The sequence below is a fragment of the Streptopelia decaocto genome (assembly GCF_964273445.1).
Source record: "Streptopelia decaocto genome assembly, chromosome: 3".
Lineage (NCBI taxonomy): Eukaryota > Metazoa > Chordata > Aves > Columbiformes > Columbidae > Streptopelia > Streptopelia decaocto.
In genome coordinates this window covers 73,529,646-73,653,828 of record NC_138656.1, presented here as the reverse complement: position 1 = coordinate 73,653,828, position 124,183 = coordinate 73,529,646, and the positions used below count along the sequence as shown (strand labels likewise).

The 124,183-nt window shown below is 39.6% G+C and overlaps 1 protein-coding gene across 5 annotated transcripts; it reads left to right on the top strand.

Annotated features, from left to right (window-relative positions):
- The first annotated feature begins 42,063 nt into the window (after window positions 1–42,063).
- On the top strand, window positions 42,064–123,898 carry ARMC2 (armadillo repeat containing 2). 5 transcript variants are annotated; one of them, XM_082048875.1, is made up of 20 exons: window positions 58,101–58,149; window positions 58,836–58,883; window positions 62,769–62,987; window positions 64,312–64,384; window positions 66,557–66,725; window positions 67,988–68,195; window positions 80,125–80,195; window positions 83,763–83,855; window positions 86,389–86,567; window positions 87,835–87,937; window positions 90,356–90,579; window positions 94,250–94,297; window positions 95,896–96,041; window positions 98,225–98,324; window positions 109,663–109,984; window positions 111,521–111,643; window positions 114,686–114,799; window positions 115,977–116,109; window positions 118,261–118,418; window positions 123,544–123,898. In XM_082048875.1, the coding sequence occupies exons 3-20, from the start codon at window positions 62,773–62,775 to the stop codon at window positions 123,678–123,680; spliced, it is 2,616 nt and encodes an 871-aa protein (XP_081905001.1). In that variant the 5' UTR covers window positions 58,101–58,149; window positions 58,836–58,883; window positions 62,769–62,772; the 3' UTR covers window positions 123,681–123,898. The 5 variants fall into 5 exon arrangements, with proteins under 5 accessions (XP_081905002.1, XP_081905001.1, XP_081905000.1 ...); XM_082048874.1 differs by having other exon boundaries at window positions 58,107–58,233; XM_082048876.1 differs by lacking the exons at window positions 58,101–58,149; window positions 58,836–58,883 and adding an exon at window positions 42,064–42,097.
- Window positions 123,899–124,183: the final 285 nt, after the last annotated feature.

Below are 124,183 nucleotides of genomic sequence, written 5' to 3'. Positions count from 1 at the left end.
TGGGAGAAATTATGCTCCCAGCCTGTGAATGTGGAAATGTGAGAGGAGATCTGCATCAGAGCAGGATGAGGATTATGGCATTTAAATTCCACCCCTGCCCCAACCCCTAACATTTGCTGTTGGACATTTGTTCATCTCCTGAGGAACACTGGTAAAAAAAACCCAAAACAACAACAACAACAAAACAAACACAAACAAACAAACAAAATAAAACAAAAACCACAAACAAAAACCCACAAAACAAAACCAACCCAACCCAACCCACATTTTTAAACCTCATCTCCCAAATGCAATAAATCTTGTAACATTATAAAATGTGATTATGAAAGAATAAAGAATTCCCTGTTTTCTTTATTATGTACAATTTACATACTATGCCATCCTTCCAGTGCAGGTTGGTAATATTTAAAGGGCACTGAAATATGATAATAACAAGTACTATGCTTGCTGATGTATTATGAAATGTAACCCATTAGTCACTTTATATCTGAAAGGCAGAAAAATTTCCACCTAGCAACAGAAAGGCTTTTAGGATTAAAAAAATATATATTTGGCAGGCAGTAGGCGTGTTAAACTATGCCAGGAGGATCCCAATCATTGGTTTCTAGAGACAACAGGAGCACAAGTAAGTTGCCATCAGTGTTGCCCACCACAGAGCTGGAAGATGATTCAAAGCTTTGTAACTTGAAGGAGCAAAAGACAAGTGACAGGCAGCCCAGTGGCAGCTGTGTGCTGGTGGTGGAGACCTCTGGGAGGAACCATTTCTCTCCAAAGCCGGAGAAAGAAACGTGGCAGCAGATGTTCCAGCTCACCTGATCTCCACTGAGCTGTGCTCCTGCTCATCATGCGAGCCACAAAGAAGATGCCTCACTTTCTTAGCTTAGAAAACCTTCTTGACTACTGAAAATGCTCTATTAATGATGGTGCTGGTGAGAGAGATTGCGAGGTTCTTGCCAAGGTTTCTTTTTTTCCTCCTACATAAGAACATAGTTGGTGCAGGGAATCTTACTGCTGGAAACCCGAGCAAGCAGAACACTTTGATTTTGAACACAAAACAAGCCAGACGAAGGGCAATACCTTTTCCTGTAGTTCGTTATATCATTAACTACCTAGAAAGGTGGTGTGGTTTGGTTTGGTTTGGTTTGGTTTGGTTTGGTTTGGTTTGGTTTGGTTGGTTGGTTGGCTGGTTGGTTGGTTGGTTGGTTGGTTTGTTTTTCCTGTGATATGTCATTTATCCTGAAACAGAAATGTTCTTGATAGGCCAGGCAAAGGCTTTTTCCAAGAGCACTGTGCTTTAATCACATTAAAATTTCCATTCAACTCTTTCCCTTTGCAGAAGAAGCTCTTTTAGCAGGAGAGGGGTTTGCAAACAGCAAGCCTCCTTGCATAGCTTAAGAGTGGCACGCTGAAGAGAAATAGGCAGCAATACTTTATTTCCCAGGTGTGTTGAAGCCCAGGGCTGGGAACTTCAGGAGACAACCAGGGAACTTCTGCAGGCTTCATGAAGACCAGAAATCTTCTCTTCCTCAGAAGGATATGTGTCTCAGACCCACAGTACCACGCTCCTCATCCTAAAATGAGATGGAGGATTTGCTTTTTTCCATTTGTGAAGCGACACTGCTTTTATAGTAAACCATAATGAGTAAAATGAGCAAAATGAATATAAATCAGCATAGAATATGCACATGACCCTTTGCTCTGGCTTCTGGTCCTGGAGGGAGGTCGTTTATTTACAGGACAATCTTTCTGCTGTACAGCAAAGAGCACCAGAGGAAGGAGGCCTGGGAAAGGACAAGCTTCATCAGCCCCAGCCTTGTTGAAGAGTCAGGAGATAGATACACTCATGGGAGTCAGTGCTCCTGCCCTCTCACCTATGAGCAGTTACATGGACATTGCTGGATGTTTCTGGCCATTCATCAGGAGAAATGGACTGCATCATCAGCTGAGACTCACCAAGCCCTCCCCTGGTGGGAGGGGAAGATGTTTACCTTATTTTATTAGTGATGAGTGAGAGTGTGCCAAACTTTCAGGAAGGGCTCCATGCTAACCAAGGTGGCGGAAGGGTGGCTTTGAACCACATGTTTGGCGATGTTGAAAAACGAAGAAACACCATTCATGCCCCCTGCAGCCTGACCTCAAATGTCTTCCAGCACCAACAGCAAATTCAGTGTACATCCCATGGAGGACACCAGTGAGCAAAACAGTGCTGGGCAGTGGGAAGTCGTCTGCTGATGGTTATCTAAGAACCATTCGGTTTCTTATTCCCACCTGCTGGAAATGGTGCTGGGGCTGATAAAACTCTGTCTGGAGTAAAACTCTTCCCACCCTTTATGTTAAACAGAAGTCACTTTAGTTTGGGGACAAGTCATAAGCTGTAATTTGAGGACAGCTAAAATGGTTGTGTACTTCTGTTCAGTCAAGTCTTTGTGCTTCCTATAGTGAATTAGATAGGGCAAATGCAGCCAGAAAAAAACAAGGGCTGAAACCTGCCATCAGAGCTCAGCCCCATCACACAAGCAGTGCCTGAGGGTGGAATTCGATCATGGGGGAGCTAATAATAACAACACAAAGCAAAAAGCAGAGTACTTTGCTGCTGTTGCTGAAAGCATAAAAAATGCCATCTTCATTTAGAGACTTATTATGGCATATTATGGCAGAGCATGCCAATAAATGCAGAGCAAGGTAGAAGTGCTATGCTATGGTACATACGCTTATTGCAATAATTTTAAAAATTACCTTCAGGAAATACAGTTTCAGAAAAAACAAAGAATGTTCTGCTCTTTATTCAACAATAAAAACAGAAAAAAGCTATGACAGTGACAAAATATTCTCTCTTTAAAGTGGGCAAAAATAAACTAAAATGAACCGAGACTCAGAAAGTTATTCTTCTGCCCCTGAAAACCTGTTAAATACCCCTGTGGCCTCCAGAATATTCTACACAAGTGCTTTGTATCTTTCTCAGATTTGTTTTTCATCATACTTAATATGTCCATTTTATCAAATTTTGTACTTAAAAAAATCCCAAAGCTTGCAGCCAAAGAAACACAGGCACTTCAAAAGCCTGCTGGCACTCCATGGATTTAATTTTCCCTGAATGCGAGAAAAAAGCTAAAAACCTTTAAGACATTGCAGCAAGCTGGGTTAGGACATAATGCTTGCAGACGTGTACAGAGGCAGCAGCGTGTGTTGAGCCCACCGGTTTGCTCTACCGCCTCCTTGTGCTGCTCCAGCTGGGAAAGCAGAGGTGGGCTGCAGACCTGCTAGGGGCTCCTCTGGTTGAAGGAGGATCTCAGCTTCAGTTTCGGGAGACCAAATTCCTCTCTCCTCACAGCCCTTGGCTTCTCAGCAGAGCAGGAATAGGAGAGGTGGAGAAACTTAGGCATACAATGTGGTTGCTGTTGGCCAACATCCCTCAAGGACAGCACCAGGGCTGCCCAGCACCAAGCAGAACTCAGGCTGCTCTTTGCTCTTTCATGGCATCTCCTGTAGCACAGTGGAGAAAGCCACTGCTGTGTGGAATCAGGCTCCACCACCATCACCAGCACAGAGCTTTCCACCTGGACCCAGAAAGGTAACCTGCATTTCATTAACAGTAGCTTATAATTATTGTCCAGCAACTGTAGCAGGTTTTCTTAGTGAAATACTAGAAAAATCCTGAATTTGCTTGGAAAATGATCAGCCTTTTCTATTTGTGGTTACTTAGTGGAGAGATTACTCTCAGGAGTTATAAACCATTCTCCAGCAAGGAAGGAGTGTATGGGATTTCCAGCATTAATGCTCCTAAGAAATCACTTGGCTGTCACTAACGTTATGTAAATAGATGGTTCATGTTTATACTCTACAAAATGCATTTACAAGAAAAAGGCTGACTAATTTGGAGGTCAGCTTCTAATTCAAGGTTAGTGCTCAACAGTTATTTTCCCCTGCCAAATAAAACCACTAAAGGCTAAATTAAAACCATGTGCTCTAACCTACCTTTATGTAGTTACTGATATAAAGAGAGTGGAAGCAGTTTTGGTATCAAATTTAATGCCACTCTTTAAAGAATGAAGTAAAACATCCTACAGAAGCTTTTGCACAAGACCATGCCTCAAGACTGCCTGACCTAGAAGGTGTGAAGTGCTCGAGGTCATGAAAGTCACTTTCAGTGACCTGCCCCTGTTATGGACTAGAGGCTCAATTTCCCAGGAATGCACTGAAATAAATAGCAATTTAATCAAGAAATCATCCTCTTCATTAGGAAGAGCAATTGCCTACAAGGGAAAAAAACGTGATCAGCATGATGACATTTGGTTCTCTTTTAGATGCTTGGATATCCCAGTTGTGGGGAAAGGGGTTAGGACCATTAAGTCCCTTAGACCCATACTAGACAGTAATATTATAGAATCATAGAATGTCCTGAGTTGGAAGGGACCCACAAGGATCATCGAGTCCAACTCCTGTCCCTGCATATGACAACCCCACAGTTCACCCCATGTGCCTGAAGGCGTTGTCCAGTCTCTTCTTGAACACTGTCAGGCTTGGGGCTGTGACACCTCCCTGGGGAGCCTGTTCCAGTGCTCCACCACCCTCTGGCTAACAAAATTCTGAAAACTATCAGCTGGCAAAATTTGTACCAGCATTTTATATTCTCTTCCAGCTATTTGTTTATCATTGCTTAAAAATCAACCTGTTTTTTAAAGTTTCACTTGAAATTGAAATGAAAACTAAATCCCACTATTTTTTATTAGCTTCTCAGACCTAAGTAAAGCTTGAAAGTGGCCCGGCATCTTCTTAAAATGTTTTGCCAGGAGACAGGGGGAGCATTCACCTGAAGATTGGGCAGAAGGTCAGTGATGTTACTCAGACTCTGCCAGATCAGAAGTAGGGAATAATGCTTCTGTTTAGCCCCATGAGCATGCACCCAAATGGTTTGAGGGTTGAGGTCTGTTTGGCCCTGTCTCTCAATCCCCCTGTGCCTCAGAAACATTTGTCCCAGGTCTGTGAATGTGTGTGAGGCTGATAAAAGCGCAAGATGCAGTGCTGTTGAGCAGTAGGAATAGGGCATGCAGGTGACTAAATCCCATGCAGAGCCAGCCCAGCTGGGAGCTTCCCAGCTTCTTGGCCATTGAGCTATGGACATTACTGGGGTCACATAGCCTCTCCCACAGACTCCAAGCAACACTTCTAGTGCTTACAGCTGCAGAGGAAAATGTCCAGTCTATGAAGGGAGAAGTTAGTTATGCAGTATTTGTCTAAAGAGCCAGCCAGCTCAGAGAGTAGATTTCTTTCTGGCAAAATAGTTGTGGTTATCTGAAATAATCTGCTAATTTTGGAGTACAAAAAACAAACTGAATTATGAAATAAGTAATAAATGTTTGCACTTCATTGCCCCAGTAAAAACAGCCACTTAATTTGTATTACAGGGTTTTGCACCCTTTCCAAAGCATTAAATATTTCACCTCGCTAAGAGCTCAAATGTCTTGTTTCTCGCAATGTCCAGCTTTTATAATATATTTATACATCACGGTGGCCAACGTGCATAACACAGACTACTAGCACTGCAAGGAAATACAAATAACAGCTAACTGTAGGACATCTTCAATTTAGTGGAGGCCAGTAAATGAAGAGCATCCAGTCATTCAGCCACCATGGGCAGGGGCAGCAGGGGGTAGGGCGGCTGTGCAGAGGCTGGGTTTGCTGTGCTGGCTGCCTGCTTCCACCTGGGTCAGGAAGGCTCCTCTGCCCTGCCCGGGACTGGAAGGTCAGCGAGAGGACCAGGCATGTCTACAACCCACGGTTGGTACAGGGTGGATGTGGCAAACACGTCTCCTAAGTGCTGGGTATTTGTGGGGTTTGTGTGTGTGTGTATTTACCTGGAGATGCACCCTGCCCAAAATCGAAATAACAGGCAAGGCTCTGGGTTCAAGGCACTGGTTCAGACACTGAGGAAGTGATCGTCCTCCTGTACTCAGCACTGGTGAGGCTGCACCTCAAATCCTGTGTTCCATTCTGGGCCCCTCACTACAGGAAATACATTGAGGTGCTGGAGCCTGTCCAAAGAAAAGCAACAAAGCTGTTGAAGGCTCTGGAGCACAAATCTTATGGGGAGCAGCTGAGGGAACTGGGGCTGTTTAGCCTGGAGAAAAGGAGGCTGAGGGGAGACCTTATCACTGTCTACAACTACCTGAAATGAGGTTGTAGCGAAATGGGTGTTGGTCTCTTCTCCCAAGTAACAATGGTTTATTGGTAGACTTGGCAGTGTCAGGTTTACAGTTGGACTCAATGATCTTAAAAGATTTTTCCAACCTAGAGGATGCTATGATTCTGTGATTCTATAGTTTGAAAATCACCCAATCTGTCCAGAGCAAACCGAAGATCTCACAGCTACTAAGAAAAGTGCTAAGTATTCACTCTCCCAGCAGGATTTCTCACATGCTGAACATCAGCCACCTTTGCTGAAATCTCTCTTATTTCCCACACCTTCTTCTAATTTCAGGTGTTACATCCATATGGTACCTTTAAACCAAACAGATCCTAAATTGCTTTACAAACTGAACCATCACCAAAATGTAAAAAGATTTATTTTAAATGCATGCCCAGACTAGAGGTTTCACTGGAAGAAGCGCAGTTATGGTCATCCTGTATTTAACATTTGAGTACCTAAAAATGGTGACCACATGCTTTTATAATAGTCTCAATACTGTGTATGAGTCTAGCACAGTATCCAGAGTGTATTGACCCAGGAGACAGTCGGAATAGCCAGGGTGATAATAAGTTAACGTTGAGCCTATGTAGCTTTAATCAATCACGTTGCATCTGTACCTGGATTTCGGCTGTGACTATAGTGGTGACACGCCTTCCACGAGGCAAGATATGCAGCCTAAAAAGAAAGAGCTTTAGGCTTTTGTATTAAGTGGAAAAATGGTTTTGAATGGATCAGTCAAGAAAGCAATAATTGCCATGGGGCTTAATGTAGCTTGTGAGAAAATGTTTCTCAATTGCTTATGGTGGATTGTCAGATGTAAGAGCAGACAAATTGAGCAGATTGTGAAAATAATCCTAGCACAGCTTCCAACAGCAGAAGTTAAACTTTTTTTGTTGCTAAGAAATGTGAAGTTACAAAAACCAGTAATGCTGGTTGCTGCACAACCAACAAAAGCATACAGTATCGTTAGCTGCCATCACTCATTATATATCATCCAATTAAAAGAAGTTGCTAAGTAGCATTTTCCAAGACTTGCCCTTAGATAAAAATATGTTTTGGCAGAAAAGGTCTTCTGTATTGACATGTACATGGTGAAGCTCTCTGTAAATTGAGAAAACAGTTTTAAAAAACTTTGCTGAAAAGAGCATATTTTTCCTTCTTCTCACTAGAGATTCAAATAATATTAAAACACTTCCAAAGATTTTTCAGTATCTGAAAGGGGGACTAATCAGTTGTTTGTCTGGGTGTTTGCAATATGGTAATGAAACAAAGTTAGGAATTTTGGAAAAAAAATATTACAACTAAATTATTTGAATTTCAATACTATCCTTATTTGGAGATGCCAATATTAGCTTTGGGAGATACTACTTTCTAAAAAAACGATGAAAAATGAGAATGAATGATTGCTGCCAAGCTAACTATTGAAATAATATATATTGCATATATTCATAATAGATGATCATTTAATCTTCTTTAATCTTGAGGGTTATGTGTAGCTTTCAATCATTTAGGTGGTTTAATCATCACTCCAAATGTCAGAATTACCAACTCTTGTCAAACTTAAATTCATGGGAATGATAAAGCATGCCCTCACATGACAGTTTATTTCTATACCCTGAAGTTGAAAGATTCTAAAATATTTTCCAGTTAATAAAAGTTATTTTTGTCCAGTAGTTACGAATTGCTCAATTGCAATTTTAAAATTCCTTAAGGATGAGAAAGACAGTGATGAAGGAAAGATGTTTTCAGTGACTGAATACTCCTTATCTTTATCTCATGCTGTGCTAGAAGTTTGACTGCTCTAATTTTAAAGCTATCTAATCTTTTATGTGCTAAAGCATATGAAATCATGCGTTATTAGAAGTATGAATTACAAGAGGAGTTCATTTATTTGGTGTTATATATAACCTTTATCTCAAATGCATTATGTGGTTGAAAAAATTTCATTTAGTACTATTCGTTAAGTCCCAAACTCTTCTTTCTGAGAACAAAATTGCTTCAACCTGATTGAGATGTTTTATATGGGGAAAAAAAGAGCAAATCTTTTACAAAGTCTGAAAGCATCAGTGAATGTTTTGATGCTTGGCAGTGAATTGGATGTGAATCCTGTGTATAAAGGATGTTTTTTACTGGGAGATCCAGTCAATTGAGTGTACAGGCCTCTGGAGTCTCACATGGGAAAACAGTCACATGTTTTTTCTTTAAAAATGCAAGTTTTTCAATTTCTTCGAACATGTGGAATGTGTTATATTCATTTCACTGTTGCATCTGAGGCATGTATGAATATTTTCTTTGTATACACATGGTTGGAAAGATTGCAGAAATCTATTAAAGGCAAACTCTATTTAAGGTTGAGTTTCCAATTCAAAGTTATTTTAATTACAGAAGCAAGGATTTTTATCAACTGATTTTTTTTAAGATGTACTTAAATGTACTAAAATGGTGCTTATCAGTTTACCGATAAACTGAAGCTTATCAGAGTGGGATGCTGCACTCACAAGCAGTGGAAATTTCCACCTTGGAGAAAAACACATGTTACTTGAAATGCAAAATCGTGTTTTTCTGAAATATCGCTTAAAGTAATGTTCCTAATTCCTACCTGAAAAGGTGGTCAACCTGCCCAAGAATGATGATCTGGACGGAAGTTTTGTTTCATGACGAAAACACATTGCAAGTCCACACCCATGCTTTTAGTTTAGTACTAGGACATGGGGGCTTATTTTTTGTTTTGAAGTGTCACTAAATCTTTCTCCCTGCTCCTCCACTGCTAGATTAATTATTTTTCATGCAAGGGCCCTTCTTTCAAAGTCCTCCATTATTCTGTTTTGACCATAGTGGGGAACTTATCCAAGTCAACAGAAAGGCAGCCTTTATCACAGAGAGGCTGTGCATGAAGTGGATGGTTTCATACATTACTGTGGGAGAATTGCCTTAACATCGCCTATTCACGCTGATGTGCCAGGTGCATCCACTTACACAGCTCAAAACGCTGCTACCACCACATCCTCCACTGCCAAGACCATTATGTACTCTGAGTGACAGAGCAAGAGGCAGGACTTAGATCTTCTCTGCTGGGAGGTGGAGGGAGAGAGACCCATCTCTGTATATATAATAAATATATAAATAAAAAAATAAATTTAAAAAAAAGAAAAAAAATCTACTGTAGATTGCCTTTTAACTCTCCGCAGCTCTGCGACTGTGACAGCTTCAGAAGAAGATGGGGAGGAAAATAGCAGGAGTTTAGAGCAAGATTCTGCTCTGCATCGCTGCCCCAAGATACTGTAAAGAGGACAAAGAGAAGCTGGGATATAAATAGAGAATGACATTTTCCTTGCATTGTCCACAATGAATACATTTGTACATGAACAAACTCATTTGAACGAGACAACATGCATGCCTGATGTTGAAGAAAAGCCTGTTTGTGCTTAGTACATTGGAGACATTGTTCGAAAATAGTTCATCCTTTTGTAAATATTGCCTCGGCATTGGTGCCAGGGTCACTGCTGCTTTGCGTTATCAGCTGAGTAAGTATCACTCATGCATGTGCTGCTGCAAGAAATTTTAATATGGGCACCAGATTTAAAAGGAGAAAATGATCCTCCTAAGCACTGTCCTGTTTGCAGTTAATACTCCCTGCTTTCCTCTCCTTGTTTCTTCTTGACTCCCCCGGTTTTCTTAAGGCACCTAAAGGGTGTTTCATATGTGTCACCGGGAAATGAAACCTGCCCCATCCCTGGAGTGATGCTAGTATGTGTACAGAAAGCAGATGTCCTTTTTGGACAAAACCCTGGTCAGTGGAAATCTTGCCTTTGCTTTTCATCTGCAGCTACAGCAGGTCCAGCTACAGCAGGTCCAGCTACAGCAGGTCCGGACTACTTGTGTAAAGGGGCTGATGTCAGCTGAGCAGCACCGAAGTGGAGATCTTGGTTCTTCAGTTTGTTTGCTTGTTTTCTGGAGAGACATTTACATGGCAACTTTTTTTTTCCTTTTTTTTTTTTCTCCAGAACTTTTGAGAATCCAGCAAAACAAATACTTGTATCATGTGCGAACCAAAATCTATTAAATGAATAAAATATGTTCTGCATCCAATGAAAGCCTCCTTCTATCCCTGAGCAGAAGGAAAATCTGATGAACAAGATTCTTTTGTATTTGTCCTCATACCCAGCTTTTTTGGCATAAAATGCAGAAAAAAAATCGGAGTTCATTAACATACTGAGATAATGGACCACAACTTGTCTTTAAGTATGCTTGTGCAACTCCACTGTTATTAGAGAGAAACAACGGGTGCAAATGAGGCAGAATTTAACCATAAAATGAAAAAAACCCTTCTGTGATGTATCACAACAAAACACTCGTGACCTCTACAAATTGTGCAGCCTCCCTGTAGTCAATGGAAAAAAATGGGCTTTCTGGAGCACAGCTCCCATGACCTACATCAGATCCCTGGTTCAGACTGAGATGACTCTGTACTTATTTCTCTCTCACAAATACAAGGGGAGTTCAGACAAGACATGGTGTACGCTGCGGATGTTTAAAGATGGGTGAGGTGAATCTGAAGGTTTTTGTTAAGGCATCTGTACAAACAGCTTGTAGTAGTAGCTATAGCCTTGGAAGAATATTTAAATAAAATTGAGAGTAATACTAAGAGGAGAATGATTGCTCCAGCAGACTGTGGTTAGTCTGGGAGGTAATTCTTACTGCTGGGCTATTCATTTAAAAAGCATTTAACTCAAGTGTTTGGTTTGGCAATCCAGGAATTGTGCAGGTGTGGGGAAGTGCGAAGGATGGCAGAGGGAGTCCAGTCTCTGGCTGTGCTGGCTGAGACCTTGTTTCAGAAAAAGTCACTGGAAATGGGAAAGTTTTAACTGAATAGTCTTTGAGTGACCCTCAGCAGATGAATCACAGTTCTAGGTGGCCTTGGCTTCTTAAATCCCAGCTATCCATATCCAGCAGGACTGGTTTAACTCTTGTATGAAAGAGAATTTCATATAATTCGAGTCAAATAATATTATAGTTTTTCATATTTTCTTGTTCTCCAAAAAGCAAGGTCAACACACATGTGCATCTTATATTAAAATTACAAATATTTTGTCTCACTTTGGATATGCCATGCTGCCCTCATTTCCCCATCTGATCAAGAATGGGCTTTTATTTCTGAAAACCTCCTGCTCCAGGAAAGAAATTAATATATTTGTATCTGAGGATAATGTTTCCTATCAAGATAAACCGCAATCTGAAACTACATAAATTGCAATACCTTCCAGCATTTCACCCTAGCAGGCGAATACAGTTATCCCTGTGATACAGACAAATAAACAGAGGGAAAGTGAACTACTGACTTGCCCAAAAAATACTCAATGGACAAGCTGAAAATTATACCTTTGAAAAGTGCTATGATGTTCAAGCAATTTTGAAAATGTTTCTCTGCCCTAAAGAAGGTACAGTTCAAGTTCAAACAAAACGTGGTAGGAGCTATTGTACTGAGCTTGTGCAGTGTCTGAGGATAATGATGCCCCACATCCTAAAGATTACTATACTCTTCCACTCTCTGTGTTTATCTCTGCGACCATGCCCCAAGGTTAAAAGTGACACCCTTCAAACCAGGCATCCAGATTTTGCAGCTGGCAGTGGGAGATTCATTAAGCTCCCTGACACAATGAGGATGTTGTCAGTATTTTTCTTTCAGCTTGGATCGCAGTCCGTTTGTCATTTAAGTCATTGTTGCACCAACCCACCCACCTTCACCTGGGCAGAAGGGCTGGGCACTCAGTCTGCTCCTGGCTGGTGGGACAGGGCTGAAGGAACACGAGGCTTGTTGCTGCTGGGTGATAGCTGACAACTTCTCCAGGAAGAAACAAGACCATGGCACAGGTAGGTGCCACAGGAATCCCAGTCTCTTGGGCAGCCCATATGCTTCAGGCCAACAACTGATTTTGTGCGTTTGACCTCTGCCTGGGTTTATGGTATAGACCATGTGTTCTTCTGGGTATCTGCTGTTTTTCTGATTCCTTTTAATTTTTGCCATGTTATTACATACCATGTTATTACAATAATAAAGGTTTCACATTCTGCTGTCTCCTAAAAAAAACCCGAAATAATCTCTAGGTCAAGGCTGAATATCCAAAGACTGTAGTCCACAATTAATGGAAAATTTACTTCATATCAGATAATAATGATTTATTGGAAATTAGTCCATCACATCCCACTTCAGGCTTTCCTGATAAATATCTTAATGCGGTCAATTTTTTATTTCTTCTAATTCATGCCTGCCATCCACAAGTTATTTGGAGTCTGTGAAATATTAGATAATTGTCTGCAAAACCTATATTTTTTCCATAAGCAATGCCATAACCCCCCAAAACTAATATGTATGTATGTATACAAGAGTCAACTATCAATGGTAATAAGTATAGAATAGAAAAAAAAAGGCAGACCATTGAAATTCATAACTCAGGGGGGTTTTATTATGTTTCAAACACTGTACAAGGCGATAAACAGATTTATTTTCTAGAATGGTTATGTAGTTTCCTGAACTAGAATGTTCACGAGACTGCTCTAACACCTTTTGTTTGAACTTTGAACACCTTGGGCCTTCATTTCAGTGTAGTTACCTGCAGGTTTTCCAGCACTGCAATGGGGCCAGGATTCCATCCTTTCAGTTTCAATGGCTCAAAAAGAGTAAGAAAATCTAGGGATCAAAGGAAAACAAAATGCTTTCATAGTAAGATTAGGTTGACCATAAATGTGAATTTCAATAGGAACTGGAGTCCATTTGTGTAGTATACGCTGCTGTGATTGGCTTTTGTACATGGTGGAACCTAGCAGACTTTTTTGCTCCAATTTTTTGGAGTAAAATTTACAAATTTTACAAATTTTTACAAATTTACAAATTTTACTCCAATGAAAGTTCCTCCAGCCCAGTAGAAAACAGGAGCTTAAAAAGTTGCTATTCTAGAAGGGTGGATTGATTACTCAAAGAAACAGAGTTATGAGTAATCAGGGAGACAGTATACTAACCCTAAGTAGGTATAGCTTTCTTCCCTAGCTGTGCTCTGCAATGGGGGTAGAGCCTTGACTTGTGCCATATTTCTGGTAAGTAGAAAGGAAGTTTATCCTTCTAGTCACAGGACAGATGATACAAAAACGCTGCAATACAATGGAGTTATTTCAAAATACAGTTTCTCTCACTGTTGGGTGGTTTCTTGATAGACCATAAATAGGGAGTCAAATATAAATATTCAAGAGAAAGCACTGTCAACAAAGAGACATCTTATTAATAGGATTCTAGCAGTAGCCTATACTACAAGGTTTTACCACTGTCTTTAGATGACAATCTGACATCATAAACACAATATATTATTATTATTATTATTATTTACTTTTATCATCCAGGTGTCCCACTTCAGACCATGGACCTTTCCTGTAGGCACTGTAAAAATTCATCAGAAATGTGTCTGGAGAGATTAAGATGAGTATCTGGCAACATCTTGGCCTTGATTGTAAAAGAGCATGCTGTCAAGCATCCTAATATTTACTGATGTTCAGTTATATGCTAGAGAACAAAATGGATCACCATGCTTAAAAATATTTGCTGCCGCCTGACAGTGGTGAAAAACGTTACCATCCACCAGGCCATACAGCAGATCCCTTGGCCGAACACCAGTTCCCACTATCACTCTCCATGCCTTGCGGAGGAGTTGGTAAGTACATCCAGCCCAGCTTCCTCCCTGCCTTTGGTTTTCTGCATGTACCTGAGCAGCACAGATGAAGAAAGATATTTTTTTCTTCAAAAAGTAGCCCCTTCCTGTCCATCTTTGGTTAAGGAAAGCAACCTTTTTTAACCAGATCTCACAAGACAAGCTCCATCTTGTCCTGTCCTTCTGCATGTGGTTATGTTTCGTATTTCCTGAGCACAGGTGACTTGAACCATGAATGATGCCACAGATGCAATTTGGCCTGGAAAGCAGTACTGATACTGGAAATCTCTCATACGCACTTGCTATACCCTACACCTGCATTTGCTTCTTTCCCAGCTGCATCACTCCAGTGCCCCCCGGGCCACCCGGTGACCTCTGCAGACTCTCATCTCTGTCCTGGAGAGTCTAACTTGTAAGCTCCCATCTGTAGTTGAAACTCCTACTAGTTCCTTTGCACACAGACATGGTTTTTAATTACATTTTTACCCATTTTTATTAAGGCAGTGGGCACAGCTGTTCACATCCACTGCAACAGCTTAGTCCTCTTCTATACCGACAGCGACTCCCAGCTCTTGCCTTGTTAGCAGATCACAGTATCACAGTATCACAGTATGTTTGGGATTGGAAGGGACCTCAAAAGATCATCTAGTTCAATCCCCCTGCCAGAGCAGGAACGCCTAGGTGAGGTCACACAGGAACATGTCCAGGCGGATTTTGAATGTTTCCAGGGAAGGAGACTCCACAACCCCCCTGGGCAGCCTGTTCCAGTGCTCTGTCACCCTCACTGAGAAGTTTCTTCTCAAATTTAAGTGGAACCTCTTGTGTCCCAGCTTGATCCCATTACCCCTTGTCCTATCATTGTTTGCCACCGAGAAGAGCCTGGCTCCATCCTCATGGCACTCACCTTTTATATACTTATAGATATTAATAAGGTCCCCCCTTAGTCTCCTCTTCTCCAAACTAAAGAGACCCAGCTCCCTCAGCCTTTCTTCATAAGGGAGATGCTCCACTCCCTTAATCATCTTTGTTGCCCTACGCTGGACTCTCTCCAGCAGTTCCCTGTCGTTCTTGAGCTGAGGGGCCCAGAACTGGACACAATATTCCAGGTGTGGTCTCACCAGGGCGGAGTAGAGGGGAAGGAGAACCTCTCTCGATCTACTAACCACCCCCTTCTAATACACCCCAGGATGCCATTGCCCTTCCTGGCCACAAGGGCACAGTGCTGGCTCATGGTCATCCTGTTGTCCACCAGGACCCCCAGGTCCCTTTCCCCTACCCTGCTTTCTAATAGGTCATTCCCCAGCCTATACTGGAACCTGGGGTTGTTCCTGCCCAGATGCAGGACTCTACACTTGCCCTTGTTAAATTTCATCAGGTTATTCCCCACCCAACTCTCCAGCCTGTCCAGGTCCTGCTGGATGGCAGCACAGCCTTCTGGCGTGTCAGCCACTCCTCCCAGCTTAGTGTCATCAGCAAGCTTGCTGATAGTACACTCTATTCCCTCGTCCAAATCATTAATGAATATATTGAATAATATTGGTCCCAGTACTGACCCCTGAGGCACTCCACTAGATACTGGCCTCCAACTAGACTCCGCACCATTGACTATCACTCTCTGGCTTCTCTCCTTAAGACAGTTTGCAACCCACCTCACTACTCTATTGTCCAGACCACACCTCCTCAATTTAGCAACTAGGATGCTATGGGAGACTGTGTCGAATGCTTTGCTGAAGTCAAGGTAGACCACATCCACTGCTCTGCCATCATCCATCCACCTTGTTACATTCTCATAAAAGGCTATGAAGTTGGTCAAGCATGACTTACCCTTGGTAAAGCCATGCTGACTGCCCCTAATAACCCTCTTATCCCTGATATGCCTTGAGATGGCACCGAGGACAAGCCGTTCCATTACTTTCCCAGGGACGGAGGTGAGGCTGACCAGTCTATAATTACCCGGGTCCTCCCAGTACAGTTGGTACATGGGTTGTGTTGTTGGTACAGGGTCATTAATGAAAATATTAAATAACCCTGATCTCTGAGGTATTCCCAGTTGCCTCATCTAGGAAACCACGTCAACAGCGTCTGCCATCCCATCTCTTTTGCCTAGTGTTTTGTGTGTGTGTGTGTTACAGTCCTGGCCACAATGCTCTCTCTTGCGTACTAATGATATTTAGCATGACATTGTAACAACTGCCTTACCATTATTAATAGATTTGATCTAGGAGGATAAAATAGGGGAAGAGAGGTGCAAATAAAGGTTGAAGTATAATCAGAGTACTCTTCACACTCCTTAGCATGTTTCCAGCAGTGCCACACCTGCCCTCTTAGGTTGTTTCTTTTCCTCTTGGGAAGTGGCAGAAAAGCCTGTGAAGTAAACTGTAGTTTTCTTTTAGTAGAGTGGTTTTTGGCTTTTTGTCTGATATTGGCTTTCTAGCTTTTATTTTGCAATTTTTTTTTTTTTTTTTTTTTTTAAACATGCACGTTGCTATGCATTTATGTTAAAGGCAGCGAGGCCAAAGAAACATGTGCAAGACTCGGAAAGTGGTAGAAAAGTTTCATGTAGCACCATAATAGTGGATTTTTTTTTTTTTCATTTGTTCCCTTTTTCTTTCTTTGTAATTCCTAACATGGTGTTTGCTTTTTGAAGCCCTGCCAAGCACACTGATGCTTTTGTGGAAGTGTCTATCCCAGCCCCACATCACTTCTCCTCAGGGGTAACAGCCAGCTGACACCCCATCATTTCCCCCTGGGTATCCCAGTGCAGTTACTTACACTGAGGTTCATCTCCTGGTTTATTGCTCAGTCACTCAGCTTCCCATTTCTTTATGTGTAACTTGCCCATGTGAGAAGCTGCCTATTTGCCCATGCAGCTTAATTTCTTTGAGAGCCCTTGGTAAAAGTGTAAAATGTGTTTTTTTCTTTTTTTAATTCTCTGAAGGTGTAGCCACCAGATCTCCTTTTCCCGTACCACAGGACTGGCGAGGCGCTGCTTCCCTTCATAAAAGCTGCCTGTCTTTTTCCCTATGTCACACTTACCCATTTGTTCACTAATTGTTTTAACTAGCTCACCTGACTTGGTCATCAGGCCTAATATCTGTACTTACCTGCACCGTTCTATAGAACCATTGCTAAAAATTAGTGCCATGTGAGCCAGAGAGTTATTCCTCAAACTCATTTTTTGATACACTTAGTGGTGTTTTTACATATATAAGCTGCCAGACAGATGTTCTTTCCTGTTTTCTTCATTTAGCTTCAGGTTTTTAAAGGATGCCTTTTAACTTGTAGCAACTTTAACCAAGTTGTTTCGCTATGCTCAGTTTCTTTTCAAGACTTTCTAAAACTTCCATGACCATCCCTCGGCTGGACTAGAAGTGAAGCATGAAGGTCTTGGAGCAGTGAATTGCAGGATTTAGAGGCTCTTATGTCAATCACCTTTTCAGCTACACACTAAAGACTCCAAAAAACCCCATGTTTTACTGTCTTACCACCATCTCTCTGAGTGAGCTTCTCCATGAATCATCTAGATGGAAGCAAAACCAAAAACCAAACAAAACCACAAAACCTACCAAACAAAACCCAAACTACAACAAACACCAAACAAACAAACAAAACAACTACACCAAGTTTTGTTCTGGCTTTTAAAATTTCTGTGTAGGAAAACTTGTACAGATTAGCCTTTGAATTCAGGTAGAAAACCAGCCACCCCAATAGGATTTTAGAAGTAATCAGAGTTTTAAAGGGGGAAAAACTGAGACTGCCCACCCAGAACCTGGATGCAAGGAAATGTAGAATAAAATAGGATAAATAGAAGATAAGAAAAACACCACAAAGCTTTCCTAATAATAGATTACGGCACACTAGCCAGACATTAAAACAAAACCAAAACAAACCCTACTTTCCAACATCAAGGAAATGAGTCGACCTAATCTGACTGGATTTCAGGAAAATGCTTGTTAGTACGCTACTTAAAAAAAAAGAAACCCAAACCAAACCCTAAACTAAGGAAGACAGCAATTAGTAAATTAACTCTTCATATGAATAAAAGCTTACAAGGAGTTTTGAAGGGGAAGTATCAGGCTAGAGGAAAGTTGCAAGTGGACTCCCTTAAAGAAAGATCCCAGACAGATCTTACTAATTATTTTCATTGACTACCCTAACCTAGGAATTAAGTGTATGATCAGCAAATGACACAACGCTGGGGCACTGTTTGCATGAGGAGGGACTGAAATATCGTATAACAAAAGGCATGAAAGTCTTTTTACACAATGGGCTCAACTCATGATCCTGGAACTCAGCATACACCAAACCCAGCAAAAGCTCTCCAATATGGTGTTTTCACTATAAACCACAATGGTTTATAGTGTCCCATGAGCATGTAAGTAAAATATATCAAATAATACTGCTGTATAAAAATGCCGCAATACAAATTTCATACAGCAAGTTCCAAGCAAAGAAAAAGAATAGGGTTTTGCATATTTAATGACAGGCATAATGTTACTTAACTACCAAAAATAAAATCACCAAAATCCTCCAGATCCTTCTATTAAAAAAAAAAAATCATATTTTTACATGTTATTCAAGAGTGCCACACAACTCTTGTATATCCCACTCTGCCTTTAATCTTTCAGGCATAACCTGTAAACTGGAGATTAACCTACAAGATCAATAGAAACAATATAATGTGACACTCAGTCAATCTCCTCTGTTGATCCTGGAAAAATATTTCAGAATTCGGTCTCTTGCTCCCAGAGGTGTCAAGCGAAGCCAGTGCAGGACACAGAGTCCAAAGTCCTGTACGACTTTCTGAAGGTTTACCTGAAATAACATAGCGTGATGTGCCCGAGGCAACATAATACTAGAGACAACTCTGTTTCATGAACCAAGCCAAGTCACCTGTAAAGCCCTGCGCCATATCACAGGCACGTGCAACCTCATGTCTATAGTCATGCACAGCATAGAGACTCCTGAACAAATCTGGACACGCCAGAAAATTCACAGGAATCCTGTGGCTTGGCTGAAACTGATGACACCTTTCTTATAAAAAGGCTTTTGACACCCTTGTCGTGCAATACGTGTATAATAATGCAAAGTTCAAGGTCATAAACTAGGAATGAATAACAAGAACTTTTGCTATCAGCATCCATAAAAAAGGGTGAGTCGGGTGTTTCAGTCAGTCCTCATGGCCTGCAAGATGTTGATAGTAGGTAGCTCTGAAAAGAATCTAAAAGTTAAAAAACATCAATATATTAGTTGCTGTATATCTAGGAGTGATAGGAAGGTATTAATGCTACCCTGGTGACACCCTATGTGGAGTAGCGTGTCTGTTCCTAACTCTGCACTGAAAGTGGAAAAGGTACAAAGGAGGGATAGAAGAATGATGGGAGAAAGGCCTCCACCAACAGGTGTGGCATGGTTATTTTGGCTGAACTGAGGCTGAGCAGATTTTGACACTAACCAATGAAAGCTCAAGGGGTCATGCTGTGGGACTTCATACAGGGAGAGAGAAATGCTCTTTAAACTGAAGTCAAAGACCTCACAAAGAACAAGGGGGTCAGCTGGTACTGCATACATGTTATCTGAAATCTTTCACCATTCAGAGGTACAGAAAATGAGGAGCAACCTCATGACAAGGGTGGCTTCAAGATGGAGTCCGGTATCTCTGCAAGTCAGCTGAACGGTGCGACATGGCTGCCTGCAACAGCTGGGATCGGGCCCTAGGGCTGAGGAGGTCTTCTCCTGTCTTGCCTACGTCAAGGTCAGACCCAAGTATGAAAGCTTCCATTTCCAAAATGCATCTCAAACTTACACATTTGTCACCAGCCAGTTTATCACCACCTGCTATCTTGTATTCAGTAGTGTTACACAAGAGTGTAAATGAATATGGAGTGCAAACCTCATAGTTATTAGAGTTGGGGAACAAATGGGTCTGTGCATATGCAAGTATCTAATTAGTCACGTTGTGGTTGTATATATGTGGAAATACCCTCTTTGACTCTGAAATCATACTGACTGCTTTGGCTTATACAACGATGTGTGTTGCTGTGACTCTTGCATAAGGAGAATTAGGCCTTCCGTTTTAATAATACTGCACCATTTTGAGCCCTTAATCTTGCACCACAGTAAAAACTTGCAGTCGCAACACGTAATTGTGTATTTTTCCAATTTTCCATTTTGTAAAATGCTAGTTCCTGACTTCTGCTAAATGTGTACAGTGGCCTACCTTGGCACAATATTAGATCAATCTTAACTGAAAAGAGTCCCTGTATAGCTGTAACACTAAAAAGAATATGACCTTACCTACTCATGAATTTCAATTTTCGGTCTTCCTTTTTTCATAAGAGCTCTATTGTCTTAGTATGTCACGTGTGTAGTTCCCCAAGTTCTGTTTGTTTTAGACTTGGCCTTATTAGCTCTTTCTATCCCCTCCAGTTTTGGTGGGGTCCCCAGTGCCTCCTTAGCGATATTGCAAAAGGAAATCCCCATAAACCTCATAAAGCCCTGCAAAAGCTGAGGGCAAAATTGAGCAGATCTCTGCTCTCGCTGGCAGCGTCCCCTCCCTTGCACAGCACTGCCGGGGTGTCAATGGCAGCTCTGTAAAGAGGAGGGAACCACAGCCCCCAGGTTCTGCTCCCGCTCCATGTCTGAAAGCACACCCTCGCCCCCAGCACCTTTCCTCTGTTTGCTCCATGTTCAAAGGAGCTCACTGCTGGGATTTCCGGGGCAGAGCGTCATCGCTGAGGTGCTTCTGTGATTTACAGTTAATGGGCCACGAAACAGAAATGCAGTTTAGGGGACCAGGCACGGTACGGGCTCATGTTCTGTAAGGCTAGAAGGATACTTGCCTTTCTGCTCAATTTCTAGGGGCACCTGCATGTTTCTGAATTATCACTACTTATTTTAGAAGAGCGTCAGCAATGGACAGATAAAAATGGTTTATGTGGTTTTAAAGATTAATCCCTGGATCTTTTCTCCAGAATATGACATTTTATTTTGCTTATATATAGCAATTCAGATTCCTTCTAATTACCAATTAATTTCAGGTTAATTTTACCTGCTTTCCTCTCTCCCAACACATAGATGTGTATATACTTATGTACATGCACATACACATACCCCATCAAAAATATTTCAGCATAATTTTGAATACGATGAACCAAAAGTTTGGCATCCCTACTACAGTGAAAGCTGACTGCCACCTATGGGTAAGAGTTCATGTTAACATATTTAGATAAAATTTCAGTATTACTCTTTGTAATTAATTCAATTTGTAACTATTATAGCAAGACAGAGTTTTCATTTATTTGCTATATATTTTGTCAACAACAATCACTGCTCATCCTCTGGAAACTGGGTATTAAAACCAACGCCCTTATGAAGGAGCATCAGCTTTACGATGAGTAAAAAAAAATGGGGTATGACGTTCTTGCTTTTCTTATTCTGAATAAGGAATACATAGAAGTACCCTAATTCCCCATGCAAAGAAAAAAGACTCAATGTTACACAGCTAGGTACAATGCTGTATTTAATGATTACTATAATTTTAAAGTTAAGCCATCTCAAGGTTTTACTGTTTTGATAATTGCTTTCTTTTACCAAATACATACAAATAGCTTAGCTATGCAGCGTCATACAAACGTGTATATAATCAGTATCCCATAGTAATTTTCTATTCAAATTATTTTGTTTTTTCAGAGTAAAATGAAAACTAAGTGGGGGAAGGGAGTCAGCAGAAAAATGTATGGCTTGATTATGTAAGCCTCGATTTTCTGATCATCAGTCTATGTAGCATTTACTTAGAAAACTCAAAAGGAAGTACAGACTGAAAAGCCAAACTTATTGTATCAAGAATATTTTTTCCAATTCAGCTTTCAGGTACTTAAAAGCAAACAGGCTGACAATTCCGTATATCTGGCTACCAAAGAGAAAAACGCTAGACTACAGCTGCTATACTGTAGTAAGCTGCATTAAAATGGACATCACTATTCATTTCTCAGAAATAACATAGGTAAAAATAGCTGGAAGTCTAGCAAATTAATGCATGTATTTCAGTTGGGGGAAAAAAAAACATTTTGCTCCAGTAAACAGAAGCTAACTGTAGCCATTATATTTCTTCTTTTTGGGGCAGTGGCGTTGTATTTCTGATGGTAGAGAGACAGAAAGAAACTTACAAAATGGAAAATTATATTAAAAGAGATAGTAACTAATACAAACTAAGAAGAGTCTGATATTCATTTTTAAAAATCCCCCTTTCAAATTAATTTTAGTCCTAGGCCTTCTCATTCGTATTCTACTTTATTAAATATGATTATCAACCTATCAAAAAAAAATTTAAAAAAATTACACTAGTGCTTACCTCGTGCATTTTCACTAAGTTTTATTACTAAATTACGTTATAAAATTATGAGATACTGTAAAAGCAGTCAGTAAATGCCCCTTAAGTATCAGACATTTTCATATCGACATCTCTTGCTTGCTCTTCGACAGCATCGGCACCCTTTATAACTTACGTAATTCAGATGTTTATGGAAAAATATTTGTGCTTTATAGACAAAAGTATCTTGTAGCTAAAATAACTCTGCTGTGCAGTAACATATTTGTGATGCGTTTTCCTTTTTTCTTCTGAAAATTGACATGTTATACACACTGCAAAACCAGCATTCTCCAATTTACTTCCTTGTGTCCACTTCGGCTACCGAGTCAAGCTGTCAGCCATCCAGTAACATTTCCCTGTATTTGCAAACCACAATGCAAACTTAACCCACTTAGTCTCCTGGAATGGGAACTTCATATCAGACAGAAATTACTCCTTATCATGTTTGATGAATCCAGCTTAAAACAAAACACAGAACTGCATGAACATCTGTGACAAATGACTGTTCTCAGCCATTCTGCTCTTTCTTATTTAATCTCCGGCCAGAGTACAATTTAGTAGGTACACTATTTTACATTGTAGACCTCCTCCTACCAACCTACTGCTTGCAAAAGGAATAATAATAAAAAAATCTCCATGTGGCATACCAAAACCTGAACAGAATATAGTTGAACCTTTAAAAATAATTACTAGTGGAAGAAGGGAAGTAAATAAATAAGGTAGCATCCCAAACTTACAAGAGCAACAAAAAGGTAAAAAAAAAAAAAAAAAAAAAAGTAAAAATGCAATAGAGATTTGTTAAACTAATAGATCTATTAATAAAATACGAAACAAAATCTTCCTTTCCTGGTGACACATCACCAAGTTACTACTCGTATACTTTTACAAGTATAAACTGAGAGCAAAATTTTTCTTTATATAGCCAGTATTATGAATTTTGAGATATTCCTATTTCAGGATCTTTAAAACCAAGGCCTTTTTAAAGGACAGGCTACTTGGAAAGATCTCTGTGACATTGGAAAACATAGATAGGTATCTCCTCATTTTTTTCCACCAATGATCTCTATGTTTGACAGAGGATAAAACCCCACAAAACAGGCAGTGCATCTAATTCTCTGAAGGGCCTGTTGTTAATTTTATGCCTTTACGAAAAGATGAGGAAAATTCCACTTCCCAAATAAAGAAAATACAGAATGTCGTAACATCATAGCTTTAAAAAAAAAAATCATTCTTTCTGTTCTATACAGGTGTCTCACCAATTTCACTCGAATACTGCTTATACTGTATAACACAGATTTTACTTTAAGTAACAGTACTTAATGCCTATATGGATTTTTTTATCTCTAATAGCTTTGCTAGATTGGTCATGGATTTTTACTATGATATGTATTTTTTCTATACTTAGTTATATGCCTGAATTTTTCAACACACATTCAAAATATTTCTGTATTCTGGTCTATTCCACTGTATTTTGATGCTGGAGAAGTGCAGTCAGATACTCATAATATGTTTATAGACACAACTAAACAAAAAAGCAGATTACCTTGTGATACAGTGGAATGAATGGGACTTTCTTCTAATGGGGAAAAATCTGTTGAATCATAATAATTTAGTTTATAGTTGAGAAAGGGTACAAAACACCTGGAACTGACTCATTGTAAATTCCAGAAATGCAAGCAGCTTCACAGAAAGTCCACGGTTACCTTGTTTTTTAAGTAACCATGCCGAGCTGACAGCTATTAACAGTACCAAGGACTTGCATAACGAGGACTTGAAGGAAGGCTTAGTGCTATCCATGCCGGAGTGATTTAAAGAGAATGAAGGCACGTATTTCTTTATGATGCATTATGTAACAACACAGAGGGCAATCCAAGGCATGCAAAAAAATACAGGACCCACATATGATCCTATACTTGTTATTTATCACACGAATATTTTACAGTGCTTATAGTTTCAGGCTTATGAAACACCTAACTAAGGAATGTTATTCAGTACAAATGAGTTTAAAATGTTTTAGATGACATATTTTATGTTTTGTACATCTTTAAGAAAATATAATAGGTCCTATAAATAATTTTCTTCAAACTTCTGCAATACATGCAATCTCAGATAAAATAAAATTGTCAAAATCACTGATAGCTGGACCTTCTGGTTCACATTAGTGTGAAGAGAAAACTGCTGTTGAGCTGACACATTGATAGATTACGAGTTCAGCTGAAGAATAGCTAAAAATGGTGATTCAATCTTGTCACTACTGTATAAGAATAACAGAAGTGGAGATGTTACTCATGATATCATGTTTTTTATCAAAACCCTAAAGGGTTCTGGTGCATCGAACACATTCTCTTCCTGAGAGCTTTAAAAAATATCAGTGTAAGTAAATGAAACTAAATTGTCCTACTAAAAAAAAAAAAAAGGTAGGATGAGCTTGTGTCCTAAATTTATTTAAACATGAAAATAAAGATCAGATTGTAAAAAAGACTATATTTTTTCCTCTTCTTTTTTTAATAGAGATGCTGGTCTTGTAATGATGGAGAGCTAGGTGGATTACGAAACACAAGTAACATGAAGGGCAAATCTGACTGGGAGGAAGAATATTATTCCAATATCTTAGCTGGGTTAGTTCCTTAACTAACTTAAATCAATACAGCTCCCTAAAATAAGTAAGGTGATACAAATTCACCCAAGATGCACATAGCATGTAAGATAACACAGATCATCATCTTCTATTAGGACACATAAACACACGGGGAGAACCACCTTTTCTTAATAGCTCCTTAATCTTTCAATACTCAAAAGAAAACTTTTATAGGAAGCACCTTAAGTACTTCTGCTGTTCTACCCCTCGTCCTCCATTGATCTGAACCTGAATGCACGGCCATTTATGCTGAAGTGAAGTCAGGTTTAAATTCTGACTTCAGTTTCTCAGTGCCTCATACTTCCCTGCACTGCTGCAAATCACCATGGAAAGCTCAAGATGGAGGGAACGGGGCCTTGGTGGCTTCTGCCTTCCTCTCACGAACATCACCAAATGTTCCTGACACCTACTTCTCATTCCTCCAAGGAGTCCTGCAACAACAAGAAGGGGAAACAAGGCTTCACAGTTCTCATCCTTCACAGACAGGAATAATAGGTAAGGAAAGGGGGAAATAGAAATGTAGGGGGTGAAAGATTTCTTATTACAGGCACCCCTTTCCCAAAAAGAAAGAAACCTTGACACAAACGTCATCATTTCATAAAACCATAAACAGCTATGCACCTCAGATTTCTCATTCCACAGTGGTTTGTTTCAGGGAAGGATAAAGTATTCTTTTAGTTTTTATTTTTACTTTTATCAGGGCCTCTGCAATAAGTATTTGCTGCTTCTCCTACACTCCATGCTGCATAGGAATTTTTTATAATAAAAAAAAAATCCCCCCAGCAAAACTGTGGCATAAGTTTTGTTCTCAATTGGAGGATGAATGAGGAAGAAGGGATTAAAAGCAGCAAGGCAGAAAGTTCATCACCTTGTTCTAAACCGTAGGTAGAGCCAGGAACTGAGATTAAATCCAAGCAATGTCTGAACCCTGTTCTGTGTTTTGCCTACAGTTCTTACACACACATTTGCCTTTTGAGTATGCACACCAACATCTTTAGGATATTCAGGCAACGTATTAACACATTGTGGATAAGGGAAAGAAACAAGCCAGAAATATTTGGAGGGTGTGAAGCAGTAAACAGTAACCAAGCCGAAATGTTTTAAGCAACATTATTACAGCTTGACGGCAAAGTAAATTAATTAATTCTCCTTTCAAGCCTGTTAAGCTTGATAACAAGTAAAAGGAGTTAAATTCTCCGAGTTTAGAATATCATTGATTTTTGTTTGTTCCACAACGCTATGCAGCTCTCAAGACTAACAAGCCCTTCCAGATAAAGGTCTGCTTTTAGGACAGGCCCCGTGGCGAAAGGCTGCGGCATGGCAGGGAGAGACCCAGGCAATGCTGGCAGGGCAGCTCCTTGCGCTGCGCGGCCCAGCAGGTATCCAACCCGCCTTACGTAAGGATCGCATTTGCCTCAGACTTACATCTCGCCACCGCAGGAGGCAAGGGGAGAGGAGGCTATTGCATCTCTCCGTGCAGCGCCAGTCCCCTGTGCCAGGCCCAATAACCGCATCCTCTTTTTTTTTTCCTCCCCCCCGCCTTTTTTTTTTCTTTTCTTTCTCCTCTCCAAACAGCACATGTACGCAGTGGCGTTTACCTATTTGCTCGAGCCGTGGCTGCCACGCACCCTATCTGTGGGGCCGGCAGCGGCGCCTACGTTCAGCGGAGCGTTGCCGGAGAGGAAACCCCCGTCCGTCAGTCCGTCCGTCCCTCCCGGGCGCCGGGCGCGCCGCGGGCCGGCTCCTCGGCGGCGGCGGGGCGGCTCCGCTGTGCGGCCAGCGTCCATTGCAGCTCGGCGGGGAACCTTCCCGCCCCGGTGCGAGCATCCACGGGCTCCGGCAGCGGGCGAGGGGGCACCTGGCCCCCCTCCGTCTCCTTCCCTCCGCCTCTCCTACCACCAGGTGCGTTTATTTCTCACCCCGTCCTCTTCCCGCGAATCCACCGTCCGCTGAGCCCCAGCAGCCTGGCTGGCCCCCAAGTCACCACTGATACATCCCTCGTTCTTTCTAAGCTCTCCCCCCCGAGGAAGCAGCGCGGCGGAGCTGCTCTGCACCCGGCACTCGTCCTGCATTTCACCGCCGGAGCCTTTTAAAGATAAAAACTGCCACTTTCTACACTCCATTCCTTCCTTCCCTCCCTGCGCCGGCACCGCGGCGTTACGCGGCTGGCTCCAGGAGCTCGCCGAGCAGGGGTAAAAAACCATGGGGGGTTAAGGGAAGAAAACCCACCCGTCCGGCCCCACGGCCGATTCCCGTCCCTGGGCGGCGGCACGGAGGGGCGCAGCCCAGCCCGCGCACCCCGCGCACCTGACAGCCCGCCGCGCCGCGCTGTATTTCCCTCCCTTAGCGACAGGGGAGGGGCGCGGCGGCGGCGGCCCTGCCATTGGTGGAGGGGAGCGCGGCGGCGAGGCCATAGGCTGGCGCCGCCGCCAATGGGGCGCGCTGTATCCGGGAGGCAGGGGGCTGTGGTGCTATTTAAATCCAGCTCGGTGATGTCAGCGGGGGCGGCGGTTGGTGGGGGCTGCGTGTGGGGGAGAGGGGTGGTTAACGGTGGGGCGAGCGCGGTGGCCGCGCCTGTCAGGCCGCGTTACTCACAGCGCGGCCGCTGCCTCCGAGGGGAGGTGAGCGGGAGCGGCCCCGAGCGTCCTGCCGAAACATCCCCCCGTTAGGGGATCCGGCAGCCTCCCCCCTCCCCATTCTCGCTCCTCACCCGGAGCATGACGCTTGTCCTGATGGCCACCCTGGAACGTGGGTTAGTTCAGGGGTGCTGGCATGGCGCACGCTGGGACTGAGCGCAGGCAGGTGGGCTCGCTAGTTGTGCGAGTTTCATGCTAAGCCACCTCTTGAAGAGAAGGCAAAAGCGCTACCATCCGCATTAAAAACACTTCAGGGGGAGGGGTTACCTCACAGTACCTTTCTTCGCCGCTCTGATTCGCGTCCAGTGCCTCCCTATGGCCTCAGTGATACTGCAAAAGCCATCAAGTTAATTGAATTTCTTCTCGTGAGTCGTGCCCTCAGGAAGGCATGCCTGACCCCTTGGCATTCCAGGCTTGCCTGGATTTGATTCTGAAGGACTGCCACAGGCGGGAAATCCTCAAGTGACGATGCTGGCTTGAAGGTGCACATTGAGGCCACAAAGCATACCAATGGTAGGGTACAGCCACCTTGCCAATTTGCCTTCTGCATTTCCGATTCCTGTTCTATGAGTCACAGACTTTTAGATGCTAAAACATTGTTTCTTAGCCACATGTTCTGTTTTCTATTGTCTTCCCAGCACAGCAATCACAGATGGAGTTGAAATGGTGTTATGTTACAACAGAAGATAAGCAAAACCAAGATCCAAATGCACTGGTCTGTCTTGGCAGAAAATGTCTTGTAGTTTGTTCTGCACTTCAGTGTGCTGGGAGACCTGTGCTGGAGCTCATCTTGTTTAGCCTAATAAAGGCTGAAAAGTGGGATTAGAGTTCTTTGACCTGAGATGTGTAATCATCCTGTCTGCAGCCTGGTGCCCAACACCCTGATGGCTACACAGCTCTTTCTCTCTTGTTACCTGAGATGTGACCAAAACGCAGACATCTCCCATCATACAATGGCATGTCACTCGTTATATGATGAGAGCACAAATAAGCATCAGGTAACAGACTGGAAGCTTTTCTCAGTTTGAAGGTGGATGTGTGCTGTGACCATAGATTTTGGCCTGTAACTACAGGCATTTTGGTTGCCTAAAGATACACATCTGGGTATGTGGCTTAAGAAGGACATATGGTCTCGTGACCTGTGGAAGTGGTTCCTTAAGAGCAGTGCTGTGGTGCAGTGAGCTGAACATTGTTGGTGCCAGAGAAGATTTGTTGTGAGGAAACTGAGACTGGAAACCAGGAGGAAGTTGGTTGCTGACAACAAGAGGACCAAAGGCCCCAACAGCCTCACAACAGAACAGCGAGAGCAAACAGCCTGCGCTGTCTTATGGTGGAGCTTCATAAATTCACAGTCACAATTAGTATGAGAGAGTAGGTTTGACCTAGGGCTTAGCAATTAAAGCTGGAGTGGGGAGTTGATATCTTCAAGGAAGGGTTAAAAGCCCTTCTTGTTATGTGTGAAGGAAATGTCCTTGAAACCATGTTTCTTCACTGTGGCAGGATAAGGCAACAGAGGTAGGAGACAGCATGGGAGGAATGGCCATGTGGGTGGCTTCTGGGAGGGGAAGGAAAGGCTTGTCATAAACTGGAGTCCTCAAGGTGAATTTGATTTTCATTTAAGGACTTTTTTTGACTGAGTCAAATGGAAGGATGTGAGAGCCCTTCTCAGGAACCAACTCCGTGTCTTTTCAGCCCCATTGCCATTTCCTTGTTCTTTCCACCCTGTCTGGAAAGCTGCTTGGAATAAAGATGAACTCACTACACTCAGGGTGTTGTTTAGCTATTGTATTTGTCCATCAATCCCACACTCCAGATTTTGTCAATTGCCTGCAAAATGCAAGAAATATTAATAGTAATTTTTTGTTGTTTTGATCGAATTTTCACTCCATGGTCCCTGTCTGTGTGACCTCAGGTGGCTTGGGGAACTGTCATCTTTGAAATGTCAGATCAGCATTAGGAAGAGATGAGAAGCTGGGCAGAGGTGTTTGTGGTGGTCCTGTTCCTGGCTCACGCATCTTGCTTGGTACTAATCTTATGATCAGATTTGAGTTGAGAAGAATCTTTTCTCTAACATGGGGGCATTTTGAGGGAAAAAGGGAAGGGGAAGGCGTTCACACTTCTCTGCAAGCTGGAACATGGTTTGCTTTGTAAAATGAGCTTGTGTATTTTGGGGGCAGGAACTGCTGGACTGGACAGAGTACTCAGCCTGCAGTAGTATAAACCTCAAGTGTATTGGGCAGGGAATGGTTTTTTATATGTGAATGGAAGAGGGAAAAATGAATAAATCTTTCTGGGCTTCACAAGTAAGGCATGGACATAGCAGGCGGAAAGGAATATGAAGAGTTCATCTGGTCCATCCTGTGATTTTGTTGCCATAAAGCAGGATCCAATTTCCCCATTTCTTTCCTGGTAAATACCCAAATTATGTAAAGATCTCCAGGAATGGAACTTTATAACCTCCTCAGGTATCTCTTCCAGTACTGCACTTTCCTTAGCTTATGACAGTTTTCTCTTGCTTCCAATCAGAAATTTCTTAGGTGCAGTTCAACCCTGTTACTCCTTGCCCTATCCACATAGAGAACATGTCGTTCCCTTCCTTTTTACCATAGAATTTATGTATTTTGAAGATCGTCAGCATGTGTACCTTCAGTCTTCTCTTTCTTTTTAGGCAAACCAAACTCTTAATCTGTTCAATTTTTGATCATCAATAATTTTTTTCTAGTTCTCTGCATGTGACCCTGGGAGACTGCAATCCTTGACCCCTCCTTGCTTTCAGTCCTACATGTCTGTTTAAGAAAGGTCTGGAGAAAGAAGGCAAGTAGCAATGTCAACATTTCCTCATTGTCTTTTTTTTCTCCTAAACAACCATGGTGAATGAACAAAATTAATGGCAGGTGAAATTTGCAGCCCCTAGGAAAGGAGAACACACTGCAGAGGAAGATAGATGGACAGTGCTGAAGTGGTGGCATCGGCTCAAAAGAGGGATACAGGGACAGCTGGCTGATAAAGGGATGTGTGCAGCTCTATTGAAAAAAACAAACAAACAAACAAACCCCAGATTTTAGCATGGTTAAGGAAAGGGGATGCGGAATGATGAATTCTAAAATGTTAATGTAAATGACACTTGCTGGAGATTGCTGTGTGTTGCAGCACATCAGCTCCAGAGTTTCACAGACTGCACAAAGACTGTTTGTAAGGCTCAGTAAACTGAGACACAGAGAAACTAGGAAGCATGTAAGTAACTGAAGTTCAAACAAGGCAGAAGTCTAAATCCTTTCCCAGTCTTGACACTGCTTCTTCCTGGCCAGTCTTTAGAAATTGCTCCTGCTTCAGATTAGGGCTATGTAATACCGTACCATTTTCTTGTTAAGAACACATTTTGTAGAAGGGTCCATAACACTGTGTGTACTGTGTAGGATTCAGCTGAATACAGGCTGCAAGATGGCATCAGTTGCAGTCCTCCATTTCAAAATATCATTGATAAAAACCTGTTTTAAATGTTCTGGTCAGGACTAGTGAAGCTTTTCAATTTTTAAATGTGTTTTGTGTGGAAAATCCCTCTGTTAAATAATTAGCAAGTGATGTAAGCATTACTGCATATTTGATATTTCATCTGCCTGGAAGAAATGGACAGTTTTCTTGCTACAGATTAACCACAATTTATTTTGTGATACTGTGCTGGAAGGAAGACTTCATAGTTTATTTCTTTTTCATCTGACTATTCAAGAAATGGGGCTGGACAGAAAAAGGGTTTAACCACAACTTCTACTCCTGGTCCCAGCAGACATTTTGTTTACAAAGAAAAAATCTGCACAAGCTGAAAATGCGAAAACCAGAGTGTGAGTGGTATAAAGGATTGCAGTGATGGATCTTATTTTCTTGGCTAGTGTTGGCTATGATGGTTTATTTATTTTATCTTTGACATATCCTTGGTCCACATTTGAGTGTAAATTTTTCTCTGGCAGTGAAAAAACCCTACTGCAGTTGCTGTTGCATGAATTAGTCTTAGGTACCAATGGACACTAATTGTGTTTAAAATTAGGAATTTGGCACAAAAAGCTGTTCGGATTTAACCTTTTCCTCACAGAAACATAGTTACTAATAATTATTGTTGTCGATTGAAAGATAAAATCACCTTTTAATTCATTTAGATCATCAAGTCTTTGTTCTTATTGAGGCTCTTTAAATGCTGTGTTGTGTCAGAAGTGTGTCCCTGGATCTGCTGTGGGCAATTCTGTACATCTCGGTGCTGTTAGCAGGCCATGGAAAGCAACACAGAATGGTAACTGTAACATCTGTTTTCCTAGGAAGTTGTTTTCTCCTGTCTTTGAGACAAACTTTGAATTGTGAGATGGTTTTGTATTCCTAGCACTGCAACTAGCAACGCCATTCCTGAAGGAATAAAATTCTTCAGTTCTCATGTGTTGGACTTAATGGCCCTCCTGGCAGTCAGTGAGAAGCTTTAGTATGCCAAAAATGCAGGCCTGGGCTCCTCAGTCTGAAGCAATGGCCTCCTTCTTAAATTGTGGGGACCAAAATGGCACAGAGTACTCAAGGTGAGGCCGTACCAGTGCTAAATCCAGCAGGATATTTGCCTGTTTTGACTGGCTGGTTATACTGTGTTTAATGCATCCCAACAGACCAATCGGTCCGTGAAGACTGAAGGGGTTATTTACCATCACTGAGATTTAGAGGATTTTTTTTAATGTTATAGATCAGTATTTCTAAAACGGCGTTGAATTGTAGCTTTCCTGTTGTGATAAACCTATATGACTAGTATTCTGGTATTTTGTTTCCTAGTAGGTCGGGACCACAGATCAAAAGGCAGTGGACACAAAAGAAGGCTATAAGAATGTGTTCAAAGTAGCACAAGTAGGAATTCTATGCACTATTTCCTAGGTACAGTGCTCCTGAGGCAGTGTAAAATTTTACTCTATTCTTTAATGAAACTTATTACAAAGTCTGTTTCTTAAGTGTAGGCCTGTTTGGGCAGCTACTCTTAGATTTGGGACAAAGTATAGTGTGATGTGATATCAGATCAGTAGGCAATATTAATCTCTGCATAATTTTCCATAAATTTCCATAATATTAATCTCTTCAGGGAGCTTGAGAGCAATGTCCTTTTACAACCCCATATAATGAAGGGGAAAGCTTGTCAGCTGAATTTCCCAGTATGTGGATTATTTTTGTTTTTAAAAGTTAGCTCCCACATTTCAGTGTTGTGTTCCTTCTCTCCACAACCCCAAAGAACAGCCTATTCAATAGCTAGCATAGAATTTAAGTCTAGGGACGACTGTTACAGTAAATATCAGCTTGACATTTAATATAAATTCTTGCCTAAAATATCTCTGGTAAAGCCAAGGTCCTACAGGTATGCATATGTATGTGCTGGTACTAGATCTAGGTGGGGTTTAAGCACCACATTCCAGAAAAGTAAATCCGTGTAAACCACTCATCACCTCTTCATCATCTGAGCACATGCAGACACCTACCATCTTTATGACACTGTTTTAATCCTATGAGCAATGGCTTAATGAAGACAGCTGCATCTTTAGCAAACATTGACTTCACTGAGTTCAGCACAGAGCTATTTCCAGTCATGAATGCGAACCAGCAAAGACGGTTATTGGCCACCTCTTGCCTAATGGTCAGTCATTAGAGGACTTGCCAAGAATAATCAGACTTTCAGTGCCCTCAGACAACAATTTCCACTTACTAGATGAGAGATCTCACCTTAGTGGCCTGAGTGGAATCATGACACAGCCTCTTCTATGTTTTTCAGAGTTGATTTTTATTCTCTTCTGTGCTTGCATGGGACTGTTTTCCTTTCTATGACCACTTAAAATGCTATATTCCTTTTGTTTCTGCCGAATTCACAGCTTGGAGTAAGGAAAGGGATAATTTTAACACAAGAACTGAAATTGTGTCTGACTTCTGAGTAGATAGAAAGATAAAAATGTCTCTAGTGAGATTTCCTTAGGTTTTCCTTAATTTCTGAGATAAAAAATATACATCTTTGCTCAGGTACACATACTCTCTCCCTCAGCTTCTCTTTGCATTCTTTGAATAATTATTCTGTTAGGAGTTGTAAGTCACACAGTGCTTTTCAGTTTATACAATTCAGCATGCAGGAGAAGTACATATCAAATTTATGGGCTGAAATTGAATCATCAACCATTCAGAAGGCAAAACCTGCAAGAAGGAGCACTTACAACTTATTGTCCTGAGCAATACAGAACGCTGAGCAGCTACTGGGTTAACTTGTCCTAACACAGAGCAAAAGCCCCTGGCGTGAGTCCAGCATTACTTATCTGTTTAAGAACTGTGTCCATGTGTTTGGTTGGTGACTTGTCTTGGTTTTGTTTTTACAAAGGAATCATAATAAAGAATACGCATACCAGGATTTATAACAGATAAGTTAAAGGAGATGGGCTCATGAGACAGCAAAGCATGCAGTAGTAGAAAGGATAAGAAGCACCCTTTTCATGCTGTCTGATAAGTATGATCACTTAGAGCAGAATGTAATTTTGATTTCTAAGTTATCCAAATATCTGCATCAAAAAAGGAAAACAGAGAAAGCAGGTATTTATGGGCACACTGGTGTCACAAGTGCTTTGGTATCTTGCTTTTGTACACTGCATTCAGTGTTTAATAGGTAACATGCAGCACCAAAGCACAGAGCATTTATAAAGATGTCATTAAACAATGTCTTTAAATAAAGTTTAGGCTACAGGAGAAAGTAAGAAAAAACATGGTCCCACTTAATCATTTGCTTGAATCTTATGTGACTTTTTTCAGGGTAGGGAAAACACGGACTGTTAAGCAGAAACTGTGTCTGGTGGCAGGTCAGCTGCTGCTCAGAAAAAGGGGAGAAACTCTGTATGGTGTCCTCAAAAAAATGAGAGCCAAGAACTAGTTGTGATCTGCTGCAGAGAGCTGAAGGTGCATGTTAATCTTTAAATTAATTTAAGTAAATTGAATTTACGAGTAAAGCAGCTATGATAAGATGTTGGAGAGAGATAAACATGTTGTAGGTGTGGGTGGGAATAATATGCACAGCAAAACAAGCTGGTTGGGTATGTGGAGAAGCGTGTTGCTGGAAAATCTTATGAGACACTTCATACTAGCTGCAGTATTGTATATAAACTCATGTTACGTGCTGTTAATCAGGCAGAATTTAAATGCTGAAGTGCTTGAGCTGTGGCAGTCTTGGCTTTGTATGGTTGCCAAATAGCCCAGTGTGGACCACTTAGTATCATCTTAACTTCCACTTTTTGCTTGTTATGACTACATAGTGCTACTTCATAGCAATTTTGAGGTTATTTGAAGGACTCTGGTGAAGGACATCTGAATGTCTACAGCATTGGAGTGGACACGGCAGCAGCTGGAAGACACAAGGGAGGAGGGGAGCGGAAGGAAACAGAAGTGAACAAGCATGGATTGCACAGATAGTATGGAGGTGTAGCATTGTGGTATAGTTTAAGCCTCTACCATGGGATGCTAGGACCTGTGGGAAGCTGAAGAGTGGTATCAGTGCTGTTTGCTTAGCACAGCAGACCTGCTGATCTAATTATTTTTTCTGTAATATTTCTAGAATACAAGTCATGTGCAAGCTGTACTGCAACATGGAGACAAGCACTAAAGGCAGTTCAGCTGCTGGGATCCGCAGATGCTGATGCTTGTGGTCCCTCATAATCTGGTATGGGGCTAGCAGGAAGGGGGCAGGAAAGCTTAGTAAATAAGAGGGGGGGAGCCACAGGACACTTGGTTCTGTGCTCCGAACAGCTATAGCTGTCAAGGAACAGTGTTGCTTGTTTGGGTTAAAGCTCTTCAGACCTACTTGCCTGGGGCAAGCCTCCGGGCCAGAATGCGGTTAGGAATTTGCGGCTTAAAGCTCCTTGGCAGCAGTTGCCATTTTTCAGCTTTTGTGGAGTTGGAGTGGGTTCCTGGGAGTAGGAGGGGAAATCTCAGAGGGTATTTGTAACACATGTGGGAGATGCATTTAGGGAAGGGAATCTGGGAGAAGCCAGTGGGTGTCCTGGGTCTGTGGCAGACCTGGCGAGAGGGGACTGAAGTCAGTGTCTTTCCCCTCTCTCAGCATGCCCCATCTCTTCCTCCCCAGGGATGGCTCCTCATGTTCTTGGAGTTCCAAGCTTGTTTCCAAAGCCCACAGCCATCTCTTTCTCACCTCATAGTTGTCTTCCTCTATCAACTCAATTGCGCCCAGAAAAAAACCTCCTCATGGCTTTGCTGTAGCCTCTAATTATTCTCTCCTGAAAAGAAGAGGGTGCCGGGGCGGCTCCTGTTACGAAGCTAAGCGGGTGAGGGTTGTTTAGGCCAGAACAGCAGGCTCTGTCACCCAAGGCATAGGCCAAGTCCCTTTACAGTCTTCAGCTGCCCCTACCTTGTCTTGGCCTACTGAGCTGATGTCACTTAAGCAGTCACACTGATGTCAGTTTGTCCTTCATGATGTTGCTGTGTAGTTGTTAGGGGTGAAATTTTGGTGAGGTAAAGCAGGATCAGACAAGTGCTATGAAGAAAACATAATTGCTAGAAGTAGCAAAACTAACCTAATACAAGAATATTTGCCCGGTGATTTGCTACACCCATCATGGAGCAACACTTCAGAGTGGAGCACCAATCAATAAATGTGCTCTTTACCTCATAAAACTCATCTACCTCCACCAGAAGGGCAGTAACACAGGGCTGTCTTCAGGAACACCTGGCCGTGGAGGCCCTTCAGGAACATCTGGAAGCAGCACATTTAACGCTCCTCCTGACTACTGACAGTTGCTGGTCCTGTCAGCAAGGGAAGCGGAAGGAGAGATAACCACTTTTCTGTAACTTTGTAGGGTTCTTTGCATTATTAATCACCCTTTCACAGAGGTAATGAATATCGGCACTCCTTCACACAGATCCAATTATTGCATAATAATTAATATGTGCATTTAGCCCATCCTGACATAAACCACAAGATGATGAAGTCTCTTGAGTCAGTTCAAGTCTGCCTGTAGGTTTCTAACCTAGGATCAATTAATGGTAGGTATTTCCTGCACACATTCTCCAAGCTCCTCTCCCATTTTCTGCCCTTTTCCTTCCAAGTCTGGTTTCAGTGCAGTGATGGTCAGGAGGTGGTGACTGTCAGATACATCAGGATCACAGGTCAGTGGACAGACACCTGATGGGCACAGTAGCCTGTTTTTCTCTATGCATTTGAGTGTATGCAGAGGCTACATGTATGCAGCTTTGTGTTGAGCTTAAATGAGCAACTGAATTAATGCTAACTGAATATCCCTTGATGAAGTAAAACATTTTCCTTTTCACTCCAGATCTGTTTTCTATCCAAACTACGATCTTGGCCAGTTGTGACCTATCCATATCATCGATATTGTCCTCTGTCTCCTAGCATAAATAAAACACAGTTCTATGTGTTTATTGCAGACTATCCTGACTTAGATGATTAACCACCTTCCCTTCATTCAGGTGGTACCTTTGGTCTCCTCAGGGTCCTCATATCCATGGAGTGTGTAAAACTGACTGAGTCTTACCCTGAGTTATCCCTAAAATACTTCAGTTGTCTTGAACAATTGAAACTTACCTGGACTTTCTTAATCTCATAGCTTTATTAATGAAAGGTAAGTTTCAGTGGTCTGATAAGGCTGTTTTCCTAGCACTTTGCCCTCTCTCTCCTGGTTTTCAAGGAAGCTGGTTCCTATCTTTGCTTGGTCAATGCTTCCACACTGCTTTGCCTACCTGAGTTCCAACTCATGCTTCAAAATGTTTTCTTTCACACTGGTCTTGAAGGCTAAGAAGAGTAGTCCTTTACAAACATATACACTAAAGATGAGAAAATTGCTCAGTGTGCAGAGGAATCTGAGGTTGCATTAAACCCTTATTGCCTGTTACTGCATATTTACGATGATCTGCAACACTCCATCATCTGAAAGATATATGCTATGTCCCACTTGTGTATGGACTTGTTTTGCCAATGAAAACCCCTTTTATTCTTGTGTACTCCCATTATTGTCCATCAAAAAGTTTTGTTAGAATACTCAAAAGTGTTCCCTCTCTGCAAGAAACTCACACTTCTATGTACATAATTTAAAAGTATACATACGTGTATTAGAAAAGACAGATTTATATGTACACACCTATGAGAAGAGCAAATCAGAGATGAGCTGATATTTACATAGTCCTAGGCCAATGATCAAAATGCAGAGGCCCTGGGTGGGCAGGTGGAAAGAGCAGTATATCTTTTCATAACTGAAATCGCAGGAACATTTACAAAGTACCACGAAACTTCTGCTGGAATGCCTATTCTCCATATCCATACAACCCCTGAAAGTTCTGCTAATGTCAGTTGCAGTTCTCATTATGGATTTCAGGAAGGTGCAAAGAAAAAAAATATCCCATTCAAAATGTCTCATCTGATCCTGCTTAACTGGTATGTGAATGGGCAGAGTTCCCACTTTTCTCAGCTGTTGGCTGAGTGTATTTCTTTCGTACCTGTGACAGCAAAGGGAGACATTATATGTGGTGTTGCTGATCAGAGAGACTTTCCACACTCAGATAGCATCACTCCACCTCCCTTCTCAACAGTATCATTAAATCTTAGCTGGCATGGGTTTCTGTGGAAATCCATAATGCACATAAATGAGTAAAACTATGATGACAGCAAACTGCCTCAAGCTGAAGTATCAGGATGCAGTTTCACTATTAGCTTAGGCTGCTCTCAGTCCATTTTGCTGCATCCTTCCCCTGTTCCCCACACCTGCCAGCAGCGCAAGTGGTCCTACAGTCATATACTCATGGATCAGCCACCTAACTTGGCAAAACTAGCTGCTTTTGGAGAGGGAATAGGGTTTATTTTCAGCTAAGGCAGGTCCCTTCCCTTACTGCACAACTTCATGGGACCCAGTCCCAACAAACAGCAAGGGGGCAGGACATAAAGTTGTCCATATCTTTAGCAGCAATGCAGAGGATTTAAACTGATAAAATCTCTCACTAAAAAAAAAAAGTATTAGAACAGATTGATAAAAATAAGTTGTGCAAATTCTCAGGACTTGACAGGATCTATTCTTGGATTCCAGGATAGCTCAATTGCTGTGTTGCTTTTTGTGATGTGCCACTTGAATTGGCCTAAGTAACAGAAGAATCAAAGGTGGAGGGTTTGGGATTTTTTTAAGGCTCTGCCAAGCATTTGGTAAGAGTAAGCCAGTATATCTGATTCCTGTACCAAGAAAATAAAGTAAAACTGTAGCCAAAACTACAACTAGTGTATACAGTAAGTGGATAGAATAAGAGTCAATATGGCTTTTTCAGAGGGAAGTTGTATTTCATGAATCTATTAGAGTTTTTTATAATGAGTGTATGAGAGTGAGCAAAGAGCTGAGAGTGATCCAGATAGATTTCAAAAATACTTTTGACTAGGTCCCTCAGTAAAAGCTCATTAAAAAAAAAAATTCTGATTAGGTAAGAGCCAAAATCTACTGTGGGTCAGTAACTGTTTAAAAGCTCTGTGGTGATGGATAAAAATACAACTGAGATTTGAGCTGGTGCTGGTCTTTTATTACTAAGTGATGTCAAAAAGGTGAAGAATGCGGTGATGAGATTTACTGATGATGTTAAGTTCTTTAGGATACTAAAATCAAAAGCCAGCTCTAAAGTTTAGAAGAAGGACCCCATGGATAGCTGAATAAGAAAAGAACTGACAAAATGTTGTGAATTTAAGAAAATCTTAACTTTTCAATAGAGACTAATAGTTTCTGAGCTAATATTACTACCGTTCAAGAAAGGGGGCATGGAATAATTTTGAACAATTTGATGAAAATACTCAGTGACAGTTGAAAGGCAAACCTCAAGGAAGGAAACAGAGAACAAATGGAAAACAATGGCTGATCACTCACCTTGTCATATATTTCTCTAGGTTACAAGGAAGAGCAAGAAGAATGATCAAAGGTGTGGAATCTTTTCCATGTGAGGAGATAGTAAATGAAAACTAAACACACTGAGCTGTTTCTGTTTTGAGAAAGGATAACTGAGGGGATACTATGAAAGAGATTTTTGAAAATGGTGACTGATATGGAGAAGGGCAGATAGGGAGCAATCATGTACAGCTTCTCACAATAAGAGAACTGAACGGGAGTCTGTCAAATTCTCAGTTCATAGGTTCAAAACACCAGGAAGTTATATTTCCTGTAAGGTAGAATTCAATGTGGAATACACATACTGTTAGGGTAACAAAAATGAGAATGGGTTAAAAAAAGGAGTTGGAGTGATCTGAGAGACAGGCCCATGGAGGACTATTATACAGTGGTCTGGAAAGAAATCTCCAGCTTGGAATTATTGGGAGCTACAGGATATGGCCTGGAAATAATAAATTTCTATGTCTAATGAGCTACCCACAAGCACCCACAATTGGCCACTGTGGGTAAGAGGGAATGAAGCTATGAAGACCTTTGGTCTGCCCAAGTGCAGGCATTTTAACTCCTACTTTCCAAACAGATTACTTTAATGAGCCTTCTAATATCAACCATCTAATATGTGGTTATCACGGGTAAAGGATATTTCAAATATTACATTTCAAATATTGAAATGTTACATTTCATTACATTAAATATCCAAAGGGCCTTGAAATATTCAGGTGGCTTTGGTTGTATGCCATGAATACAACAAGCCTATACATGAGGATAGAGCTCTTCCTCCTGGTAAACACCATGCCATATGTTTTTATCAGGCCCTAATTTTGGGGAGAATTAATCTTTATAGTTATTCATTACAGTGTCCTAGTTATGTCAAAGTATAGAGCTGGGGGCTTCTTCATTTATACAAATATTGCTGAACATTTAATTTCAAATTCTCAGTCTGGTGGATAATAAAAAATGACTACCCACCAAACCTGGAGACTATATTTTTGGCAGCTCTTCGGAGAGGGATTAATATTACTGGAATTGCTTTGTTTCTCAGTAATGCCTCCTTAAAAACAGCTTCCTCTGAACACATATTTCTATTTTATTGAGAAAAGGAAACATGGTATTAGAAATCAATGTTTTTAAAGGGTAATTTAAAGAAATCTAATCTTAGCAGATGCTGAAATATTTTCAATTTAAAACAAATAGTATTTCTGTCATCCATTCGGCTTTTTAAAATTAGACCATTACTCCTTGATAAGTTAATTACAAAACAGAAAGAGACTCAACCAATCTAAAAAAGCGTATTAATGAAAGTATAGAGCACATGTCTAAAAGCTGTTTTTACTGATTTATTGGTGAAATTTTACGTTTTATATGAAAACCCTTCTCTCCAACATCTTAAAGCATAGGAAAAAATGCTCAATTTTTCACCCAATCACAACTAATTTTTTACATTTCTACACTGATGGACTATTGTTTTTCTGCACTATCATCCATTATAATAAGTGACAGCATCATAATTGAAATTATTTAAAATATGGTGCATTTAGATAATTCTTTACTTCAGTATAAATATCATTACATAAGAAATGCTGCTACTGAAAATTGCTTGGATGAGCAACCAAAATGGAATTATTGCCTAGCAGGCCATATTCCTCTGGGGGTAGGAAATGAAAAATATCATAAATTCCTTTGAAATGCAAAAAGATAAGAAGAATAGAGGGACCATATTTTGTTGTGTCTGAGCCCTGGTCATCTTTAGCCAAATCTTTACGCCGCAGGGCAGATAAGCCGTATCAAATGCTGCAGAAGTTTCACACCACACTGGCCCTTAGGCTCCATGTGGACACAGGAAAGATGGAATAAGTAGCAGTCATGAATTGAAATGTCTCCAGGTCCATCAACAGAATCCTGGTCTCACTGAAATCCCTGGCAAGTCTTTCAAACCAGTGAAGTCACAATTTCACCCCAAGAATTTTGAGTAAATGTGAGCAAAACTCACCAATACATTGGGTGATTGGTTTTGTAATATTTGCCCACAGACATCTCTGTAGCTATGCTGCATGTCTGTCTTTTGGGCTTCTTACAGTAAGGGCCAGCCAAAACGCTCAGTGGGACTCCATCCTGGTTAGTGCTGGAGTCTCAACTGTGTCTGAGCCAAAGAAATGGCAGGTATCAGTCTTAACAATTTAACAGTCTGAATAGGGGCAAGCCAGAACCCAGACTAAATGCCCTGTCTCAGATTAGTTCACCAATATAGAAACTGTCCCACAGGGCAAGCTGGTTTGGCAATCTCTTTGGGATCCTGTCACTTAGCGGTGTGTAGTGACTGATAAACCCACTTCAACTAAAATACTGTTTAGCCTCAAATAGCTGGAATAAAATATAATGGAAGAGGAAAAGGTTTTAAATCTTATAAAAAAAATAGGTACACATGTTCCTTACCCCAAAATGTTGCTGTCCTCAAGTGAACAGGCAGGTTGAGCCTTTTCAGATACTGTCCAGTTGCACAGAAACAACAACCCCCATAACCAAAATTTCTGCCATTTTTTTGCAGCCCCACACCAGCTGGCACACATACATGAGAGGCTGATCATATCTCCTATGGCTGTTTAACTGCATTCACAATCCTGAAACAGTGCTCTGACAATCCATGGTGAGTAATCTTAGCTCAAGTCCCTGTTTCATCTTCCTGCTTGTATTTGTATGTATGTATTTTGTATGTAACAGACATGTTAACTAAGATGATAAGTGATCTGCAAATTAAGGTGGAGTTAGCTCCATTTCTATCATTCTTTGCTATCTCTTCTCAACACAAACCCACCCTTTTACCAAAGCTCAGCTGTTCTCCCCCAACAGTCTGTCTCACTGCTGGTTTTCTACCATCATCTCCCAGGGCAGGCAAGAACCAAGCTACCCCTCCTTCCCAAGCCATGTGCCACCTCCCCTCCTGCCCTTGTCCTGGATGGCATTTCCCTGTCACACATGGGAGATCTTGGTGCTGCCTCTGAGTGCTGCTGTACTGCACATCTCTCCACTCTCCACCTTGACTAGAACCAGAACATCATCTGCATCAGTTTGCTGATTTTTCTTTCAGCACTTGCCGTGGCTCAGTCAGCCAAGAAATGGCCAGAGTTTCATGTAGACAAGGTTGTGTTACTCTGACAAGAGCAAACCAAGATGGTGGTAATGGCAGCTGCTGCTCTACCTAGTGGCATCCAACACAAGGTAAAATAGTAAAAAATTTTAAAGAATGTTTGAAGGTAATTTTTATACTTCAAATAAAACCAAAAAGACAGGTTACAGTAAAAACAAATGCTTCAGTATATATTTTAAAAACCCAGAACTTTTGAAAAAAAAAAAAGGTAATTTTAAAATTACATGTGATATCTCCTTTATGCAAGGTTTTCTGCATTACTCCTCACATTAGTACTATCTCAGATATAGCAACCACCTATAAATTGCAATATTGCTTCATGAATGTGGAGCAAAATTTAGACAGACACTAGGCCTTCAGCTGTACTCCCCCTTCCTTTTGATGAACAACAATACAGGTACCACTGTAAAGTTTGTAACTTTATACTATTAAATAAGAATAAGGAAAGGAAGCAATTATGTCCATTATCAGGAAGTATATGAGTGTAGTGTTGTTTTGTTTGTTTGTTTTATTGCATCTGTCGTGTGCAATAGGGATGACAAACCATAATTTGACACAAAATATTCAGAACGGTTTATTACTAAGATGAAGGGTTATTTTAATTTTCCCAGACTACATGCTTTTCTTTGCTTTTAATCACAAATATTTGTGGCAGTGAGAGACACAGTAATGATGTTCACCTCTTCTATTTAGAGGGAAAACCTGTCTGGTGATGTTTGTTTTACCTTCGTCTCACAAAGTGACACAGTCTATGTACCCTGAAGGACAGGTGTGTTAGCTCTGCAGTTTTGATTTGGGCTTGCTCCAGGTTAGAGCATTTTCCAAACACCACTAATTACCACTGTGGAACAGTTTATATTTTGCTATACATGAAATCATTTCCTTTAACTGCAAACTTATAATTTTCACAGAGGAAGAATGGAAGTCAAAATAAATATAAGCTGCACTGAAAATTAGATTTTGGATTATTATTCATTAGTTCACATTAACTTGCATTAGGGAGGTTACTGTTAACATGACAGTAGAAGTCTGAGCCCAGGCTCCAGTTCCGTCACTTGCTTCTGGCTTTTCAGTTGGAGTTTCGAGTTGCTCCATAGTAGAGCAGTGTGTGAGGTCAGTGGGGAGTGTCACTGAAGACCTGTATTGGGGACTGTGTCAGGCCTGGAAGAATGCAGTCTCCCAAGGTAAGTCCATTATCAGGGGCTGTATTTGACTTGTGGTATTTTTCATTGTTATTAATGCACCAGCTCAAAAGGTCAAGTGACTTGCATGAGATTCTCAGTTTTCATTTGAGGAAAATTGTGTCTCTAGCCTTGTACTTCTGGAGAAAAGATGAAAATATACATGTACAAAGGCTTAAGAAGGAGAAGGATACTTTAAAAATTATCAAAAACCACAATAAACATGAATTTTTTATCTGGTGCTATGATCTAGAGGATGAATTAGTGATTTTTTAATGTCAGAAACAGGAGAGATTAGGACAGACAATAGCAAAAGGGGTGGAGAAATCTTCTGAGATATTGATTATTTAAAGAACTGTTGCTGTGTGTTTAAAACATGACATGATTGTTACTTACAAACCCCCTCCAACTATGTCAAGTCAATGCAAGATGAAGAATCCATACAGTGCTGTAGGCTATGATCTTTCTGGTTGTTATCTCACTTTAGTCAGTCAGAGTTTTACTAACCAAAAACCTGGCACCTGTTGTTGCAAAGTAGATCCACAAAAGCCACATCTGCTCATCTAGCACAGAATTTCTCTTCCACAAGCACCTCAAGATGTGCTTCAGGGCTGGCACCTCCCATCAATCAGTTAAATATGTTATTTTATTTAAAAAATGAAACCAGATTTTACATGAAATATGGTAGGTTTCTGCTGACTACAGTTTGTTGTGGGATGATTAACAATGGCCGGGCCTGAAATACTGTTTTGATGAGTGTTTGCTCAGAATACTGAAAAGCTGGAACAAAAACTATGGTAGTTTAACAAGCTTCCAACTTGTCTGAAGCATACATATAACAGCAGTAAGATCTAATAAGAAGAAAGGAAAGAGTTTGGGTTGAAGCACTAGGCTGAGTGTGGGGACTCTTCGGGGAAAATTTTCACACTTGCCCCGACTCCAGCTTTGTGCAAGTCCCTTGCTAGCTGGGGAGAAGTCTTTTGAACCAGGATTGCATGTTCCACCTCTGAGTATCCTGCAAAAGGCTTCACACAGGCTTGGTGATGGAAGCACGTGGTAGAAATCACAGCATCTTGCACAGCGAAGTGGGGGAGGAGTGGCTGTGCTGCCTGCGTGTTCTGCCATAACCCAGAGGATCACACTCCGCCAGCCTTTGCTGGAGGAAGGTCTTAGTCCTCACATCCAACTGGAATGAAGGTGACACAGTGGGGAATCCAAACTGCTGTTGCGCCCCCCACTGCTGGCTGTGAATTGTGTATTGGCCTTCAAGAGGTGGGACACAGAATCTCTTTCTATCTTCTACTATTGATTCTAACAAAGACTTGTTGCGTGATGACGGCCTGTAAGTGGTTACTTTATTTTCTCTAGTTTAATCATTGGACTGATTTATAATACTAGTTTAAAGTACACAAATCATATTTTCATTTTTGCTGTGTAAGAATAAGATAGGAGGGTTTGTTTATTGTTTTTTTTAGTTTGTTATTTAATTCCTGTACTTTTTTGTTGTTGTTGTTATATTCCACATTTAATTTGCAGTCAAAATTTGCAGTGGGTTGTTTTCTTGGAATCACATGCCCTTGAAAAAGTGAGTTCTTAGCTCATTCAGGGATCAGTATCCCCACAGAACTTCCTGGGACTAGAACGAGTATTTTCTTATTAGCATTTGACATTGCTGACTAAGTACAAAGAGAGAACTTTTCTATTAAACCTACTGGCTCCAAAATGCCCTTTTGATTAACTAGCCAGTAGTCAAATTATTAAGGGAAGGGCACAGCTGTTTCAGAAGTGAAATCTACCAGTTGTTCATAAATGTCTTTCCTTTCATATCCCCTGACATAAGGCAAAACCTCCATACCTGAGAAGTTTCCAACAACTGTCTTCTAAAAATTGAGAAATTAGAAAATTTGGTTTAAGTGACCAAAACATTCTCATTTTTCACTTTGAACCCATTCTCTGTGGTTCATCCTTGTTTGGTTGGTTTATCTATTGCCTGCAGACTGATAAAACTCTGTCCAGCACATGTGAGATGTTGTATAAACACACTAGCAAAAAGGTGCTCCATCCCAGAGACAACCTAATCCTGAAGATTACTAGAAACCTAAGGAAGTGGGAGGATTATTGGTCAATACACTATGTTACCATAAAATATGACAGGCTGGCTTTAGCTTGGCAGTAAATTATCTTTTGTCATATGGTTGTAGTCCTAGGGTTGCAGCTGTAGAATAAGAGACTCTTATTTGCTTCTCACGTTGATTAATATTATGTTGTTCTGCTTGTATCACAGCTGGAGACTGTAGAAAGTAGTTGAGAGCCTCCTGAACACAACTTCTTGTGTCTTTCCCTTGCGTGGGCTTGTTCCAGGAGCAATGAGTGGATAGCTGAAAGGTAGGAAAGAACTATCTAAAAAAGTGGTGTGATATAAGAAGACTGCTAAAAGAAATGCAGGGCTTTTTAAACCCCTCCCAGCTATCAGTGCTGTTTATTGTACCTTCAGTCTATCCTCCCAAATATGCCTACCTTTCAAAATTACCCTGGCTTTGGAACAATGGTGTCAGCACCTGCAAGACCCCATAGGGTGTGATTATCTTACTTCCTGTCTGTTGACTCTGTTTAAACATATGCCAAACTGGAAAGGTCATTTTTCTAGCGTGACTCTGGAGTATGCTTAATGATAGTCTTGTTACTGACTGACCTCCTGTACCTACAGGGATTAAACATCTTGGACAAATTTTCGTTGCTTGAATCTGTGCCAAATCCTTTTAATGCGTGAAGGACTTGATCACTTTTAAACCAGTGGTGTAGAGCCAACAAGCTCAGTCGTTTGATGCCAAGGGGCCTGCTTGATTTTTGTACTAAAGAAAATAGAAATTCACAACCACCATGAGAACAGCAAAGGAAAAGGTATCTGTGCAGATCTTTATCAATAGTCTAATCTGATTGCTCGGTGCATCCTTCCCAAACCAGGCTGAGTGACATTGCAGCAGCCAGTGCTACTACAGCCGTGCTACCTTGCATGATGAAAACACATTATCTGTGTCCAGGGCTTACCATCAGAAGCATAACCTTAGCTTTCAAAAGAATGGATTTGCTTTTTAAGTATTTATATTGTGGAAATTAAAGTAAATTAGACCATGTTGCAGTGTTGGTTTTAGCAACTCGCACTTAGTCTATTTCCACCATATTTAGTCTTTAAATGTAGCTGAAAAATCTTACTTCATCCAGAATGAGGCTATTTTTAAGGCTCTTTTTTATGCAACATTGGCTATTAACATTTCACAGCATCTGGCAACGCTGGCTTTTCTGATTATATTGAACCTTGCTGAACAGGAATTTTTGTATCATTTAGCAGCAATCCTTTGCACTGCCTGTATTCTATATCTTCTCCACAGAAGTAGGAATGATGACAGGTGATGTCTCGAAAGATAAGGAATCTTCCACTAAATACCCTCTGTCTACAGTAAGTTCTCTAGATGTTGTATGTGAGGTTGACCAGGAAAATTCATCATGGCATGTTACCTATTTTAGTTATCCATTCCACTCAATACAGCTACTAAAAATAGCTGTTCTTAGATGAGTATTTCCCTCTTGCATGTGTCAGTCTGCAGGATCTAATTTTGTAACTAATTTTAAAAAACTGAAGACTCATAAGATTAACAGGCTGCATTAACCTACTAACAAGATGTGAAATTGTATCCTCTAAGAATATCTGATGATTTAAAAAATCCTTAGGACAGATGTCAATTAAAAGGAAAAAGAAAGGGGAGGGATTCCAGCCACACCTTCATACTTATTTCCTCTGTGTCTGCACCGTGTTTCCATTTTATTGTTTCTATCCTCACATAAACTTTCTGTCACCAAACTAGTTTTGCCATTTCGTAAGTCTTTTTTCTTTACTTTTGCATATTCTAAGTTACCATTATATGAGAGAATATTTCTACTTATTTCTAGGCATTTTCTGTATTTTTATTATTAATGAGAGTGTACCTGTTAGACATACATTGATATTTAAATGAATATTTAAACCTATTCATCAGTAATATGACTGGAACCAAGTTCAGCATCAAACAATGGCTGATTAATGGTCTTAACATTTGTGATAAGAACTGGCAGATAACAGTCCAATTTTAAATGAGCAGGTAATTAGAAATTTTTTTGCACACCCTGGTCTTTCGTCTTTTGTTGATACTTTCAAGTAGAAAAAGCAGATGACTGAAATGGTTTTGCTTACATCATGACTGAAGACTGCACTGACAGCAGACCACAGAAAAGCTTGCAAAACCTGAGCTTGTGGTTTAACATTGACAAGAAATCTCTGAGGCAGTTTTCCTGTGCACCAAGACAGACAGGATGGGCTAGATTATAGTTTCCTGGGAAGTATGCATAGGAACAAGAAGAGAAGGAAGAATAATTCTTTCACCCAATCCTTCCTTTCTGTGCTCACGGGCAGGTTGTAGAATACAAGACGTGTTGAAAAACAGCAGCTGCAAAAGTACAGAGCAACCCAACCTTTCTTTGGAGGTTGTGCTGAGCAGGCTGGCAGGGTTGCAAAAGTAGGTGGTCTTGACACAAGTGCGAAGAGCATACATCTAGGACAGTTGCCAGGTCACACAAATATCACTCATACATTTCAGCTGCAGCTGCTGCCAGAAATTAAATTGTTTTTTTTTCCAACATAATTATACAGGTAGAACTGTATTTTTGTATGTAGAATAGTATTCACTCCCCGTGGATGTTCTTGTTCCAAAATAACAAAGAATGCCTTTTTCCTTAGTTTATTTATCATGGAATAAAAGTATCCATACAGGGAGCCTTACATTCATAAATATATTGCTAGATTTTTACTGGTTCATTTTTCAGTGTAGGCAAGTCCTAAAACTATTACTTGGTAAAAAAATGTGAGGAGGAACAGGAATAGTATTGATGCTGGGATGTCCTGGGGATGTTACCCTTGTACACAGAATGTGTTGCTGACTCAGGACGAATCTGGACCATTACACAGAATACTGTTGGCAACAGAGCACTCTGTTTAGCAATTTAAGGAAAGATATGTGAGGCAATAGAAAGGAATCCAGAGAAGCAACAAAGATGGTTAGACACATGGTTGCGTGCTTCACAAGCACTGAGCTCTCTTAAAATAACACGGAAGGAAGAAAGAAAAGCCAGAAAATTATATATCAGCAGTACTATTTCTAAAAATAATGGTTTTCAAACTTTTCCATGAGGCATTAACAGCTCTTTAAGGGATAATCTTTATTGCTTTGTAATGTACAAAGCAATAAACAGCTGCTGAGATTGATTAATAGCCAAAGCAAAGTTGAGGCATGTAATCAATCTAAAAAGCCATTTATTGTAAGTATACTACAAAGCAATAGAGATTATTGCTGTTGCACAACAAACCATAAGAGAGAAAATACACACACACACACACACACACACATGCACAGACAGAGCAAAACCAGTTGTTTTCTTTTCAAGGCTCGCAGTGCTATGCTGCCTTTTTCCTGAGCTTTCAAATGGGAATCTCTTTGACTAAGGCAGCCGACTGGCCTTACTGCAAGTGATCTACTGGAAAAAGTAATGCTCTGAGAACTTCAGTGTTACCTGAGGGAGAAATAATATTTGTTTTTTTCAGTTATGTATCCAGAAATACAAAATTCTGCATGTATTTATCTTGTCCTTGGAACTAGTACTGCTATTCGTATTACCAAGAAAAACAAAGAACTGGCTCGACAATTGAAAAATTATCTTATTCATGTTAATGCAGAGCTCATTTGTAAATGAAGGCTCTTTACTTTGGCTTTTTTTTATGAATGACTACTAAATCACTTCAAAGTTTTCCACAGGAATACTGAATGGGACAACTGGGTCTCAACTCCAGCTTTTTCAGTCAAATCCCTCACCCCGTTCTTTTTATACAACTTTAATACAGCTCTTAATGTCTTTTGCCTCCTCTAGTCTTCCTGGGAGGCTATTTCAGAATCTTACCTCTCTAGTGGTTTTACACCTGTTTAAGAATTTCCATTTTGAATTTTCCAGGTCAGATAATCCCCATTTATTCCTGAATCAACATCATCTTTTAGCATAAATTGCTCTTTATCTTCTTTAAAGAGATTACATGGAGAGATTCTCTCACCCTTCCCTTTGGCAGACCAAACAAGCAGTGCCAATGTACTCTTATGCCATAATGGGCTTGTCCTTTCATCAGTCTCATCGCCCTTCCCTGCTCCCATCGCCGTCTCAGTCCCTCTCTCCTGAACGTGGATTCTGTGGATGGCACCGAGCTCCAGAGGGGATCTCAGCACTGACTGCCTCCTCAAGCCACACTCACCCGCACTGTCTCCTGGAAATATTTCACCCAGGATTCCCAAGGACCAAATCTGCTTTTTTTGCCTCCCCTTAACATTCCAAGCCAGTGGCTAACTTGCACTTTAGGCACAACTCGAATATCCTTGTTTCTGAACTGGTGACCCTGCAACTTATGACAGAAATCTGTATTAGTTCACAAGGGCACAGGCTTGCAGTTTGCACTATTAAATTTCATTCCGTTTCTATTACTCTAGTTCTCAAGGTTATTCAGGTCTTCCTGTATCATATTGCCATCTCCTTCCATATTAATGATGTCTCTCACTTCTGTGTCATCAGCAAATTTCATTAACAAACTCCATCTTCCTATTTTAAGGTAATGAAAAAAAATATGACTGAAGATGTATCTTATCTTTGAGGAACTCTGTTAGTAAAATACCATTCAAAGCCAGGTATCACAATATTAGGAACCAAATTCTTCAGTTTCGCATTTGCAGGAAATAAAAATCAGCTCAGGGAAAATTAAATTTTAGATCATAGTGGATATAAATATTCCAAACTCTTGTCTTCAAAAATCTGAACTATTTCATACCTGAAATTACCTAAAATTTAATAACACCTACGTAAAATATTAGAATAAGTCTTTTCATAATTCCATGTACAGACCTCTTTACAGCTATAAAAATTTAGAGTCTAAGAGTTGTAGTCACAGCGTAGTGGTCACTTTGTTTGTTTCTAAGCATTTGACTCTGGTAGTTAAAATATTTGGTTTTCAGTGTTTTTACCCTAGCAGTCAATTTTACCCTTTAACCAGTCTTATCTTTAATTTCTTTTTGCTTTCCTACTATTCCAGCAAATCACAGCTTCCCTAGAGAAGATGATCCCCATGCTTGAGATCATATTCTCCATTAATTCCTGTTCTCTGTGGGTCTGAAAGTTAAAATTTCCTCATTTTCCTACTTTAGGCAGCTGTACCATTCTTCTCACAGGAAACACTGGGCCTAGATTCATACCTTCTTACCCCTTCCCTACTTTTTATGTGGTTGTGTTTGTTTGTTTGTTTGTTTGTTTGTTTGTTTTTCCAGTTGGAGAGTTCAGTGTCAGCAAAATCAATGAAAATGATTGGCGATATTTCTTTTTTTCCTTTTAGCATTTTATTTGCAAAATTATTGTCACTGCAGTACATGATCTTTTGTCAAATATTTTAAAGATTTCCATTTACAACAGCCAAACAGAAACTCATACCCATCTCAGCTATGTCTAATGCTACATTTGTGTCACAGATCAATCTCAGAAGAGTGAAAGAGATCTTGGTTTGTTTTTTTCCAGCAGAGTGTAGATAGTGTCTTGTTTTCATTTAGCAGAAAATGACCTACTGGAAGCTCAGTTGGCTGCATCATTACAGTAGTGCAGTGAGGGGACTGCAGTTCGTATGGAAGGAGGAAGCAAAGAACAATGAATAGTTGCACGGCAGTAGAAGTGCTACATAACGCCAGTGTAACTGGACCTACAGAGAAGTCCTCTGCAGATCAACCATTTAATATGAAGAGTTCATGCAGGCAGAACTTCTGCCAGTAAAATTGCCTTGTCATAGAATCATAGAATCATTTTCGTGACAAGAGACCCTCAAGATCATCGAGTCAAACTGTTAACCTAACACTGGCACTAAACCATGTCGCTAAGAACCTCATCTACGTGTCTTTTAAACACCTCCAGGGATGGTGATTCAACCATTCCCCTGGGCAGCCTGTTCCAATGCCTGACAACCCTTTCCATGATGAAATTTTTCTTAATATCCAATCTAAACCTCCCCTCGTGCAATTTGAGGCCATTTTCTCTTGTTCTATCGCTTGTTAATTGGGAGAAGAGCCCAACACCCTCCTTGCTACAACCTCCTTTCAGGTAGTTGTAGAGAGCATTCAAACAAGGCCAGAAACAGGTATACGAAGAGGAGATAAAGGGGATTGGGGACACATGCTGGCTGGGGTGTTGGTGAGGAGAAGAGCAGCTGGGCTCTCCCCTCACCTCTTGCACTGCTGCCACAGTGCCAGCAGCCACCAGGACACTCATAAGGTGCCCTGGGGCTGTATATGCTGCTGTTCTTGTTTGAACAAGAAAGTTTTACTGGCAGAAGTTCTGCTGGCATGTGCTACTGACATAGCTGTTTTGGCAGGATGTGTTCACATTTGGCTGTTTCTTAAAGATGCAGTGTGTCCTCAGAGCATCAGGCTTTTATCAGCAAAAGAAGTCTGGCATGACGGGAGGCTAACCCAGAATACCTTGTGCCGTGTTTGGGTGATCGCCTTCTGGTAATTTTTTGCAGCATGTTGTAGAGCTGCCATTGTATACTGTGGATACAATGTCACATCATAAAATTTGTGTAAATCTTGGGTTAGGTTTTCAAAAAATCTTCTGTCTTGTGTGATAACCTGTTTTTATTTGTATGGTTTCTTCATATTGTAGATTGTTCACTGCCAGAAACCCAGACCGTACCAAACAGCAGAGCTCTCTTGTTCATTTAGGGCAGATGAAAGGATTCTTTCATATCTAAAGAGCAGCCTAAAATGTTGGGTACTGTGAACAAGTGGAACACAGAGACAATGAATGATAGCTAACTATTTGCAGTAAGTATTTGCTGGACTACAAGAACAAATTGTAGTTTTGAGTCATACAGCGAACACTGAGAGAAAATTTCAGGGTTGGATGTCAAGTTCATGGCAGCCTCACAGCACATTTGCTCTGAGTTAAGAGCTGCTTAAAGAGGAGACAGTGGAGAAATAGGTGGTGCCAGCTTTTTGGAAAGCTGTGCCAATCTGGTTATTTTGGCATTACTTGGGGTGCTCAGTCTCTAGCGAGCTACACAAAATTAAGTATTTCCTGCTGCACGGTCTTTTCATGCTGGGTAATGTGCTGGAAATAATAGATGAACCTGATAAAATGGGCTTTCATAACTGGTGGAACAGTAAATAAGGTTTATGTCCACTTTGGTCCCATCTTGTTTAGAATACATAACATGAAAGCAGTGCTTCTCCATGGTGATCTCTCTAGACAGTATTTTACGTCCATGTAGTTTGGGAGAAAGCCCATGCTTGCCTCCCCATCTATCCTGTTTGCATTAATGGAGTTACAAAGCCATCTCTGGCAATGAAGGCAGCTCTGGCTGGAAAGATGTTTGTAAAAACAAGAACCCGGTAACTGGAAAGAAAAAAAAAATATCCACCAAACCATACAACTCTAATTTCTAATTTAGCGTTCTCCTGCAAAAATCATGAAGGGTCTTCTCACTGGGTGCTTTCATGTGCTGAGTGGAGTTTCATCTTGTTTCCCGAATTCAGCACAAAGCCAGTGGCACTGCTTTACTTTTTTCCATGACATTTCCAGATATTAGTGATAAGTGCATTCCTTAGATGGCTATCATGCACGTAGAATATATAGATGGATGGAAAATATGTAGCACTTAGAGACCATATGCATGCATGGAACCTGCTGGATCTCTGCATATATACAGCAAGAGTGATGTGTTCTGGACACGTCCAGTTTATCACATATTCACAGATACTCTGCTCAACACATGCACAGAAGGTCTGGCATGACTGTGTATGTGCTGTGCCGTACATGGCTGGGACATCTGTCTTAGATTTCTTTGACACAAATCAGGAAGTCCAAGTTGTGTAGAACAATTTATTACAAATATATATTCACTCATTGGGTTCCACTGTCACTAAAAATCATCTAAAGTAATTTGAGCTTGTTCCAATGATACCGCATGGTATTGGTTTAAAGCAAGCATGTTCTGTAAATTATGAATGTGCTCAGTCACTGCAGTAGCTTTGTTTCTGCCGTGAAAGTTTTGGTTTTAACTTTTTGGACTTTTTCTGAATACTGACATTTCAGTACTCCTAATATACACTCCCCCTTTCCCTCCCACCAGCAGCTGGTAGATACAATTTGACAGGAGAATGGGTTAGGAAGAAAGGCAACAAAATGCTGATTCAGAAACCCCGAGAAAATAAACACAATCACTGCATTAATGCACCAGCCCTTTTACAGTTAATTCCCTTCCTAAATTAGCTACATGTGTTCAGTGAGCTCCCCAAGGGGTTCTGTATCTCAATAGTTCTGACTCTGTCCATGTCTCTGTTCCCAAAAATCTCTTCCAATTTAGGCAGTTCTTGGTATCCTTCACTGCAAGCTGATGTGAATGGTAAGAGCAATATCCCAGCTCAGCAAGCTGTCCATGAGGAGTGCACAGCCATCGTAAGGAGTGTACAACCAGCTGGTCATAAAAGGAGCATCTTGGACCACTAAACTTAAGGCTGTGTCTTGTGAGAAAACAAACTTCTTCTTTTTCACCTGGCACGGGATCTTATCACAGCTTTTAGGCTTTATATTGGATTGTGGCCTCCATGATCTTCAAATTTTCCTTCCACATCTATTTATTCTTAAAAAAGGCTGTTGCCTCAAGTATCCCTTCCTGCTCTGGCTGTAGAAATTTGGGTCTTAAACTGAATAGCAGCACCAAAGTCATGCTGAGTTCTGTCAGTCTAGTCAGGTCAAAAGGCAGACTGGAAGAAAAGCAGACATTTCACTAACACACCAGGGATTTCCACTCCCTGGGGGAGGCAGCAGAATTAACAAGAAATCAGTGAAAGCAGACATTGATGTAGGGACAATCGCATAGCAGGCGTGCGGCTGGTGGATGGCTCACAATGCTTAGTTGGTACAAGAAGTCCTTACGTGTTGTGTGTCAGCAGAAATGCACCAGCCGAAGGGAAGCCAGCATAACATCACCAGGAAAGCTCAGGTTCTTCTTGACAGCACTGGACAGGCAGCAGGGAGGGAATCAAGTGCTGGCCAGAGTGAGGGTAAGGTGCAGAGTATGCAGGATACTGGCACAGTGACCAAATCACACTGAACAATGCAAGCTAGAGATTGATCATGGAAATTTCCAAAATCTTAAATTTCAGCCAAATCTGACTATGATTTAAGGAATTAAAAAACATACATCTATCACAGAATATTTAAGATTTAAAGGGACCTCTGGAGATCATCTAGTCCACCTCCCCTGCTCAAAGCACTCAACTACAGCAGGTTACCTCAGGGACCTTTTCAATCAGGTTTAGAATATCTCCAAAGATCTAGACCACACAACCTCTCTGAGCAACCTATTCTACTGTTTGACTACCCTCACCATAGAAATTTGTTCTTATGTTTAAATGGAGTTTTCTGTATTTCAATTTGTGCCTGCTACCTCTTGTCCATTCACTGGGCACCACTAAGAAGCCTGGCTCCATCTTCTTTGCACCCTCCTTCCGATATTTATATATTATTATATATTTTATATATTTATTCTTTTCCCATGTTATCCTTGCTGCAGATAACAGAGATCTTCATATACCTGTTTGATTAAAATTTATTAGACCACGTAGTATAGGGGTTGTTTCTAACTGCTGTAAAATGAACTGTTTCACCTGCTTTTGTAAAGAGCTACAAGTGATATGAAACACAGAGCTTATTTAACAGCACATACCAGATCGTCTATGTAAAGTTGAATACGACAAGAAGATTTTTTTTTGTCCAGATTGCAGGTGGGACTGTTGTTTTGTTTTGAAAAACGAGGAAAGAAACAGGGGGAAACGGGGCTTGCACTGCCAGTTGTGTTGCTGAAATTGCACTGGAGTCTGGTCTTGCAGGTCAGCGACAAGCAGCAGTGAACAGGATCAATGAACACTTGGCAGACAAAGCGTGTAACATTGTTAACTCATTCTGAATTGCTCTCAAATATAGGCCTTATATACTTGGATATCCAGATAAGTTTAATTTCTAGACAAATTTAAGTTAGCCGAACTGAAAAGTAAGACTGGATACCAGCACAAAATCCCTTTCATGATTTTCAAATCTAAAAAATAAAGTAACTCGAATGAATATCACATAATTCAATACTTTGTATTTTTTTGGTCAGTTAGGCAGAACTGCTCAGAAAACACTGCTTTTACCTCAGCAATCTCTTGAACAAATACCAGCCTGACTAGACCAAGTCATTTTATATGTTTTGATGATACTTCCATCCTAAAGCAGTGTTATTGCGAACAAGAAGATTTAATTAAGTAGCCGCATTTAAAATAGGTGCTAAGAGAGTTCATTCAATAAAAAGCACATGAGAAACGGGATTTAAGCGAGAAAGTTGTATCAGTTGAGACATAGCACAGACATCACAAAAGAAATATTTGCTATAATTGCCAAAGCTCAGAGAATGAATAAAAAATTAACTCTTCAATTTGATGACCTAGAAAATAGAGGAGAAATAATGTGCATATGAAAAGGATTAAAGAAGAAGCCAAGAAAGAAGGCTTAGTGGGTTTAACTGGGTGGATTTAAAATTTGTTTAAAGAATGATGAGATGATAACAGTAAAAAGAGATTCAAACTGGCTTTACCATGAAACAGATCTACACATTTTTTCTGTGAAACTTTGCTTGTATTATCTCAATAAAAGACAGGTTCAGAAGAAAATAACAGAGAAAGAACTAACTGTGAATGATCTGAAAATAACGTGCATGCACACACACACACATTCTTTTGGCTTTTAAGGAAGACTATACAAAGAAAAGCAAGTACAATACTAAATGTTTTCATTACATCTGAGGTATTGAACTTGGCTGTAGAAGAAAGAGGAGTAGATGTCTAATTATTAGAGATAAAGTAGAAGGCAGCAAAGATAATGGCATGTGTTATGTAAACTGGGTAGGGTTACACATGGAGATCTTTTTACTGCTATCATGTTTGTCAGAATCAAAAGAGGACCTGGAAAAGGATGATTTTCTAGAAGAAAGGGGCATAACAGTCTTGTAGAGCTATTCAGAAAGACAAATTAAGTTTAAAATGTCCACAGAGTTCTTGTCTAACAAACATGAGGAAGTAAAAGTTATAGTGTTAGTAAGCAATTAGTAAAAGCAGCTTTAAGTCACTAAGATATATATCTATATTTACATATAAATGTATATACAAGATGAATTTATTTGGAGAGTGCTTTCAGATATATCTGATGTTCTAAAGGAAGCCAGGAAGAAGCTTGGTCAGATGGAGCTGTATTTGTTGTGTTATTCTATTACTCACAAAGACATAATAACCACCCTCCTGTAGCAGTTTTTAGACAAATTTCAAAATGCATTCAGAGATAGCGAACAAAGGCTGTCCTTGTCAGTCACGAACAACCCACTTGCCGCCACAGGCCTGTCTTTGTTGTTGTTAGGTGCCTGGAGATCTTCTGATACAGGGTGGTGATGGCATTAGCCATCCTGGCAGTGGGAGGTGCACAAAGAAGCTGATCAGTGAGCACCTGGTGCCCCTGCCAACGGGGTCCCAAAACCTGGAGAAGAGCTCATCTTTGGTAGGGCCTCACCCAGGAGGCAGCATGGTGGGGGGCACAGCACGTGTGATCCCCTCCTGCCATTCCAACAAGGCTCTCCAGCCTGTGGGACCGACTGAGCAGAGCTCTGCCGTGCGTGATGTGAAAACACCCATATTTCAGCCTTCCCAGAGAACAGGGCTGCACTTCGGGACCAAGAGGAAGCCGCTGAGATGACCAACCCGGCTGACCCTGGGAAGGGGTTTTGAGGCTGATCACACCACACCTCAGTCCCCTGGTTTTATTTTACTCTGGAAAGCTTTCAGCGTTTCCATGTCCCATCTGTAAATCCGACCTCAGAGAGAAGGTATCACAACAGGACACATTCTGCATTTCCAAAACGAGCAACCTTTGCTATTCCGAATATGGACTTTTGCCACTTTTACTGTGCCCTAAACGTGCGCCAGGACAACTCGGCGGAAGCGACCGCCACCAGAAAACCACCAATTAGCGGGCCAACGCCGCAGCAGGACCCCTCACTGCTCCTGCTCCTGCCCCTGGGGTGCGGGGACGCCAGCGCGGACAATCAGCAACTCCGACCGCCGCCAGACCTCTCCGCAACGCCGCGCTCGCCCGCGCCCGCCCCGGCCTGGGCCGCGCATGCGCCCGTAGGTGACCGCGCAGGCGCCATGGCGTCTCCGGGCTCCCCCAGACCCGCAGGTGCGGCTGTGGGGTTGCGTGGGGCTCTACGGTACCGGCGGCACGGCACCGGTGCCACGGCGGGGCCGCGGTTCTCCGGCGGAGGTGGGTGCGAATCCCACCCAGCACCAACGCGCTGCCGCCTCGACCGCATTTCACCCGCGGCCCGGCGGCCGCGGTGTGTACTGTTGCCATGGGAACAGCGGGCGCCGGTCCGGCCGGGTGCGGGGCCCAGCTGCGGCGGGGAGGGAGAGCGGGACCGCGACCGGCGCCCCGCGGAGGGGGGTCCCGACCCTCCGCCGCTGGGGGCGGGGGTGCTGGCGGGGCCATTGGGCAGAGCGCCTTGCTCCGAGCCCGCTGCCGGCGACAGCCGTGCCCGCCCGGCCGTAACGCTCGTCCGCCGGGGCGCGGAGCCCCGGGCTGGGATGTGCGGTGAGTCGGGCGGGAGGTTGTGCAGAAGTGGCTGGGAAGGGAGAACGTCCGGGGTGTTTCCCGGCAGCTTGCTGTCCACCGTGTCCAGGGGAGAGGCTTGTTTTGCCGAATTTAGGGGGGTTACTCTGCAAAGCCTGGATCAGCTTTGACTCCACAGGTGCTGCTTATATGGGGAGTTCTTGGACATTTTATCTTACGGCCATACTGGAAATCTTGCTCGGCTGAAGGCTGCAGGCTCAATTTCTCATAACTTTGGTCTAATTTCTTTTTAACAGTGATTGCTTCAAAATTTCACCAAGCTGAAAGCTTATCAGTTGTGATTGGTAAGTTGCTGATGTTTAAGATTGTATCTAATAATACGCCTTATTAATTCACTGTTATTAAGCCTGCATTTGGATGCTAACTATTCTAGAGATTTGCCTGAGCAGACAGAACCTGGATTCAGATGTTAGTGAGCAGACTGTTCAAGACTTGAGTACAGGATTTCTCCTTATTCTGCTTTAGTGATTGCAAGTATGCCCGCTCTGTGTGCTGGCAATTAAATGACCCTGGCTTAGAGATGGGAGATAAGATGGCAGAGTTAGTGCGGTGCCACATCTCATATAGTCAGCCATGCTTCTCTCATGTACTGATTGACCCGAGATAAGGGCTGCCAGCGTGCAGCTGTTTCTCTTCTGGAGACAGTGAGGACTAATCTGAGGTTCTCTGGCCAGTCATCTGTTGAGCTGGGCTTCTCTGACCCAGTGTCACTTTCTACTGCTTTCGGTTCTTCTTAGACAGAGAAGACCAGACCTCTGGAGTAAACAGCTCGGGAGAAAAAAGACCAGAGCCCAAATATGGCTTTTCAGACACTGTTGTAATACTCTTCTGCCTTCCAGTAGAGAGTCAGAGAGGAGGTATTCATTTGTACAAGTTAAAGGCTACCTGGGAAACGGTGACAGCAGTGGGGGACAAGATCTGTGTGTACCAGTTATGCTGTCCCCGTTGACATTGCAACATTCCCTTTATCTGTCCCCTACTGGGATTGGGGAGCAAAATGGGAATGTCACTGGATTTTCAGAAAGAAGCACTAACAATTAGAATTATTTCTTATTTGCAACTGAGATACTTTACGTTTAAAAGGCTACAGAGTAGAGTTCGTGAACAAACAGAAATTCTTACAAATAAATACAAAAGCAGACAGAAATAGTCTTGTATAAACAATGAAAAACAAGGGTAAAACGTTGTATGCTGGGCAGCTGGTGCACTTGTTCTTCCACTTCTGTGCTGCTCCTTCATTTTATACTTTAACTTTCTGCTTGTAACTTTTGTTTGTTGCACCATATTTTAAATTAGTCTCTGGCACTGCAATTGCGTGGTTCAGGTACCTTATTCTCATCAAAGTCAAGAAAACTTCTGGTGACTGGGGAGGTTTTCCCCTTCTGCATGGCTCTAGGTTATTGCTTTCTAGGAAAAGAAGTGGCATAATATACCTGAAGGTGCTTCCTCAAAACTTCTGCGGCATGGGACACTGAAGAGCAGTTGAAACTTCTTTCTCGAGTGCTGCTGCAGCAGAGCAATTGCTTGATGCTTAATTGTTTCAGCCTTCGGCATTATAAAATAGAGAGTGCAAATTGTCTTTCTTTTGAGAAAGTGATGGTGGTCGTACTGTGATGGCACAGCAGCCAAACTCATTGAGGTAAAGAGGTACTCATGGTTCTTAAATGCTTGCAAGAAAGAGGAAGCTTTCTTATTCTGTCATATATATATATGTGTGTGTGTCTGTGTGTCTGTGTGTGTGTATATATATATACACACATCTCTTATTTTATAACACTGTTTACTTGTTTCTCTGTGTTCTGCTGCATTTTCTAGCTAATGATTGTGGGATATCAGTTAATAATATATTGGTACCATATCACTACCACAATTCTAAATGTGTATAATGCTACCTTATGCCAAAATGACAAAGCGTTAATGCTCTCATCGGGCCGGCAGTAAGTCCGACATTCTGCTTGCTGCCGCTGCAGCGCAATAGCTCCTGGCTCGCTCTGATCTCAGCCTCGGCGCTGGGAAGCAGCGGCTGTGCCCACCAGCCTCGCTGCTCTCCCCTCTCTGCTAAAGCAGCAGCACAGCTGTGAGCTCAGTCAGGCATTTGAACTAAGTCATAGGTTCCCTTTGCAATGGTAATAAAACCTTGTTTTTAATGGATTGGAAGTGCCAAAGTAGCAGGACCTAATCAAGCTTACAGTAGGAAAAGTTCCTATGCCAGTTCAGAAGAAATAGGTAAGAGATGAAGGCATCAACAAAAAGTTATTGTAATGAAACTGTGGCAAATAAATGTACCTCTAGCATAGAAAAGTTACAGTTGACGGTAGAGTTAACAAAAACTTAAGCTGATTGTATCAGAGGTGGTGCTGTACCACAGAAACACGTAATCTCTCTCAGGTTGCTTCTTAGTTTAACAATGAAGAACATATACAGAGATCCTATAAAATACACATTTCAATGTCACAGCACAGAGATTTTTAAGAACTAAAGAAAGTGGTGTCCCTCAGAGATGAAATGTAAGATATTAAATTTCTTGAGAAGATTTATTTTAAAATTTAGCAAGGTCGATGGAAATATGTAGACCTGAAAAGAAGAAGTGTGAATTAATTCAAATTTCTGATTTGTAGAATTGTGTTGATTATCTTTTAGTATTTATTCACAGCTATTTTTTCCATGTATGCTGGATAAGAATGGTATCAGACATATGGCCTATGCAGAAGACCTTCCACTTGAAGGTCAAGATCTTGATTCTTAGTAGCTGGGAGAATAGGGAATGATAATCTACCTTCCCTGTTCAGTGGGGAATGGCTGTATAATTGCTCCAGACGGCTGCAGTGGAATTCCTTACTTAACTCTTTTGAATCATGTTGTAATAGAGGGAAGAGGAGGGAGCACAGGGGGCCAAATTCAGTCACAGTGAAGAAAAGTAACCTATTAATGGTAATCAAAAGGATTTAAAATACTGACAGGCTCCTGATCTGTTTCTCTGTTTTGTAATTATGCATGTTTTAGTGAAAGAGGTTGGTGCACTGCTCCTTAGCATCCAATTTTATCTTGTGTAGTTCAGCTGAAGAGGTTGGTTTGTGTATTAATTAAAGAAACTGTGCCAGAATGTACAGGCTCTGAAGGACAGAACAGAAGAGGCAGTTGGAAATGTAACAATGCAGAACAGGAAGAAGTGAACTAAGAAACTAGAGAAATAGGATTTTTGCTCCATAGTGTAGAAATAACCAAGATGACGGTGTCTGATCTACTGTTGTTTCATTGTCCTAAACTATGTGAGGGAATAGAACCTACCAGATGGTCTGAGTCAAAGACAGTGGAGAAACGTATTTTTCTCTTTAGGTAAGTTTGAAAAGCAGAAGAGGAACTTTGGATGGTTTAAGGTTCATTGTGACTTTGCTGTAAAATGATGAGGATGGTATCTACAGAGAACTGCACCAGGATAGTGATGGATTTTGGGTGGCTCGAGAGATGCAGCAGTCTTTCACTGCCTGCAGGACAGAACACAGATTCAAATTTGGGGTTGATAATTTATCTTATATTAGTGCTATTTCTGCATGTGCTTGAGGGTGGGTTCAGGAGCTGTTTCTCTTGCAGAAAAAAGATTGCCTGTTCTTCCTTGTCTCTGCTTATCAATTACTGGTGGCTGTGGTTTAGTTACTGGTAGCAATATCTCTTTGATTTATTGGAAGCTGCCCTTGGTAAGGTTGATAACTTATTTGGGTATTTCTTACATTAAAGAGAAACTTTGTTTCTACTTGCAGCATATTACTGAATTCTTGTTTTGGTTATGATGTTTTTTTTATAAGTAACCAGGTGTTAAGAAACATATTTTCTGAAGTACTGGAGAGTACCACGTTTGGCCCAGAAAGCACTGTGGGTACTGAGTGTGGTGCATTTTAGCTCCTTCAAAAACCTGAAGGTCCTCCATGTCATATGCTTTCTGTTCTTCTTCAATATTTTCCTACAGAACAGAGAAATTGTGAGGAAAACACAATATCAACAAGCCTTATTTTCCACTACTGCACCACTGTCTAGGATTTTGTTATAATATACTTTTTAACTACATTGTGGTAGCATAAACATTGATGAATTAATAGATTATAATTTAAAACTAACATTATATTCTATACCTTCCATTTTATTGTACAGTGTTCTTGTGCACTACTTTGCAGGGGAATGCAAGCTTCAAAGAATAAAAATACACAGAAGGCAGAACCATTCTACAGGCTTTCAGTCCCAAAGCAGACCAGTTCTGAAATTATAAATGAAGCCAGAAATGTCCTACGAACACTAAGAACTCGGAGACCGTTCACACCTACAGAAGACCAAAGGAAACTTTTTGGATCTGGATCCTCACGAGCTCCTCAGAATAGACCCCCTTCTGTTTTTAGGTACTGTAGCTTCAAGTTTTTTTTTTTTTTTTTCAAATATCCTTTAGCAGCAAAAGATTTGATTCTGTAATTATGTTTCTGGTGATTTTTTCCCCCTGTGTTAGTTTGTATTCCTAATCACATCCTCGCCTTCTTCTAATGATCCTTACTGTTGGTGTTAATCTACACGTCCATGAAGTTCCTGTGGATCAGAGCTACCAGAGGCAGTCATTACACTAGTTTTGTATGTGGAGAATAGTATAGGAAAGTGATCTGTACCTCACCTTTTCCTTAAGGCAATGTATGCTTTTAACTGAGATAGCCTTCAACTTTTTCCTAGACGCTGTGAAAGCTTGCTTGTTTCCACATAAACTGTATGCTAGATCTTTTTTTTAAGAGCTTTCTCGTGTCTTTTAAAATACAAAATTGTAGGTCTCAAAGTTTGAAATGGTCTTTTTTTTAAACAAAAGTTATACTACTTCAAAATTATTTCTGCGTGGAGTTTTGTTATGTAGCATAATTCACAGAGCTTAATAGATCTGTCTCCTGTGACGAAAGAGAAAAACAAATGTATATTGGGCTTTTTACATTTTCCCAGTGTGTTTTTGCTCTCCTTATATGCCATATAACCTAATGACTGTAGAGAGGAGTTGTAAGCTGCATTTGTAATGTTAAGTGTCCAGGCATGCTGGAAAAGACGCTGAAACATGTTTGAGTGACCATACAAGTAAGTCAGGGTCGATGCTTTTTTCATGGCAGCATGACTTGAGGCACTTAATGTCTCAGGTGTTCCTTGCTGCTTAGTGTTGTGCCCTTACAGAAGGCAGGAGCCCGAGAGTGACTTGGCTGCTTGTTAGTGAGCAGGTGATGAGGTCGTTCTGGCTGACATCCGTGTTTGTTCTGTCCGTGCTTCTCCTGTGTATGGCGAGCAGCGTGCCCATGCCTGCGCGAACCTGGGCTTTCTGCCCTGCGTTGTTCTGCAGCTTGTGTCAGATAGCTTGGCCACTAACTGCAGTTGGCTTCGTGCATGAATTTAAGCTTATATTAGAGAGTTGTTATGGATGTATATGAAATAAACCGTATCATGGCAGATGTGCAGATGATCTTGTAATTCTTGTCCCTTAATGCTGCTGAATTCTTGGATATCCAGGTTAAATAGCGTTCGTGGAAGAAACACGATGATGTTAAAGTTCTCTGTCATTCTTCCTTTCTTCATCCTTTCCCTTGTATTCATTGGCAAAGGGAAGAAATATGCAACAAAAAACCAAAAACAACAGCAAAAGAAAGCCAACCACAGAACACTGGATCAGCTTTATTCATATTATGTTTCATTTCTTTATAATAGTCTTCATGCGTCCAGTTTTGATGTGACTGAATCAAGACCAGTGTCTGGTGTTCGTCTGAGCCCACTGAATCACGTGAGTACTCTGGAAATGACTCTGTTCAATTCTGGTATAAAAATATGTGTATCAGTAGTGTTAGGAAAATATATGGTTTAGACAGGTTGGAGAGAAATGGAAGCTTGTTGTAATGTTAATCTGAGACTTACAAAGTCAGTTTTGCCACTTTTTCCCCCAAATAAACCTGAAAATAATTTAAACGATTTTAAAATGGCTATATTTCTTTATAATTCTAAGTTACATGAAAAAGAATCAGAAGACAAATATTTGTGTCAACTTTCTTGTATGAATTTACTAAAATAGAAAAAAAATTATGAGCATCAACTTGAACCAGCAATGTGCCCTTGCCACCAAGAAGGGAGCCAATGGTATCCTGGGCTGCTGTAGGAACAGTGTTGCCAGCAGGTTTGGGCAAGTGATCCTTCCCCTCTGCTCAGCACTGGTAAGGTCATACCTGGAGTGCTGGCTCCCATTCTGGGCTCCCCAGTACAAGAGAGGCTTGTAGAAACTGGAGGGAGTCCTGTGAAGGGCCACTGGGATGATTAAGGGACTGGAGAAAGTCTGAGAGGTCTGGGACCATTCAGCCTGGAGAAGAGAAGGCTCAGGGAGGATCTTCTCAATATATAAATAACTGAAGGAGGGGTGCAAAGAGGACAGTTCTAGGCTCTTTTCAGTGACAGGGCCAGAGGCATTGGGCACAAAAGTGAAACACAGGAGTTTCCCTCTGAGCATTAGGAAACACTTTTTCACTGTGAAGGTGAGCAAGCACTGACATGGGTTGCCCAGAGAGGTTTTGGAGTCTCCATCCTTGGAGATCTTCAAAAGCTGCCTGGACATGGTCCTGGGCAAAATCATCTCTAGGTGGCCCTGCTTGAGCAGGGGGGTGGGCAAAATGTCCTGCAGAGATCCCTTCCAACCTCAACCATTCTGTGCTTCTGTGATCAATAACTTGAAAGTAACTAGATTGATTGTGCTATTTGACTTACACATCTATAAAGCGTAATGATTGTAGTTTATTTAAAAACCAGATAGAGGTACTTGTAAGAATCCCTTTTCCACCTCTGTGGAAATTTTGAACTATTTTCTATTCATAAGTATTTATTCTTTCAGGTATCTTATGTTTAATCTTTAAAAATAAGATTAAGTCACAATCATTTGTTTAGCACCTGAGAGAAGAGAGAGCATGCTAAAACAGCCAAGTAGGCTTGCTGTATATATTGTTTCTTCAAGACGGTAATCTAAATGTAACATTATTTAGGAAATGCTGAAAAAAATTCCAAGAAAAGTTATACTTCAGTAATTTTGCTAAAGTTATGTATTTATATGAATCAAATTAAAAAAAAATTGGACCATACTTATATTTAGATTAGATATATCTACAGTTGGATTAAAATACTGGTGTTAAATTTTCATTTCTCTTGTGTATGAGAGTGGAAAAAAGAGAAAACTACTGTTAAGACCAATGCAAAAAATGCCTTTTCTGTTTTACCAATGGAGATAAGTTAGTACACTGTAGATGTAGAACTTGTTTTAAGGACATTGGAGAGAACCTTGATCTTAGAGGTCGATGTGTTTGTGTAGGGCACAAATGTTTTGTACCAGAGGTTCAGCGGGTTGGTCACGTAAGATACTGACATAAATAAAACTAGAACTTGAATGTTTCTGGATCTGCGTGATTTGTCTCAGTGTGGTAGGAAGTGGTACAAATGATGTGGACACATTTGAAGTGTTTTGGAAATCCTATTTTAGTGCTCAAAAACAAACCATAAAGAATAGACGTGCCTCTAGAATTGTTAGTGCAAGTCTTTGGCACAACTTTTTTTTTGACAAATAAGCATATTGCAGATGATGTTAAATGAATATTTACAAGGGAAATAAATAATTAGGAGTTTCAGTTGCTCTACTCAGGCTAGTTTTTGTTTTCTGCACCCCCGATGTTTGCTTTTACATGGCTTTCTGTGATGCTAATGGTATAGATGTCTGGCTTGTTCAATGTAATGGTATCATTAGATTCTGGATATGAAAATGAAAATTTCTTAACAAGTGAACTTATGTAACTTTAATCTGTTCTGTTCTGAGCTTAACCCATTGTATAAGTAATTTGGTTTTCTTTTTTTTTTTTTTTAATTTTTTGCTTATATGAAAATGAAATTACCTGTGATTTTTATGTGTTCTTTATCTTTGTCACAGAAACCAATACTAGTCACTTTTACCAAAGATGAAGATTCTTCCATTTGCCTTCCAAAGCCTCCTGCGGATGCTGCAGAGGTTAGAGAAGTCAGCAGTGCACGGGCGCGCTTATTTAGAAGAACCTCTCAGGGAAATTTCCTTTCTGCTAAAATGGTTTCTCCTGATCAGAGTAAGACTCTTTTGATACATACTATTTTGTAGAAAAAAACCTGCATGATGGGTTTTAATAGTGTTAATTACATGAATTATTATATCAAAGGACCTACATGTCCTTTCAGAGTAAATTTTAAAAATATTTAAATGACTTTAAGGCCATATGAAAATGTGATTTCCAGAAATGACACTAGCTTTCACTTGTGAAAGTGAGTTTAAAGTTACTCAGGTGCATTTCTTTTCTATAGGTGTCTAAGTAAAGGAATTTTAACTGAAAGTTTTCTTCAATGAGTAAAAATAATGTTAAGTGCTGATATCTTTTAAAGAGATAATGAGATGGCATCATCTAAGGAGATTCCCTGGTGGATTATTGAGCAAAAAGGGAGGAGTAAAAAGGAATTATATGTCTTAACAGGCCTCCAACTACACCATATTTGCTGTTAAAAGTTTCCTTAGCAGAGACTTAAATCCCATGTTTAGCAACTTTTATTAAAAGTAATTTTCTTGCAGATGGGGAATGACGTGACATTTTGGTTTCCTTTACATTGGGTCATGATAAAACGTGCTGGAACCCTGTCTTTAATGAAGACTCATTTGTAATAGTGACATTCTTACATTGCCTGGGATTGTTATTTTACATGATAGACTGAATATCTCACTTTTAACCTTGTTGCAAAATAAGTCTTATACAAAAAGTACTAAACTTTACTTCATTATTGTGTACATATTCTATAAATATGTATTTACATCTTATACCCCTATATGTAGTTTAATCCGTTAGCCTTAAAAGTTGATGTTACTAATTGGACAAGGTGAGGACCTAATGTATTATAATTATAGCCTGAGTTTACCTCTTCTGCCCTTTGGGGATCATGCAAATGTTCACCTAAGTTTTTTTGTGCAGATTCTTATCACATATACATACCAAGGTATAAGATTTACAGTTATCTCTTGCTTGAGGTTCTTCACAATATACAGATCCTGAAATAGAAACATTCATTTCACGAGGTACAGTCCACCTATCTGTAAAATGGAAATTAAAAAAAAAAAAGATTAAAGAGTAAAATGTTAAAACACAAACCCAAATGACTTTAAGAAATTATGTTCATAAGAAGACTTTGACTACTTTGCTCTAAATAGTCTTAAGCTTTCTCACCTTTTAAACAGATATAAGCAAATTTTGATAACATAACATGACAAACAGTAATTCATTTTGAGCTCCGTCACATATATTTATTATATCTCTTCTACAAAATATATTCTCTTTGGCAATTTCAGATGAAGAGAATCCAGATTCTGAAGAACCCTCTATGAAGAGTAATCTTTGCAGAAGTAATGATAACTGCTTAGCAGAGCAAAGGTCACACACACCATTTAATGATGACAGTAGACAATTAATTTGTAATGAGCATATCAGCAGATTGGAGAGGGAAGACTTCCTAAAAGGGACAGCAGGAACATTCTTCTTTCAACTGGGAGGAGAAAGGTCAGTGTTGCTTGAGTGTGGTGATGTGCACACACCACCCAGCCTTCTGCCTACATCTTCAATTGTGCAAGTATCAAAATGTTTAAAATTGATGGAAATTAAAGGTAGCACTATTTATACATTAAACCAAAAATATGTTTAGATTATTAGGAAAAAGAAAGATTTATACTTCTGTTCTTAGGAAGTTTCTACACTGAGAAGACTAATTTTTCCAAAAATTGTTGGTAGGAATTGCTTGATATGAGAACTTTAATTTTGTTTGTTAATTAACATTTCAAAACTAAGTCTTCTAATAATTGCATGTAGAATACTCAAGTTTAAATTCAATGTGCTTGTTTTTATAGTTTAGGTCTCTTGTTTGAAGTTGCTATAATTCTTCCCTTAGCTCCGGAGATGGGTAGAGCCATGTTTTCAGTTCCGTATTGGGAAAGTATGTGTTCATACACAGAAAACCAGGCTTAAACTCACTGACAACAGAGACAGCATTTTTTTGTGTCTTTGAATTTATTTTAGCTCATTTTTTCTATGACCAAACAGATATAAGAGATTAATGAGACTTATGTGCATGCAGTCTGTTTTTACTGAACCTAGGTTATTACATCCATTCTGTAGTTCACAGATCTGCATTCTTGCACAGGGAGGAATAGTCTGTGGCACTATATTCAATAGGTGTATCAGTCACTGCATGAGTAGTTGGATGAACAACTGATTTGTGATAATAACATTGACAGATCTGACAATCTCTACAACAAAGAATGAATAACAGTTTATTTTCAAAACACATCCTATAATCTCTTATTTACTCTTAAATATAAATACTTAGCAGTAGATACCTTTTTTTCCTAGTATGTTTTTATGCTTAGGAAAAAAAATTCCATGGATATTCTTAAGTACCTTTGATATTAAGTAATATATTCTTAATTCCATAAAATGAAATGCCTTTCATTTACTAACTTGATGATTATACTGAATAGTTTAGAGAATGTTGTCTATTGAGGCTATTACAGCAAATGATACAAAGCAGAGCTATTGTAACATTCTTCTGTTATATCAGACTGAAAACAGGATTAAAAAAAAAAATCTGAAAGACTGGAGACTTGTGGGAGCAAAGAAAAAGTTTCATGAGTATGGAGGGAGGGAAAATAAGAAAACAAACCCAGTGATGAAAAATTGTGGATGAAGAAAAGTTAAGCACCAAGGAGAATAATTTTCTCCCATGACAATCAGTGACCCAAAAGACTTTTTAGGTGAGGACTGGATGGATTATTATACTACATAAGTTATTGTAGTTTAACTTCTATTTAGTGTAGTGTGGAGTAATTCAGTGTTGCAGTTCGAAATGGGTAGTTAGTTAATAGTATCCAAGTGTCTCTAATAAGAAAGGACCAGTTGATACTTTCACTAATTGGAAAGAATGATCTTCCGAGTCATAACTTTAAAACTTGCAGGTGTGATTAAATAGTTGACTCATTATACATCCGTGCTATCTGTTCAAAGTTAAATACTTCTCTTTTATAAGATTGAGAGCTCTGCAAGTTTTTGATTTGGGGTTTTTGTTACTGGTACTTTTCACAAACACCCATTCATGTGGCATTGTGTACCATAATCATGAAGTTTTCTGGCAGTCTGAACCACAGAATGTCATGATTAACCTTGATTACCGTGATAGTTTTTGAAAATGAATGGCTTCCCTGTTGAAATACTCTAAGGGACAGGCAAAAAAGCCTGTTACCAAAAAGATTGTTTCTTGCAACATGAAGTTTTATAAGATGTTTTCAGTTCAGTTTCTCTAAACTTCTCCAGAGGAGTTTTAGAAAATATACAAAGTTAAAAGGGGAAAGTTATGTATTTTCAATTTTATTTTCTTTAGCTATCATTATGCATATTTGAAGAACAAGCTGTCAAGGTTCATCTTGTGTAAGCTTTGCTGGCTTTACTTTACCCTGTTACTTACTTTTCTGTTTCTGAACGTGATAGCTAAAATACTGATTCTGACCATAAAAGAGGGAATGTTAGTTCATGTAACTTGTCATATCCACATTTGAACTAGGGAGAATAACACTAGAAGTAGCTGAATCTCACCCATCACTTAAGTTAGATCTCAAATTACAAGCCTTAAGATAATACAGAAGAAAGTTTTCCAATCTTATTCTGACTAGTTTTCTCCAAAACAGAGAAGTAACATAATATTCCTTCCTCTTTCTGTGTTGAATGGAAGATCTGTATTTTTGCACAATGCATCTTTACCTTCTCCTGTGGGTTGTGCATGCTTTCTGTGTACTTGAGACAGATGATTTTTGCCAATTCTGCCCAAGAGATGCTGCCTGTGCTGCTTTATACCCTTGGACCAAGGATCACTAACAACATTTGGATGCTCATATGGCTTAGAATACCAGACATACCTGTAAAGCTGCAATAGTTTTGGTCCCCTCGTCATAAGAAGGACATTGAGGTACTAGAGAGAGTGCAGAGGAGGGTGATGAAGCTGGTGAGGGGTCTGGAGCACAAGTCTGATGAGGAGTGGCTGAGGGAACTGGGGCTGTTTAGCCTGGAGAAAAGGAGGCTGAGGGGAGACCTTATCACTGTCTACAACTACCTGAAAGGAGGTTGTAGCGAGGTGAGTGTTGGTCTCTTCTCCCAAGTAACGAGTGATAGGACAAGGGGAAATGGCCTCAAGTTTGCGCTGGGGAGGTTTAGATTGGATATTAGGAAAAAATTCTTCACAGAAAGGGTTGTCAGGCTTTGGAACAGGCTGCCCAGGGAAGTGGTGGAGTCACCATCCCTGGAGGTGTTTAAAAGGCGTTTAGATAAGGTTCTTAGATACATGGTTTAGTGCTAGAGTTAGGTTAGGTTATGGTTGGTCTCAATGATCCTGGGGGAACATTGTCTTTCAAACAAAATGATTCTATGATATTATGAACAAAAATAATAACAGATACTTTCCCTTTAGTAAAGGACAAAGATTCCTTATCTATATCAGCCCAAGCAGTTCATGCTATTGTATGATGGAATGGCTCTGGGTAATCTCAGCTGCTCTCATACATTTTAGCTCATGGCTAAGACTTAGACCAATAAACATGTTGGTTCAGTATTCACATATGGTACTATACAAGTCAAGCAGACCTTGATCTTTTCTGAGTGCAGAGATGTCATTCTTCATCTGACAAGGTGGTTGAAACATATCGAATACCTGTCCTTCAGTATAGTTCATTGAGTTTGGTCTTGATAGGCATTGTATATGAAAGGTTCCAGTACCGTAGATGGGTCATTGCAGTAAGAGAATTTTGGAATTCTTTCTCAATAGAACATGTTTACAGCTACCAGATGATCACTATGATTAGATTGCATCTATGTCTATGTCATAAGTATTATACTTGAGGCATCTTGTATGAAGTTAAAAGATATTTTTATTTAGAGTACCTTGTATTCAGGATTAATAGGTTGAGACCTTAAAGGAATGTGAAGACTTTTATTACCTGGAGTCCTGTCATTCTCCACATGGAGCAGTTCTGTCAGCCTCAATTCTGTATCCCAGTGACTTAAAACCCTTGCACGAATTAAGCAAGGGGATTGTAGAAATAGTATACCTCATACAGAAGGAAGTGCATGAGGCTCTTTACTCCTTTGCCCAAGTTCCTATATATGTACCAAAATTACTTTTCAAATAAATCTCTGTTTTGGTTAATGATGAAACTGTGGAGCATGCCAAAATAGCATGGCAGATTCCTGCCATTAATGCTGTTACATTTATTTCAAGGAGAACAGAAGGAAGGTATTTTATTCCAGCAAGAGACTTTCAATCTCAAATTCTTTTGTTGTTCCAGGGACTGATGAAAAGAATGAACAGTGCTAATGAAATCATTACCCCTTTATAAAGGTACTAGGGCAAAAAGAATAGAAGAGGACCTGTTGAGGGGAAGAGTTATTTGTCATTTTGTTTGCTATTCTGTTTTGGAAATAACCATCTAGTTATAATAGAATAGGTATATTAATTGAAGCAGATTGAATTTATTGACATGTTGCCTCAGGAAAGCAAGGAGCAATTGCTGACAGTCATAAGGAGGCTAAGTTTTGTTTACATCTTCATCCAGCCATTGTGCCTTGCCATCTATTGTGATTGCTATAAAAAATGAAACTTCTAAAATGTTTTCTGCATTCATATATTTCAACAGAAGTGTCAACAGCGATAGCAGATTTGTTGATGAAGGGCAGCAGTTTCCCTGGTGTGAAAAGATGATTTTTTTTTTTTTCCCTCCAATTTCTCAAAATTCTGAAAGCTTAGATGTCATTCCAGGACTTCATAGAAACATAAATGCCTTCAATGAGGAAAAACTTGGTGGCAAACAGTTGCTTCCCAAGTGGCCTGCTCTATACTTTTTTAAAAAAAGTTATTACCATAAATAGCTACAAAAGGATTAGAAGGTGCTGTAAAGAAGATATACTGTGTCCTACCTTCCATCATCATTGCTGTCCTTATTAAATGCCTGTTTGACAGAATCCCTGAGAGGTGTTTATCAACTGCTTCCGTAAGACTATTTTCTCTTTCTTGTGCTTTTTAGAGTTTTGGAATGCTTCAGTAGAAAACTACAAAAGCAGGGGACAACTGATTGCTGTCTGATTGCTTAAACTATCTTCATATCTGCACCCAAAATATTAATTCCTTCTCAGAGAAAAGGATTCCTACAGAAGAGATAGATTTATTTTAAAACAAAACAAAACCCACAAAAACATATTCCCTACTATTCAACCAATGAAAAGAAATACAGAAAACTAATTCTGACGTCCTTTTGGCAATGTAAAAGGTCTGGATAGTATAATTAAATAGGAGTAAATGCATTAATCAAAAATGCAAATGCTAATTGGCATATGGAAAAAAATTAATTTCTGTGAGAGTGAACGATAAAATACTATTTTTTTTTCTCGTTTTTCCAAAAGCTGAAACCAATTCCTATTAGTGGCTTTGGCAAAAATACTAGGATGTTGTTTACACTTCTTTTCAAAGTCTGCAGAACAGTGTCTTAGTTATTAAAAATCAGTAACTATGGTTTAGAATTAGAACTCTTGTTTCTTGATCACTAAACACTTGTGGTGGAAGAATCCCAGTAGCAGAGGACTTATGTTCTAAAGCAGTGGCTCTTAAGCATTGTGTAACTGAACGTTGTCTGAGAAAATGAGTCGTGGTCTCTCTCACTTGCTCCAGCTCCACATCAGACTCCCCTTCTCCTTTGCCTTGGGGTTCTTGCACCACCTTGTTCCTTGCTGCAGACTCAGGGTCTGCTGCATCATATTTCTTGCTCTGATTCCCACAGTCACCTTTAGTTCCTTTTTAATTTTCCCGGGGGCTGCCATGCTTGTTTTTGAGATGAAGCTGTTGTGTCTGGCTGTGCCCTGATAAACTCGGTCTGGTGTCTTTGCACCGTGCTCCCCTGTGCTCCTGCCAAGAGATCTGATTCATAAGATCACTGTTCTGAATAATTTAGAAGAATGACAAAGGTGAGTGCAAAGTCCTGCACCTGGGGAGGAACAACCCCAGGCACCAGTATGTACTGGGAGCCTTCCAGCTGGGACATGGATTTGTGGAGAAAGACTCAGGGCGTCCTGGTGGACTCCAAGTTCATAGAACAGCTCAGGCTGGAAGGGACCTCAAAAGGTCATCTGGTCCAATCTTTTGTGGAAAAGGGAGCCTAGATGAGATTACCTAACACCCTGTTCATCTGCATCTCGAAAACCTCCTCTGCATCTGGAGTATTGGGCTCAGTTCTTGACTCTCCAATGCAACAGAGATACAGAGCTGCTGGAGGGAGTCTAGCTACTAAGGTGATGCAGTCCTTCATACAAGGAAGGCTGAGGGAGCTGGGACTGTTTATCCTAGAGAACAGAAGGCTTGGAAGGGGTCCTATCAATGTACATAAATACCTGCAGGGAGGGTGCATTGTGACACCCTCTTTGGTTGTGTGAAAAGAGCTCTTCCTTCTCCCCCATAGCAGGCACTCAAAAGAGGAAAAACTAGTTATTTACCTGTTATTTTTAGAGACTTTTTGGTTGTGTATATGCTTTCACAACACATCCTTGCAGCTTTTCCCTTTGTAGTCTGTATAAAATTTAAGAATCTTTGGTTGAAAGGAAAGTACACAACTGCTTAAATAGCCAAATGATCCTTATCAACAGAAGGCATGCCATCCTGGATACTGCTAGCATTAAAAATAAACCCACATTACAGTGCGAATGTAGTCACAGTCTGAATGTACTTGTCAGTAACATCTCAAAGAACTGTCTTTCTGAAGGACATATCTGTTTCAGGATTACCCACAATCAGGGGGACTGAGCTCTGATCAAGTCTGAAAGAACACCTTTGTACCCAGTAGTCTTTTTGATACATCTGGCTTGCCTGAGCAGGCCCTCAGAATCTGCTTAGCATTCCTCCAAATCTGTTCTTCTTCCCACTTAGTGAAATGTCTTGATTTTTTGGGGGCAGATACGTCACGTCTGGCTTTCCAATGCACACAATGCGTGTTTGTAAAATCGGATGTTCAGAGCTTGTATTTATGTATAAACAGTCTGCATCTTTTACTTACTGCAGTGCTTAGGCTGTTTTTAGAGCCTTGTGTAAAGTTAGAAATTGCTCTCCTGGATGTTTGAAGAGCTGAAAACATCGATATATGAAGGATCCAAAAAAAATTTCTAAAAATTGGAGTCATGTTTTCAGGTTTAAAATTAAGAAGAAGAAAGGAAGTTTGTTGGGGCTTGAAGGGGATTAATGGAGGAAATGAAGGAAAGAAGGAAAATACACTGGGGAGAAATAGCATGACTATGGGGGGAAAATGGAAGAAAAAAGACCAGGTGGTGGTGGGGAATGCATCAGGGTAGAAAACACAAAGGCAGAAGCTGAAGGAGAAGTGCAGGTTGGGCACCCCAAAAGCACCCTCTTTGCTTTTTGGTCACTGTTAGAAGATGCTGGACAAGTACGACTTTCAGCATCACCTATTATGACTTTTGTATATTTTTGTTACATAAATTGCTAGTGTACTTTCACATTGAGTATGACTGGTTTTGGTTTTGACCTTATCAAAATAAAGATATAAAATAAAAGGGCTGTAAGGCCGAACAGTGAGACTACCAGGGGCTTAGATTTGCTTATGAGGAAGGAACTTAGAAGATTAGAACTGTAGTGCAATATATATAGAAAGTGCTCTGCAAATATAGATGCTCAAAAATTGTATGCTCATAATTACAGTTTTCTGACTTAAGAAAAAGGCACCAAAGAAATAAAGGCAATAAACTCAAATGCTTTAGAAATTTGTTTAAAAATAAACTGAGTTCCACCCCCCAACTAAATATTACTTTACTTTAGAAAATGCTACTAGAAGTTAGCAATGAGGGCAACATTTTATCAAGAGCACATGGATGATAAGAGATCTTTTATGTGGTGACAACACAGAGTAATGCTTCTTATCAGGAAGGAACTTCTGAAGAGGTTTTTCTTACGGTGTCTATACCAGTTTTATGTCTTCTTCTGATAGACTAAAAAAGGAAGTTGAAGACAAGCTTTTGGACCAACTAGTCTATAATCTAGTTCGTATTTTTATGAAATGTATGTAAACATATGTTCTATAAATTTTAGTATTGTGGGTTTTTCCAAGCTATCTTCCACGTTACCTAGAAATGTTGCTTAAATATTGCTCATGTTTAAGATTTACTGCTATTTGGAAATTTTTGTGTGGAGCTGAGTGAGAGAAAATGCTGTTTTGTTAGTCAGTCTTCATAAAGTCCTTGGATGTTAAGCCTCATATTCCTTCTATTTCTGATGGTGGAAACTAGTTTTGTTCTTCCAATGTCTTCAGCCGCCCCTCATCCCAAAGAAGTTGCCTTAAGCAGTCATGTAGAATTTGCCAACAAGAGATACCCATAAATACAAACTTAGGGGTGCTTTGCAGAATCTTGTTAAGTTCTGGATCACAAAGTTCACAATTGAGTTTGTTTTCCTTGTTTAAAAATGGAAAATAAATGTATTTCCAGGCACCAGCTAGTGTTTACTGTGTATGGCTTCCTTACAGGAAGCAGCCTGCGTGTGAGTAGCTCACGGCCTTTGTAAGACACTGTTCAGATTCTGGTTTACATGGGATAGTCCCAGTTCCTCTCTCCAAGAGAGAGGATCCACAGATTCAGTTTACTTGGATGAAAGAGAAGAGGTTCATAATGTCTGGAGGAGCAAAGTCATGTGAGATTTTGGCACTTGCAGAAGCAGATAGTAGGGGGCTAATGGCCTTTTCCATATACACTGCCCTTATCTTTTGCTCATTCTCCATTATTCTTTGAAAACTAACCCTTACATTCTTCATCCTTTATTGCACTATCTCAGTTACTATGCTCCTTTGTTCTTCTCCCACTTCCATATTTTCTAGTTTTGCCTCTCAAAGTTGTAAGAATAGGTAGGTGTTACAAGAACCTTATCATGATGAGAAGAAAGAGTAGTGTCTAGAGGGAATGCCTTTCAGTTCGACTATTCAGAAAACACAATCGTGTTCTCTTTTCTTTCCAGTTAAGCTTTGCTACCTCACTGATCAAAGGTGCTTGTGAGGGACAATTCTGTAGAGCAGCATTAACTTTTTAGTATTTAGGCTATGTGTCCCTGTTAAATGGTAACTGAATAATCCATGGGGCACCAGGGCTATGTCTGTACTAATAATTAATAAAAATTAAACAAAGAGTCTCTGGCTTTGTGGCCAACTGCTGTGTCATGGATTATGGTAATACAATGAAAGTATTTTAACCCTCTCTCCACCACGCAAAAAGTGTTGGCTGGGGATGCCCCTGCCTCTGCTTGTCTGTGGCTTGTGCACAGACATTTGTCAAGGAAAGTACTGCCTTTCTTGGGCCAAAACTGTAGCAGGGACCATGCTGAGGGTCTAACAGTATGGAAGGGTGTGGTGCAACATTCAAGCCCATTGCCAGACTGCTTTACAAGTAACGAGGTGGCTGGATTCTCAGGTGTTTAAGGCTCTGCAGTATGAGGGAAGAGCCCAGGCACTATTCCTCTATTGGGATCTTGCACTCACATTTGTGAATCGCACCTTGCTGTTGTGTGCACCTTCTTTGGGGAGAACTACCCCAATTCTTTGCCTCTGGGATGCAGTTCCTAGAAATGTGGTTTTCCCTGGAATACCACTGAAGGTGTGAGTTTGCAGATTTACCGTTAACAAGAGGTGCATGGCAAGAGCAAGCAAGTAAACATCTAAACATGCAGAGTTTCTGAATAAATGCTGCTTTCACTTAATTATGCAGGGAAAAATACTGAACACACTACTGCAGTGCTGGCTCACCTTCCTTTTGGAAGTCCGCTTAGTCTGTATATATTCAAGAAAGCAGTGTTCCTCATTGGCACTACTATGATTGCCCTTATATGAGAGGGATAGAGATGATCCAGTTGCCAGGTTCTTTTTCCTCTGTAAATAATCAGAGCCTCTGTCAGTTGATTTCTTGATGAGTCCCTTATCAGATGATCAGATTTCTGCCAAATGACTTTGTTTCCAAGGCAACCACTCTCTTGACAAGCCAGTTCCCTTCAATAGTAGGTAACATTTTTTAGAGTAGGTTGATTACATTTTAACTGCATAGTTCTTAACAAGATATTGCTCAAGTTTCAGCCTTACATGAAAGTGAAAAGATAACAAAAAAGCAAAAGTCTCTGTAACTAAAATGGAGTTGGCAGCATGGTAAAGATACATGAAGAGATTTTGTAATCTTGCACAAAATTCATAAATTGTGCATACTCCCTAAAGACAAACCTGCCCACTAGTCATTCTTATGTATGTACTCAATGTATTCTTTTTCTCAAAATAATGAGAGTTCCAGTTAAGCTGTTTAACTTGTGAGGATGTTTCCCAAAAGTACAGATAGTTCAGTGAATACCAGCAGTACAGCAATCTGCTTTCCTACTCGCATACGTCTCTAAACTGGTTTATACCAGTGTTTAAGAAATCATAGGTTCAAACCAGACTTTTTTTTTTTGATGCAGTTCAGACTGTGACATGATCTTACCCTTCATCTCAAATATGTGGTGTTTTTAGCTGGTAAGTGTTCTGTTTACCACATCCTTTGCTTCAGTGTCTTTTCTATTCAGCTGCTTTTGTTTCCTGCCAAACTTGCAAGTTTGTCTTTGTTATGGTTTCTTGGATTCATCCTGTGGATTTACATTTTAGGGAAAGAGGCACAGACTGAATATAGTTACAAAACTTTCTCTGAGGGAAGCAAACTCAAATATCCATATTCATATAGGCAGATAGTATCATGCCTACATACATTTCTGAAGATACTGATTTCTGAATATAGCTGGGTTAGTATCAGGTGGCTGAAGCTGTTATTCCCTTGCTTATACAGTGTTGTTTCAGGTTATAGTCTTGATTTCTGGGATGTTGAACCTCGTGGAATAATTTCTTAAACTTTTAAAGTTTGTAGGAGTAGGTTTTCAGATAAACAGAACCAAATTTTGATTTCTGTTAATACACTGAATTGTATTTATTGTGTGCTGTAGAAACCCTGTTTTTTACAGATGTTGGTTTATTTCAGAGATGTAAGCACTTGTCTATTTTTTTAAAGCATTGCTTCCCCGGAGGTGTAGGAATTGCTGTATATGAGCTGAAAATATGTCAAGATAGTTTGTGTACACATTTGGATTTTGGAGCACTTACATCTTCATGCTGTAAAAAGAAAGCACTCTCCACTGTTAGCCATAATGAAGCAAGTGTTCCTCTGTAATGTGATTGCTTGGGAAATCTTTAACTGATCACAGGGAGCCATCCAGTCCCTTTTGTAGGGAAGTGACCCTACAAGAGCTTTGTCTTTTATTCTGTCCCCATCTGTTGATAGGATGAGTTACATCTTCTGTCTGGACTGGCAGACAGGATTTAGGCGCCAGTCCGGCAAACCACTTAAACAACAGTTTAGCTTTAAGCCTTATAGCAACTAAATTAACAGGTTAAAAAACCCAGAAATAACATTGCTAACATACCACTATTATGCTTAGAAGGAAGGTTAGAAGATTTGGTTGTATTGGTACATGAACAGCAAATGGAATAAGAAGTATTAAATTAAACATAGACTGAGAATAGAAAACATAGATAAGACTTTTGTCTTCAGTACAGAATTTAGAGGAGGAGAGATTCCTGTTTAATAGCAAGGAGAGTCTATATCTTGTTTAGTTCTTTTAGATCAGTGCTGCTTGAGTGTGTAGCTGGGCAAACAGAATAGATTTATCACAGATATATGTAGTAGTTTCCTGTGGCTAAAGAAAGACTAATCATACAATCAGACGGAATTATGGCATTATTCACTGTCGCTTTACAAAGAAACGTCAACATACATGTTTCTTACACTAAGAGAACTAGTGACCACTGTGCAGTTACTAATAGTGCACAGACCTGAAAATGCTAATATTTCCACTGAAGGATACTAAAGTGTTTGTTTCTTTGAAAATTCTTCTCATTTAAGCTTTTAAAAGTGTTAATTCTATCAGAAGAGATCACTGTCTTTGTGAATGGATGAACTTACAGTTTTAAGCTAGTTGAGTTTATATTCAGTTAATGAAACTGATGATAAAGTAAAAATTGGCTCTTTCCGAGTTAAGTTTGGTTCAGCTTTCACTTTTATTGTACAAGTGGAAATGCTTTAGGTTTTGTGTTCCATGATGGTGACCTCTTGTGGTGTAAATATGTCAGCATTTCTGAAAGATCTTTCTGTAATGCATGCTGGAGGGAGTTTTATTTATGTCATTTTTAATAAGCAGATAACCTACTAACTTAGTAAAATAAATTATAATATTTTCCGATTAGTTATTAATATGCAGATCTCATACTGAGCACCTGTGAAGAAAGAGGCATTTTCAGCATTCTATTCTGATGTATTTTGTATGTGTATGTACTGTATCTTTTAGTGACCAAATGAAGAACCCTGGCACAAGTTCATCATGGCCAAGGAGTACAGGCTGGAAGAGAAGAGTAACAGGTACTTCATAATACAGTCAAATAGAAATAATCTAAATTTTGTGATTTGAAGATCTTTTTCTTCTTTAATCACTGAACAGTATTTTAGTTTTCTATATGTACTCTTTTTTTTACTGTTGTTACTAAAGAGAAACACTATTCAAGGGACTGTAACTCTAAAAATCTGTTGATATTTTCTCTGTTTTTTCCCACATGCAGGCTTAAGAATTTGCCAGTCCGTTAACACCTTGTTTGCCCATCACTTTTTGTAAACTGGCGTAATTCACAGGAACTAATAAAGTTATGCCAAGCTATATTAGCTGAAGATACAGATTTTGGATTGCCCTGTAGGGATGCATTTTGCTAATTTTACATAACGGATTTTAATTAATTTTTCCTCATTGCTGGCATGTTTAATACATGGCAAGTGCACATTTGAGAATCTGCTATGGAAACCTGAAGTTTCTACTCTGCTATTATTATGCCTTATTACTATTTTTCTAGAACTGAGAAGTTACGTTATTCTGGATCATTCTAGCGAAGGCTGTAGTGTACTCTGCTTTCATTTCCTCCAGAGGAACTGAGAGCATTTAACATGTCATGGGAGTTAGTATTCTATGGGGCTGTATTTTCTATGTTTATAAACCTTTTAATTTATTTGTGCTGTTGAAAAATCATGTGTGTTATTAGGATTGTTTCTTTTTATATCTGCTTTTTTTTAACATTATGTAGCTTCCGTAGCTTGTGCATACTATATCTTTAATCTCAGAATAAACAGTGGGATGGCAGAAGGAAATCTCAGTTGTTTCTTCTCTATAGTGGGGTCCTGGAACGAGTGTTCATTTACAGATTACTCCTATTTTCTGATATGACTCGTATTTATATTTTCACGTTTTAAAGAGGAGGTAGACTGTTTTAATATTTATGTATTAATAGCCACTCAGTATTCCATGAAAAGGCTAACCATGATAAGTCAGGCAGTACACAGCTTTTGAGAGCTCAGTGTTGCTAAGGCTCTTGTATTTACATGCTAAAAACAGCAACCAATAAATTTTGACTGATTAGTGATATTTTTTTTTCTGCCCAGAATGCAAAGCTGTGGCTAAGACCTGTGAAAAACTGAGACAATGAACTTCAACTTGCTGAATTCTTTTGCTTGAGTATTTTTACTGTTGAATTTCAATTCGCTCCATTATAAGGTTCAGGACAGCTTCTGCAATATTTTATATACAACTAGTGCCATAACTTTTAATCAGCACTTAAAAATATCCCAGGACTGAGATAAATGCATTACAATGTATTAATGTTGCTTTTCTTCATAATAATGTATTTCCTGTTCTTATTGCTAGGATCAATATTGTTTAGTAGAAGATTATTATATTTTTTCCCTTGTTACAAGAGATATTTGTTTTAAAAAACTATGCCATTATACCTTTTAGGTTGCTATATTTTTCTGATGAATGTGAGACAACTTGCAGAAGAGTGGCACAAAAAAAATCACTTGTTTTTGTTCTGAACTAAAAATTGCACGGCTTTTAAAATTTTTTTTGGAGTGAGAAGTTTGGTCATATCTGGAAATGCATACAGGAACTATTCTGTTTCTTGCTTAATAAAGTTAAGCGTGTGCATAGTTAGAAAGTCAGTGCCATCTTTCCGTTTGAGAGGTAGCTACAAATTGGAAAGAAAAGAAATAATTGAGTCAATATGTGGGTTTTGTGGCAGGAAGGAACAGTGCAAACTATTCTACTGTTCTCATTTGCTGTGTTCTTACATTATCTGGAGCCAAACTTTCACTTCATTGCAAATGCTGCTTAGTGCTTTATTAATTAAGCTACTCATTGATCTAAATAAGACTATTAACTCATTTGATCCAGAATATAAAAAGGTCTGCAGTTAAGTAACAATAGTATTACCTAATAACATGTACTTATACCAATATGTATATATGCATACACCAACAATATATAGTTATTATAATAACATACTTACGAGTGTATTACTTACGAAACAGCAGCATTTTTGTATAATCTGATGAAATAGATATAATTAATAGATTCATTCTGTGTAAAATATAGGTAGACAGTTAAATTTAGTACAGATAGGCAAAAAGAGTCTGGATTTTTTTTTTTAAGGGCAGGCTTTTAAAATAGTCAGGAAATCTGTAAGTGTTTCACTGTTCCAAGTAATGCTCAGTAGACAGTAACTTTTTTAAGGTCTGAGATACTGTCCTCATGAGGCAAACCCTTAAATATCAGTGTTCTCATATAGTACAGTATTTTTTGGTTTTGATAGTAAGTATGTTAAAAATTTACGTTGTCATTTAAATGCAAAAGCTAGTAATGAACAATAGGAGACACTTTCTGACAGATCTGTTACTTCAAAAGTTGTATATGTTTTAGTCTTAAAGGCTTTATTCGTGTTTAGTGGAGTTGTGTTTCTTTTATTTTCCTATTTAAAAAAACAAACAAAGAAACAGCAAACCAAACCCTGTCTTTATGACAACAACTTTGGTTGCCTGCAAGATAAGGAGCTTGACCTCATCTTGACCTCCAAAAATATGCCTACGTGCACCTTGTAAGCAATTCTTAGATCCTTTAAAACTCAAGTTGTGCAGAAACTCTTGCTCTCCAACTGTAGTGGGTCAATGGTCAAGACCAGAATTCTGTTGCTTCACATAATGCCAGGTGAATGTGACAAGGATGTTCAGCGAGTTGGAATAATTCCTAGTAATATTTCATCCAGATGAAAGTCAGTCCTGGAATCCGTGTTTTAATAAACTATGTTTCACCAACTCACTTGTCCAACCTGAAAACAGATCCACACTCCCAGTCTTATTTCCAGAAGAATTCCAGACTGCTGATTTTTTGCTCTGCCATTTTTTAACTTGATATTTGCTGTCATTGTGGAGAAAATCTGTTGAGAGTGGCCAAGAAAAGTGGGAGTTGGTTGCCTTCAAGTTTTTTGGCATATTTATTGGAGGAAAAAAATCAGGTATCTGTAGTTTGCTATTCATTTCCCAAGATTCTGTGTGAGAAATTGTTTACTGTAACAAGGAATAGGAGGGAAGCATGATTTTTACAAAATTAGAGTTGAGAAATTCTCAAAACTAATTACATGAAGTGGTTAGAATTGCTAACAAGGCCTAACTGACCAAAGAGTCAGTTAACAGAGCTTGGTGTAATATTGTGCATATGTACTAGATAAAATTGTACAATCCTAGAGGATTGTCTGTAGTATGGGTAGTTTTTAACACAGAATAGGCTGTCATGTGGACACAGAGCTGAAAAATAGTAGGACATGTTGATGTAAAAGTAGCCATTACCTTCCAGTTAAGCGATCAAAAAAAACATTAATATCAGCAAACAAGAACAAATCTGGCTTACATATCAAAAAAATTATGCATCTATTTTTGTTTGGAACTTTTTTTTTGAGAAAAGGTAAATAAAAGCAAAAGCTTGAATGGGTAGCAAAATTATACATTTTTAGACTTTTTTTTCTGACTGATGAATAAAGTATTTGTAGCTATTTACTTGTGTAGAAGTTGAAACCTTCACTGAATATGTGCTTTTGTTTTGAATGTATTTTGGAGGCTTAAAGGATGAAACAAGAATAGATAAATCAGAAGAGGAAGAAATCTTTTGGCATATAAAGATTCTACCAATACTGCACGAACTGGAGAAAGGTGGGTCACGCTGTTCTGGAAAGGGTGTCTTTTCCACACTGTTTCCTGCAGTAAACATGGGACTTATTTGTGTTTACTACAAAAGAATAACAGTAGTTGGATTCTGTTGTCTTTTATGCTTTCATATGTTCGGTGACTTTGCAGTGTAGAACTGGCCTGGGCAACTGTCTCTTGGTGGCCCTGCTTGAGCAGGGGGCTTGGACCAGGTGACCTCCAGAGGTGCATTCCAACCTCAACCATTCTGTGATTCTGTAAAAAAAATACTGGCTTAGAGAAGATCTTGTCTAATTCAGTTACCTTATTTTAGACAACATAGCTCTGCCAGCTTAGCAGTCAGTGATAAGGTAATAATTTTAAGAATAAAATACTGCACACAATTACTGTTTTAAGCATAGAATGTGTGTTGTCGAGTATGAAACACCTGTATAACACTGATTTCCAAAATATATCATTATTTTAAAGATACAGGATTCTCATTTCCACATCTGTCACTGATATGTAGAAAAACAGCAATCAGGAAATTTGAAAACAACTGTGCAACTTCACATTTTCTTTCCTTAATGCTGAGATTGTCAAATATGAGCCCCTGAGTTAGGGTTTCGCATAGTGAGATGTTTTTTGTAGGTAAGCAAAACATTATTTAGAGGTAAAATCTAATCGTGTGTTTCCCTTGTCATGAATGTAACTATGGAAAATCAATTTTCATGCTTTTCTTCAGTCTTTACTTGATTTGGTTAGTGTGTTGGGGTTTTTTTAGCTTTTAAAAAAACTTGATTATGGCCTATTTTTTCTAATAATAGATGAAATCATCTAATGATTCTTTCTCATTAGTAGTACTACAAAAACGTTAGAGTTTTGCTGCTTCTTGAATATTCACACAGATTGTAACTGAACTGCATCATTTTCTGCTGCAGCTGCTTGCTATATTGCTTTATTTAGGCTGTTTACTGCACAATGACTGTTTCACCTATCAAAATGAATGTTAGAATTTCATCATTTTAGTTTTTTGAGTGGATCTGTTGGTATTTCGGTATTTTTTAATTTTGTGTGCAGTCACTTGCTTCATATCTTTCAGCTAGTACGTTGCACATGCATTTAGGTCACATTTGGTTTTTTATATTTTAATAGAAAAGCCTTTTTCTTCCCCTGTCTCCCTCAAAAATATTTGCAGAAAACTTCCAGTTCAAAACTCTGAAGTTTAACCTGAAACTTAAGTATTGTGTGAAATCTTATGAACGTCATGCACTTGAGATGGTTGTTATGTGACAAAAAGAAATAGCACCCTACAGTCTCTTTTTCTAGAGGAGCGAACACTAAATTTTGTTACATTCCAGTACTCGAGGGAGGATAAGCTTCAAAAATGCCCCATGGGATGAGCGACGAGTAATTTTTGTTGACGTTAATTTTCATGAAATGGAATGGAGACCTTTCAAGTTTAGTTCCTTGCCACTCCTGTTTCACTGCTTACTGGAGCAGGGGCTTTGGAATCGTCTTAAATTTTGTTAACTTTTCTGTCATGATGGGAGCAGAACTGAAATAGTCGTTGCTGTTCCTTGAGTAGGATGATTGCAAACCGAGAGCTTCCAGGCACTGCTCAGCATGAGAGGTGGGTTCTTGAATGGGCCTAGAGGTTTGGAGCTTTAGATATAATGTTTTCAATTGTCATTTCCTGTCCATATATATTTCATCACAAGTGTTTTTCCTCCTTGAATATGGCTCTATTTCAGCTGTTCAGTACATCCTGAGTAAATGCAGAGTCAATACAGGTAGTTTAAGTGGGTTTATATGGTATTTTATTAGTGTCATCTTATAGACACAAGCAAATGTAAGAAAAGAAAAAAACCCCTCACTCTTGAATTTTAAAAATAGGCAAGACTTTGCCTTTTCTATCTAAACATGTACATGATTCCATTGTATTGAGATGCAGGTTTTGTAATAGTTTACTGCAGTTGGGGTTTTTTTGTGTGTGTTTTTTAAATAGTGTCTAAGAGATTCAGGCTAAGAGGTAGATGACTTCTTTGTCAGTAGGCCAACAGTCACTTAGATGTATCTTGCACATCTACTATGCATTAGAGAGTTCTAACAAGTTTTTACATTCACTTGTTCTTAATCCCAGCAAGGTTTGATGTATTAGGCTGTGTATACAGGCAGAAAAATATTCCTTAACTGTCTCTTTTTCAAATGTAATGTTTGGTGGAGCTCCTTAAAGAGTATATTCAGATTCACAGTTTCCTGGTAGACATTTGGTCAATCTGATTATTAAGTATTAAAGGTGAGTTTCATTTTGGCTTTTGATATTATTTTGGCTTTGTGATTGCTTGGCTTAAACCTCACCTTTTCAAAAGAGCAGCGTAAAACTGTTTCTGAAGATTGCGTTGTCATTTTATCAGATTTATTGAGCACCTTTTTTTCTTGTTGTTGTGCAGCCCGTTCTTTATTTTGTTCTCACCTGTCTTTTTCTATTGAGATGCTCTGGAAAAGGTGGCACTGATAATTATTCTTTATTTTTCTCTGCATACCCACCCCTTTCAAGTAGAAGACGATATAGAAAATCTTTGTCTGGCTTGCACCAAGCTCTATCAAGCCTTGAGTGAAGGAAATATGCTTGGAAAAAGATTTAAAAGAAGAAGTGTGCTTCTGAAGACATTATATAAACTTGTAGACATCGATTCAGATCCACTTTGTCTGAAACTGGCAAAGATTATTCTGGCTGTAAGTGTTTTAACATGCTGTTTGGTAGAATGTGAAGCTCAAAATTGTGAATTACAACTTGCATTTAGATTTCATGTCATGCTTTTAAATTGTGTCTAAACGAATCCTTTCCTAAACACCATTTCTTGCCGTACAGATACTGGTCTCCAGATTGGCACTTGCTGGAGACAATTTTTTGCAGGGAAGTTACATCTGAGAGAGAAGGGAGGGGTACGAAATAGCATAGTTGGTGTATGGTGGCGGGAATCTTGCTTAGGTGTGGAAAAGAGACAGTATCCTACGCTGTGGTACACGTGCAGGGATTTAAACAAAACAATAATTTAAAAAAAAATACACATGGAAAGGAAGCTTAGTTTTTTAACAATATCTTGACCTTATTAACCTTTATCTGAAAACACCAAAATGGGGCTTTTGAATGAAAGTGTAATGATCTGTTTCTCTAGTATTTCTAGTTAAAACTCTCAATTAATTTGGTGCTTTTGAACCTGTTGGTTCATCTTCTACTAACTATGTGTGGACGGTCACTGGTGAAAGGATACAGACTAACATTGTATTGTAGACGTTGTAGTAATTTGTGTGGGTGGAGGGTTCTCCTTTAAGGTAGCATGTGTTACTTTAATCAGAAGATATAATTATGTATTCAGATACTACCTGGATGTTAAATGGCGTTTATAAAAAAAGTTCCGTTACAGTTATTTTTGGGGGAATCTTACAAAAGTCATGAGCAAGACAATAAATTGCCCTTGAAATGCAGAGGAAGAGATTTGTTGTTGTATTTTTAAGATTTTTACTTCCCTTTCATGAGCTCTCAATGACCATTAGTACATCACAAGATCTTATTTTCTGATGTTTGCGGATAACTGCTATCATGACGTACTGTTGTACTGGACTTCTTTGTGATATGGCCATAGATGCCAAACCAGTGAATCCTATGCTGAATTTCTTTGTAAGAGTGAATTAGGAAAAAAAAAAAAGGTGCAAGTTACTGATATCCTACCTGCACAAAATACATTAAAAGTTTATATATCATCTGTTATTTTAAAGTCAGCACAATTTGCTAAATAGAGCTTAAACCAGCTATGTTTCAGAGTCCTTTAGTTCTGCAAACTTTTCAGTTTGGCTCAGTGCACAGTCAGGGCTTCCACTGGAATTTAATAGTTTTGTGAGAATACAAGTTTGCCGTGGTGTCTGAACTTATAAAATGTTATGGTGCATTTTTGTATGTAGATTTTAGTTGTGATTTTTATGTCTTTTACCTTCTTTGCAGATGAAAGTGGATGGAAAAAATCTTCTCAGTGTTTGCAAGCTTGCGTTTAAAATTTGCAGGAATGACGAAAATGATGGCATCATTCGAAACGATAGATTATTGGGTATGTATTCCATTCATGTATATAAGTTAGATGTTGAAATTCAATAGTTAGATCGATCATCTTTCAAGAAACATTCTCAGAGTTAACTTGTGCACACCCTACAGATTGCCTGCTAGGTCAGACTAAGAGTCCATTTAGTCCAGGATTTTGTGTCTAACGATAGCAACAGGGGATGCTGTTTAGGGAGAGCATGGAGGCCTATATGTTTCCTGTGTTCTGTCTCCACTATACTACCCCAGCATCTGGAATTGTTACATTCTATTAGGGAAATTAGATAGTGCATCCCTGCCTCATCCTTTTTAGTCTCTGTTTATAGATCCTTTGTTCATTAACTTGCCTAATTAATTTTTGAACTTTCTGATTCTGCCTGCCTCTGCAGTCTAATAGAGCAACAAGTTCCAGAAGTTCTCTGTCTGCTGTTTTAAACGTATCTACTTTTCATCATGCCTCTGCCTGTAGTTTTGCAGGATTTGTAAGAGTTTCTGCAGTCAGCTTACCCTCCACCTTCATGATTTTTTAAACTGCAGTCATATCACATATCTTTGTGTTCTCCTCTTCAGCCTGAGGAATCTCAGCCTTTTAGCTGTCTCTGAAAGGATATTGTGCCATTCCCTCCATTGTTTAGTAGCCTTTCTCTATACCTTCTCCCACTCCAGTAGATCCTTTTTGAGATGTGCAGAACAAAACTGGCTGTGGAGGTCAAGATGCATCTGCACCAAATATTATTGAGGCAAAATAATGCTGTTTGTGTTGTTGGCCGTCATCAGGAAGGATATTGAGAATAATCATTGGCTTTTTTAGACAATGGTTTTGGAGAATTGTCAGCAATTGCTCTAAGATCTCTTTCGTGATTGTAACTTTGTGTCATACACACGCACTTTGCAAATATGATAAATATGAAGAAAATGGCAGTGTATGATAGTCAGTATTGACTGATGGCCATTCCTTTCACTAAAACAGTATGTTTTATTGATGTAGGCCTTGACCTTGCAAGCGTTTGTTGCATGTGCATGAGTTAAAGCATATGTATGTATGTGCTTAATTAGATGATGAGAGTAGTCATGACTTTTAAAGTTTAGTATGCGAGTGTTGTCAGAAATAAAGACTGGATAAGCCTTTCCAGTAGTAAGATCAACAGGAAAGGACTTGGAGAAAAGAGAGAGCTCAGATGACTCAACTGACTTTGGATACTGAGAACTACAGTCTTGTAGTGATTAGTACTATACAAAAATCTGGTCGGGTTGAGTGGCTATGTCAGTGGAAGAGTTGGGTTTTTTGCTCTCATTTTCACCTTCACTCACTTTTCTTTCACTTGCTCTTCTTTCCCTGTATTTTAAAAGCTAGTGAAGGAAGGAATGTTTTTGGTAGGGGGTGGGTTGTTTGTTTATTCACTCTTTATGGTTTGGACCCACCTTGTCCAGGCTGAAGACATGAAGCTGGGTCATCATCATGATGACATCAATGGCTGTTGCAGTCCCTGGGTTATAGATCCTGTTTTTCCTTCTTCTGGCCCTGTGACCAGCTCCAGTAGAAGAAATAAATTAACCATTCATCTAAAAATAGCTGGATACTGAGAAGGGCAGTTGGTGAGGGTAAAAGTTTGGGCATGAGCTGGGAGCGTGTGTACTTCATCCATATACGCCCTTATATTATACTTGAGGAGAATTTCAACTTGAGGTGAGACAGAAAAAACTTCATAAATCTCTTAAGTTTAATGAGATGAGAAAATGTTTTTATTCACCTGGATGGAACACAGGAAGCAGAAGTAAATATATGTTTCAGTGAGTTACTAGAAATTCAAAAGTATAAAATTGGTTAGGATTACTTATTTATTTAAGATACACCCACCAAATCTAGAATATCTCAGTTGGACTGTGAAGGATACTCGGCTAACAGCAATTACCATTTCAGATACCTGGCAGTAGTAGCATAAAACAAAAATGTTACAGTAACTTTACCTACATAAAAAGTAAATCTAAAAAGGCTATGAGTAGACTTCAAATGTGAGATGTGCTTTTTCGTGCTCCATTTGAGATGCTTTAAGACATTTGATTTTTAAGTAAGTCATGGGAATAAAGCTATTTGGAATGTGTAAAGTTTAGTACACAAAATTCCAAGCACACACAGGATTTCTGCAAATGTCGACTGAGGATTTCAATGATTACTGCTATGTGTTTACAACTGGTGCTGGTTCTTAAAGCCTGGGAGAACAAAAGTCAGACCCATTCTCTTATTCATCAATAATTGTTTCTTGGTTTCAATCCAAACACCCAATTTTTCTAGCCCACTTATTAGAAATATATAATAGATTTCAATCTGAATGGGTTTTTTTTTTCCCCAGTTCATCTCTTCAGTGACTGAACTATTTCAAATATAAATGTTTATATTAGACTTTCTGAATACTGATTTTCCTTTTAGATTGTTTGTTGGAGGTCCTGAGAACTGAAGATCTACACAAAAACCATGAAGCTCTCCTGTATTGCATGGGAGCTATAAAATTCATGTCTGGAAATGCAGCACTCCTTAATGAAATGGTCAACAAAGGAGCTATTGAAATGTTTCTGCAATTAATGAAGCAGATTAATAATAATACAAAAGAAAATGACACATATTTCTCCAAGTTGGGCCATCTATTAGTCCAGGTTTGTATTTACTTTTTTTCTGCAAGTACACACTTTGAAGACAAATTGAAAATTTAATTAGAGGAGATAAGCTAACCCTGCATGCTACTGACAGAGATGTACCTATATTTGAATAGGCTTCTTTTTAAGTAGCTTACATGAAGTTGTTCAGGACCTAAGTTATTGTAGACATTTTTGTGTTGTCAATTTTAAAAGCTTTAGAAATTCTGAAGTTAATAGAAATAACTTTAGGTACCTAATAAAATCAGTTTCTTATTATTACTTTATGGTGCTGACAATGTTCTGGATATTATAGTAAACAGAAAAAAAAATGTATTCCCTGTGTAAATTATTTAAACTGAGATAATAAATGAAACCCAGTTCTGCAATATTGTAGGAGATTACCAAAAGCTTTTTATTACAAGCACAATGCCTTTTAAAAAATGCATATGAAATATAGCTACATTTTTTTGACAAAGTGTTTTTGAAGAACTGTCATTGAAGGATAAGGTAATTGTAAAAGCCAACAGTTTTTGAAACTTTTTGAAGACAGCAGGCTCAAAACTATCTTTTCACATGTGAACTACCTTGATGGCTATGAATTCTAATCCTTTGCCCTAAAACTGTTTAAATCTTAGTGTTTTAGGGAAAAAAAAAAAAGGTTATAAAAAGCTTATGTAGCTAAATCCTAAGTTATGCATAAAGGGTTTTTGTATTTGTCAAGGATCTGCCATGTAGATTCCTGGCTTTTTTGTCTTTGAAATTATTGATTAGTGAATGGTATAATTGTAAGCTTTTGAGACTTCATAGGAAAAGAAATTGGACAGTTTTCTGGGTCAGTGTTTACACTAAATTTCTCTACCTAATATGCCGGATTTCTTTAATTGTCTACTAATTTACAAACAAGATTTTATACTACTTGAGATTATATGAGAAAACAGCTTGCATCATCATATTACTATTACTCATTTTGGTTGTTTATTTTAGTGAAGCTATGAGGTGTGTCTCTCCAGAATAATGTGTACAATTTAATACAAACATAAACAGGTTGGGAGATGCTACAAAGCACTGAGTGAAATTATGTGGCTTAATACTTACATTTGGCTAAGGAAGTCCCAAAGTGGCAAATTGCTGAAGACTGGGAGAATATATGATGAAACTGGAAATTTCGTGCTTGTTGTGTTCCTATTTTCTTTCTTATCTGATCCCGTCATCATTAAGTTCCTATATGAATAATAAAATTTTTATATGCTGCTATCTTTAGAATTGGGAATGTTAAATTTTTTGTGGAACTGTGGATTTTCAAACAGTTATAAAATAATCTGTGCCATTTTGGTGATATCATACATTATATTCTATACAAAAATTGTATATGGGATTTCCAAGCCTTCTTTTTCAAGAGAAGGTGTACAAACTTCAGGTCTGCATGCAATCAAGGTTTTAATGATTTTATTTTATTAAGATTTTATTTTTCTTGGATGCTGCTAGACTTCGTAAATGCCAATGCTACCGTAGTGCTGCCTTAAGCGATCATTTTAGTTAGAAAAACCCCCTTTTGAAAAGTATTGAGGAGGGACTGGGGGTCCAGGATAGATTTTGTTCCAAGTGTAATTTGCAAGATGATAGACAGTGACTTAAAACACCTAAGCTATAAGAAAAGTAGGCTTAGATGAAGAAGTAGAGCGTTATGCCTCGCATATGGAAGCTATGCAGTCGTTTCAGTGAGTGGAAATTTAGGTTGTAGTTTTGCGTGGGCATTTTAAAACCTAAATGAGAGATATGTATCTCTTGTAGTGTCTATGTAGTTTAAAAATATTGATTTTTCTAGTAGCAGGAAGGGGATAGTTAAAAGCAAAGCATGTTACTGACGTTTGGTGACTGCTGTTGGCATTAATCATATAATACATATAATTGGGAATCCTGTTGAGTAGAAAGAGAGAGGAATTAATGTTAAATAGATACAAGAAGTTTTTGCCAGTTGCGGCATTTAAAAATAACAAGTGATGTCCAAGGAGTAAAACTAATGAATCAGATTATTTTCAGCTGTTTGACTAGCCATCTGATCTTCCCCACGACTTTGCAGAAATGTTTTTTCTTCCATCATTGTCACGTGGATAAATTTAAGTTTTTAAATCAAGGGTTTAATTTGCAAATGTGTGAAAGGAAAATGTTATCTTTTATACTTTTTTTTTGGGCCATTATTATCTCTGCTGTTTTCAGTATGATTGGAAGTGTAGCAAAATTATTTTGTAGAGTTGGAACAGACTGGCCGTTTCTGACAAGGCCTTGAGTATAGTGACATCTGTCTCTCGTTGAGGTTGCTGTGTCACTTGTGTTCTCTTCTGTAGTAGTACAGATACTTCCTTTTTCTTCCTCTGGGGGGAAACATAGTGATTCCTGCTGCTATGGAATTCCTGTGTGATTTTCTCCTATCAGTTTCTTCAACAAATCTACATTAATATGTGCCATTTCTTCCACGTGAGTTAATTGTTCAGTCATCATAGACAGATGTAGGAATAGTTCTGTTTTCAGGGATATAGTATCGAAGAAAGTTTCTTCAGTGACTCGTGTTTAAAGAATAAAGGGAGTTTTTGTGGCATACTTTAACTTGTAGCAAAAGATCAAATATCCAGTGGCATAAAGTAATAGTGAATAAATACAAGTCTCCAGGAAATTAGGGCAAATTATACTGGAGGAGAAAACCACGTGTAATAGTTACAGTGGTCTCTGAGGGACACTCTGCCATCTCTTACTGAAGTAGCTCAGTTAACTAGGACAAACTCTTCATTCTTTAACCGTGCAATTGCACGATCACCAGATGGCAGTGTTATACATAATCTTGCCAGGTCCTTTTAGTGGGAATAAAGTCCCTCTGATTTCTTTGTTGTTACACAATGGATTTTATTCAGAAGTCCCACAATACAAGAATAAAAATGTTTGTAATAGTAATTATTTTTCCTTAATAGAGGACGTGAAACCAAGGTAATCTTTGACTCATTTTATATTGCTTCACCTAACAGTCTGATCATATTTATACGAAATATGGTAATGTTTATTCAAAAGCCGAGACTTACCAAGTGTCACTGACAAGACTTAACAAGTACTCCGTGTTCCTTAATTGAAAAGCACTTAAATGTCTTCTCCTTTAAAAATAGCATTTGTCTGCTGTTAAATTTTCTATTTGGGTGAATTTGATCTTCCGCGTGGCAATATAAGGATGAGGGCTGGTGGGGATTGCTAGAGCGAATTGTTATGCATTTCTCCCTGAATCACGGTGTCTGCTTGAAGCAATCAGTGTATCTCTTGAATTCATCTGCAGTTTGGGTAGCTTCTATTATTTTTTAATTTGTACTCTTCACTTGCATACTAGCTGTTCTTTTGTGCACATATACTTCTATGAACTTCTGAATTTCATTATCTCACACATTTAAGTGTATATGTTACTTTACATTGCTTTTCCTTTCCAGCCTGTCTTTGTGTGATGATGCCTCTTCATAGAATTTACTTCTGGGGTGTTTTGAACTATCTGTCTCAGGCAGTGAAAAATTTTACTCTCTTTTTGGAGGCCTCTGCACCATTATCTATTGATAGAGATTTTTTTTCCATCATCTAATATATAAGTCTTTTTGCTGCAGTGAACAACACTTTTAATATGTGGCTTATCCTTAATTTTCTTCATTGCGAAGTTTAGCCAGAACTTAACACATACCATCCTAGGCTGACTGTGAACATCTTTCATGTGAGTGTTGAATGGAGTCTTTTGTGTCTGTTCCGTTTGGTAGGAAATTTTCCACCAAAATTTTTGAATAGCAAAGTATTAGATCAGAATATTTTTATTTTAAAATATTTATTTCAGGATTGTGTTGATTTTTGAAGCATCATGACTCGTGAAAGAATGCATATCTGGAAATACGTTTTTGCAGTTGTTTAGTTAAAATAAAAAACTCCAGGTATATTCTTAAAATATGAGGTAAAAGCAAATGGCTTCCATAGGTTCAGTTGATGTTTATTCTGAATGTAGTATACATTCCATATTTAGTGCTGAAGCTGAATCCATTCACATATCACATTCACATTGGCACATAATTTTTCTTCCCTCTGTACCTTGCTTTTCCATTTTGCCGCATTGCTCCCTCTCCTGTTGTTCCATTACAGGACATCTTGAATTGCGTTTTCATTCTTCATTCATGTGGTAACTGAGGACATGCACATTTTGTCACGTTTGTTGAAGTAGGACAGCAAATTAAAAGCTGCCGAGCATGGACAGGGTAGTACATAGAATCCTTCGAGCAAAAGTTCCTCAAACACAACAACTTAACCTGCTCTCTGTCAGATTTTTCCTTTGAAGTTAGCATTTACATATCTCTGGACAAGCAGTCCAATTCAGCGATAAATACTTAATTTTTAGAGTTTTTTTGTGATTATAGACAATTTGAACAGATAGTCTTTGTATCTTATCAAACTACATTTATAACCAAATTAAGTTAAATACCTTACTCTTAAAATAAGGAAAATTTGAAGAATACCCACATTCACATTAGATTAAATGACTTCACTTTAATTTTATAGTAAGTTCTGGTTTAGATCCACAGTTAACTTACAAGTCCTTGCCTGTCTGACCTTGGCATTTGAATACCCTTATCTTGGAAAAGAACCAGAGCATTTCAAAATATGCAATAGCTGATTCATTTTGCATATCTACAAGTGATAGATATTTTATCCTTAAGACTCCTTGAAATAGAACAGTATCTTCTGAAAGTTTCTCCAAAATAAACACGAGGACTTAAGCTTTACATTTCTATACTGTTTGAATAGTAGATTTCTCTTGATTAGCTTTTTAATTTTTTAATAAAAATAAATTTTATTGTCTTTAAAATCAATTGATCTGAGTTTGCAACTTACAGTTATTATCAAAATATATGTTATGTATCAGTATTAATTTGCAAGACTTAAATGTAAATTTGTGAGATCAGACATTATGCAAAAAAAAACACTTTATCCACAGCATTTCACCTAATTTCCCACTGGTGTATGGCTGTATACATGCACACAAGATTTTAAAGATCATGTTTCCCTCAAAGGAGGAGGTTACAAGCAGGCAAAGGCCAGCATATCAGTCTTTAATTTTCAAACAATTATTTCAATATACACAATTTTGTTACATACACATTTCCCATTATAATTTATTGGTAGATACCCACCTGCAGAATGTTCCCAGGGCATTCACACTGCCTTAGATGTTATAAAGGAGATATGAGCTTTATTACATTTTCAAAACAGTGTGGATTCTGTTGTAAACAGCTGTGATTAATAAACCTTTCGATATTCTCCATGCAGCTGACAGCGACTTTGCGAAACTTGGCTGAGTCGCCCCCGGCAAGACAGCAGCTCATTTGCAGGGGAGCAGCCGCTGAGCTCTGCGTGGCGCTAGAGCAGCGTGTGAGCGACAAGGACGTGTGCACCTATATCATCAGGATATTCAGGTATGCATAGAACACGGTGCTGTTGCTGCAAGCAGGCAAGTCAGTGTTACTGCTTTGAGGAGGGCAGGATCAAACACTAGAATGGGAAGGATTACATTGATTTTTTTATTTTTTTTTTTTAAAGATCTGTGTAGTTTTTGATGATTTTGTATGGTAACTGTGTTTTTATTAATACTGATAGAATTGTTTAATTGTAGCCATACAAACCTGCATTCGTTATCCCTGTTAAAAGTGTTTTGTTGTATTGTGTTATTCTTTGATCCCCCAGATTCTGAGTTTTTTAAAGTACCATTTCACATATTTTAAAGCTACATACATTATTGTGTATTTATTAATCCTATTTTAGTCCATGTTTTTAAAAATGAATGACAGAAATTACACAAGCTTAAGTTATGTTGGGGACTGTGTATTGTGAAATAAAATACGGGGAAGAGAAAATGTGATCAGCATGCATTGTACTGAGCTGTCACAGAGATTAGTCTGTGGGTTCAGGTCTCCAGTGTACAGAAGGAAGCACTGGAAGAATCTCAGTTTTATGAGCAGCTCAATGGTGGTTTTCCAAGATGTGCTTTTTAGAGGGAGACTGGTATGAATGAATCACCCAAAAAGATCCTTTTGTAAGCACCAGCTTGCAATATCCAATGCTAAATGGACTTGCAAACAGTTGAAGGATTTTTGAAGAAGTTGTGAAATTAACTGTTGGTAATTTCAGGAGAAGTTGATTTATAACCATGATTTATGAATGCTCTTCTGGGTGAAGTATTTGCCATTGCTGTTTTGTCATTGTCATGAGTCATGTTGCCTGTGGCTCCACGTTCATTGAGTCACTCTGCTATGGACTTCTCTTCCTGTTCAGCTCCTCCAAATTATCTATCACTTTCACCTTGCTAGATGAGAACTGGTCATGTTTTGAAGAGCAGGTACATAAGAGACTCTCGTTCCTTCCTCTCCACGGCTGAAAACAAGCAAATCTGGTCCTTTGCCTTTTGTGCTACCTGCAAAGCACGTGAATCGCTTCCCAGATTCCATGCCACTTTGTCCACATCTGTCTCTCTAATTTTGTTCCTGAAAATGAGTTGAGTTCTAGCAATTATTATAGCACTTTGAGCATATTTACTTCTTCTAAGGAGAGAGCATTTCTTTTACTTGGAAAATGCCATGAAGAGTGGGGTAATGGCTTTGTAATTAAATGTAATTGATACTTACACTGTAATTCTGACAAGGACATTTACTTGATCTAGAATTCAATATGGAGTAAAAGTAATTGTCTTAAAGTTTCCTACTGCTTCAATTTTTTTTTCTTAAGTTTAGGGAACTGCATACTCTGAGGATACAAATTAGCCATAAAATCAATTTAATTAGCTTCCTGGAAATTGCAGTCACAAAAAACAAAACAAAACAAAATTATACTATGCAGCACAGAGCACGAATTTGAATTTTGTCTTCTAGTAATGTAAAATTATTATTCTTTTCTCTCAGTAACTTTAGGCAGCATCTTTGTAGAGAATATTTTCAAACTGTTCATATTATTCATTTCTCTAAGTCTGTAAGTCTTGCTGCAATTGTTGTAATCGAACCTCAAGACAGATATTTGCTGGTTTTGACTACATGGGAAATAATAAGTTATCCTCATTTATTCTGTTATTGCAGTATTTCTGGTATGGCCAAAGCGTGTCCAGTTCCCTATTTTTGTAATGGTCCAGGTGAGCAGTGTAGGACTGGAGCAGCCATTTAGGGAACAGGCAGAGGTAAAACCATGACCGCAAGAAGACGTCTTCTCCATTATTTTTGCTGGTGAGAGACGTGTTCTGTTGCTGCTGTCGCATTAGGAGGGGACCCTTCATTTCCACTCCTGTCTGACTTCCCATGCCATCTTGAAATTACACTTCTCCCGTTGAACGCTAAGAAGTGCTAGAGTTAGCATACTGTGCCCATATGGCAAGCAGGTTGGGAAGCTCCTTATGTTTGTGTCTTCCCGTAATTCACTGTGGCAAGGATAGCTGGGCATCTGTTGTGCTCTTATTTAACTGCGTATGCCTCTACTAGGAGTCAAAGTATTGGCATGAATTTCATTTGTTGGAAAACGCGGCTCTGAGATTCAGAAGCAGAGTGATTTAAAAAAATAATCTGTTGTGGAAAAAAGTACTTTCATTCATTTATATTTTATTTTTGTACCTTTGTAGCAAACTTTCATCCTACGATGACTTCTGTGCAGCTTTAGCAGACTGCTCCAGATGTTACATGTTATTTTTAGCTCTACTAAACAAATACCAGAAGCAGCAGGTCAGTTTTTTTATCTCTTGATTTTTATATGTTAATCCTCTGATGTGTCTGTGTATTATTGTGTATAAGCTTGTTTTCAGTGACCTACTTTTATGCGTTTACCAAATAAAAATTTTAAATGGTTGACAACATTTCTAAGTATTATAGTAAATAATGGAAATGAAATAATTTAGATTAAAAATTCAAAGTAATTCAAAGGACAGAGAGTTGATTAACTTGTCTATCCTTTGCATGTGTAGAAACAGTCCCTTGAGTAGTTGTTTTTCTTAGTTTTAAAAAACACTTTTTTAAAGCAAATAGTTTATCAGAATATTTAATAGTAGGAAATTGTTGGGATTTCTCCTGCCTAGAAGTGTGCATTTTCCAGAGTTAAGCAATTTGAAAGCAGGGGAAAATTTGTTCCTTGATAACTGCATAAGATATCAGAATGTATCTCTCCCCTACCAGAGAAAACTGTATGCCCAGAATACTGCATTTGAAACGTTCACCTAGAAGTAAGTGTTTAGAGTTTGTCAAAATGCTTCATAATACAAGGTAAAATTCTAAGAGTATAGTTGCTGTATAGTGATCTTTCCTGCGTTTACTGGAGCACTGAAAGGCTATGAGAGTTTGGTGTGGGATCACAGTTTGGAAGTTTGCCACGTTGGTAAGAGTGGGGTGCCCCATGTATGGGAAATTACTCAGCTCTGTTGCCAGGTAAGATTGAAGAAGCTAATTTGTATGTAAAGCATAGATGTTCAAAGGTGGAACGAGGTTTCAAAACATACAACGTTAAATCACATTAAGATTATTCTTAAATGTAAGGATCTTTCTTGGTTGCTTCAGCATCTAAACTAGTTGGAGGACATTTAGTTATCCTACAGAATTTATCCCAGGGTTAGTAATTCCTAGATAATTGTTGGAAGGAGGTTCTTTTGTGCTGCTGTTGTTAAAAGCGGTCGATGAAGGTAACCAGATAGCTATGCTGAACAGTCTACTCTTTCTCTTGCCAAATACAAAAATAATTAATCCCTGTCCTGTTTACCTGCCTCCCTGTTTTCTGCAATAATACACATGGAAGAGGAACAAAGATTAAGTTGTTTCTGTTTTTCTACATGTGTGTTGATTAACGCTTCTGCAGCATATCTGAGTATTGCATTGTGCACTCTTCAAAGACACCTTAGTAAAATGCTATGTAAATGGTATGTAAATAATATAAGAAATATCAAAGGCATGCTGTTTTACTAGATTTATAGTTACTTTTCTGTGTGAGCACTGTATTAAAAACTAAAAAAATAATGGGACTGGGAATAAGGAGCTTAAATTGAATAACGTCTTCATCTCAGTCTTCATCTGTAATTTTAAGGGGAACTTTTATAGGCTCTTGAGATAATAGCTTTGTGTCATAATGAATTATAGGCTCATATACAAATTCAAATTGTTTGTTGTCAGGTAGCATTCAGAGTTTAGCTTCTCATCTGTCTACTTATTAAGTGGTCCTAAAATACGTCTTTCTTCACCAGATTAGTATTGCTTTTTGTGTTAAACTGTCAGTTTTTTCATCAAAATACAAATTAGTAAAGAAATCGCTTGTGTAATGAAAAAGTTGTTATGTTGTGATGATTGTATATGCAGTTTCTTCAGAATAATTATTTCTTACTGCAGTTTTTAAACAAGCATGCAACTGTCAGCTGTCAGCATAGTGAAGCCCTGCAGAAACAAGAAGAGAAACATGGATAATGTAATGTACGACTTTTTCTGTAGTATATAATAAACACTTGAGCTGGAAGGAGTGCAAATGTTTTTTCTGAGGTGTAGTTGGCACTGCTAATCTTTCTTTTAAAATGCTGACAGCTAGTGAGTTATAGCGTGAGTTGGTCTCTGTTGAAAAGAAAACAAGTAATAGCAGTGTGAGTAAAATTGTCTGCCGTGGGAAGAAGCAGCCAAGAGGAGGATAGATCAGTATTATTAATTAAAATAATTAAAAGTCATCAGGACTAAGAACTAATACATTAAGAAAGGAAGTGTGTTTTCTGAACTTTGAGGTTGCAAAGTTTGTGGGGTTGGGTTTTTTAACTATCATCCATGGCAGCTAGAAACATACTGCAGGAAAAACTAAAAGAAAACCAGCATTCAGATTTTCTCAGGTGCTTTCATAACTGTGACTTTTAAAATAAGCGTTAAATATTGTGAAAATAAAAATGTGAGCACTGGAAATAGGATTAATGACTTGCTCCCACACCACACACTGAATTCCCCAGCCGCCACTCAAATAGTCTGTTCTTCTCACCACATGCAGGTTCAGCTCTTTCCTTTCTTTTTTTTTCCCCTCAGCTTGTTTTCTCTCTTGGGTAAAAAGAGTCAGAGGGAATGGGAGAATAGTAATTTAATTATGTGAGAAAGACTTTTGGGGAAATTTAGTTGGCAAGACTTGCTAAATTCCATGTGTTATAGTCTTAGGTAAGGAGACTACAGAAGATTGGAAAAGCTGGATCTGCAAGGTAGGACTGGGGAATTCGACAGTGCTTTTCTCTACATCTGAAGTACGTGTTCTGTTGGGCTTCACTCATGGTTGGTTTTGGAGCGAGCTTTTGTGGAGTAACCAAACGTCCTTGGTGGCTGCCACATGCTGCGAAAGGTGTCAGAAGTGTTCTTGTAGAGCTTCCACCTTGCAGGATGAGCTGTGTGTGCTTCTGTTTCTAGTCAGCATTATAGTCTTTTGCCTATCTCCAAGAATCTTTTAACATGATGCTGTTCCCCTCTCCCAGATCATCATCATCTCTAAGCTTTTCAGATAAGCTATATAAAGGATGACTTTCTCAGGCTATGGCTAACATCATAAGTCACAAGGATGCCATGCTTTTGGAGCACTGAGATTGCCTGAATCGGGCAGTAGCTTCTGCTCTGCCAGCTTCTGTGTCAACTTTTATCGGTGTACAATGAGGAGTCTTGTTTTCAATCTTAAGTGCGCAAACACAAGGTGTGATACCGACATTTGCATAGAAGAAATCTTGTACCTGTTGTATACAAAAGTCCCTTTATATTTGTGTAGCCTGCCTTTTTAATTAGAAAACATTTGTTAAGTATCTGACATCACTGCATCACTGGATGCAGCAATTGCCTATTTAGCAAAAGAATAATCATGCTGGGTCACATGAAAGTTTCATCAAGGTGACCGTCCATACTCGGCAGTGGTGAAAATCAGATGCCCAGAGAACAGTTAAAACATAGCAAGCATCTATGATACTTCCTGCATATACCCACCAAACCTTCGGCTCTTTCCAGTTTGGAAACTTCCTCAGCCAGCTGTGGTTCTCTGTGTATGAAATAAACCTCAGTGGACTTCTTTTCCCATTAAATTTCTACAGTCTTGCCTCTATCCCACATAAACTTCTAACATCTTAAACATCCAGTGACAAGGAGTTGCCATAGCAACTGCCCATTGCACAAATAATTCCTTTTGCTTGTTTTTAATTTGGCCTTTACTATCTTTATTTGATTCCTTCTGGTTCTTATATTGAGAAGTTGGTGAATATTTAATCCCTCTTTGAGTTCTGACTTTTCCAGGCTGAAGAGTCCTTGCTTACTTAAGAGTCTGTGCTTGTTTGGTCCTTTTTGACATAGAGGCTACTCCCTACATTGTGCATCTATGTTGCTTTTCTCAGAGTTTTTTACAGTCCCATGTCCTGTATCTTTTTCTGAGATAAGGAGAACAGAAAATGGAAGTTAAGATGTGGCAATATCATAGATTTGTGTTCCTGCATAAGTTTATTTCCCAGGAATTCCCCAAATTTTGTTTGCTTTCTTGACCTCCTGTAAGCATTAAACCCTCATAAGGAACCTCTCATTTACCCTGAGATTGCTCTCCAAGTGGTTATGGTTGTTCAAAAGCTCTAATTTTATACATGAAAGTGTGGCTGTTCTGTGTTTTTCCACATGGATCTTTTCATGCTTATCTGCATTTAAATTTCATCTGCAATTTTATTACCAGTTGACAACAAATCCATTTTCTGCTTTTCAGTCAGTGTTCATCTTTGCTAATTTAGATGTCTTAGAGTCATCAGCAAACTCTTCCATATCACTGCTGTCACCCACTTTACTATGTTGTTCGTGGAGAAATTGAAGGCAACAGTTCCCAGCACAGAACCCTGTAGAGCTCCACTGGTCATCTTCTGCCATGGCAGGAACTGCTGATTTACTCTGTCTTCCATCCTTTAGTCATTTGTGCACACTGGGACATTCTCCCTTACATCATGACTGCTTAGTTTCATTAGGATTTTGGTGAGTGGCTTTGTCAGAAGTCTCCTGGAAAGCCATATGGGTGAGATCCAATGGGTCTCCTTCACTCACGGTTGTCTATCCCTTCAAAGAACTCAGGAATTGGGTGAGGTCTTAGAAGTCTTAAAACTGTTTGCTCTGGCTGTCCACTAATTTTATTGTTCTTTTTTATGGTTTCTTCTAATTTGTCTGGTACAGACGCCAGGTATGAATCTCACTTGGATCTTTTTCTAGAAATAGATTTCATGTCTGTTACCCTTCCAGTCCTTAGGCAATCAAGGCAGTTTTGAGAGGTTGCACATCACTGTTATTTAAGTCATTAGTTCTTTTAAACTGCCGGGTGATTATCCAGGGCTGACAATTTGTTACCGTTTGTTTTGTCAGTTGGTGCCTTAAAATGGTTTGTGATCACTTCAGTTTTGGGCAGATCCTGTGATGAGTCTTCCCCAGAGGAGGCTGTAGCATTGAGATCTCCCCAGTTGCTTTCATGGTGGACATGAACCAATGCAAAGAACTCATTTAGCTTCTCTGCAGTGGCATGTTCTTCTCTGAATGCTCCTGGTTTATCCTGATCATGAAGCAGTTCTGCAGATTCTGGCAAACTTCCTGGTCCTGATACATTTGAAAAGATTTATTATTTTTGCATCTCTTGCATCAGCTAGTAGAACTGCACTAATTTACAATTTTAATTTGCATGCTGCTTTACCTGTTTGATTTAACAGTCAGTTTGTCAGAAACAATTTATTAAATGAAGAATAGACTGATATTGCTTTGCCATCTTCTCTAAGGAGATGGCCGCATTTATTGGATTCACCGTGCCTGGACCTGCCCAGCTTTCTTCCCAAATGCATCTGCCAGGTAGCGGGTCCCAAATCACTTTATAGTCTTCTGTGAGCAAGCAGGCTTCTGCTTGTGAGACTATTTCTTTTCTCCCTCCCAGAAAAAGACTCATTTTTAGGGCTGTTGCATGTCCTTTTTTGCTCTTAGGATTGCTGCAGTGAGGAAGATTGTCGCAGTGGGGGCCTGTAAATGCAGATAATATCTCCACTTTGTTTCTGGCTTTATTTATTAGACAAAGGCTTATCTGCATGCAATGACTGGCCTTCCCGGCTGTTTTTTGGCTGGCTTATGGCGAATTCTGTGGTGAGTTCCCAGGAACCCACTATTTGACTCTTTCAGTCAGTCACGTAAGTCATGTAATACCCCAAAGCAACCACAGGCTCTTAGCAACAGAGTCTGATGCTGCAGCTGTATTCAGTTTAAATATACATGCCTGCCTCTTTAATGCTTTGAGAGTATTATTGATACTCTGCTCAGTAGCATCATAGTCTTATAAGACATGGAATATTTTTTTATTATTATTATTTTAATTGGGCATGATGGTGCGTTTCTGTATCCATAACTTGCCTCTGAAGAAATAAATGGTCATCAGTGCTGACATAAGTGTTCTTTGTGTTTTGCTAACTCACTTTTCCTTTCTGTGCCATCCTTCTTTGGGGCTGGGGACAGCTGTTTGTGTGACTGTGTGATACGTCAGGTCACAGAACTAATCCAGTTTCCTTAAAAACTGAAAAAAAGAACCCCAGTCCTTTGCTGGGTTATCACCTGCATTGCTTTCCAGTCTGGTTTGTTGAACAGCCACGTAAACATTTCCTTGTTCACATATACTGGGGAAACAATACAAGAGAGGAACCAAACTGACTGGAGAGGAGAGTGGGTGCTGTTCCTGCCACCACTGCTGCTGAAATGCTTGTCAGGGTGACCCTTTGAAGAACTTGCATAGATCATGTGGTTCCTTTCTCTTGTATTTACAAATACATATTTTCAGTTGTATTCCTCCCCCCTCTAGCCCAGCAGTATAATAGTACCTTGAACAATCAAAAAAAACTGTAAGGGGATATTGACCATTAAAGAACCCATATATAAGATTCTTCTCCTGTGTTTTGTGTGTGCACATACATATTCATAACGGATCATTTGTTCTCCCTGAATTAACATTTATTTCAAGAAAGGAAGTATCGATTTTAGGATATTCTGGGAACTCTGAAGGAATTTCTCTGCTGATAAATCTGAATAACCGCTCTTTCCATACAGTATGATTTCTGACAGTATGCTGAGCTGATAGTATATTTGCATCTTCCTAATACTGTGGGTTTTTGTTTTGTTTTTTTTTTTTTTTTTGGTCTCAAAAGGTAAATGTGGTAGGGAATGTGCAAAATGTGTGATGCATACTCTGAATATAAAGTTATCAGGAATGTAGATCTCAAAGTTTGTAGTCAACCAGGCTCCATTGGCATGCATCATATAGAAACCTGCCATTCTGGTGTATCAAAAGATACAAGAGAGTGAATGTAATTACTGGATAGATAAGTGTTAGATTATCAGATAGGAATAATAAGAAGGTATTACTGCCTGGTGTGACAGAAACTGTCACTAAAATATTTTGCCTTATTTTTTGGTATTCTTTTCTACAAAAGATGTTGAAAGCTTGAGAACAGCTCTAAAAAGAGCTAAAAGAATGATTAGAGTTAAAAAAAAACCAAACCCAAACAACCCAAGGTTAAGCAAATTAATTTGTCAGTGACAAAAGTCAGACCATTAGCAAGTTTAGCAAGTTGGCTATTAATAGTATCTGCACAAGGAAGACATTTCTGTTAGCAGACCATCCTTTAGCAAAAGAGATAATAAGAAATAGTATCTGAAGCTGTACAAATTTAAACTAGTAATAACAATACAGGTTTTAACCAGGGAGATCAGTAAGCACTGAAACAATACCATGGAGGATACGATTTTCAACTTTTATTTTCAGTTCATGATTTCTGAAATGTTTTTCATGAGAGAGCGTAAACTGCTTTTCATCAGATTTTGTTCTGGTGACAATGGGCTTGCTTCTCTTCATTACTTTTCCCAGATTTTTACAAACAAACCTCAGGGTATGAGTTCTTCATTGCTAAAAGTCACTAAGTGCAAATGAACCCTTTTCTGAAAAGATTACCTAAACAGATCAGATTTTTGGATGTAGAAATTATTGGGTAGGGTCCTGTGGTGTGTGATACACATAAATATAAACACATTGTTCTAATGGCTTCTCTTTCTCCTCAAATGCATTTATATTTGCAGGGGAAGGAGATTCGCTTTTTACTGACAAAGTGCTCCCTGCTGTCACTGTGGCAAAGCTTCTCTGCTCCTTGTTTCAGGTCCCTCAGTCAAGATCTTCTTCATTTGCTTTTGATACTTCAAGGGTATTCACAGAATCACAGAATGTTAGGGATTGGATTCTCCCATACACACATCCTTCCTCCCCCTCCCCCTTATTTCTTCTTTAAATCAATTTTCCTTTTGGACCATTTGTTATTTCTGGGTTTAAGCAGGAATTTTCACAGCCAGAATGTCACCTCTAGGTGAATCCTTACTGTGTTTGGAAGAGATTAGCTCCAGGATAGCATGATTACTCTGATTACCCTGCAAATGAAAGTCTTACATTTTCTTTCCAAGGTACACAATAAAGCAGAAGTACAAATTTGGAAGTGAGGTGTAAGTGAGAGTTGAATGAGCCCTAGAAGCAGTTCATACTGCTGGACGGGTGGTAGAATTTTGGCTGCCTCCATTGAAGTTTATGTAACATGGGGACCACATTTCATTTAACAGCTGGAGATTCAATAGGAACCCAGCTGCTGGCATCTGATTTTTTTATTATTATTTTTTTATTTTTTTTTCATCCTATCCTTCCCCTTCTGAGGGTCCAGATACCAAATAGACTGACAACAGGTACTTGGCCAACATGTACAAGCTCTAGAATGGACTCCCTTATTTATCTTGCTTTCCTTAGAAATTACTGACCTAATTGGCTTTCCATTCTTACTGATAAGTAAACCTGTACTATTTGTACCTCTCTTTATCATGCTTTACACTGAAAGGCAGGTACTTTTTAATTGCCAAGATAAACTGCTGTCAAGTTCTGCGACTCAGCAAGTACACTGGGTACCTTTGGTACTGGGGCAGTGCAAGGAATAGATTTTTACAAGTAGATAAGCAAAGGAATCTTTCCCAACAGTGATCAAACATATATGGTTCTGGTTGTCAGAAAATAACAGTTAAATGCTGGTGGAATATGTGGTGCCATTAACCCCTTTAGAAAAAAAAAAAACAAAACAATAGCAGTTTCTTTGTAGATTGAAGAAGCAAAGACAAAAATCAGTTGTTCTTTTCAGCTTTTCTTGATATGTTTCGTCAAATTTGTTTGTATAATTGAAGCTGTGTGGTCTCCTATATAACCTTCCAATCAGGTTTGGGTACACACTGTGGACAGCATGTCTCACATGCACACCTCATTGTAAAAAGATTAAATAATTGAGTGTAATTCCTATTTTTAATTTGTCTTTAGTGTTAAAACCTCCATATTATATAAAGCATATATAAATGACTAATAATTTTTCTGTAAGTGTGCAAGAATGTCCGAAATGCCATATGCATTAATACTCCAAACATTTGGAAATGTATAATCTCATTTATTATACTGGGGTTTTTTTTGTTATGTACAGAAAGGCCCGTGAGCCTTCTACAGGTTTAGTCTTGCAAGCAGTTTCAAAATGCCATTCATTTTTACATGTGTTTCTTTACACAACTGGTGTTTCTTATTCTGTCAGTGCTTAACCTATGAAGATTTTTTTAAAAATATAGCAAAAAATAATATGAACCTTCTGAGTATTATGCTACTCAGGAGAAGCTGTACCAGGTTTTCTCTTTGACTCCGCTAGTTAAACTTTCACTGAAAGATAATGAAACTTGGGTAATGTGCTATTAAAACCGGATGCGCTTAGCTAAAAGGAAGTATTTTCTAAGTTGGTTTTGCTAGCCTGGAGGTGGAAAGCACAGCTGAGATCACACTTCTCAAAATACCAGTTGATTGCTGTAGGTACCTGTTTGTCTGTGCTCCCATTGGGTACGGCTGTTGCTGGGCTGATACTGTTTTGCCCAAAATTAGAAAGTCAATACAAACAAGTCAAACTAGACTGCCTGCTCTTTTCAGTTCTCTCTTCTGATTCATCAGTTGTTTGTTTCAAATTCTTACAGCCTTTGTGAATTGGGGGTTGTGCCAGCAAAGGTGAAAGCTTTTAGCAGTTAATCACTGAGAATGATTGTAAAAATGGGTCTTGATGACATTTAGATACAAGCAAAAATATGATGCCTCATTAAATAAAAAAGTGGGTCCTGCAGAGTGATCGTATTAAATACATGGATGTGAGAACCTATTCATCGCTTAGGACACTGCCTGCTTCTCATATTCAGGGATAACATTCATCGTCTTGACCCTGAAAGGTTGCTATTGCCAATGTCTTGTAGCAGAGGCTTAAGACTTGGAACTTATTGATGAAGAGATGTATGAAAGAAGGATTCGCTGCTTACACATGTTTCTTTTCCCCCTTCAGTATTAGGTTCTATACTTCGACAAGTTGTACTGTGCCTGGTTAACTTATGTTATTAATACCAGGGAGGATTAGAGTATCTGTGAATATAACTGTTTGAAATAGAACAGCATGTAAATTGCTTAGCAAAATTCTAGGTTAGTGCAAGTATGGTAATTTAGCAGCTAAGGGTAGATGGCTGTGTGGTACCTGAAGGAACGCTGTTACTTTTCCTGTACTCTTAAGATAAAGCTACGTACTTCTCTTTTTGGAAATGAGTTGGTTTTGATGCAAGTGACAGAAGTCAGTGTTTTAATTAGTTTGTACCTGGGTTAGCTCAGACTTTCAGAATTTATTTTTTTCTTCTTCCATACAGGTGGGTAAGAAAAAGATGGGGATGTGGTTGCATACCATTCAGTTAGGGTCCACTAGTCCTGCCAAAAAAAGGCTATTTCTCAGTATGTGCAAAATGAAGCAACAAGAGGGTGTAATTCTATATCCCACCAAAGGGCAGGGATGGAAAGTGCTTTAAGAGAGCACCTTGGTTGAATCATAAGATCTCCAGATACCGTATAGAAATAGAAAGTAGGTCTCATTTAGCAATGATAAGAATAAAAGCGTAGCAAGAACATGTAATATCAGAATCAGAAAAAAAAGGCGCAAAATGAGATCAAACTAGAAAGAGACATAAAAAGAAACAAATCAACTTTCTATAGTGCATTAATAGTGAGAAGACAATAAGGAAATAATTGCTGCAGTGTAGAGAAGATTAAAATTATTGACAGATACCACTGTGAATAGTGAAGTGTGGAATGGCTTTTCTTCTTTTTCTGAAAGGGTTAAGTATGGTCAAATGATTAATCTCTATTTCAGCCTGAGTTCTTTATCACTAACAAATGAGCTGCAGCATATTTAAGTGTCTTCAAACCAGCCAGGCCTGATGAAATTTACCCTTTGGTGTTTACAAAAGGACAGAAAGGGGTAATGTCTCTGGGATTCTTGAAAAGTTCTGTAGGATGGCAAGGCTGTAGGGCACCTGTCTTTAAAAGGAGAAAGAGGAGGAACTTGAAAACAAAAAACAACAACAAAAAAACCAACAAACACCAGACTGGCCAGTTAAGATTACATTTCTGGTAAAAATCTGGAACAAACAATTCAGCTCTCTATAAGCAGTTGGACTTAACAAGGAAATGAGTAAGAGTTAACATGGATTTAACAGTAACAAATGAAAGGGAAAGTCGTTTTGTTAACCTCTGCAGTGGGTAAGAGTCCTGGAGCGGCAGGGGAAGTGGTGGTCTTGAGCCATCACAACTGACATTTGCTTACTTGAAAGATTAGTAAGCTCTGGCCCATATGATTATTCTAGTTATATAAAGTGCTGTTTTAAGATTACTGTGGGATTGGTAAAAATAGATGACCTATACTAAGTATATCCCATTAGTAATTACCCCAATGCTATACTAGTTCTGTCAGATGTTTTTGATTTCTTTTGTAAACCAGGTTAGGAAAAATAGTAACATAAGAAATTATTTCTAGTTGCTGTATTTGGCATTCCTTCAGTTGTTCTCGACCTGCTATTAACTGAATTGTGAAGCAAATTAAGTATTATCTTCTTTTTAAGCAGCTAATAGCTTTTGATGTTTTCTGTATAATATGGTTTATTTCTTTTATTGCAGGATTTGGTTATCCGTATCATCTTCATTCTTGGTAATTTAACAGAAAAGAATAACCAGGCCCGTGAGCAGTTTTTTAAAGAACGAGGAAGTGTTAACACCTTGATATCGTTATTCCAAACCTACCATGAACTTGATTTGGATGCACAGAAATCGTACCATGAAGGAAGAGGGGAAGAAAGAAAACACCCAAAGCATCCTTCAGAAGCAGAAGATGTTCTGATAAAACTGATAAGAGTGCTGGCCAATCTCTCCATTCATCCCAGTGTAGGAGCAGCTCTGGCAGCCGCCCCTCGCATTGTAGAATTACTTGTTACAGTTCTAGGTAATAAAATCTACGTCATGTATGTTATCTTTGTTCAGTCTGTAAGGAGAGTTTAGCGTTTTTCTACGTGGTCTTCTTACCTAGGTTGAGCCATAACTAAATCGGTTTCATTGCTAAAATAACAAAGTCAGGCTGCTGATATTCATAAACTGTTTAATGTAGAAGGTCTGTTTGAGACAGTGGAAGCACTGCTGCTTTGGTACTGGCATTTTAATGTCTGGGGAAAGATGTCGAAGTGTTTCATTCAGTAATAAGATTTGCCGATATCATTAAACATAAGGAAGCAAATTTTATTTTAAATACATCTCAGTAAGAGTTCATATCTATAAGGGAAGTCTGTTCTTATCAGGTGCTACATACATGCGTTTGGTGTTTTTCTTTTTATGGTTTGCAGGTTTTGTGACTGTTCAGGATTGAGTATTCCTTTTTTCCCTGCACCCATAATTTTCAGCCTCCTAAAAAAATTTCCTCTTATTTTTTCTTCTTTTTCAAACTTTCAGTCTTTATCTCTCTCAGGTGGAAGGGCGTGTCTTTTTCCTTCCCAACAGATGCTTATGATTGCAGTTCCTTTACTGCTTACTGATCCCTTTGTAAATCTAATTACAGGCTAGGACTGGGCAGTCTGCTCTCCCCATAGCAGAGTTTAGCGGTGACAAGATACATCTCAAAGAACTCAGTATATTTTAGTATGTGATGAGAACATTAAATATTACGTAAAGGCAGTCAACCTGGTTATGTGCTATGCTAATTTACCAGTCTTACCCACCAGTCATGGGGGATTAGAGAACGCAGATTCCCAACTTTGTCTGTTCTGTCTTAAACCCTGTAGGAGATTCCCAGGTTGGAACAGTCTTGATGGTTGTGTAAGTGCTTTCAAGCCTCGAAGCTTCTCTCTGTCACCCTCCGCTCTCTGAGCACTTTATCAGTTAGTTTACCACAAAATGTTCTCTCTCCCCATGAGCTTATCCCACTTTTATTTCCTTCACTCCTTGTTTCTGAGGCCAGAAACCTCAGAGAAATCAGTATGCACAACTTTCAGAATTGCTGATGCGATTTTGCACTTGTTAACATTCTGTCAGGAACTCTAAGAGAGAAAATATTTCAAATATTGTTAATTTTTTTTTTTTTTTATGGTACCTGACATTTCAGTATAATAGTCCTTGGTATTTCTCTGTGTCTATCACACAGGCCTATTTCTGCATGTGGACTTTCCTCAGTTCCATCTTAAAGCAGCAAACAGGATCTGTAAAATCTCTTAACTAACTTGATTTTAAACTATGTTGCCTTAGTCACAATGATTTCTGTAGCTGAAGAGTTGGAAAGAATGACTTTGAATTGCCAGTTTTAGATCAGCTGTTCCTGTTCGCTTCTGCCATGTTACTGAAAAACAGAATAGGTGTCTGTAATAGTGGCCATGTAAACTATGATTCAGTTTGCTTCTGAGATACAATGCACTGCTAAGTTCGAATCATGTGCGTGTGTATGTACATATGCATATGTGGGATTTTTGTTTTGTTTTGTTTTTTTCACTGTCAGAATACAAGTCAGTTGATGACTGTGAGGAGTTGGTCATCAATGCTGCAACAACAATCAACAACTTATCCTACTACAAAGTGGAGAGTTCTGCTGTTCAAGACAAGAAGATACACATTGCTGAAAGTAAGGACTTTTAAACAGTACTTTTTGTATAGGTTTTTGAAAGTGGAAGTTATACATACTGTATTTTGACACTACAGAAAATAAAGACCCAGGTAGTGTTGTATGGTATCATATTGCAGGAATACGAAGTTCATAGGGTTAAATTCTTCCTATAATGATTTCTCATTCTTTTGAAATATAATTCTATGACTTGTGTGAAAGTAGCCAGCTTGTTGACAAAACCCATTGTTTTCCTCCCCAGAGGAATTTGTCACGTTGTTTTCTGTTTAGCAATTTTTGCTAGACTTGTTCAAAAACCATGCACCTGAGCCAAAATAATCAAGTTGCTTTTTACTTATCAGAGTATGGTAAGAAAGGTTTTTTCTTCTTAGTACCTTGTAGACCTGCAAAATCTGGTTTATGACTGTTTCTGGCTTATAAATGCATTGGCAGTATAAGAGCTGTGTGATTCTCTCCCCTCTGACAGTATGGATAATAGTTCTATTTCAGTGATGTGTAAGAACTGCACCTGAATTCTGGGACTCAATGTTATACAAAAGGCAGTGAGTCTACGTCTTGCACACCTTTCTCTCCAAACAGACAAGAAATTGGGGAGAAATAGAGCCTGAGTTTCACACAACAGGTAGAATCATAGAATGTCCCGAGTTGGAAGGGACACACAAGGATCAATGAGTCCAACTTATGTCCCTGCCTATGACAACCCCAGAGTTCACATCATGTGTCTGCGGGCGTTGTCCAGTCTCTTCTTGAACACTGTCAGGCTTGGGGCTGTGACACCTCCCTGGGCAGCCTGTTCCAGTGCTCCACCACCCTCTAGGGGAAGAACCTTTTCCTAATATTCTGTCTGTCAACCTAGTGCTCTGACTGGTAGATCTCATATTCTCTCTGGGTAACAGTTCTCCTGTTCTGTCATGAGTCATTTTATCACCCGTAAGCCAGCAGTCTCTTATTGCTAGTTGGAAAAATGTGGAAACAGATGACTTCTCTGCCAGTCCCGTTTGCTCTCCCTCTCCTGTTTTTATTGTTAGCATGTGGAACCAGTCCTATCACCTTTCCTCTGCCTGAACTGAGGAGAAAGAAAGCCTTTTGATAGAAGACCAGCAGGCTTCCTCCTCCAGGAGACATTTTAGGAATACTTGCTGTTTGATACAAGGGTGGATCCCCAAAACAAACAAAAAATCATTTTGGATGTCTCTTTAAGACAAGTTCAAGGCACGTTCAGAACTGCAACATTCAAAGATAGAAGTAATGGGAATAAAGCCAACCTCTTTGCTATATTTTTTTCTCTCACTTTTCTGTGGCAGAAGGGTTAAGGGTTCACTGATTTGAGTCCTTTATATGATGGACTGATTTCAGTGGTTCACTTCACACTCATAGAAGACTGACAAATGTGACTTCTGTAACATCGCTCCCTTGCCATGCACTGAAAACCTACATGGTGATAGCTCTTCCTAGGAAATCACAGAATGATAGCATGCTTTGGGTTGGAAGGAACCTTAAAGATCATCTAGTTCCAACCCCCCTGCCATGGGCAGGGACACCTTCCACTAGACCAGGTTGCTCAAAGCCCCATCCAACCTGGCCTTGAACACTTCCTGGGATGGGGCATCCACGGCTTCTCTGGGCAGCCTGTTCCAGTGCCTCACCACCCTCATGGGGAAGAATTTGTTCCTTATATCTAATCTAAATCTACCCTTTTTCAGTTTAAATCCATTACGCATTGTCCTGTCACCACAGACCCTTGTAAAAAGTCCATCTCCATCTTTCTTGTGGGTCCTCTTAAGTACTGTAAGGCTCCAAAAAGGTTTCCCTGTGGCCTTCTCCAGGCAGAAGAACCCCAACTCTCCTAGCCTGTCTTCATTGGAGAGGTGCTCCAGCCCTCTGATCATCTTGGTGGCCTCCTCTAGACTTGCTCCAACAGGTCCCTGTCCTTCTTATGTTGGGTGCCCCAGAGCTGGATGTAGTGCTTCAGGTAAGGTCTCACCAGACTGGAGCAGAGGGGGACAATCACCTCCCTCGTCCTGCTGGTCACGCTGCTTTTGATGCAGCCCAGGATGCAGTTGGCTTTCTGGGCTGCAAGCACACAGTGCTGGGTCATGTTGGGCTTCTCATCAACCAGCATCCCAAGTCCTTCTCCTCAGGGCTGCTCTCAATCCATTCTCTGCCCAGCCTGTATTTGTGCTTGGGATTGCCCCAACCCATCTGTAGGAGCTTGAACTTGGCTTTGTTGAACTTCATGAGGTTTGCACAGGCCCACCTCTCAAGCCTGTCATGATCCCTCTGTATGGCATCCCTGCCTTCCAGTGTGTCGACTGCACCACTCATCTTGGTGTCATCCACAAACTTGCTGAGAGTGCACTCAGCCCTACCGAAGATGTTAAACAGTGCCGGTCCCAATACCGACTCCTGAGGATTGCCACCCATCACTGATCTCCACTTGGACATTGAGCCATTGACCATGACCAGCCAGCTCCTTATCTTTATCCTTCTTGATGCTCCTTGGACTGCTCCTGGCTGTATCGCCACTGCCCACATGAAACAATGGCAGCAGATAAGAGTCAGTGGACTGTACGAGTCTTGGTAGTGTTTCGCTGACATTGCTAATGTGAGCCCCTGGTACACAGCACACCTCTTTAGAGGGTGCATCAGGTTCAGGATCTAAATAAATTCTCTTACATATTACAACTATTTTTCTTCTTTATATTCCTGGATTTTCACATGAGCCCCTTCAGAACTGTGTAGCAGAACTGGCTCCCATTATCACAACTGTGCTTAGGCTATCTTCGTAACTTCTCCTTTGTTCCTTTGCATTTAGCCCCATATTGGAGCTCTTTGTCTCATCTTCAAAGCCCTGCACAATTTAGCTCTTGTTCTACCATCTGCTCACCCCCTTCACTGCAACCAGTCAGTTAGATAACTGTTCCCATTTATTACATTTATTGCTGTTTCTGCTTGCATTCTGACATTTATTGATAGAAAGCCAAGCACATGTTTGTGATATACAGCTAATTGTTTTTATTTCATTTCTCTGCAAACCAATAGTGCTTTTAAAGCTGTTAATGAGCAACAATATGGATGGAGTTGTGGAGGCTGTCAGAGTCTTTGGCAATCTTTCCCAGTATCATGAGATCTGTGACTTCATCATACAGAAGAAGAGTGAGTTACTTTTGTCTTTGTAGGAGTCCTGTTTTTAAATATCCATAGTTCTAAAAAGGAAAGATTGTTAATAAGTTGTCTCAGTTAAAGGGTAGAAGCAATCTTCTCTGATGTTTTTCAAATTGGGTAAATGTTAGAATCCAATAGCAGTCATTACAAACACCATTTTGTTTCAGTTTCATTAAAATGGAAATATTGGAGTAGGGGAAATATGCCATGCTGCCTTCACAAAGGTAAATACTACAAAAAAGCTGTTTTTCCCAAAGATTATAATTCTGAAATTTCCCTTCACTCCTAACTCCTCCTACAGGTTAGTAGTCATATGATATAAAATGAAAATCCAACTAAGTTCTCATTACGGTTTGTAGTCACAGGTTTTTGATTCTCATGTTCGACTTCTTGTTAGCATTTTGTAACATGTATTTAAGATGTTTGACAACCTCAACAAAGAGACCTACTGTTTGCCCCTGGGTGAAGTAGGATACAAGTCTTCTCAAGTCCTTTTGCTTTGGGTGTCTAAAGAACTTTGGGAAAAACAGCAACTCCTTGCTATCCACAGAAGGTGTGTCAGAAGTTTAATTAGACACTCGTGCACCATAAATTTTTTTTGGTATTTACCTGTCAGTGGTGAAAGTGCGGTGATATGCCAAAGTGTACAACCCCTTCTTTGAAGGGTGGTTGTATCAGTGCTTTTGGAGGGGAAGGTCTCTGCAAAGGGAGAACTGACAGCAGCTGGGTGCTGCTGAGCTGTCTCAGCCAAAGGACAGAATTTTCCACCTGGAGAGATGGAGAGATCAGTGTGCCAAGCTCAGGAGGAGCCCACTGTGCGATTGAAAGGAGGCTGATACTTTTAAGAAATAAGCTGTAATTCAGTTTGGTCGACTTAACCTCTTCCGATTGGATTTTCACATTACTTCGGTGTATTTTTATAACTAGAATTTTGTGTGTGTTGTTTTGAAGAAAACTGGCGTTCAGCATGATGTTATGATGGCTGCTGCTCTGGGTCATGCGTCTACTCTACAAATGTCACTGTAATATGCTACAAGGTTAAATTTTTGGGTAGGGTATCCTGCATTTGACTGCTTCCTAAGTATATATGTTTAATAAGTATGTCATAATGCCATTTTTATAACAAGTCCATTTTCCCAGTAATATTGTTTCCTTCTTTACAATCCAGTATACAAGTTCTTGATTGCTTTGCTTGATGCCAAGAGCCAAGATGTCTGTTTTTCTGCCTGTGGAGTTCTGCTCAATCTCACAGTAGACGAGAACAAACGAGCTCTTCTGATGGAAGAAGGAGGAATTGGAAAGTAAGCTACTGATTATGCTTACGAAAAAGACAATTTTGAGTGGTTTGGCCAGGAAGTTTCAATCAGATTCTTTCTAACTAGGGCAAACAACTAGTACTAAGGATACGTACTTGATAGATGTTCAGGTTCTGATGTTCTTCAAGAAAGAGCCTTTTTTGCAAAAGCATTAGGGCGGTTTAGGCAGCTGCAGAGCCAAAAACCATAGAACAAATTCCCAGAGATCCTCCTGATCTGTACAGCAGAGGAGAGCACCATATAACAAAGCGACTAAAGCAGGTCCTTGCAGTAGCTGCTTATGCTTGACTTAAATGGATCCTATGTGGGTTGCAGTTAATAGGCACCATTAATGTGTATCTGTTGTACTATAAGTGCTAAGGTTACTTCAGGAACCATGATACCCACCTGGTCTCTTGCAATTCTTTGTAACTACTTAGTACTGCAGGGAGGAGTATCTGATGTAGCCACGCTCAGCAGATAATAGCTCCTGAGTCCCCTCTCTCTGAGAGTTCAAGTTTAAGGCACTTATATTTTAAGTGGTTTTAGATCTTGAAGAACCACTGTGGATGCAACAGTTGTGGCTTTGATGTTCAGATAATAGTGGATCCAGCTTAATTGGAGCAACATGAAAGATCGTGTTCCTATGCTTGTAAAGCAGTTGATACAACCCACATTTATGAAACAATACGCCTAACTTTGAAATGCTTTCTTATTCATATATCATATAATTACTACTTAATACAATGTGAACGATGCATAGTCTGCTCATCCTTCCTTCCCATGTTCTAGTTAGTTTACAAAATATAAAGCTGAAAAAGAATGAAAATAAGTTGCAGGCAAATTGAATAATAAATGTGAGAAGTTTCTATTATGTAGAATTCTGTGGAATATGGAATTTTCTATACTGTGTCTGAAAATTTGTGAAGGAAGAAAAAACAGTAACAGTATGGAATAAATCTTGAGAATTTGGAAGTGATTGTTAGGGAGGTCATCCTGACTGTTCCAAACCAGCTCTGTGGATTTTTGGAAATGAGAATATTGTACCAATATATAGTGGCCCTAATAAAACATGGAATTAGGGCAAGTTCATTTGGCTTTTCATGGCCTCCTGGTCTTCCTGGTTGCTTTTGAATTACCACTATTTTCACCTGAAAGCATGTATCATAGTTACCCAAGTATCATAGTAAGCACCAAATTATAAACCTCCCAGTGAAGTGAGGGAAAGAGAAGAGGAGGTTGTAGGGTTGGGGAAGAGAACAGCAGTGAAGAATTACTGTTAGAGAAGTCACTAGGGACAGCAGGTGAAAACCAACATTTATTCTGTGCCCCGGGACTTGTGAACGCTGCTGTCTGGTAATGGGAATTCTAGGTAGCTACTGCACATAAGCTGGTGCAGGCAGAAAACTTACAGCTTAATTTCAGAGTCCTGCTTACAATCTAGCCTGCATATGGTATCTGTAAGGAAGCAAGACTTGGAGAAATGTCAAGAACGTGATGGTCCGTAACAAAACTGGCATTTCTGAGAGGAGCCCATTGGGAGTGCAGGCTGGGAAACATAAGAAGAGGAGAGATCTGCAAAACAATCAGACTTCACAGAATGTAATAGGTAATTCTGTGAGTCATGGAAGTAGATAATTCCTTTGGTTTTGTCTCCTGGTCAGATCCTCTGGTGTGTGATAAGCTGGATATTCTGACTGAGACTTTTTGTGCATTCATACCATCTTTTCTAGATGAATTCTTGGTGCCTGATAAGGTTTGGCTCACACTTCAATCTCTGCTCTAGTAGTAGGCACAGATTTGGGACAGTCACAAGTTGTCATGAAATTTGGTGGAATTTTAGTGTCTTTGAGATGATTACATTTGTGATAGATGTGACTGAAATTGGTCAGTTGAGTTAAAAAGTTCCAGGGGATGGACAGATGCAGGCAGGCATACACACATGTGTAGACAAACAGCATGGTCACATCCTTAGGGAACTAGACTAAGTGAAAAGGGAGAAGTTACTGTTGAAGAAAGTAGCATGTTCAGTTTATCAATATAGAATTTTCCTACAAACTTTCATGGAGTCTACGTACATTTCTAGGCCACCAGCTTTTGAAGGGCTCAGGAGAAAACTACATGGAGCAAAACACTGTTTTTGTTTGATGCTGGCAGGTTGGTTGACTGTTTAGAGGACTTCGGGCCAACAGACTGGCAGCTGGCTTGCTTGATATGCAAAACCCTGTGGAACTACAGTGAAAACATGACAAGCGCGGCCTCATGCTTTGGAGAAGACATGGACACGTTGCTGGTGCTGCTCACATCACTCTTAGGTGAGATCCATGATCTTGATCTCTTTTCCTTAATAAAAGAAATAAGTTGAAGGAGCAAAATGAAAGCAGTGGTAGCTGGGTGGCCCTTCTGGCTCAAAAGTCCTTGCAGGTACCGACAGAAGCAGGGGCCCTGTGTGATGCAGCCGGTCACTGCGCCGCACACACTGGGCACCCTGCGGAATGTGGCTTTTCCCCTCATCATGACCTCCTTGTGAGCAGGGACAACATCCTGGCCATTTCTCATGTGCCCCCTAAAGCTAGGGAGGGTGTGCTCCTCCACAAACACAGGCTGGGAGGTGCCTACACGGGAATGTTCAGACCCCAGTTTGCTTACCCAGCTGGATCTTTGCATCTGCACACTTGTTTGCTTCAAATTCATGGAGTTTAATAGTCCATAGTCCTGTAGTGTCATAGTCCTATTGTCACTATATGTCATTTTCCTCCTTTATTTTATGAGCACTTCTTTGGTTATGATTTAATTTCGGGTAGACCATCCGCAATTATCTTTTAAAAAGATCTTTAAAATGAAAATGAAATAAAATAAAACCTTAAGTAATTTTGATTTGGTTTTAATCAGAAATTTACTAAATATGTATGCTTGGTGTGGAGAAGGCTGCACGTTAGTCAGACTCAGAAAGCGAGACCCCCATGGTCCCTTTTGTTTTTAGACAATCAGAAAAGTGGGTGGATTTATGAGGATTTTTTTTTCCAGTTACAGCACAATTGCTGTTATTCACTGTTGTAATCATTCCTTGCATTACGTTCTTTGCTATGATAGAGCATGTTTTAATGTGAGCAGTAATGCCATCTATTTATCTGAAAATACTCGGTGTTTCAAGATCATTAGTGTCCTTTTTAACATTCTGCAACAGAACTGCAAACTTTACAGCCACCATCATGCTTGAATTTACTGGCGTGCAGCAAGGAATAGATGTCTTTGTTTCGGAAAAGTCTTACTTATTTTTTCCTCTGCATTTAGCACTGCTAGTTCCAGCAATTAATTTGACTGCAGAGTCCAGGCTGGGTAGTAATTGGAACTCTGATTAACTAGTACAGCTTTCGTCAACTGGAAGTTAATGTACAATTGCAGGTACAATTGCAATTGTAATGCAATCGTAATGACAATTAATTAAAAATAGGTCAGAATGAAATCAGAAGGCTAGTCTTTCTTCACATTGTAGTCACAAGAGTGGCTGTAAAAAAAGTGCATCTTATTCATCGGCTCTGGTTCCTCTGTGTGTTAAGAGCCAACAAATTTTAGTAATAGCAACTGGTTAATATTGTCCTACGTCTTCCTCCTCCCATTGTGTCCAGTAACAGCCTTGAACCCTCATCGCTCCGATTCTATCATTCAGGAAGCAGAAGGCAACTGCTGGCAGTCGCTGGACTGTATTTAAGCATCAGCACGCCCTCAGGAAGCGGAAAACGCGGAGATGGCACAGCAGACACCTCACTGCACCTGCTGTGCTTGGCCTCCTCCCCTTTGTTTTTCTTTCCCCTACCTGGCACGAGACGACAAAAGAGATGAGGGAGCCAAAAGGGAGTGGAAATGGCCTGAAAAGCTGTTGGGCCTGAGAAAGGCTGGACAGAAGATGCTGTTGGTTTTTCTTTTTCCCTACCTGATGCCAGCAGCCTGAGATGCGGTGGCACTGCTTTCCAGGGGCACTGTCATTTGCCTTCTCTCAGCTGCTCTTGAGTTCCCTGTCACTTCACTGGCTCAGAGCTGCTGCAGGCTGGTGTTTCCAGGCTCTTCTGTCTCCAGAACATTCTTCTGTTTGGTCATTCAGTGAAACCTTGCTTCTGCTCACCTTTACCTCCACTATCAATTGGAGGAGGGTATTTTTGGATTATCAGTACACGTGAACTCTTACATGGCGTGGTACGAGCTTCCAGGGCTCCTGGCCCCTGTTTTGCTGGTGTTACAGGGATGGGTAGCCCTTGCAGACCAGAGTCCATAATCTCGTTTTCAGCTTCCCCCATAGCACACAGAGCCAGTGTGCTTGTCGTGTTCCTGGGCTTGCAGCCAGTTCATACACTGTTTGGCCAGTATCCAATTTTGCTAGTTTTGAGGAGGATCGTGGGAAAATTAAATTATCTGAGGATGCACAGCTTGCGTGTGGGACACTGATCCTTGCTGATCCCTGGTGTTACTCACATTGAGCTTTGGGAAATTTACTGCTTTGGTTCAACACTTCAGCTTTTGAACTGGTTCTGACCCTTGCGCTTGTAGGCTGGAATTCCTGACCTCAGTGATTCCATAAACATTCAATCAACTTCTGGAGAGCACAATAAAAGGGATAAATGTCTCTTGCTCTGTGTTAGGAGGTGGTTAATTTGGGTAGAAGAATCATTTCAGGAGTAGGCAAAGCAATTCTCCCTGAAAACAAAAACCACACCACCTTATCTTCCTCTTCAGGGTCTCTCGCTTCTCTGCTGCTGAGATTCATTTTACATGCGTTGGGCTACTCTGCCATAGATAGGACAAGAGCACAAGTTGCAATAAGAAAAATTCCAATTAAATGTTAGGAAGTTTCCACTATGGCAGGGGTCAAGCACTGGATCAGGCTGCCCAGAAAGGCCATGGAGTCTTCATCCTTGGAAGTGTTCAGTACTCAACAGTACATGGACCAGAGCAACCTAATGGATGGTGACTCTGCTCCAGATGTCCTGTCCAACCTCAGTTATCCTATGATACCATCAAATGTAGATCTGATGTCTGAGGCTGGATTTTCTCTGATTCCAGGGTTTCTTCCTGCAGAGATGTGACATGTCTTCCTTCTTGAAAGAATGTTGTAGGGTTTTTTTTCTCTTTATTTTATTACAGAAAGCCTCTAAATGGCATCTTTTCTTCATGCAGAACCTCTTTTGAACTCTACCTCAGCATCTCTTTGATTTTGGTAGTTTGGAAACACTGTAGTGGCATAGAAGTCCAGTACTGTTTGCCATTACTGGCTGCTTTCTATGAAATGGAGCCCATCTCCATGCCTGAGTAACCTTGTCTCTTCCTTTCTCGCTGCTGCAGCTCAGGCCACGTGCTCTGCATGGGCAGCTTGACACTCCTTTAAATGGGAATAGACACTTTCCTAAGCAAAGTTTGACTCAAAATGTGGATAACAGAAGTTTCTCTTCAGCTCCAAGTTGTCTTTTTCCTGCTGTGAATGTGCAGTAAGCTGTCTTACACAGGGATTGATTTATTTAACAGACTGTGAATCTGGTGCTCTTCTGTAATCTAGGACAAAGGTAAGTCACACTGCCCACTGGGTGCAGGATTGTATCCTCATTTTAGGTCCATTTATGGCCTAAAGGATGTCAAATGTCCTCCTCTTAAACTGTATGAAAACCTTGACTTCAGTAAAGCATTTGACACAGTCTCCCACAGCATCCTCACAGCTAAACTGAGGGAATGCGGTCTGGATGTTTGGGTAGTGAGGTGGACTGCGAACTGGCTGAAGGAAAGAAGCCAGAGACTCGTGGTCAATGGGGCGAAGTCCAGTTGGAGGCCTGTATCTAGTGGAGTGCCTCAGGGTCAGTACTGGGGCCGGTATTATTCAATATATTCATCCATTATTTGGACGAGGGAATAGAGTGCACTGTCAGCAAGTTTGCTGATGACACCAAGCTGGGAGGAGTGGCTGACACACCAGAAGGCTGTGCTGCCATCCAGTGAGACCTGGACAGGCTGGAGAGTTGGGCGGGGAGAAGTTTAATGAAATATAACAAGGGCAAGTGTAGAGTCTTGCATTTGGGCAGGAACAACTAGTTCCTTCCAGTATAAGTTGGGGAACAACCTGTTAGAGAGCAGTGTAGGGGAAAGGGATCTGGGGCTACTGGTGGACAACAGGATGACCACGAGCCAGCACTGTGCCCTTGTGGCCAAGAAGGCCAATGGCATCCTGGGGTGTATTAGAAGGGGGGTGGTTAGTAGGTTGAGAGAGGTCCTCCTTCCCCTCTACTCTGCCCTGGTGAGACCACACCTGGAATATTGTGTCCAATTCTGGGCCCCTCAGTTCAAGAAGGACAGGGAACTGCTGGAGAGGGTCCAGCACAGGGCAACAAAGATGATTAAGGGAGCGGAGCATCTCCCTTATGAGGAAAGGCTGAGGGAGCTGGGGCTCTTTAGCTTGGAGGAGACTGAGGGGTGACCTTATTAATGTTTACAAATATATAAAGGGTGAGTATCATGAGGATGGAGCCAGGCTCTTCTCGGTGGCAAACAATGATAGGACAAGGGGTGATGGGTACAAACTGGAACACAAGATGTTCCACTTAAATGTGAGAAGAAACTTCTTCAAATTAGGGTAACAGAGCACTGGAACAGGCTGCCCAGGGGGGTTGTGGAGTCTCCTTCTCTGGAGACATTCAAAACCCTCCTGGACACATTCCTGTGTAACCTCATCTAGGTGTTCCTGCTCTGGCAGGGGGATTGGACTAGATGATCTTTGGAGGTCCCTTCCAATCCCTATCATTCTGTGATTCTGTGATTTGTTTGGCATTATCAGTTGTGTTTGTAGCTTCCTGATTCAGGAGCAAGCTTCTGTTTGCAGACTCATTTCTTTTTTCTGTAAAGGTTTCATTGCCACCAGGCAGAATGGAGGGGGAATGAGTGATGACTTCCTTTAATTCCTAGCATTGCTTGTCTCTATTCAGTGTACCCTGTTATTTTATTTATGAAGTTTGTGAGGGAGGGCATCAGTAATACAGTAGCTAATGTGGTTCAAGGTCTTTAAGTATGATAGTAGATATAGTTTGAAAGAGTCTTCATGAACCAGATTAACAGAGCAATTTTTGATAGGAAAACCATAGTTGTAGTTAGATAAATTGATGACTTACATTGGCAAAATTGCTGTGGTTGTTATGAAAACCCAACTAGTTTCCAGGCAGACAGTCACAATACATGCTTGATCTTGGAGGTACAGTTTAGCTGCACCTGTGAGGTGTGAGAATGAAAGAACATGCAATACCCTTTTACCTGTTTTATTAACCTTAACATCCTTTATTTTCAGTTACATTGAAGTCCCTCAGACAGTGACACTTGGAGTTTGTCTTGAACACAGGGAGGTTTTTAAAATACATGGTTGGGTATATTTTTATTCAGAACTGATGATGATATTTTCCTTTATTACAGATGAAGAGCTAGTGTTGGATTACAGCCTCGACAGAGACTTAAGGGACTACCACAAACTATATTGGGAAAGAGAGTTCAAACCTGTGGCAGAAAAACTTCTTCATAGAATTCAAAGCCATCCCTCCTTCCCACTGTGACTATTACTCCATTTTAATCAAGTCTTCTTTTTTTTCGTGGTGTAGATTGTACAGTTTTATATTTCTATTATACCTGTACGCTGGAGAGCATGGGACGTTAAATTTTAAAAAGTCAGTAAAGCCTGGTATTTATATACTGGATACTATATTTTGAGAAACTTGTATGAAATTTTAGCATGTGTAATTACTTTTTACAATATATTTGAGCTGATCAAGCAGCTGTTCCATGTTATTTGTCTATTAATTGCATAGTTGCTTGGCTAGGAAAATGAAACAAAAACTAATTTGCTAAACTTGTAATTTTTAAAAGGTAGTTTACCGCTGAGTAGCTGGACCTCTGTGGTACGACAAACGCTGTGCACTGTAAAAGAATGTTGCATGACAGGAGCCACATCTCACCTATAGACTTGGATACTTTTGCTTTATATGAAATTCTCTGACAGACTAACCCAAATGTGATTAAATATGGTCAATGGTTGGGGAAAGTTGCTCCCTTTTCCTTT

What these genes read in the sequence shown, in the direction of transcription:
- ARMC2 (XM_082048876.1), top strand. Translation starts at nt 62,773, where the DNA reads ATGCAAGCTTCAAAGAATAAAAATACACAGAAGGCAGAACCATTCTAC. An exon ending in TGGCAAAGATTATTCTGGCT is followed by an intron (nt 86,568 to 87,834) that starts GTAAGTGTTTTA and finishes CCTTCTTTGCAG; the next exon opens with ATGAAAGTGGATGGAAAAAA. An exon ending in TCGAAACGATAGATTATTGG is followed by an intron (nt 87,938 to 90,355) that starts GTATGTATTCCA and finishes TTTTCCTTTTAG; the next exon opens with ATTGTTTGTTGGAGGTCCTG.